General features: G+C 27.8%; 14 protein-coding genes and 2 non-coding genes across 23 annotated transcripts; 8 read left to right on the top strand and 8 right to left on the bottom strand.

The window, feature by feature from the left end:
- Positions 1-16,067: 16,067 nt before the first annotated feature.
- LOC122851848 lies at positions 16,068-27,328 on the top strand. The gene is made up of 2 exons (XM_044151326.1): positions 16,068-16,185; positions 26,673-27,328. The coding sequence occupies exon 2, from the start codon at positions 26,693-26,695 to the stop codon at positions 27,143-27,145; it is 453 nt and encodes a 150-aa protein (XP_044007261.1). The 5' UTR covers positions 16,068-16,185; positions 26,673-26,692; the 3' UTR covers positions 27,146-27,328.
- Trnal-uaa lies at positions 23,587-23,670 on the top strand. Its single transcript has one exon. It is a non-coding gene; the product is annotated as a tRNA-Leu (tRNA).
- Positions 27,329-39,770: 12,442 nt separating the features above from the next.
- Positions 39,771-43,731, top strand: LOC122850838 (bromodomain-containing protein DDB_G0270170-like). Its single transcript, XM_044149900.1, has 4 exons — positions 39,771-39,791; positions 42,457-43,134; positions 43,255-43,486; positions 43,571-43,731. Exons 1-4 carry the CDS (start codon positions 39,771-39,773, stop codon positions 43,729-43,731), a joined length of 1,092 nt encoding a protein of 363 aa, XP_044005835.1.
- A 644-nt stretch (positions 43,732-44,375) lies between these two features.
- LOC122850837 lies at positions 44,376-49,989 on the bottom strand. The gene is made up of 7 exons (XM_044149898.1): positions 49,962-49,989; positions 48,274-48,576; positions 47,951-48,213; positions 45,572-45,630; positions 45,342-45,479; positions 45,117-45,275; positions 44,376-45,009 (listed from the first exon to the last, which is right to left on the bottom strand). Exons 1-7 carry the CDS (start codon positions 49,987-49,989, stop codon positions 44,376-44,378), a joined length of 1,584 nt encoding a protein of 527 aa, XP_044005833.1.
- Positions 49,990-50,063: 74 nt separating this feature from the next.
- LOC122851846 (ubiA prenyltransferase domain-containing protein 1 homolog) lies at positions 50,064-52,617 on the top strand. Its single transcript, XM_044151324.1, has 2 exons — positions 50,064-50,363; positions 50,937-52,617. The coding sequence occupies exon 2, from the start codon at positions 50,949-50,951 to the stop codon at positions 51,993-51,995; it is 1,047 nt and encodes a 348-aa protein (XP_044007259.1). The 5' UTR covers positions 50,064-50,363; positions 50,937-50,948; the 3' UTR covers positions 51,996-52,617.
- A 773-nt stretch (positions 52,618-53,390) lies between these two features.
- On the bottom strand, positions 53,391-54,779 carry LOC122851847 (gametocyte-specific factor 1 homolog). Its single transcript, XM_044151325.1, has 4 exons — positions 54,508-54,779; positions 54,074-54,200; positions 53,844-53,991; positions 53,391-53,762 (listed from the first exon to the last, which is right to left on the bottom strand). Exons 1-4 carry the CDS (start codon positions 54,607-54,609, stop codon positions 53,531-53,533), a joined length of 609 nt encoding a protein of 202 aa, XP_044007260.1. The 5' UTR covers positions 54,610-54,779; the 3' UTR covers positions 53,391-53,530.
- A 305-nt stretch (positions 54,780-55,084) lies between these two features.
- Positions 55,085-58,286, top strand: LOC122851845 (ATPase family protein 2 homolog). Its single transcript, XM_044151323.1, has 6 exons — positions 55,085-55,299; positions 55,433-55,627; positions 55,704-55,889; positions 55,972-57,371; positions 57,442-57,708; positions 57,781-58,286. The coding sequence occupies exons 2-6, from the start codon at positions 55,438-55,440 to the stop codon at positions 58,141-58,143; spliced, it is 2,406 nt and encodes an 801-aa protein (XP_044007258.1). The 5' UTR covers positions 55,085-55,299; positions 55,433-55,437; the 3' UTR covers positions 58,144-58,286.
- Positions 58,287-60,629: 2,343 nt separating this feature from the next.
- Positions 60,630-62,577, top strand: LOC122851843. Its single transcript, XM_044151321.1, has 4 exons — positions 60,630-61,005; positions 61,101-61,259; positions 61,349-61,727; positions 61,806-62,577. The coding sequence occupies exons 1-4, from the start codon at positions 60,739-60,741 to the stop codon at positions 61,970-61,972; spliced, it is 972 nt and encodes a 323-aa protein (XP_044007256.1). The 5' UTR covers positions 60,630-60,738; the 3' UTR covers positions 61,973-62,577.
- A 63-nt stretch (positions 62,578-62,640) lies between these two features.
- Positions 62,641-64,656, top strand: LOC122851844. The gene is made up of 5 exons (XM_044151322.1): positions 62,641-63,645; positions 63,797-64,017; positions 64,148-64,220; positions 64,303-64,389; positions 64,473-64,656. The coding sequence occupies exons 1-5, from the start codon at positions 63,398-63,400 to the stop codon at positions 64,654-64,656; spliced, it is 813 nt and encodes a 270-aa protein (XP_044007257.1). The 5' UTR covers positions 62,641-63,397.
- Positions 63,779-66,570, bottom strand: LOC122851842. The gene is made up of 5 exons (XM_044151319.1): positions 66,012-66,570; positions 65,721-65,933; positions 65,394-65,578; positions 64,960-65,309; positions 63,779-64,843 (listed from the first exon to the last, which is right to left on the bottom strand). The coding sequence occupies exons 1-5, from the start codon at positions 66,243-66,245 to the stop codon at positions 64,719-64,721; spliced, it is 1,107 nt and encodes a 368-aa protein (XP_044007254.1). The 5' UTR covers positions 66,246-66,570; the 3' UTR covers positions 63,779-64,718.
- On the bottom strand, positions 66,461-68,480 carry LOC122851841 (meiosis-specific with OB domain-containing protein). Its single transcript, XM_044151318.1, has 6 exons — positions 68,204-68,480; positions 67,691-68,091; positions 67,277-67,613; positions 67,039-67,207; positions 66,767-66,974; positions 66,461-66,667 (listed from the first exon to the last, which is right to left on the bottom strand). Exons 1-6 carry the CDS (start codon positions 68,319-68,321, stop codon positions 66,461-66,463), a joined length of 1,440 nt encoding a protein of 479 aa, XP_044007253.1. The 5' UTR covers positions 68,322-68,480.
- Positions 68,481-68,638: 158 nt separating this feature from the next.
- Positions 68,639-83,624, bottom strand: LOC122851838 (kinase D-interacting substrate of 220 kDa B). Of its 8 annotated transcripts, XM_044151313.1 has the most exons (10): positions 83,154-83,624; positions 82,463-82,592; positions 81,177-81,314; positions 76,633-76,764; positions 73,581-76,503; positions 72,477-73,330; positions 72,097-72,390; positions 71,979-71,984; positions 71,703-71,814; positions 68,988-70,259 (listed from the first exon to the last, which is right to left on the bottom strand). In XM_044151313.1, exons 3-10 carry the CDS (start codon positions 81,270-81,272, stop codon positions 69,505-69,507), a joined length of 5,172 nt encoding a protein of 1,723 aa, XP_044007248.1. In that variant the 5' UTR covers positions 81,273-81,314; positions 82,463-82,592; positions 83,154-83,624; the 3' UTR covers positions 68,988-69,504. The 8 variants fall into 8 exon arrangements, with proteins under 8 accessions (XP_044007245.1, XP_044007248.1, XP_044007251.1 ...); XM_044151316.1 differs by lacking the exon at positions 81,177-81,314; XM_044151312.1 differs by lacking the exons at positions 82,463-82,592; positions 83,154-83,624 and having other exon boundaries at positions 81,177-81,508.
- A 67-nt stretch (positions 83,625-83,691) lies between these two features.
- Positions 83,692-85,374, top strand: LOC122851840 (tRNA (guanine-N(7)-)-methyltransferase). Its single transcript, XM_044151317.1, has 6 exons — positions 83,692-83,903; positions 83,991-84,124; positions 84,206-84,390; positions 84,481-84,594; positions 84,683-84,784; positions 84,868-85,374. Exons 1-6 carry the CDS (start codon positions 83,806-83,808, stop codon positions 85,009-85,011), a joined length of 777 nt encoding a protein of 258 aa, XP_044007252.1. The 5' UTR covers positions 83,692-83,805; the 3' UTR covers positions 85,012-85,374.
- LOC122850836 lies at positions 85,375-89,313 on the bottom strand (the record flags this gene model as incomplete). Its single annotated transcript, XM_044149897.1, has 5 exons — positions 88,725-89,313; positions 86,287-86,477; positions 85,753-86,214; positions 85,455-85,666; positions 85,375-85,393 (listed from the first exon to the last, which is right to left on the bottom strand). Coding segments are annotated over exons 1-5 (1,410 nt in total), but the record flags the coding sequence as incomplete, so codon positions are not given.
- An 84-nt stretch (positions 89,314-89,397) lies between these two features.
- LOC122851837 (hemolymph lipopolysaccharide-binding protein-like) lies at positions 89,398-92,483 on the bottom strand. Its single transcript, XM_044151308.1, has 2 exons — positions 92,073-92,483; positions 89,398-91,215 (listed from the first exon to the last, which is right to left on the bottom strand). The coding sequence occupies exons 1-2, from the start codon at positions 92,397-92,399 to the stop codon at positions 90,961-90,963; spliced, it is 582 nt and encodes a 193-aa protein (XP_044007243.1). The 5' UTR covers positions 92,400-92,483; the 3' UTR covers positions 89,398-90,960.
- A 14,780-nt stretch (positions 92,484-107,263) lies between these two features.
- LOC122853588 lies at positions 107,264-107,426 on the bottom strand. The gene has a single exon (XR_006373925.1). It is a non-coding gene; the product is annotated as a U1 spliceosomal RNA (small nuclear RNA).
- Positions 107,427-109,078: the final 1,652 nt, after the last annotated feature.

The following is a 109,078-nucleotide window of genomic DNA, read 5'->3' as shown; positions in this document are numbered from 1 at the left end:
TGTCATCAAACAAAAAAAATATGGCAGATGATAGTGATAACGAAAACAGCAGTAACGATTTTACTGAAAATAAAATTATTTCTTGCAATAGTCACAGCCAAAATAGAATAAATAGTTGTACACATTGGTTGTCTCAACCACAAAAATCATCAGCAACATTAACGCCGCACAAGACCGCGCCAGAGCTTTTAACATCATCATCAGCATCATCGTTAAGAAGATTGTCAACACTTCAAATACAACAATCATCAGCAATACAATCTCGACTAGTGGTGCCGTCAACACGATCAAGAATATCAAATGAAAGGTATATTTTTATTTTAATTTAATTAATTTTAAAAATGTAATTCAATATAAATTATTTACTAATTTTTTATTTTTATAAAAATTTTTGAATATCCAAAATAATAGCTGTAAAAAAAAAAATTTGATAACAGTAAAGATTATTCAACATAGAGCCTCCAGATAGGAATTAATCAAATTTGTAAATTATTGATGATGTTGGCGAACTATCAAAAATTGTATATCGAGTTTTCATTTTTTTTTATTTTTGTTTACAACATAAATATAATCAGTTGATAGATGATTTATCAAAACTTAATAATAAACAATAATGTCTTAATGAATATTTATCAGTACTCATAGTTTTTAAAAACAGACAAAAAAAAAAAACAAATGAACACAGTTTCATTCATGAGTTATTTCAAGAATACAAAACATTAAGAGACAGTGCTGGTTTTAAAACACCAATGTATGATGTGAGCTACAGATGTCAAGGGGTGCAATTAAATCTCCGACATTTTTCTACAGTTTTTGTCACCAATATCACATGCAATTCACGGCCAAGAATTGACAAATATTTAAAATTGGTAAAAAAAATATACAATAGAAAAAAAAGAAAGAGAATTCTGGATGATCTATTGTATAGAAATATAAAACCAAGAGAACCAGATCCTATATAAAAAAGAACAAAGTACTAATAGCTAACTTCATGTGACGCTGCTTTATTCGTGATTCTATTGGCTGAAGCTGTCGACACATTCATAAGTTTGATGATCATTTTACTCCTAATTCTTATTTTGAAAAAAATCAACCCCGGTGGAGATTTTTCTCCGCTTTTTTTCGACTTTTCTCCGCCTTTTGTGCAACTTTTTGCACTTTTTTCCGAAAATGACCAATATTTTCTCCACCTTTTTTGCACCTTTTCTCCGAATTTTCTCCACCATTTGTCCGACTTTTTTGAACTTTTTCAATTTTTCCAAAAAACAAATTACTAATTATTAATTGTTACATAACGCAAAGCATGATGATGTTAATTTCTTTTGAAAAAATAAAAAACCAAAGACACTATTTTTCCAAAATACTGATACGTGGCAGGTTTAATTTTAGTTTTTAGAGAATATTTTAATTGAACTTAAAAGAAAATAAATATTAAATTATTTAGAAACAAAAGATAAACTAGTCGGCAAACAATATTTTAGTCCTCTATTTTGTTATTCCCAACCAGGTAACAGGATTAGAGGTAAATGTGCGTAGTTTTCTTTTTAAAGATGTTATACGTGAATATCAATAAGGTTTGTAAGGCGTTGTCAATCTGGATGGTTGACCTTGTAGATAAAAAATGTCTTGATAAAAATCGCGTACATGTTAATTAATTAAGAACACAAATCAAAGAGTTAAATTTGAAAATAATCATTAAACTGTCTATTTATTGTAAAAATTACATGATTTAAAAATATCCTGAAAGAAAGGTAAATGTTAACTTTATAATTATTCATTCACGAGAGCACCCCGGAAAAAAATCCGACGATCGTTGACGATCGTATATACCCGATCATGGGAGACAACGCTTTTGTCCACGTCTCGGGTGATCTTTGACAACCTTCGAAAGTCTTTAGAGATCTGTGACAATCTTCACAGATCTTTCAAGATCTCCAACGATCGTCACGATAAAAAAGATTGATGATAAAAAAAAAATAGAAGAAGGAAAAAAAATTTAAACTATACTTCAAATAAATATTTTACAAAATTTTATAAAGCAATATTCTTTATGTTTTATATTTATCTCAAGATAATTTAATTTACATTTTATTACAATGTATAATCTATTTTTGAATGAATAAAAATAATCAAATTATTATTTTGCCCTTCGCTAAATTTAACATAATGATCGTTTTTATTGCTGAACAATGTAATCTCGTTTAATATCAGTGAGTTTTCTTCCTAGTGCCCGTTCGTAGGATTTCCTACTTTGAGAAGGCCATTTTTTTTTTAATGCATACATCCTAGATAGATCTGAAAATAATTGAATTTTAGTAAAATATGTTATTCACAATGCTGTACAGAGGCTGCATAACGAGATCTTGAATATTCAGAGATCAAAAAACCTTAACAGATCGCTAAAGATCTACTAAGATTGCCACAGATCTCTAAAGATCCGTGAAGACCTTTAAAGATCACCCGATACGTGGACAAAAGCGTTGTCTCCCACGATCGGGTATATTCGATCGTCAACGATCGTCGGAATTTTTTCCCGGGCAATTGTTTCCGAAAATACGTAGGTTTTTATAGAACTCGTAACATGAATGTTTTATGGTAGAAATACCTTTTGACCAATAATTATGAACGGTTCTCATGATAATCAGCAAATAATTATTGCTTACTTAATTTAGCTTCAGTTCAACGGACTTAAAATATTGTATGTATTTCAGCAAAAACGAAAAGAAAACAATTTATTAATTTACGATTTGACAAAATGCTGATAAATATTATTAATCTGAATTTAAAATAACGGATTACATTTAAAAAATCGTGATTGCAAAAGCAAGTACGTCACAATACCTAAAATACTCGGTCGACCAAACTCCCATGATCGTTTCATGATGGAAAAAAGTTCGTATAAATTTTAGGTGGAAAAAAGTCAGAATAAATTTTCGGTGGTACAAGGTTAGTAATTGTAGAAAAATGAAAGAATTATTTTAAGGTGGAGAAATGGCGGAAAAGGTTGGAGAAGTGGTGGAGAAAGGTTGGAAGAAAGTCATTTAGGTCCTTTTCGAAAAAAAGTTGGACAAAGGCGGAAAAAAATTGCCACCAGGTAACAAATGAAAAAACCTTATTCCTAAAACCTTTCCCAACCTTTCAGAGAAAGATGGAAGAAGAGATGGAAGATTGAGCCAGAAGAAGTAAAGAAGAGGATGGAGCTAGAAAAATAAAACCGAACGATGGTATTGGAACGTACCCCAGATTTTGACAACTGCTCGGACTTGAACCCCTGTTTCTCTAAAGCTACCTATGCTAGTACCCTGCCTTAACCACACACAGAGAAGGATATGTTAACAGTTAACATATCCTGTTTAATGTTAACATATGCCATGTTAAAATGGGTGGTGGCTGATAAGTTTACATCAAAAATTATTTATTAAATTTTTTTTCATCCGATAATATAAAAAAAATGAACGTGAACGAAACAAACATTTTATAAGAAAAACAATAATAATAACAATAAAAATAAAAATAATAATAATAATAAAATAAAAATAATAATTTTTCATCGAATGTTTGTTTTATTTACGTTAATTTTCTTTATATTATCGGATGAAAAGAAAATTAATGAATAATTTAAATTTTTTATTATGATGATTGCGTAACACAAGAGAAACAAAAAATCGTCGATGAGAAATCTCGCGTCCGTGGTTAAGTTGGTTAAGGCAGGGTACTAGCATAGGTAGCTTTAAAGTAACAGGGGTAAAAAAAAAAAAAAAAAAAAAAAATGTATATCAGAGCAACATCAAAAAAAAACCAAATAGGAATAAATTACAATAATTAAATTTTTTTTTTTATTTATTCAATTATTCAATCCTTTTTTTTCTTGTTCCAAAACAATAGTGTCTTGAAGCAAGAAACTTTTTGTCATAATCCAAGAAGGATACTTCTAAAATCATAACATAAATGTTCTTGGATTATGGCAATATTGCCTTGCAGCAAGAAGCTTTTTGTCATAATCCAAGAAGGATACTTCTAAAATCATAACATAAATAATCTTGGATTATGACAATATTGCCTTGCAGCAAGAAACTTTTTGTCATAATCCAAGAAGAATACTTCTAAAATCATAACATAAATATTCTTGGATTATGACATTATTGCCTTGAATTAAGAAACTTTTTGTCACAATCCAAGAAGCATACTTCTAAAATTATAACAAAATAGTCTTGGATTATGACAATATTGCCTTGAACCAAGAAACTTTTTGTCATAATCCAAGAAGGATACTTCTAAAATTCAGACAAATGTTTCATGGAACAAGACGTACATGTCATGGATTATGACATAGACGTTTTGATTCAAGAAATTTTTTTTTCTCAAAATAAGAAATATTCTTCACAAATCAAGAACAGATTGTTCATGATTCAAGAAAATTATTTGCAAGAAGAAAACTTCTATTTTACAGAAGTTTTTTTTTTCAGTGTTATAAGTATAATATATTACGTATGAAAAAACACAGTGATATTCAAAGTTTCAATATCGGTATTATTAGGATTCAACTATACACGGGAAAAAATTTAGATTTTTTTAAAAATATAATAGCATAGCAATTTTTGCGTTGTGTTACAGTAAGCTGGTACCATAAGAGCATCATATTAAAAATTGAGATGGAGCATAGCAATTTTCATTGAAGAACGCTACCTACACTGGCCATGCGACCTTCCGCGGTGTGACATAGTAATTTTCAAAATGGTCTAACGCAAAATTTGCTTTGTTTATAAACACTCAAAAAAAATATTATTAAGGTTGGATGTAAATAGAATTTCCCACTATACGAGTTTTGATTTTTTGATTTCATATTAAAGCTAGAATAATAATCTATCTTGTTGATTTTTTTCGGAAATTTCGTGGGTTGTTTTTTTTAGATAATTGATGTCAAAGTTGACAACTTTAACACGTAGGTATAGGGACTGAACACATATTGTCTCCCGTAGCTCAAAAAGTTTCTATACGATTTTCCTTAATTTACTATCAGCTTGTAGTTTATGCACGGAGAAAAATTTTCAGCAAATTTTGCTATGGCGCCATATCATTGAGGGTCTATCTTCTGACTATTCAAATATTTACTATTATGTTAACAAAAAAAAACAATTTTTGTCTTGAAAAATTAAAATGTACCATAGCAATTTATATAATGTTTTGTTTTCAGATTAAAAATACAATGCATAAAGAAATTTTACGAAGGCGAAATTCAAAAGTTAAAATAATCCAGCCTAAAAATTACATTGTACCATAGCAAAATATATATATATTTTTTTTTGCTTTGTTATTCATAAAATTTTACGTTGTTGCTGTGGACAAAATTAAAATGATCCTCTGAAAATTTACAATGTGCCATAGTAAAAATTTAATTCTCTCAGAAATCCTATAGGTGTCACTGATAAATACAAAGCAACATGGTTAAAATTACAATGGGCCATAGCAAAAGCAATGACAGACTCAGAAATGTCAACCACCCCCACTTTTTAGCCGACCGCGCAGGCGTGTCTTTGCTTATGTTTAATGAAAAACAAACAAATGTTAGCTTTTGTAAATGTTGTTGTGGCGCAGCGGATAACGCGTAGGCATTCTGTTCGGAAGGTTTGGGGTTCAAATCCTGGTTTAGGTTAATAAATTAAAAAAATAAAATAAAATAAAAAGAAATAAAAAAAAAACAAATAAATAAATTATATAGATATTGACAATAAAAAAAAAAACTTTTATAATATTTTCAATAAATGGAATAAATTTTGCGTTTGACCATAACAAAAATTACTATGGTACACAAAAAAAAAAATAGCCACGCCCACACGATATTTTGCTATGGCCCATATGAAAATATCATGAAACCGAAAGATGGCGCAGCTCAGCTATGGGCCATTGTAAAATTTGCTATGTTTTTTTCGTAAAAAAAAATAAAAAATTCTCTCCGTGTGATAATACGGATTTTTTAAGCCCTCAACGATCAATTTCGTCTGTTGATTTCAAAAGATATTCAGTTATTAGAATCAAAATTTTCTATCATTAGCCGTCATTCTCTCTTTTTTATTCGTCGTGCTGTTTCATGTTTCTTGGCTAATTTGTATGTGTCTATCCAGATAGACTACATACACACATACTACCAAGAGCCTGTCAGTATAGTGAATATATTTTGGACAGAGGGGCACTGAAAATATTTTTTATAACCATATGTAGATGCGCACCCTTTCGGGCCCAAACTTCGTCCACCGATGCGATTTACATTCAACCTTAAAAAATGTTATTTTTTTTTTTTTTTTTTTCTACACTAAATACGTAGACATAAAAAACCGCCCACCAAGCCCAGGACTTGAACCCCATACCTTTTGGATACAAATCCTACGCGGTATCCGTTGCGCCATAATAACGCATGTGAAAATAATAATTTATTTGTTTTACATCAACAATCGGAAAATAAGCAAAGTCACGCCTGCGCAGTCGACTAAAAAGTGGGGGCGGTTGACATTTCTGAGTCCGTCATCAATTTTGCTAGGCCCCATTGTAATTTTAAATATGTTGCTTTGTTTTTGTTAGTGTTCCTACAGGAATTCCAAGAAAGTCAAATATTTACTATGCTACATTGTAAATTTTCAGTGGATCATTTTAATTTTGTCCATAACAAATAGCAAAAAGAAAACATGAGAAAATCGCTATGCTACATTTTAATTTTTCGAGACTACAATTGTTTTTTTTCGTTAAAATGATAGTAAATATTTCAATAGTCAAAAGATTGTGTTTCCTAGCCTTGGTGGACTAGAATGTGCCTAGCTTGGCACAGAGAATTTTTCCAGTCATTGCACAAGACTTGTTAATCTAGGCTTGTACCAAGCCTGTGTCGATTGTTATTTCCAAGCCTCACACAAGGTTAAAAATTCCAAGCTCGTGTCAAGCTTGTCTTTACAGTCATTGCACAAGACTTGTTAGTCCAGGCTTGTAACAAGCATGTGTCAATCGTTAATTCCAAGCCTCACGCAAGGTTAAAAATTCCAAGCTCATGTCAAGCCTGTATTTACAGTCATTGCACAAGACTTGTTAGTCCAGGCTTGTACCAAGCCTGTGTCAATCGTTAATTCCAAGCCTCACACAAGATTAAACATTTCAAGGTTGTATCAAGCCTGTTTTTCCAGTCACTAGACAAGCCTTGTTAATCCAGGCTCGACACAAGACTGTCTCCTTGATTTTTCCCGCCCTCACACGAGCCTTGTAATACAGCCTTGTTTCAAGCTGGTGCTCATTGTTTCACCAAGCCCGACACAAGACTTGACTTATGCATATATTTAACTCAAAAAAAAAAAATTATAGTAATTAGATATATAAATTTAATATAAATTTCAAATAAAAATTATCAGGCTTTGACTATTGTGTGAGGCATTCGCAAGGACTGTGTCGCTTTCATCAATACCCCGATGGTCGACATGATAGTGCATTGGACTTCCACGTGAGAGGCCCCGGATCGATTCCGCGTCGCGTCCCTAGTTTTTCGTTTAATTATTATCGTTTAATAGAATTGTCTGAATTAAAAAATAACAATGTTGGAATATTCCGGAGAAAAAAAAAGGTAAATTTTACGTTTTCCAAGATAAAACTGGTGACAAATTACAAAATGGTTAAAAAATACCGGTTTTAGAGATATAAATTACAGTTTCAAAATTGAATCTTCGAGAAGAGAATATTACGTTTTTTGAAGCTGATTTTTGCCCCTCTCGGTAGGCATACATTATCATGCAAACCGTAAAATTTACCTTTTTTAAAGTTAATTTAAAACTAGTGCTTTTAACTTTTTTAAGAGGTAAAAATTACGATTTTCAAGTTAATTATTGTCCATCGGTAGGCAAACATTATCGTGTGTCCGTGCTTACCGAGAAGTTACTGATAAAAAACGTAAGATTTATCTTTTTCAAAGTGAATTTGAAACTCGTAATTTTTAATTTTGAAAAAGGTAACGACCCAAGTGGAAAAAATATATTTAATTTATATTTAATGGAAATATAAATTAAATTTAATGGATATACAATTTTGGACATACTAAAAGTAAATTTAGAAAAAATTTAGAAAAGATTTAGAACAAATATAAATTAAATTTAGAATATGTTCAAGTTTGGACATACTAAAATTAAACTTTTTCTAAATTTTTTCTTAATTTTTTTTTTATTTTTTGTAAATTTATTTTAAATTTAATTTTCGTATGTTCAAAACTGTATATATTTTTATTTTTAAAAAATAAATTTACATGTATTTTATTTATAGAATAAATAAAAATGTCCAAGGAAAAGCAGTAGCTAACGGAAGAATGTAGCTGAGGAATTGAGGTTGCCAAAAAATTATGTTTTTAGCAACATTATTTCTTCTAAACATAATTTTTTGGCAACCTCAATTCCTTAGCTACATAAAAAATAAATTTACATGTATTTTAGTTATAAAATAAATAAAAATGTCCAAGGAAAAGCAGTAGCTAAGGAAAGAATGTAGCTAAGAAATTGAGGTTGCCAAAAAATTATATTTTAGGCAACATTATTTTCTCTAAACATAATTTTTTGGCAACCTCAATTCCTTAGCTACATCTTTTTCTTAGCTACTGCTTTTTCTTGGTCATTTTTATTTTTTAAAAATAAAAAATTACATGTATTTTATTTGTTAAATAAATCAGAAAAACCCCAAAGAAATGCAGTACCTAAGGAAAAGTTATAAATTCCTCACAAATCTCTATGAATTTTTCAGCTATGATTGCCTAAATAAATTAAAATAGTTGCATCAGATAGCTTGGGCTTTATTATAAAATCCATAAATCGATTTTTCTGATTTTATTGTCTACTAATTCTAGCTAAATCAACTGAAATAAATTCCTAAATTTTGAATAATCAGTTAGATTTCAATTTTTGAACAATTCAAATCATTCTACCTTTTTTATATACATTCATGTCTCGATTTATACACCTTAGTAATCAAAAAATCTGTTTCTTCGTATTCATCGAAAGTCATTATTAATAAGGACGAAAATTTTCAACCTTTTATAGTAACGAGCGACGGCTTAGGGGCATAGCGCACAAGGTTCAAGACGATAGATATAATATAGGTTTAGATAGAGTCGTAGGTTCGAATCCCGGTCGAGACAGTTAGGAACAAAAAAAAAATAATAAAATCAAGGAAACATTATATATATTACGTCTGTGGTAAACCAAAAATACTTTTTTACTTTTTTAAAAAGATTTTTTTTACCGTTTCAAAAATATTTTTTTTATCTTTTCAAAAAGTTTTTATATATCTCTCTACAACGTTTTTTTTTACGTTTCAACAAGGTCAATGTCAAAGTTTTTATTTACTATGAAAACGTTAATTTTTATCTTTCTCTATTGTAAATATTAGCTTATTGGTTTTTAGCTTTCAAAAAAATAATTTTTGCGTTTTCTCATAGTTAATTTTAGCCATAGTTAAGTTAACAAAGTCAATCATATATTTTTTTTCTTTACTACATAGATATATGTATAGATTCAACTTATTTCAATTAGAGTCTGTATTTTATAATAAATTAAATTACATCACCACTTAACTTTTTTTTGTTATTTGTCTGAAAAAAAAAACTAAAATAAACTTTATTCAAATAAATGTATTATAAGACGTCAAGTTTATTATATATTCAATAAATAATATATGTGAAAGAAGGTCATTGTTAATGAGGATGAAAATTTTCTGTCTTTCAAGTTAACGTGCGATGGCTTAGGGGATAACACACTGGCGTTTGGAATATAGGTTTAGATAGGTTTTGAGGGAGATAGGTTCGAATCGCGCTCGGGACCAAAAATTAATTTAGAAAAAAAAAAAAAAACTATGATACAAAAAAAAAACGGAGTGAAGTTCTCAGTGAGCGAGAAATAATAATTTTTTTTTTTTTTTTAATTAAAAAATGTATATTTTCAACTTTTGATTATTTATTAATTTAAGTTGAGACAAAAATCATTCAAGTTGAGAAAAAAACATATTTAAGTTGAGTGAATAATGATATAAATAGAGCAAATTTTGATTTTATGTTAGCAAATTTTCTCTCAACTTAATCGCTCGTTGCTTTAAATTGAATGACTCTTCTTTCAAATTGAGGGTTATGTCATTTCATTTTAGCAAATTTTTTCTCAAATTGATCGTTTGTTGCTTTAATTTAATTCTCAAGTTATTTTAATTAATAAATATTTTACATAAAAAAAATCAATATTGTTTTGAATTGAGGGTTATGTCATTCAATTTTAGCAAATTTTCTCTCAACTTGAACGCTTGTTGCCTTAAATCGAATGACTTGTCTTTCAAATTGAGGTATATGTCATTTTTTTTTTGCAAATTTTTCCTCAAATCAAAAGACAAAATATCCTTAAGGTTGATTCCGAATATCTGAATTTCTGATAGACTTTCGATTTTTTCGGCTTATTTTCTAAATGAAATAATTATCTATATTGTGAATTTTTTTGAATTTTTTCTTGTTTGCTTTTTTCGAGATATTTACTATCAAAGTTGACAACTTTAACACACAAGGTATACGCGTTACCTCATGCTTTTACGAATAACTTTTTTTTGTGTTGATTCAAAACTGTACATTTACTATCAGATTGTAGCCCTGGACAAGACGAAATTTTGATAATTATTTCAATTTTTTCTTCTTTTTCATTTAATAAATATTTAACTTTTAAACTTCGAAATTTTGCTAGATGCGCGGCACACAGACATGAACACAAGCATGGTTTTGGCGTACGACGTAAACTTTGTTTGCTAGTGTGTTGCCGCGCACACACATACTACTAAAGAACTTGGTTTTTTCATCAGTGGCGCCACAAAAATTTCAAGATACGGGGAATAAAAAATAGCGTTATTAATATACGGGCCCTTTGTGGCATAAATATTGGTACGGCGATGGGACTTGGAATCAACCTTAAGTTTATCACAAGTTTTCTTAAATTAATTCTATATTTTTTAAAAAAAAAAATAATTCGTCTCAAATTGAAAAAAAATATTTTCTCAAAACAAGACATTTTTTCTCAAATTAATTATTTTTTTTTTCAACTTAAGACAAAAAAGATTTAAGAAAAAATTTGCTAATATGAAGAAAATTTTTTTTCAATAACAGCAATTTTTTTTCTCAGTGTTGACACGAGGCTGGAACACGAGCCTTGGCGCAAGGCTTGTCATCAAGCTTGTAACATAGGCACATTTTCAATCACTTAACAACCTTGGCACAAGCTTGTAGCACAAGCTAGACACAAGCATGTGACCCTTGTGCACAAGCTAGTGCCAGGCCTGGCACAATCGTTTATTCCTACCTGGGTTATATTTCATCTGTCGATTTTTATTGATTTTAAATTATTCAAGTTCGTTTAACATACTAAATGCGAAATAGTGTTTGTAAAATATAGTTTGGGAACTGAACTATCGAGGTGCTATAATGTATGTTACACGGCGTATAAAAGTGAAGACGTATTAATATAAATAAAAATAAAAAAATATTAATAAAACAAATACAAATCTATTATATCGACACTTTCAGAAGATATTATCATATCTCAGACGACATATTTTTTATTCAGTTTTTATAGAAAATTTTCTCACGATTACGGGAAAAGAGTTTATATTCACGTGGTATTCATCCAAAAAATGATATTTTATTTGATAATGAAAAATTTAATAATCTTAATTTTTAAAAATTACACGATTATGGTAATTATCATCAGAGCCAGGAAGTTCGTCTGTTATTTCAGCTTCTTGTAAATGCTATAGCAAGATGGTAAACTATATAGTTTAAAAGAATGACAATCGGAAAACTCGTTTAACTCAAGAATGACCCTTTTGTTTTTGGCCTTAAAAATGGCTAAAAACATGAAGCATCTTTCAGAGCAAAAAGCTGCTAAAATTGTGAAAAACATAAGAGCAAAAGCAAAAAAAAAAGTAAGAGAGAAAAAAATGCTTATTTTTTGTTACACGTCTTATTGCTACGATCCGAGTGGAAATCTGTTCAAGCTAGCTTGATTTGGCTCCCAATCTTGATCAATACTTGATCAATGTTGCCTTAACTCAGGAAACCTGATCAAGTTTTGATCAAGATTTGATCAAGATGCTTGACTAAGGCAGTCTTGATCAAGATAGGATCAAGAAAACTTTAACTCGTCCGTGATAAGGCCGTCTTGATCCAAACTTGATCAAGAAAACTTTAACTCTTCTTGACCAAGGCCGTCTTGATCAAGATAGAATCAAGAAAACTTTAACTCGTCCGTGATAAGGCCGTCTTGATCCAAACTTGATCAAGAAAACTTTAACTCTTCTTGACTAAGGCCGTCTTGATCAAGATAGGATCAAGAAAACTTTAACACGTCCGTGATAAGGCCGTCTTGATCCAAACTTGATCAAGAAAACTTTAACTCTTCTTGACTAAGGCCGTCTTGATCAAGATAGGATCAAGAAAACTTTAACTCGTCTGTGATAAGGCCGTCTTGATCCAAACTTGATCACGAATTGATCAATAAATATTTATTTTGTTACTTGTTCTTTTGTTAAATATATTTTGATCAAGAAAACATTAACTTTTTAATTTATTATAAATTATGTTCATTATTATGATTTTTTTTTTTTAAGCATTGATAAAAGTTTTTTTACTGAGAAAAAAAACGCCAAACGTGGCCTAATAATGTCTCAAGACTGGTCTAAATATATAAGATTCAAAAAATCACACGGTACATCGTTTCCCTTTGTGGCCGAGCGGTCTAAAGCGTAATAAGTAATAATAATAGTAATAAGTAATAAGTAATAGTAATAGTAATAAGTAATCACAAGATAACAATACTATCTAACCCACACATACTTGCATACTTTTTATTTTAAGTTTTACTTTTTCATTACACATTACACAGAAACACTTGTAAACAGTTTGAAAAAATTATTAAATAAAAAAAACTTATAAAAAAAAAAAAAAAAAAAAAAGCGGTCTAAAGCGTACCCGTTACTACGTCAATCTATACTTCGTCGGTTCAATTCCCGGTTACCGTGTTTTTGAAACAAAAAAAAACTTCCGCGCCCGATAATTATCTAACTCTTCTCTATGACATCACACTTAATAACACAATAATAAAAGAAATAATAATTTGTAAATAATTTTTTTTTTTTCAATTTTTCGATCAAGTTTTGATGAAATATCTTGATCAAATATTGATCACGTTTAGCGTTACGTTCTTGATCAAGATTTGATCAAGAATGGATTTGAAATCAATGTTGCCTGATCAAGTCTTGATCAAGACTTGATCTCAATTTCCACTCGGGCGAGTCTTGCTAATGATGAAATTAAAGAAAAAAAAAAAAGAAACCAAAATTATTAAAAATAAATTTATAAATGATGGTAAAAAAACACTGATTGTTTTGGGTGATGTAAGAATATCACTACTAGAGATGCCGCGATAATCGATAATATCGCGACAAGACGATACGATAATGACGACAACGATACGATAATGCCATTTTTTATCGTATCGTTGTCACGACACGATACGATATTTGACTGACGATAACCGATAAAATTATCGTGTTATCGCGATAATGACGGAAAAAATATACATTTAAATCAAAGCAATATTTTCATATTGTTAAACTCCACAAAATATTAAATTAAAGAAAAAATAGATTACTGCAACATATAATATTAGATATATTAATCTAACAATATGAAAGTAATATAAATTATAATAATATGATAATTAATAATAATTTTATATAAATTATATAAACCGTTCTTGCATGGGTTATAATATTTTTTTTTTTCAATTTGTTTTTCAAGTTTTTCTTCAATATTATTTGCCAATGAACTTTTAAACCATGAATTTAAACATAACAAATTTTGAGTATAATAATTTTTACTTAGATAATTCATGTAATTTACTTATTGTCCTTAAGATAATTCTTCCTGCTTTTATAATGTTTTTGTATGCCAAAAATATTTTAAAATTTCCCTGTAAATTATACTCAAACAAAAAAATTATCGTCGATAATGTCGATAATACACGATACGATACGACAACGCCTATGACGATACGATAATAAGACGACACGATAATCCGATTTTTCCGAGAGGAAAAAATCTTTTAAAATACACAATTATTGTTTTTTAATTGCCAATCATTTTATTTATTAATCGGAAGAAAAACTTATAACAAGTATTGGATTATCATAGACATACATATTCGCTTTTGAAATATCGGTAAATATTTTAAAACAATTATTCGAATTTCATTTATCTATTTCCATTTACATATTCCTTGAGCCCATGCACCATTATTGTTATCGCAATATTTGGTACAGCAGTCATTGTGATTAACACATTGATTGTTACCAGCGGGTAAACAGGCATTGGCGAAACTAGCAAACATCATGCTAATAACAGCGACAACAGTAAAAAAAATCAAGTTGAACTTCATCTTGTTTTGTATTTTGTCAAAACTCCGTCTTAATCTTCACTGTAATATTCAAATAAAAATCATTTTGTTGACACATATATACGAGTTAAAATGCAATACAAATAGATATATAGGTATAAAAGCAGAAAATAAATTATATAACTTACGAAACTTGTTGCACTTAGCGATGCTGTGTTTGTTTATTGACTATAACAAACTCTAATAAATTTCTAGATATTTATACTAAAACTGATCATTGCGTCACATGAAATCAACTCATGATCAATCTATATTTTTATAGATATAAATGGGAAAATATAATAAGGAAAGTCATTCATAAAATGGACTTGAACTCTCAACGCAAGTCAACAAATCAATTTTTTTTTTTTTTAATTATGAGGAAAACTAACGATAAATTATTTCTAATTTTTTTTTCACGAGCTTCACGAAATTGTTATATATTTATTTTATCGAAACCGTTATTGGCACTGATACGAGAAAATTTACGGGATATACGGGGACATTTACGGGTTTCACAAAAAATGTAATCAGTCCTACACATACAATGGTGGCTATATGTTTACCGTAAGTTTTCTCGTAACCTGTATAAATGTCTCCGTAAATTCCCCCGTATTCGGTGCCAATAGCGTTACCGTTACTTTATTGTATTCATCAGAAGCCCTGAAGAAAATAGGGCAGAATAGAGCACCATGAATTCATACATGGAAGCGGGTGTAACCAAATCATTTGAGATTCAAACAAATATGTTTTGTGCGATTTGAACATGTTCTAAAAACTATTAAGGTATAAAAAAATATATAGGTATATAGACTTTTTTAAGGTATTATTCTTAGGTAGAGACTTTTTTTGTGATTTTTTGAATACTAAATTTTGAATACTGCGCATCGATTAATGTAATTTAGAAAATTCTATTGAATGGACTTATTATTCGCTTTACTCTGCCATTGACTGTAAATTTTTTGTTCCGTCGGCCGCAGGAGTAATACTGTTATACAAAATTTATTTTGACAATAGGTATTATATTTTATGTGATAAAGAAAAATTAAAATAATTATACTGTTAAAAATATAAATATATAAATCAATGATTGATTTCATGGAAACAAAAATCATAGAAAATATTTTTTTTTTGTTTTATTAGGGCTGTCAAGCATGGATTTTTCTGGTGTCGAAGCCAAGATAACTAGAGTTTTCTAAAGTCCTCTAACTCATCTCCTATATGCTTATACCAAGAAGACTGAGGATTTTTTTGAATAGTTTTTCTTTTAGATAATGATTATTTTAACAGCCCTGAAATAGTTGTAAAAAACCAAAGACTTAAGTTCAAACCAGTGAAACAAGCTCTCTCAAACATATGTATTGAAAATTCATCGTTTAGTATATTTAGAATTGTAAAAATGATGCGCTATTGTATATTCAACGTCCTATTTATCATTTGACCGAAGTCCTTGATAACAGTAACGACTCTCAATGAAACGCAGTTTCGTAGATAATGCATACAACCCACAGTTCAAATGTCGCAAGGTTACTAATAATTTTCTTATTCATTTTTTATCATCTATATTCACTTGGTTTGATTTGACTCATATTTATTCGTATTTTATACACGGAGATAAAGGGAGAGAGAGAGAAATACACAGCAAAAATTGCTGTAGTGGTGTAGTAAAAATCATAGCTGACGTCATTAAAGTGTTTAAATCCTATTTTATGTAAGTAATTTTTCTTGTACTTTGTCTCAATTTTTCACTGTAGTTCATAAAAATTTTTATGAACTACAGTGAAACATATATGTTCTAAATCTTTTTTAAAAATTTTTTTTATTTCTATTTTGTTCATGAACTTGAGTAAAAATGCAGTGAAACACATGATGAAATTATATATTATGGTTTATTTTTTAAAAATAAATAAACACGTTACATTTTTATTTGGATGTCTCAAACAATGAGTTTTTATTTAATTATTTTTTTTTTCATTTTTTTTAGATTAATTGTTACGATAGTGCAGTAGGAATTTTGATTCAATTCTAGGATTCCTACGAAACTACTAAAGTGCACTACCGTCAAATTTGCTGGTAACTACACCATTTTTTGCTGCGAAATTCTCTCCGCAGTTAAAGTTTCAAAAAAGATTACTCCATTTTTTATTTCATTTGAGTTCACGTAATTTCAGTAATATTTTTTGTTTATATCTACTAGCAAGTAGCTGAAAATCTAGCTCATGACAAAAAAAAATTAAAAATAATTTATCGTTAGTTTTTCTTATAATTGAAAAAAAAAATCGATTTGTATACTCACGATGAGAGTTCAAGTTTATTCTGTGAATGATTTTCCTTCACTGAGAGAAATCACCGTTTTTCAGAAGATTTTCCTATCTAGAGACAAGATAAGATCGTCTCGGCGGAAAATAATATCCACTAATTATTGAATTTTTTATTGTAGTAATTTATGATTGAATAAATTGAGAATTTAATTTAGTTATAGCCAGAAACCAATTTTGCGTGCATCCTGGATTAATTACGAAAAATCAAGTAATGTATCGGAACGAGTAAAGATTATCTTCACACGAAATAGGATATACTCACACTAAAAAAAAATTCTTTTTCGGTTGGACGTTTCCTTTCTTTTAGAAAAAAAGATCTATATAAATACAAAATAAATCATCAATGTATAGTTTTGAGGAAAATGTAGAAAGTATTCAGAAGAAATAAATCAATATATTATTAACTGAAAACTTGAGGCATTACAGAGGAAAAAATACATTTTTTTTTACAACGAGCTTAGATATCAATTAAATATTTTGAAATTTTACATAAATTCAGAGCTATCTTCTCTGAAAATAGAAAGATTCACGTTAAAGAAACCTACATTTCAAGGTGAATAGTATAGTATTATCTTTCAAAAAATTTTTAACGATCGACAAATCTATTTTTTATATTTACAAGAATTTTAAATGTATGTGATCTTACAAAAAAAGAGAATGAAAATTCTTTTCGTTAAAAATGCTATTTTTCCTGCAGATAGAAAACGCCTCGTGTAAAATAGATGCTTTATGCGATGAGAAATATTATGTTGTCTGGAATAATTCCTTTTTCAAGTTTTAAAAGATTTTCTTTACGGTATGATTAGAAATGAATAATTAAAGGCGTTTATATATTTTCTTCAAAAAATTAATAGTTTGTTCACTATAAACAAAGTTATAATCATCAATAAGAAAAATTTTTTCACGAATTTGAACGATCTTTGATCTACAACTTAGAATTATATCTGAATAAAAATTTATCTTGTAAGAAAATAGGAATAAATTTGACGAAAATTCGATATAATATTCTGTAGACGGTGCTATCTCCTCATAAAATAATCGATTTCAGCCCAAATATTTCTAAATTATGGTTTCAAATCCGTATTTGTTTTTTAATAAAACCATTTTAAAGATGGAAAATTTTTATTGTTAATATTTTTATTCTTTTATTAAACATTGAATTGGCATGAACAATGTGCGTTCGTCCAGTATCTAAAAATTTGTATTACCTCACTATGGAGACTGTATTCAAAATGTACGAAGACAATCGTGAAGATCCCGAGTCCGAAGTATTTTTACTTTCATAAATTAAAACGGGTCTTCTTGAATGTTTGGATAAAATATTGTTCCAGCAAAAACTAGATAAATCACTGTTCTCCTGGCGGCTGAAGTTGGAACTATTGACAAAAACTATTAGTGTTTCATTCCAGCGAAACCTATTTAATGTCAAGACAGTCTCATTTCGATTGTCATGCAAAAACAAAATAGTACTTTTTAGGAAATAATAGAATAGGAGAATTTTTTATTTCAGTGTACTCCTAGCGGCAGAAAACGAAAATATCATGAAAAATAAATCGAAAATTTTAATATATAATCTACTATTGAAACAGTGGTGGCCGCGCTAGAGTGAAATTTATTTTCTCTTAAGATTGCTATGATTGGATTCAAGATCAAGCCACTCGCGTTTTGAATCGACAGAGTGTATTTGGATCGATTTACAGTCGAGATTGTACAATATGAATCACGTTGAAATAATATAAATATAAAATTAGACATTTTATTAATTTGAAGGGCAGATGGCGGTACTGTGCCCAAGAAAGATCTATTTTGTCGCAAGAAAGTTATTATTAAACTCGAAATCAAGCCACTTGCGTTTTAAATCGACGGAGTGTATTTGAATTAATCTACAGTCAAGATTGTACGATATAAATCACGATAAATTAATATAAATATTAAATTAGACATTTTATTAATTTAAAGGGCAGATGGCGGTAGTTGCCCAAGAAAGATCTATTTTGTCGCAAGAAAGTTATTATTAAACTCGAAATCAAGCCACTCGCGTTTTAGATCGAGGGAGTGTATTTAAATCAATCTTTAGTCAAGATTGTACAATATGAATCACCTTGAAATAATATAAATATAAAATTAGACATTTCATTAATTTGAAGGGTAGATGGCGGTAGTGTGCCCAAGAAGGATCTATTTTGTCGCAAGAAAGTTATTATTAAACTCGAAATCAAGCCACTTGCGTTTTCAAAAAAGTTGAAAATGAGCTCAAGATTGCGACAATCTTTCTCGAGCACAATACCGCCATCTGCCCCTTTAAATTAATAAAATGTCTAATTACATTTTTATATTCTTTCAACGCAATTCATATTGTACAATCTTGACTATAGATTGACTCAAATACACTCCGTCGATTTAAAACGCGAGTGGCTTGATTTTGAGTTTAATAATAACTTTCTTGCAACAAAATAGATCTTTCTTGGGCACACTGCCGCCATCTGCCCTTTAAATTAATAAAATGTCTAATTTTATATTTATATAATTTTAAGGTGATTTATATTGTACAATCTTGACTGTAGATTGATTTAAATACACTCCGTCGATTTGAAACGCGAGTGGCTTGATCTCGAGCTCATTAATAACTTTCTTGCAACAAGATAGATTTTTCTCGGGAACACTACCGCGATTTGCCCTTTAAATTAATAATATGTCTAATTTCATATTTATATTCTTTGAACGCAATTCATATTGTACGATCTTGACTGTAGATGAGTGGCTTGATTTCGAGTTCAATAATAACTATCTTGAGACAAGATAGATTTTACTTGGTTTAAGTAATGTCACTTTTCATCTTAAAATCAATTTAAATAATTTTCACTATCAAATGTTTCTATTTATGATTGAAACTGACGATTTTCTATTAAAATCGGATTAGCTGGTCTCAACACAGTAAAATAAGCGATATTTTATGTACAATTTAATTTGGACTGTCTCGATACTAGCTGCGAATTTAAAATGTATGTAAATTCTGTTTTGTCTTACTTTTATGTATTTTGTTTCTAAATAGTTTTTTCGTGTTTGCAGCAGATGCAATTTTTTTTTCCTTTTTTTTCTTGTAGACAGGGCTGTTTATGTATCAGTCTCTTATATTTATGTTACGAATTTATCGCTTTCATTTAAAAAAAAACTTTCTTTCCTCTATTTATTCAAATTATTTCCCTACCGCGATATGCCTATCTTGGACGTAGAGAGGCGTCATTGTGCTTTTACACGGCCCTTATTCCAGCTCAGCTCGTTCTTTTTCGCGGTTTATTGTCTGTCGTCAAGAACAATCTGTGCCTAACTAAATTTTACAAAAATTCAATCGACTTTGATTTATCTTAAAACCTTCCCTTTTTTAAATTCCAGTTTAACCACTCTATCGGCCAACAATATCTATCTGCACGGAAGACAGGATTTTTAACTCAAAAAAAATTCTTCAATGAAAACAGAAGTATCTTGTCAAAAACGGCGATTTCTCTCAGTATTATTATCCCGAGTAGAAATTCAGGTCAGGTTCGGATCAAGCCCTGATCAGGCTTGCCTGATTTTAAATCCAATCTGGATCCAGAATGGATCAGGATACCTGATCAGGCTGTAGTAAAGATACATGATCCATAATGGATCCAGATACTGGATCCGAACCTGATCAGGATGTAACGCTTTTTCGTAAGGTTCGGATCCAGAATGGATCAGGATACCTGATCAGGCTGTGGTAAAGATACATGATCCATAATGGATCCAGATTCCGGATCGAAACTGGATCAGGATACATGATTTATTTAAAAAAAAAAAAAAAATATAGAATTTCAAATTTATTTTTTTTTTAATTTGAAAACTAACGCTTAACAGAATACAGATAAACTTTATTGATACAAACTGACCTAATTGATAATTTACCTAACTAATTATTGCTACGACCGGAGTTCGAACCCTTCGACACGGGATTACAACGCTAGTACTTGACACGCTCGGCCATTGAGGCATTCGATAATTCGTACTAACTTTTTGTCCTCATAGGTTCTACAAATTTCCTGGTCAGGATAGCATCAGGCCATCTCTATTTTATCCTTAATAGGGATAGCCTGATCCATTTGAAAAAAAAATAAATTCAATATTCTTTTCTTGATCCAGTCTTGATCCAGAATGGATCAGGCTATCCCTATTAAGGATAAAATACAGATAGCCTGATGCTATCCTGATCAGGCAATTTGTAAAATTTGAAGAAATAAATTTGATACTTGTTTCTTCATCCATTTTGGATCCAGCTAGCCTTACTCTATCCTTAATAGAGTAGCCTGATCCATTCTGGATCAAATCTTGATCAAGAAAAAATTATTTGAAAAAAAAATAAATTCAATAATTTTTTCTTGATCAAGATTTGATCAAGAATGAATCAGGCTACTCTATTAAGGATGTAATAGAGATAGCCTGATGCTATTTTGATCAGGCCATTCCTACTCTATCTTCAATAGGGATAGCCTGATCCAGTCTGGATCAGGACTTGATCAAGATGAAATTATTTAAAAATTAAATAAATTTAATACTTTTATCTTGATCAAGTCCTGATCCGGACTGGATCAGGCTATCCCTATTAAGGAAAAGATGTAGGTGCCTGATCCAGGCTTGATCAGGATGTGATAGAGTTACTTGAATAGGGATAGCCTTACGATATCCTGATCAGGCCTGGATCAGTGTTCAGGCTATCCTGAACAAGTTTCTACTCGGGATATGTTCCTATTTTTATTAATAAAAATATAAACAGAACATCAGTTTTTTTCTATGTAACGGAATGATCATTTTAGGATAAACACCGTCCGTTATAGCCAATAAGCAGACACAGACGAAGAAGAAGTAGCTCTTGGCGTTTGTTTTAGTACTCTGCCTTTCTTCAAAATGAGACCGAAAAAAAGGCTACTGCGAATTCATATTTCCCGAATCAACTTTAAGCAATTAAAATGAAAATGTAATGTGTTTATTAATTTTTAAAGAATAAATCATTATATAATTACCATGCGTTTTACCGCATATTTATGTAGATTCATCAATAAAATAAAAATAATAAAATTTTTTAAAAGAGGTTATAAACACACTAGCTTAGCACATAAAGTATACCATTAACTCAAGACCTCAAAAAAGATCTGGTAACGTTTGTTGGGGCGTGTGGCCCGCGTTACCGTTGAAAATTAAAAATTTTCAATACTCCGGCTAGGGCCGTGTTAAATTTTATCTCTTAAATGGTTTTTAAAAGTAACAATACAATAATAGTACTTTTTTTTTTATTTTTCTGAAAATCGATTTTTTTTTTTTTTTTTCGTTCAAGTTAAGGCAAGCTATAACTTCTGTTAGAATCAACGGAATAACTTCATATTAGGCTCAAAAAACGAGGTTTTTAAAACTCTATCGCCCCTCAAGGAGTTTATCTTGATTCCAATAGTCAGTTTTTTTCTATTTTTGAAACAAAAGAGACAAAAATATTTCAAAAATTCTATTTTTTACTATCTTATGAAAACTATAATTTTTTTTGAAAAAAGTTTCGACTAGAAGTTGTAGGATTTTACCACACATGCTTTTTAAGTCTTACACAAAGTATCTAGGACGATTTTCTCGAAAGTTAGAGCGTTTTTTAAAAATTACTTGAAAACTAGGAAAGCAATAACTTTTGATAAAATTGTAGTAAAGACTTCGTATTAGGCTCAAACAACGCGTCTTTAGAAACTCCATCGCTCCTTATGAGAAAGAGCATTATCTGTTCAGTCACTTTTTTTTTTTTTTCTAAAAACTAAATTTGAAAAAAAAAAAACAAATGGTTTTTTTTTAATTTTTATGAAAAATGTGATCCATAGATCAATATTTTTCCAGAAAGGCGATATAATTTTCGAATACGCATGTTTTAAGCCTAATATGAAGTCTCTAACACCATTTCATCACGAGTTATTGTTTGCCTAAAAAATGAAAACGGCACAAGCTATCACTCAAAATAGAGTAGTCGCAGAGGTTTCATATTAGGCTTAAAATAATCGTTTTTCAAAATTCTATAACTTTTTCAAATGAATTTTTATCGTACGAATAGTAGTTTTTGAGCAAAAAAAAAAAAAAAAACACAATTTTTTTTTTTTTCGTTTTTTGGGAAAAAAAAAAAATGGCCGAATAGATATCGCTTTTCTTTATCAAGGGCGATAGAATTTCTAGAGCCGCTTCTTTTGAGCCAAATCCGAAGTCTTTACGACAATTAGTTTAGAAGTTATGAACGTTTTTTTTTTTTTGGGGGATAAATTCAATACTGCGGCTGAGCCTTTCGGCTCCTAGCCTCCGTAATATTCCTTCAAACTACAGTAAAAATTTAAATAAAATATAAATATTATTATTATAATAAGTGGGAATTAGTCGCTAAAATGACGTCGGCGTGATTATTCCTACAGTAATATTTGCTGCGGATTTCTCTGCGTCAGTTTAGTTTTGACTATTTTGTAATATTTTACTTTTTTTAAATATTTTTTATGATATTTGATTTGCGTATATACTTTCTTTTTTGATATTTCATTTGTTTACATATTTTTCATTTTGATATTCTATTTTTTTACGTATATATTTTTTTTTCATTCCACTAACCTCAAAGAATGCAGTGTAAAAGTCGTAAAATTAAGACGTTTAAGTTTTAAATAAATTTTTTAAAGTATCAAGTATGTAGTACCAAGAATTATTTTAATCTTCGAAAACATCCAACTCGTCACTCTTAAAAGTTATGTTAGCTGTCCATCGCATCTGCTAGGTTGGCCGAGCGGTCTAAGGCGCCAGATTTAAGCTCTGGTTCCCAAATGGGAGCGTGGGTTCGAACCCCACACCTAGCAATCTTTTTTTTTTTTTTAGGGAGAACGGCCCCCATTAAAGGAAATTATAAACTTCTTTTTTTATTGTGTTTTTAGATAGTTAAAATTATGATGAATCTATTAAAACAAACTTCGAAGTCGCTTACAGAATTAGTTTAAGAGTTATAATGTTTTAAAAAAAAAAAATTTAACATGGGCTTTTATGGAGTAATGAAAAAATGACCCTCCAAAACAGTAGTTATTGCAAAAAAAAGTATATAGACCGGAATTATTTTGTATAGTTTTTTTTTGTGAATATTAGTAAATGAAGTTATTTAGAACAGATTGACAGTTTTAGTTTTGTCAGTTACTATCTAATTGTTTATAAAACTAGTGTTGTTGACGGCCGCAAGCGGCTGTTTTCGTTGATCAACTGTCAATGATATGACAAAAAACAATTAATGAAATTTTTTATACAAAAAAAAAAAGGATTCAAAATAATTTGTGTTACCGGTATAAGACTTAGTAAATTTTAACTCGAGAAAAACAAAAAAAAAAAAAAAAAATTACTTAAAAATGATCTTATACAGATGCATGCCCTTTACATTGAATATTTTGTACTACTAAAATCAGAATTTGATCCTAAATAACAATAACAAATTGTAAATTTAAATTCTGGAGTAAACTATTTTTTTTTTGAATAATCTTAAAGTACGAATTCTGCTTTTATTGATTCAAATGAGCTCACGGCTTTCTTTTTGAGAAGAAGAATTATTAATACAAATTAACCTACGACTTTTCTTCTAAGAAAATAAACAAATCATTTGATAAAATTTTTTTTCGAGGTGCCATAAACAATTATATGACACCTCCAAAAAATAATCCTTTACAAATAATTATTTTTTTATATTTAAAGAAAAAAACGTGGGCTTATAATAGCAGAGTGGGAAAAAAATATAAAAAATTGTTTATTAATGATCTCATGTCACCTCGAACAGCTGTTAATATTTATTAATAAATATTGTTGAATAATTTTATTTTTCTTTTTTGAAAAGAAAGTCGTGAGCTTAATCTAAACCAATAAATGCAGATTGCAGGGTTCATACTTCAATAATGATTTGAAAAAAAAAATTGGTTACTTCAAAATTTTAGTTGACAAATTAACAAAACTTTGTTATTGTTTATTATGTACAAATTTCGATTTCATTAATACAGCAAAAATATAAAACAAAAAAATAAATATTTAAAGTGATTTTCTTTTTTTTTTTTTTTGAGTGTGTAAGTATGTAAATGACGACCAATGAAATGACTGGAAGCAGCGTTATTCATCAACTTTTTATAAAAGGAAATAGCAATTAAAAAAAAAAAACTTTAATTTTATCATTTTTTTTTTCTTGTAAACAAAAATATGGCAACTATACGCATTGGATTCGTGTTATAAATTTGATGGTATGACGGAGGGAAACGATGTACCGTGCGATTTTTTGAAGCTTATATATTTAGACCAGTCTTGAGACATTATTAGGCCACGTTTGGCGTTTTTTTTCTCAGTAAAAAAACTTTTATCAATATTTAAAAAAAAAAAATCGTAATAATGAACATAATATATAATAAATTAAAAAGTTAATGTTTTCTTGATCCTATCTTGATCAAGATATATTTATAACAAAAGAACAAGTAACAAAATAAATATTTATTGATCAATTCGTGATCAAGTTTGGATCAAGACGGCCTTATCACAGACAAGTTAAAGTTTTCTTGATCAAGTTTGGATCAAGACGGCCTTATCACGGACGAGTTAAAGTTTTCTTGATCCTATCTTGATCAAGACGGCTTTAGTCAAGAAGAGTTAAAGTTTTCTTGATCAAGTTTGGATCAAGATGGCCTCATCACAGACGAGTTAAAGTTTTCTTGATCCTATCTTGATCAAGACGGCCTTAGTCAAGAAGAGTTAATGTTTTCTTGATCAAGTTCGGATCAAGACGGCCTCATCACAGACGAGTTAAAGTTTTCTTGATCCTATCTTGAGCAGGTTGTCCTTAATAAAGCATCTTGATCAAAACTTGATCAGGTTTCCTGAGTTAAGGCAACATTGATCAAGTATTGATCAAGATTGGGGGCAAATCAAGCTAGCCTGAACAGATTTCCACTCGGGTAGTTAGTTATTTTTTATTCAAATCAATAAGTAATTAACTTATTATTGCGATAAAAAAAATGGCAAAAAAAACACTGAAATCTGCCATCTTGATATACCGAACTGAACGAAGGTTGTGGAACGTACCCCAGCTAAATTAATTCTTTCAAAATTAACTGGTAACCTTGGTGGAAATTTTTTTTTGGCATTACTTCACAAAAAGTTGTTACCAAGGAAACAAAAAGATCTCTTGATATTAATAAAATATCAAGAAGAAAAGAGAGATATAGCGAGTAATAGGAAAGTATGAGAAAGATAAAAATTTATCTGTTTTTAACGTGAAAAGGCCCAGTTGTAAAATTTATTTGATTATTAAGAATTAAATAAACTATTAAATAATTTGGTTTTTTTTTTTTAGCAAAGCTATTACAATCAAAGCTATTTTTATCGTGACCATCATATTTTAAATGAATTTTTAAAAATTAGCGATGGATGAGGTTACCTCTATTCGGTATACATAAGGCTCGGTAGTGTTTTCGCTTTCTTTTTTTTTTTTTTTTTTCGGTATTATTATATTTTTTTTCTCATACTTGACACGAGGCACTACCGTACCTCTTGATGTCATTTAGATAATGTTAAAAAAAAAAAAGTGTCCATTTTGCCTTCATCCCACTTATATCATTTTTAGATTATAATAAATAAAGAAATACCGCCATGGCACCGGGACTCTTGTACCAAGGCGTAATTTTAACTATTTAAACTATAAAAAATATATTTAAAAAAAAAAAAAAAAAAATCATTATTTTTAAATTCTTTATAATAATACCTTTCATTTAAAAAAAAAAAAACTCGTATAAATTATAAATTCAATGGAAATTTAATTAATTAAAAAATTTTTCAATTTCCCCAGTATCCGGACATCTAAAATATATGAGACCCAGTTGTTGCACACGTAAACTGTTTTCAATAAATACACCTGAAAATCACAAAGCTGATAAAAAAGATGATGATAATGTGATAGAATCTGCTGATGATCAGAATGAAAAAATACTACCTGTTGATGAAATTATACAGGATAAAAGTGATGACAAAGCTGATGAAGATGATGATGTAATAGTATCTGCTGATGATCAGAATGAAAAAATATTACCTGTGAATGGAATTATACAGAGGGAAATTAAAGAAGTCCAACCGGGTTTTGGTACAACTGGTAAAACTATTTTAATGATGGTAATTGATGATAAAGAAACAGATCAACATATAGAAGCACATGGACGTTATATTCGTGATGGTATACTTCGACAAAATAATGAGATTAAGATGCTAAAGAACAGAATGGAGCAACTTGAAAAATTAGATACGAATTTGAAAAAAAAAAAATAAAAGTTCAAAAGTAAAACTTAATCATTTAAATAGCGTTCAAAAACGTAACGGTCGAAAAGAAAATCTATTTGAAAATATTTTAAAAAATCCAAATCTTTTCACACTTTTATCAAGAAAAAAAAAAGTCAACACTTGCATGGTCACCAGAATGCTTTAAATTATCAACACAAATCAGATTTGCAGGTAACAAACTAAATATATATTATTTAAGAGTTATAATCTTTTTTTTTTTTTTTAAGGCCAAAAAAAAAAGTCCAACTTCGTTCCTAGGGGGGGTACTATTGCAGCCAAGTTCGTTCCTATCGCAAATTCCCCTATTTTAGTTTTGAGTACCCCCCCCCCCCTCTCTTAACATTTTCCTTCACATTTTCTCCAAGCTTAGAACTGGCGACAAATTGCAGGCATGTTTAAAAATGTGTTTTATATATACATATAATGTATATTGTATACATGTATAATATTTTTTGAAATATAAGTCAAAGTAAAATATAAATGTCAATATATAAGAATATATTTTGAGTGCTTAAAAATGAATAATAAAATAAAATAAAAATAATAATATAATATAAGGAATACTATATATTTTGATATGATATACTGTAACCGATTTTCTGACCTGCACGGTGAAAACTATCGGCCAAGATTTACAACGAGGATTTCTCACCATCCTCCTCTAAATCACCGGGGGGAGCCATGTTGTCCACCTGATAGGATTATGAAATAATAGAATAGGTTTACGATCCGACCAGTAGCTTTCGGTGAGTTCGTCTCGTCGATAGATGAAGGGGAGACTTTTACCATGATGAGGTTTAAAGTATAAAGCCTGCTACTGGACCTCGAGTACATATGAAACATGTGCCACTACAGACACCATTCATAGAAGAGTTGACCTTCCACAGAGCTTTAGCACCCACACGAAAAAAATATATGAAATTTTTATAAAAATTATATATAATCACTTTATAAAATTCTTATATATAAATTTTATATAAAGTTGGGCCAAAAATGGTATAAAATTTTTATATAATTTGCATAAGGTGTATTGTATAAAAGCTTATATATACGCTATATATATAAATTATATATAATTGTTGTATATAACTTTTATATTATTTTTATATTTATTTTATAAAAAAAAATATATACAATTTTTATAAAAAATTTTTACTGTATTTCGAATGTCAAAATGTTTGTTACAAACAATGATTGTTTAAATAATTAAATAATTGAAAAAAAAATATTCATGTTATTTGTATACACTGAGAGAAATTTTAACTAAAAATTAAAATCATGGTTGAATAGAAATTACTATAGTACTTTGTAATTTTTGTTTTAATTCTGGGACTGGCCGCGAGAGCCGGAATTCTACAATAAAATTATGTAAAATGTGTAAAATGTCAAAAAATTGTTGGGTTACTTCAAGCCTCTATACATCGTTATCTATTGCAGATGGACATGGGGTTGAGTGAAGTTTATTATTGAAAATTCAATTCTAAACAATTTATAAAGAATTACTTTTTTTGATTAATCTCTTAGATAATGAGTTATGAGTTAATTAAAATAAAGACATACATGTTTTGTGAAAACAATAAAAATTATTATATGGTTGAATAAAAAATACTGCACAATTTAATAAATATTCTTATATATATAATAAAAATTATCATGTAGACATATAAAAGTTAGCATAGACTTAAATATTTTTTACTATATCGCTTTGTAAAAATTCTGGTTGTGGGGCGAAATAATACAAAGATGGCCGACCGATTGAACAAATGATTGAACTGTCATGTAATTTCAAGCATTTCTACAGCCTTATCTGTTGAAGTTAAGTATGGGGTTAAGCGAGGTTTATTGTTGGTTATTTATTTCTAAACAATTTATCAAGAATAACTTTTTTCTATTTAACAATTAGTTTTCGAGTTTTGAGCGTGTAAACAGAAAAGAAAAAATGTTGCCGGGAATTGATTGCTATTCTCCGTGAATCTAGCACAAACTGCCCAACTTAACACAAAAAATGTCCAACTTTTAAATAAAATTTGTAATAAAATTTAGTAAATCCAAAACCGGTAGTGGGTAAATTCTCAGTCTGCTAGATTTTACTTGTGAGTGTCGTGAATTTAGTCATTTTTTTAAACAGAAATTACAATAAAATTGTGTAAATTTTATGGCTTAGTAGTGTATATAGTCAATGGCCAGATTTTTTACATAATTTTATTGTAAAAATTATCTATCAATATACGAATAATTCTTATAAATGACGGGGGAACGCAGTTTTTACTATTTATTTTGTAATTTTTTCTTTTACGTTTGTAATTCTTAGTTAATATTTCTCTCAGTGTAGATAACCATACAGAATTAATTAGCTTTTTTTAATTTTTCTTAAATCTAAAAATGTCACTTAGCGGGGATCGAACTGGTGTCTACCGGATGACAGTCGCACGGAGAAAAATATCCTGCGATTTTTACACAGAAAATAATGTAAAATTTGGGACCGTATTGAAATATTGTAAGAATTCATTTTTTTTTTAGTAATCGAGTGTTTCACGTATTTTTGTGTATAGTTTACATTCTTCTTGTAGAAGTGTTGTTTTACAAAGTTAAACTGCGAGAATTACATTTTTTTTGTAGAAATGTTGTTTTATAAAGTTAAACTGTAGAAATTACCTTTATTTTGTAGAAATGGTGTTTTACCGACGAATCATGTAAAATTTACATTTATTTTTGTTTTTGAATAATATATAACGATTTTAAATTGACAAAAAAAAATTTTTTTTTTATTCAGAATATTAACGGGTTTTGTTTGTTTTATTTTTGTTTTTGCTTGTCCCGACCGGGATTTAAACCTACATCTACCTAAACCTATATAAACCTATAATCCTAAAGCCAGTGCGTTATCCCCTAAGCCATCGCGCGTAAACTTAAAAGTCGGAAAATTTTCTTCCATATCAAGGATGACATTCGACAAATAAAAAATAATACATTTTTAATTGATAAATTAAATTAATGAAGAAATAAACATATAGAAAAAATTAAAAAATGAATGGAGTATAAAAATTAAAAACAAATAAATAAACTAGAATTAACTGTGATATAAATATAGACTACACTGAGAGAATTTTTTTGTTAATTCTACGGGGCAACCACTACGAAGTGGGCCAAGTTGACATTTCCGTATTTGACTATTTATTTACACTAAGTTTTCTGCATGTGGTTACTACTATTTACGAAAGAATACCGTAAAAATTCAGGAATTTATAATTACGGGAATATGATGTAAAAAATATAAAATTATCACGGAATTATTTCATTGCGCATTGAATATTTTACGGTGTATTCACGAGTTATTTTATATTCTATGTAGGGTATAAAGATTATTTGTGAATGTATCATCAAATATTCCGGTATGACACCGTAGATATAGAACGTTTACCAAGAAATTTATAAATACGGAAAAAAACTCTAAAATAGTTAGCAAAACATTGACGAATTTTTAAGTTACCGATTTATATTTACAGGGGACCCCGTACTTTTACGGCTTCTTTTATTTTTTTATGACAACAAACAAATTTTAAAGGCTTTTAAAAATAGAGAATTTATTTTTACGGGGCACCCCGTACTTATAAAAAACATATAACGTCAACAAAGGTATAATTACAAAATACCCCGTAGTTTTATCTAAAAGAAAAACAAAAAAAAAAATTTATTTACACGACAGTCGTAATTGACACGATGCAAATGATTTTAATTAGTAACAAACATGTAATTTTATTTAAATAATAAAGAAAAAATTTCCAAGGAAAAGCAGTAGCTAAGGAAAAGATGTAGCTAAGGAATTAATGTGACTAAGAAATTATTTCCTTGAAACATAATTCTTTGGCAACCTCAATTCTTTAGCTACATTAATTCCTTAGCTACTGCTTTTCCTTGGACATTTGTATTTTTACAAAATAAATTTACATGTATTTTATTTATAAAATAAATAAAAAATGTCCAAGGAAAAGCAGTAGCTAAGGAAAAGATGTAGCTAAAGAATTGAGGTTGCCAAAAAATTATATTTCAAGGAAATAATTCCTTAGTCACATTAATTCCTTAGCTACATCTTTTCCTTAGCTACTGCTTTTCCTTGGACATTTGTATTTTTAAAAAATAAATTTAAACGACGTAAATCAAAAAGATCACTGAATAAATGTTTTTTTTTCATGTTTTTTCGTTAAATTTTACAATAAATAAGATCAATTCTATTAAATTATTCTGGTGTTTCATTTTCTCGGAATAATCGGTATTTCTCTTAAAAAAATGTAAAATTAACAATAAAATATTACAAAATTTATCTTTTTTTTAATGCAAACTTTACATTTTTTCATATGAAATAAGTTTTCATTTAAAAATAATAAATCTTACAATATAGTCAATGAAAATTTTATGGGATTTATCAGATAACGTAGAATCATTTTTTATTTATGCAAAAATTACACAAAATTATGGTGTATTTCGCAGATGTCGGCCACGGTCCCAAATTTTACAATAATCTGTGTAAAAATCGCAGGATATTTTTCTCAGTGCGGATAAGCTAACCATTGCGCCACGGAGTTGTACATGAGATAATGAATTCATTTCTGGTTCATGAGAACTTTAAGAATGTATTTTATTTTTTTTATTGAAAGTAAATTATAAAAAAGTAACTGAAATAACTTAACTATTTTCTTATTAATCAAATATCTCTATAAATGAAAAAATAATATTTCAATCATTGCATTCTCAAAGTTCTCATGAACCAGAAATGAATTCATTATCTCATGTACAACCCCGTGGCGCAACGGTTAGCTTATCTGACTGTCATCCGGTAGACCCCAGTTCGATCCCCGCTAAGTGACATTTTTAGATTTAAGAAAAATTAAAAAAAGCTAATTAATTCTGTATGGTTATCTATACAAATAACATGAATATTTTTTTTTCAATTATTTAATTATTTAAACAATCATTGTTTGTAACAAACATTTTGACATTCGAAATACAGTAAAAATTTTTTATAAAAATTGTATATATTTTTTTTTATAAAATAAATATAAAAATAATATAAAAGTTATATACAACAATTATATATAATTTATATATGAGCAGAAACGCCAATTCGAGACGTCGGTTTGGATAACCCATCCTCAGAACTTCATGAAATTTTGACAGATTATAGTCCTCGCTAAAATACACTTACGTATTTTTTTTTTTATTTTTTCGTCGATTATTTTGGCAGTTATTGTATGGGGCATTTTATCAAAATTGAAATTTTTTTTTTTTTTGGTTCATTTTTTTAGTATTTTTTCGGCGAATGAAAATATAGAGAGAAATTGTTTTCTATGTAAAAATTTCTCGGTTTTTTGAAAAAAATATTACTTTTTTTTTTTGACATTTATAACACATTTAAAATCAAGTTTTTCGCAAAAAAAGCTGTTTTAGTCACGTTGCGCCAAAATTGACATGCTTGAAAATAATTTTTTCGGAAAGCTGAGAAAATTTCACTAAACATATGTGAAAATCAAGTTGGGTTCTCTATAAAAACGAACGGAATCAACGAAAAAGCAAAAAAACGATAAACTAAATTTTCAATTTTTTTAAACTTGAAATTTGAAATTCATGGCAACGTTACGATATCCGTGGAGACAAATTTTAATTACTGATGTTATAATGTCATTTCGAGCAAAAAATAATGGCCCCAACAGAATATCGATATCTCGAATACTTTTCGAGACATCGAAGTTACAAGATATCAAATTTTTTTTCGTTTTGTTATTTTTGTTATATACAAATGGATAGGAAAAAATCGATTATTAATCGATTCTTATAGTGAATTTGACGAGGAATATAATGGACTGAACAGCAATACCATATCTAGAATAGTTTTTAAGATATTAAGCTTTGAAGGTAAATTTTATCGAAATTATTTGTTAATTTTTAATTATATTGGGATTTTTAAATAATAATAAATTTAACAAAAAAAATATTGATATCGATTTCAGTATTATTTTTTTTGTAGAAAACAATAGACATAGTAAAATTCCGATATCTTCAATAGTTTTCTAGATATTAATGGTTAAAAATTAATGAAATCTTTTTTTTTCAAATTACAACCTGTCATCATATAAATAATTTGATATTTTTAATTTTTAACCATTAATATCTAACTATTGAAGATATCGGAATTTTACTATGTCTATTGTTTTCTACGAATATGAGTCAGAGTAAATATAAAGATCAATATCTAATATAGTATAATAAATGATAAAATAAAAAAACTAAATAATAATATAATATAATAAATATTATATTTTGATACGATATACATGTGCATTAGAGTGTTTTTTTTTTTTCGATATTTTTTTTTCTCTGCACCCATCTTTATACAAGTTCATACAACTCTAAATCATGCCCAGAAAAAATTTGAACTCAATTGAAAAATATTTAGAGGTGGTTCAGGAGTCATTTTTTTTTTCCATTTGATTAACATGGGATTAATACACTTCATTCACTATTTTGATCATGGAGGCTTTAATTTTCGACCGTTCAAGTTCACGTTGGTCTCATTTGATAGAGTATTAAATTCTATAGCATATAATATTCATAGTTTTGATCATTTACAATTAAAAAAAATAGTGAAATAATGCTTCAAAAAGGTAGTATTTACAATTTTTCTGAAAAACAAAATTGTAAATGATCAAAACTATGAATATTATATGCTATAAAATTCAATACTCTATAAAATAAGACCAACGCGAACGGTCGAAAATAAAACGCCGATCAAAATTGAATGAAATGTATTAAATCCATGTTAATCAAATGGAAAATGACAACCACTTTCAATGAGTTCAGGCCAAACTGTATCAACTTGTATGAAGATGGGTGAAAAAATATCGCACCAATATGTATATATAAATATAATATGATAGGAAAAAAATGGTTTATGTTATATCTATATTATATATATCCATATAATGTATATTGTATATTATAAAAATAATATTTTTTTTATCAATCATTCACAATTTGTATTTTTTTTTCAAAAAAAATAAGCGAGCTGACAAAGTGGAGGGGACACGGTAGGAGAAAAAATTGGAACTAACTCGTATTTTTTTTCACGAAGTCAGATAATAATGCCCCGCTCTCTCGAATTAATCCGGTTATTTCGTGGAAGCTGGAACGAACTCGGCAATTACCCTTTTGCGATAGCAAAGCCAGAGTAAAGCCAAAGATAATAAATACAGTATATTAATGAGACCAAACGTGGATTTGGGCTTTGAATGAATATATTATTTAAAATGAAATATTATTGAACTTATTTTTAGCAATAACATTGATTTAAAAAGAAAAATATTGGTGAAACAAGTAATTTAAAAGTTGACAAATTTCGACGTTTTGAGGTTGATTCAAATCGACTAAACAAAAAAAACCCTAGCATAAGGCAATCCAGACCTTGTCCTGAGCAAAACCAGACTTGTATAAATACCAATTATTTCTAACAGTATTAATAATTATTAATAAACATATATTTAAGAAATGTTTCATAGATAATAAAATAAAGTATTTATAAGGGAGAGTGACCCAAAACGGACACCCAGTCTAAAACGAACACCCTCGAAATTTTTAATTAATAATAAATATATATATTTTTTTTTTAATTTTGCCCTGGTAGAAATAATCTTTCCGGATTTTTTCCGGATTTTCTACGCAATTGAGACTTTCGGAGATATTATTTCGGAGTTTTTTCGGATTTTCTCCGGATTTTATCGGATTTTCTCCGGATTTTTTCAGAAAAAATTCCTTTTTCATTTTTTGTATGTAAACTCTTATTTCTAGTTTTTTTATTGATTTTTCCATTAATAATACACTAATTAAATTTTATTTAAACAAAAAAAGTAACAAAAATATAGTATGCAGTAACGGGAACAGTATTTGACTATTTATGAGCTCGATAGTAATTGATGATAATTCATTAAACAACTGATACTTGAAATAATAGCAAATGTAACAATTTTAGCATCAACATGAATAAATATTTAATATTTAATAATATTCAAATATTATCGATAACTGTTTTGTAAATATCAATCAACAATTTAAATATTTACTTGCAAAAACTACAGTAAAAATTATGTTTACTCGTAATTTTTTTTATATTTACACATGATCCATGGAACCAGGTGCTGCATTCATCACACTGGATCCATAGAACATTCTTTTTTTTCTCTGTTGAAAAAAAATGCCACAAAGCCCATACGCTGTATCCGATTCATCACCATCATTATCTTCTTTTTCTTTTTTATTTCTCCAACAGATTTGATATTTTTAACGTCATTTGTTTGATTTAATTTTCTTCTTTTTCTCCTTTTTTTATTTTCTTTGTCTTCTTTCACTTTGGCTTGTTTTTTTAGGTCTCTGATGAAATCCTCATCGATTGAGGCTTTGCTACCGGCACGTCTGTTTCTGGTAAAAAAAAGTAAGTTTCTTCATGTTTTTTTTCTTCGAAGATTTTTGGAGTTACAGAGGAAAAATTTGGAGATATCCTGAAAAATTCTGAAAAAAATTGCATACCTTTCTCCACTCATTTCTCCGCATGGGTTAATTTGGGAGAAATTCGGAGTAATCACGGAGAAATTCAGAGTAATCGCAAAGAGATTGAGAATAAATCGAGGAGAAATCGTGGAGAAATATTTTCACCAGGGTGTGATTCCAGAAGCCACATTTTTCGAAACCCCTCAGAATGTTTTCTTTTGTTGCAGCTTGTTTCCAAGCTCTGCAAAAACATCCCGTGACATTTTTTTCATTTGCATTTTTCCCTGGACGTTGTCTCATCCAGTTCATCAATACTTTTGAGTGGTATACTGATACTGAAAGAATAACACTAAATAACATCCAAGGGTTGTAAATGGTGGGTGGTGTGTGGTGGCAAACAGAGCATGATCAGGTGGTTTTGTTGAGCAATCCTGAGCAGCTTGGCATTGTGAGTATGGCTCAAGTGACCATCCAATATTAATAAAACTGGATCATCAAATATTGGTTCCACTTGTCATGATCCACTTTTCAAACAGCTCAGAATTTATGTGACCGGTGTCACTACCGGGCCATGCCCCATGAACCAGCTGTTGTATTTGCCATAAGATCTGGTTTCATTTATTTCGGAACTTGAAAATTCGTGACCCTCACGGATGTTGCCGCAATGTGATTTCTGCCCAGTGCTCTGAATATTAACGTCAAGCAAGCGTGGGTAGACGGCGAGAGGAACTATGACTCTCTAAAACAAATCAGATCTCAACGTGGTCTCGCCGGTAATTCTGTGATTCAGCCAATATACTGGGGTTTCTAGAAGCCAACATTGGTTCATTTCAAAACGTGTGTCCACGGGTTGCCAGCCCGTTCGCATGTGATCAGTTGACCCAAATCGCGTAAACTCTGCTTCAGATGCAGTTTCATTCGGTGATGCAACTGAAATAACCGGTGAGCCCAGTAGCTCAACCAGCCCAACTGACAACGAAATCCTCTCTAGCGGTTCAAATCAATTCTTCTGTACATTCCCTGCTTGTGGGCGGCTTTTCGAAAAACTCCAAGGGGTAATCATGGGGTAATCAAGCTTGCTGCTGTGTTCCCCAGACGTACGCTGGATGCTATTGGAAGGGAAAATTTTGGTTACAAAGCGCAAGTGTTGAGATTCATGGAGGAGATGGAGGGGGACGTCGAAGAGGAAGAACTATATTTCCATAGTTTGGAATCGGAAACTGACCCAGCTGCCAATGATATCTCAACGTTCCTCGAGAATTTGCCGCCTCTGAAGGACAACAGTCACTCCTGTCATAGCCTCATCTGCAATCATACTAGGATATGGCCAATTGAACGAATCTTCGAAGAATTGTCACTTTACATACAAACCATGTGGTCTGTTACCAATATCATTCACATGGATAAAAAGCGCTGTCCGATGGAATTATCGAACAGAGCTAAAAGTAGACAAGAATATGTCGAAACACAATGCTTGTTTAGAAAAAACCCATGCTTGTGTCTGAGAAAACTCTTAAAGGACAAAAGCTCCAGTCAAATTCCCACTAAAGAGGTTATGGTTCCTTTTTGGCGGGTTATTATGACACAAACAGGGGTCACATCCCCTGGTTTGGTAATAGAAACACATTTTGATCATTGTAATATAACAAATATTAAACTATTTCTTAATTTTCAAATTTTCCCCTATGGAAATTTGAATCTTGATATTGAAAAAAATCAATTTTCTTTATTATACATATGTATGCTAATTTTGCAGAGTCTTACTACGGCTCAAAGATATATTTAATGTCAAAAAATACTTTTATTGAAAAATCTCCATTAATTGTTATAGATTGTAGTAAACAAAATGAGTTTTTAAAGACTGGTGCTGTAGATGTATGTTTAGAATTTGAATCAAAAGAAAACTTCTCTCAAGGAACATCAGCATATTGCTTAATTTTACATGATAAAATAATTGAATATAGACCAATAAGTGGAATAGTCCATAATTTAACATAAGTTAATTGTAATAAATGGTTTTAATTAAATAAAAAAACAATTGAAACTAATTTGGATTCAGTGTATTTATTTATTCACATTTCCTCATCATCATCGAAATCATGTAAATTAAATATACTACCATCTTATATTACATCTTGATTATTTTCACCATCGAGAACCATGGTTAGTCGTCCTTTCTTGACAGCATTTTCTTGCTCTTGGAATTCTTTATCATCTTGATTGAAGTGCCTGGTGACTTTCGCCCGATCACAGTCTCCTAAGTAATAGCGCGGTCATTCCATAAAGTTCTTGCCAAACGCGTACTGAAACTGGTCGACATAGATAATCGTCAAAAAGCTTTTCGTCAGGTTGATGTGTGCGCAGAAAATATATTCGTCACCAATCTGGTTCTTCGCCATCATCGTAAATACTTCAAGTCAGCATTCATGGCTTCAATGGATATGACTGTTACCCATCAAACGCTTGAAGATACCATGATCAACATGGGTTTCCCGAAGAACGTCGTCGGATATGTTATGTATACCTATCAAAATAGTAGAACTAGGCTCTGCTGTGACGGATGGGAATCGGAACCTTCGCACCCAACTTGTGGTGTAAAACAGGGCGATCATCTATCACCAATTTTGTTTATATTGGTGATTCAGAGAATGCTGGATGCAATGCCGAAAAACGTTGTTGTGAAAGTCAGTCATTTAATACTAAACGCTGATGATTTAGTATTTTTTGCGACTACCTCCGATGGTCTTTAGGCATTGATCGACTCTGCAATCCTATTCTTATTCGACTGTGGACTTTACATCAATGCTAACAAATGTTTTACCATCGCAATCAATGGTCTGGCTAAGCAGAAGAAAACTACAGTGAACAAAATACGTTGTTCACTTGCCAAGGACCGAATTTACCTGCCCTTCAAAGATCCGTCATTTGGAAGTATTTAGGCGTTTATTTCACAGCTGAAAGCTGTACAGTTAAAGAACCCCTAAAACCACTCGGGGAGAACATAGCCAAACTTACGAAAGCCTCTCTGAAGCCAAAACAACGATTATTCGCGTTAAGAAATGTTGTGTTACCCAGTATTTACCATCAGTTTACACTGGGAAAAACTAGTATCGGTATCTTTAGAAAAGCCGACAAACTCTCTAGAGAGGCTGTCAGAAAATGGCCTAATTTACCCCACGACGTTGTAACACCTTATTTTCACACAGACGCCACGGACGGCGGCTTCGGTATACCATTCTTAAGATGGAATATGCCCCTCAACCGTCTTGTTCGTTTGAAAAACTTAGACCTTAACAACTCGGTCGATTCATCTCTAGCCACGGACTTCTTAGAAAATGAAATTAAATTATGTCTGCGTAGATTAGAAGTCGACGGGCAAAGTATGGACTCAGTCAACAAGATATCTAGGAGATGGGCGACTCTGTTGCACTCTTCCCATGATGGTCTTGCGCTGAAATAGTCTAACGTCGTACCACAACAGCATAAACGGGTAACGGAAGGAACGAAACTAGTTTCAGGTCACGACTATATGATCAAACTTAGAATCAATGCTCTACTACTCGAGGTCGCACTGCTGATAGACGATGCAGAGCTAGCTGTCCAGCTTCTGAAACGTTGAACCACGTCATTCAGCAGTGCTATAGAACACACGGAGCACGGATTTTAAGACATAACGCGGTAGTAAATTATCTAGCCCGTAATTTGAAAAATGAATGGACTGTCTTTGATGAGTTTAAATTTGAAAGGTCAACTGGAGTACTGAAACCTGCTCTGCTTGCAGTGGAAGGTGAAAGTGCAAAAGTTGTTGACACTAGTATTCCTAACGAGCAAGCGGACTTAGGTAAAGCTTGCAAAGATAAAGTCGTCAAATACAAAGTACTAGAAAACGTTATAAAACAACAACATAGAGTCAAAAATGTCACGTTCACGGCAGCGATCATATCTAGTAGAGGAATCTGGTGCAAACGATCATTTAACGAACTCGTCGACTTGAAACTCATTAAGAAAAAGGGAAATTAAAATCTTGTCCACCCAGGTATTGATAGGTGGCCTCACTGCCTTTAATGCTTTTAATAGAATGACTTCAACCCAACAGCGCGTACGTTATATAGAATTAAAAGAAGCGGAATAGGTTAAAAACGGGATTTTCGAATTTACTTTTGGATGCTGCCTGCCCTAACATCATCAGGCATAATATTAATGCGGATAGGTGTTTTTAGTGAGTATGAACTACCAGTTCTTGGTGTGCAGTAGCATTTTCATCTTCGACCAAGTTAAAAAAAAAAAAATATAGCCAAATGCCTCGTCATCTAATTAGTGATGCGCATGAATGGATTAACGAGATTCCCTCTGTCGCTATCTACTCTCTAGCAAAACCACTGCCAAGGCTTGGAAAAATTAGCCGGGAAAGAAAACCCTGTTGAGCTTGACTACAGTCTGGCACTGTAAGGAGACATGAGCGGTGTAACATAAGTAGGAGATAGTAATATCGTCAGTGAAATACCACTACTTGCATCGTTTCTTTACTTACTTGGTTAAGTAGAACGCATGCGTTGTGAACTAATCATTCCAACTGTCATGGTGGCGAGAGCCAAGCGTGTAAGAGTGAAATGAAAAATTAATTAGAAAAAATTTATTTTTTTAAATTTTTTTTAATTATTAAATTATACTTCCGCATGATCCGATTCAAGGACACTGCCACGTGGGGAGTTTGACTGGGGCGGTACATCTGTCGAAGAATAACGCAGCACCCGTATTCACAGGGCAAATTTTTTCCCATTAGGGCTTTTTTTTTTGCCACTGATGGCACTTGTCAAATGTTTTTTATATAGATTTCACATACAAAAGCCTCACAAGTGCCGCCATCGGAAAAAAGCCCTAATGAGAACATCCTCTGAATACGGGTGCAGGTGTCCTAAGGCCAGCGAGGACAGAAACCTCGCGTAGAGCAACAAGGCAAAAGCTGGCTTGATCTCGATGTTCAGTATGCATAGAGACTGCGAAAGCCCGGCCTATCGATCCTTTTTGCTTAAAAAATTTTTAGCAAGAGGTGTCAGAAAAGTTACCACAGGGATAACTGACTTGTGGTGGCCAAGCGTTCATAGCGACGTTGCTTTTTGACCCTTCGATATCGGCTCTTAATTCCTATTATTGCAAAGCAAAATTCGCCAAGCGTCGGATCGTTCACCTCCCAGCAGTGAGCGTGAGCTGGGTTTAGACCGTCGTGAGACAGGTTAGTTTTATCCTACTGATGGCTCGTTGTTGCGATAGTAATCCTGCTCCGTACGAGAGAAACCGCAGGTTCAGACATTTGGTTCACACACTTGAACAAGCGGCCGATGGTGCGAAGCTACCATCCGTGGGATTATGCCTGAACGCCTATAAGGCCGTATCCTTTCTAGTAACAGGTGGCAACGATATTTCTAGGAGTCTTGTGAGTCAATTGGCTCAAAACAATGTGATACTACTAGGTAATAAATTTACGAATTTGTTATCGCACGAGCCCCGTTTGCCGTATGATGCTAATTGGTTGAATTCAATATCGGGATTTCACCGTATATTGGCCAGGTATCTAACGGTTGATCATGGGTATATTCAAGTTTGATACCGAGACTCGGAATCGTCTGTAGACGACTTAGTTACCTAGTATTTATTCAATTCTATAAACATTTAGGAAAAGATGGAGCTAAGGAATTAATGTAGCCAAAAAAGTTATGTGGTAAGCAACATCAATTCCTTAGCTTCATCTTTTCCTTAGTTACTGCTTTTCCTTGGTATTTATTTGTTTATTTATTTATTTGAAAATAAAATACATCTATGGATCTCACAAGACACATTTTGTGAATTTACAAAAAATGTTCAATAAAATCTACAAATATTACAAACTTTGATCCATATGTAATGTAAGGTATATATATAATGTAATGTTTGATTCATGCCACCCTGGTGAAAATAATCTGGCAGATTAAATGTCAATAAAATAAATCGATTCTTATTTTACAAAAATCAGTTAAAAAAATATATGGTTTTTAAAAATGAAATCGAAATAGATTAGCTGTATGTAGAAGAAAATCAATAGAAATACACCTCAATTGTGTAATCATTTTTCCAAACCTCACATAAAATAGATTGCCTCTAAGCAAAAGGAAATCTGAAGGAATGCATCTGACTTTAACTTACAGCTTTTTTTTCAATTTCATTCATTACAAGCTAGCGCGGAATAGATTAAGAAAAATTAGAAGAGACTTATCACCTGTGTTCAGAGGAAAATTTGAGGACGTGCACCTATCCTCGACATACCCCAAAATTGATTAGGTAATATATGTATTTTCATAATTGAAAAGATTATATAAAGAATTTGTTCTTTTATTTTTTTGTAAAATAAAGCATAACTAAGTAACTATTAAAACTATATCGTAAAAATCGATAATAACATGTAAATTACAATAAATATTATAAGTTGAAAAATATGGAGACAGGTGCGCGTAGCAAATAATGTAAAAAAAATAAAGAATTAATAAACAATAAATTATATACATACGTAGTACTTCATTTTTAGATGAACTTGATTCGCTAAATAAAAAATATCAAAATAAACAATAATTAAAAATTAATTTATTAGTTAATTTTAGAAAAGCACGATAATGTTTAATCTACGGTTGTTGGAGGATGGCATATTTTTATATCATCAACCAACCCGCAGTTATATATATAATTCGGTACCATTTTCAATAATAATATCATTTATTTATGATGGTTTTTAGAGTTCAAATGGAGCATATGTTAATAAAAATAGAATTGATCCAAAGATCAATTTTGCATTAAATATATCTGATATTGTTAGTATTGGCTGTTGTGATATTACAAGTAAAGAAGATTTTACTTATGAAATAACAACACTTGTATTGTTGAAAGCATCAAAAAAAAGAACCACAATCAATACTGATAGTGAAGTACCAGCCAAAGTTATTAAAATTGTTGATGATAAAAATGAAAATATTAAAGCTAAAAAATCAACAGCAGATTTATTACCTCATTTAATAAATTCTACAAATGACAATCAAGAACTTGAAGAAAATAAAAATAAAAAAAAAGAATTTCCAAATCAAATTACCATAAAATCAACAGCAAACAATACAGCTGATCCATCGAGTCAAAATAATAATACTTCCTGTTCAACATACAAAAGTGAAATTCTAAATAAAAGTCAAATAAAAGAAGAAGTTAATGAACAACATATTAACGATTTAAATGAATTAATCAATGATGATATATTAGATGACATAAGTGAAGTATTAAATAACGATCTATTTAAAGATTTAGATGAAGAAATTGATCAAGCAACTAAATCAATGATTATTGAAGAGGAGAAAAAATCAACAGATGAAAAAGAAAACAATAAATCAAGTGACAAATCAGCTAAAAAACTTGATGATAAAAAGGTCAAAAAAAACGATAGAAGAAATGATAAAGAAAAAAGTAAAAGTATTTACGAATCAAAAAGTAAAAAAAGTAATGATCGTAGTTCAAGTAGTGTTAAAAAATCAATTGATTTAAATGAGACAAAAATATCGAATCAAGTTCATTTATCTAGTATTGGAAAAAATAAAAATTTATCAAAACAAAATAACACATCTTTCAGTTCAATAAAAAATACCAGTATAGACAAGGCATCATCATCAGTCAGCAAGTCTAAAAATGTCAAAAAAATTCAACAAATTGAAGCACCATTTTGTCCAAAAAGTGGACGACAAAGTGTCTCTTTATCAGTTACAGCTTATAATAATACATCAAGTAAAAATAAATTATCGTCATTAAAAAAAATACCACCAACACCAAAATTTCAATCAAAAGCAAGAAAAGAAATTATAAAAAAAGTAAAAACAAGGTTACAAAGACGTTCAACTAACAAAAAAAAAGGTTCAATTAAAAATCCTCAAGCAATTATAACTGGTATGCCAAGTGGTAAAGCAAAATCTTCACCATTAACAGAAGAACAACAACAAGAAAGATTGAAGAAGCTAAAAAAAATTAAATAATAATAATGATAATTCAATGGAAAAACGTTTGGTTTTACACGGAGTGTCACCCCCCCCCCCTGCGATAAGCTAGGTGCAAGCTCAATAAGAAGGGCAAGTAAAATGTGCACGTGATTCGCTTATGTAAGGTCGGTTATGCCAACAAGAAGGTATAACTATTTAAGGTATTAAAATCTGAATAAATGTATTTTGTTATTTTCATTAAAAAGAAAACAACCGATAAATTTTTTTATAATGATGTAAAAAAGATAAAATTTTCTTATTTCATGTATTTATAAGATCACCTCATATCAATACCAATTGTAATATGATCCTTATAAAAAAAATTAAATTTGATATTGTTTATTTTCATTTATACTTGAATGATAATATAAAAATGAAAAATATATTTACTAATTCTAAATTCTACATATTTGGAAATAAAAAAAAATAATTAGTTATTGCAAAATTAATGTTAGAAATATTATTTATTGATAATAAAAAAAAAAAAAAATACTACTTAAACACTTGTTTTTATGAAGCTTACAAAAATATTCATTGAAAAATGTGAAATGAAAACATCTGCATTACAAATATGTAATTGTTTTAGCAATTAGAAAAAAAAATTAAGTTAAATTTTTTTAAATTAGTTTACCATGAATATTTCAACAAATAACACAACGTGATTCTTCTGTATCATCTTCTTCTGCTTTTATTAATATTTCTTCATAGAATTTTTCCATGTTTATCAATAAATCAGAATAGTCTTGTTTTTCAGCATTTTGATTGTCAGTTAGCCAGTGCTTGGTATTATTGCAAATTTGAATGATATCATTGATGTAATCATCATTAAGTTCCAATTCACATTTTCTAATTTTTTCTTCCATTGAATTGATGTATTTAAAGACTTGAAAACGTGCACCCTCACGCTCAAATCGAGCACACTCACGTTTAAATCTTTCTGATTCCATCTCATAATTTGATTTTGCTTCGTTTTCATCTTGAGTGTTATTGAGTGGAGGTTCGTCTTCATCTTCTTTAACCTCATCAACTTTTGTCGACTGATAACGATTATTATTATTTTTTCTTGACCATCGATGATAATTTTCAATATCCCACATACCAGATGTATTCAGTAGTTGTTGGCTCTTTCTCAATTGTAAATTATATCCACAAGAACTTTTTCTTTTGTTAGAAATGGATGTCGAAATTCTTTTGAAGTCACGAATGATATCATTTTTAGTGCAAGTCCTGTTGGTTACTTTTATTTCTTTACTTTCGTTGAATGAGTTTTCAGTCCTGAAATAAAATAAAGAAGAAAGAAAAATATATAATATAAATTTAAAGTTTAACAATAAATTCATTATTAGATTGTTGTTGGCTTTTTATAAATAAATACAACATACTCAAGTTCATCTTTTTCTAATTTGTTGGCTGATAACGGACTTATCTCATCATCACTTCCAGCAATTGAACTGCAAGCAAGAGGTTGCATCAATTCATTTTTACTTAGCATTTTTATGCTTGATGATTCATCATCAGCATCAATTGAACTGACTTCAGTACTAAAAAAAAAAAAAGCAACATTTTAAAGTGAAATTATTTTAATTAATGTTTTGCAATTCTCTTACTGTGATTTTTGTTGTGGATTTGAAAACAAATTTCCAGCAGTGCCATAAAAATTGACAATTGAATTATCATCATCATCATCTGAATCAATGATACGAATTCTTTTGTAACTCCTCTTTGAGCCAGAAGAATTTGAAACACTGAAAAAAAATAAAATGATATATTTTATTTAAATAATAAAATAATAGTATCTATTAGTTCATTTATATATATATATTTATCAGTAGCATACATGGATTTTTCAGTAACATTATCTTCATCAGCTGATGCCTTTGAACTGCTGAAAGATTGCTTATTGGAAATATTTTCATTGTGTAGTAATAAATTTAAGTTTTCTCTTGAATTTTCAAGAATTTTGTCAAAACGAGGGATCGATTTTCCGATGTTATTTTCATTCATAATAGGAAACTTGAATCTTCTACTGCGATTTTTTAAATACTCACGAATACCAGCAATTAAATTATTTCTTTTTGCACCTAACTCTAACCCAATACCGAATGTAAAAGTTTCTTCATCAATTGTCGTCAAGTATTTGCAATGATCACAATTTTCTAAATGATGAATTAGTTTTTTCATATTACTATCTTTTGACTGTAAACTTATTTGATTTTTGTAACTTTGAATATTGTAATTTTTAATAGGTTCTTGCAAAGATAGTAAACCAAGTTTTATTATTTTATCATCAATTATTGTTTTTTTAATATTTTTTTTAAACAAAATTTCAATCAATCTTTTTGGATTTTTTTTGAATTCATCAACATTTAAAAAATATATTATTTCAATTGCTTGACAACATATTGCTTTGTCAAGTATTTCTCTTTCTTCAACCATTGATTGATTTTTCTTTTTTTTTGAAGGAACAGGCATTGTGTTGTGATTTTAAATAATTTAATTATTTTAATAGTAATAATCTTTTTTTTTTTTTTTTCAATTTTTCTACACAATGATAACTTTTTGATGATTGAATTCCACTCTATAAAAAAAAAATATTTAAATAAGGATCAATATTATTTTTCATTAAATAAGATAATTACAAAAACTAAAAATAAAATATAAAATGTAATATTATCAATTTTCATTATCAAAGTATTTTAAAAGTTATTCCAATTCATCCAGTAATAAATACACTCATGTAAACACACTAACAAGGACAAGAGACATTTAAGCGTCTAACGGTTTTTTAGAGAATAAAAAAAAAAAAAAAAAAAGGTAAACAATAGATAAACAAGAAATGTTGAAAATCAGTAGCAGGAATGATTATATTATGACTTTACTATTAATTGTTAAATGTATGTACTATTTTTATTGATTAAAAAATGCTGAAACATATTAACGCACGTTAATTATAATTTTTAATAAAAAATTCAATTTATAAAACGCGTTTGATCTACTCTCACAACGTGTTGATGTTTTTTACGTAATAAAAAAACCAAAAAAGATTAAATATTTGCTATTAAAAATACTTGACATACACAATGATAATAATTGATAATACTATTTAATGACAAATTTATGATATACTAAAGTAATGAATATGAAAAAAATACACACTAAAAGTGAACAAATAAAATCTGTTTACCTGCTTATTCCGCGTTTTTTACAGTAAATGTAAAATAGTTTTTTTTTTAATTACATTAGTTTGTATATAGATTAAATATAAATATTTAAAGACATTAATTAATAACTTGGAAATATTATTTATCTGTTTTTTTTTGTTGTATTTTTAGAAACCGAGAAAAAAAAATTTCACAACTGATCTGCAAGTCTCTAAGCAGACAGCAGCAGCAGACTCACTGTGTGTATATACATACAAGACGCGTCGACCTGCGTCGACGATGATGATGACCAATGCCGACCGCACGGGGAGAAAAGCTGGACCCCTGGCGGAGGCAGGAATAAAGTATAGTTCTGAAGATGTACTAATATTGCCATTGGGCCCATTGGATTTCAGGTTACTTGATTGAAAGCGTCATCTGTGAGCAAATGTACGTAAGTGATTTAAAATAGAAAATATACTGGCGTCAACTCTGTTATTATTATTTGTTATTGTTGTCAGTCGACCAGATAACCGGGATAACAGAGTTGACGCCAATGCTCGGCCATTTTCTATTTTAAAAATTACATTTGTCTATTTGCTCACAGATGACGCTTTCTGATCCAACAGATGGCGTTTATCTGGAGCTCCAGTAGAAGATTTTTGTGAAAGAAAGCAGCTAATGCAACCTCTCTAAAATAAATTTGTTAATATGTTTCTTGTTTTTAAATAATGTAAAAAGACAAAAATTAATCTTATTGCATTTCAATTTATTATACTTTTTTCCAACATAATTTTTATATTTAAATTTTAAATTTTATAATATATATGTATATTATTAAATTTTTTGCATAGTGGTTTTTATCCACCCGACATATTTATGAATTCTAGTATAAATAGTAGGCTTAAGAGGATCAATAGAAATAATAGAAACGATCCCAACAGTTACATAACTATCATAACTATTGTTCTCCATGATGGGGCTACCACCGTGGCCCTAAAAAAGAAAAAAGGAAATAAAGCATATTATTGTTGTTTATTTTTTTAAACAGTGTATTATTATTTATATATGATTACTGATTTAAGCGGAGTTGTTATGGCTTTTAGACAATGCTGGTCGATGTATTCTTCACAATCTCCAGGTTTTGTTAAATCAACCCAAACGAATTGAAGACGTGGGTTGATACTAGTCGAATTTTCAACAGTATATGAATTTTTACCCCATCCAGTTATATAATGACCGGTATTGTGAGCGTATGTAAACATCTTATAATCGTAAGGTGACGAAACTGTCCATCGATAAAGATTAAAAATCAATGGTCTCGTCAATCGAAGAATAGCTACAAATATAAAATAGTTATTTAAAATTATAATTAATATAAATAAAAAATTAATTTTACCAATATCATGACGTTGATGCTGCAAATCAAATTTTTTATGAAGTATAACATATTCAACATCATTGATACTGGAATCTAAATCTAATTTCTCAAGATTGTCGGTTCCACTTAATACTTTAAGATTTGCATAAAGTACATTTTCTTTATCATGCGACAAACAACTTGCGGCAGTTAAAATAAAAAAATTTGAAAGAACTGCACCTCCACATATATGATAGTTTTTATATTGTATCGATACTTGATATGGATGATCTTGAATTCTTGCCCTGATAAAATTTTTCTCTTGGAAATTCCCGTTTGTAACTAAAATCAAAATTAATGCATTTATTACAAAATAAATAAAAAAATTCATTAAAATTATTATTAAACAATTGTTTTATAATTTTTAATTTCATAAAAGTAAATTGTATAGAATATATATATATATATATATATATTATATATATATTTACCAGAAATTAAAATGTTCAAAGATATTATGTATAATATCGTGATCCACATATTTATGTTTCAGTATGAACTCGATGCAAATTTAAAATGATTGTGATCGATTTACCTTGATTTAGTGTTTTTATATAGGTATGGTCTATTTACTTGTGTTATATACATTGATACATATGTATATTCATCAAACTTCATCTCGTAATGTTTGCTTAGTTCATTTATGAATTTTTTCGTGATTTTTTGTTATTGTGATAATTATACAAATATTTAAATCATATTTTTGTGATAAAAATTATTATATTTTGAAAATAGATTAGCAAAAGAATAGATACTCTTGACACGTGTCTTCTATGTTAAATTGCTGAGGTAAACAATCGTTAAAAAAAAATAAAAAATATACATTGAAAATAATGAAACGTAGTTTTTAAATTTATAAAATATGAATTTTTGTGTGATATTGATAAGCTTTTGCATTCAAGAAACGATAGAAAAGGCAAACTTACAGTCAGAAAAATGTAAAATTCACAACTTTTGATACCTTAAATGTAAAAACTGAATTTTATTTGTTGTTAATGTACGATATTACTATAATTTATTACAGTTATAATTGTTGAAAAAATTAAATATGTATAAAAAAAATAATAATCGATGAGCCATAAATATTCGGTTTATGTTTACATCATAAATTCTACATATTTGGTTCGACACAATGTAATTCTCACATTCAATGTTATTGACATTATAATAATTATCAAGCAAATATTTTTAAAAATCATATTTTCGAGATAAAAGCTATCATATTTTGAAAAAACAAAAAAAAAAAAAAAATACATGTATATTATACTCTTGACACGTGTCTTTTATTGAGTTTTCACGATAAGCAAGTTTTTGTTTGTTTTATTTTTATTTTTTTTCTTGAAACGATTATTTAAAAAATTTATTTTTCGTCATAAATTCTTAATATTAGTCAACAGTGTTGATTTGCAACGCAATTTAATTATCACATTCTGTTATTGAAAATAGAATAATTCTTCAGCAAATGTTTTTAAAATATTTATTGTCAAATAATTGTAGGTTCTTGGAATTTTCAATATTAAAAAAATACAATAATTGTAGTTACGATTATTGATTAACTTTTTTGTTATTTTATATGTTTATATAATATGGTATTGATATTATTAATTTTAATTTTTTTATTGGTAATGTAAAATTGTCAACAATATATATTTTTATTTATAAATTGCCGGTAGTTTTATTCGATTCAACTGCCATCTCTGATCTTTTTTTTAAGTCGCACTACAATGTTGACTTCTTGACTATACAGATAAAGCTACTTACCAATTCTCGAAACACGTCATCAATATATAATATATTTTTTTTTTTGTTGAAAAAAAAATCATAATAAATGTAAAAATAATAAATATAATTTTATATATATAACGATAATAAATATTTGATCTTTAAACAGCATAACATGTTTGTCTAAATGTTAATAATTAATCTTTATTCAGTATATTGTTAAGTGATAAATTAATAAATAAGACCGATGTACAATAACAACAACAACACAAAAATGGTTATTCAAGAGTTAGGGAAGCAATCTTAACCTAAAAATTTATATTTTTGACGGAATTATTAACAAAAAGGTGATTATTATTATTTATTTACACTTATAATAAATTCAATATGTTATTTCTTTATTTAACACAAAATGAATGTACATAATATTATTAATTACTTCATTTTTTTTTTTTTCAATGTTTATTTTGTAGCTAGTCGAACTAGTTTTTGTACTTTTTATTTAGCAGATGTTCTTTTTTAATTTTTTTCATTAACTCATTACATCAATCCATGTGTTTATAAGTAAATAATAATAATAATAACAATTAATACTTTATAATTAAAAAAAAAATTAACGCAAAAAAATTTCATTTATCTTTCATATAAACAAAACCAAAAAAAAAAAATCAGTGATATTTCTCAATAATTTCATTTAAATTGATAATTACGTCTATCTAATCAACTAAAATTAAGTAGTCACCCTAAATGGTGAGAATAATTTTATTTATCATCACTACATTAAAAAAAATTTTATTTAAAAACACAGTTCATTAATTTTATATTGAATAAAAAAAAAAAAAAAAAAAAAGCTAAAGTAAAGTAATTAATTTTGATTTAACTGTAAAATAAATAAATAAAGTTATTAAAAATTATTTTAGATAAAAAGTGGAATGGAGTCAAATGGACTTGTCTGTCCCATTAAGGATGACACATCATCATCATCGATGTCATCAGAACGTAATACAAAAACAAAATTATCATGTCCAAATGGTTCATCGACGTCAACATCTTCATCATCATCATCAACTCTTGATTCACCATTGATGAAATTATCATCATATTTTTTGGCATTACGACCATGGTCACTAAGTGCATCATTAATGCCAACATTATTAGGAACAGCACTTGCCTATCGTCTGACAGGAATTGAAAATTTTAGTTTTATTATATTTTTATTAACATTATTAACAATAATAACAGTACATGGTGCTGGTAATGTTGTCAATACATATTTTGATTATAAAAAAGGTGTTGATATATTTGGTAGAAGTGATGATAGAATATTAGTTGATAAATTATTATCAAAAGATGAATTAGTATCACTTGGTACACTTTTATACGCTGCTGGTTTTGTTGGTTTTGTATTACTTGCTGCTATATCACCAGCTAAAATGGAACATTTAGCACTTGTTTTTTTTGGTGGTTTATCATCATCATTTTTATATACCGGTGGTATTGGACTTAAGTACATTGCACTTGGCGATGTATTAATATTAATAATATTTGGTCCAATATCTGTATTATTTGCATTTATGTCACAAACTGGATATATTAAATGGGGTACAATATACTATGCAGTACCACTTGCATTAAATACTGAGGCAATATTACACAGTAATAATACACGTGATTTAGATAATGATAAACGTGCTGGTATTGTTACACTAGCAATACTTATTGGACATACTGCATCACATTTATTATATGCATTTTTATTATTTACACCGTATGTTACACTTGCTGTGCTTGCATTCAGATATTCATTATGGTTTTTATTACCCCTTGTTACACTTAAAAAAGCTTTTAAAATTGAAAAACAATTTCGTAATCCAAATGAAATACAAAGTGTACCAAAACAAACAGCAAGACTGAATATGTTTTTGGGTATTTTATATGTGATTTCTTGTCTACTTGTTGAGCCATTACCTTATCTGTAAATTTTTTTTTTTTTTATTTCAACTCATTTCATTTTTATTATTAATTAATAATGAATGATATAACAAATATTGTGTACATCGAAAAAATTATTCAAGTGTCAAGTGAGTGTGTATGTATCTAATTAAAATGATTATTATCTAGAACATTTTTTTTTTTTTTTTAATTATTTTTGCAATCAACTGTCTCATATTTAAATCAATTCATAATAATATATAAAAATACTTTTGTATAATGTAATTATGAATTACTGCAATTATTATCATTGTAATGTGTATAAAAAAAAAAAAAGATTAAAAAAAAGATAAATTATGATTAAATTTCAGTAATTCATTATAACTTTTTATTTTTTGTTTTGCTTATTTTAATATTTATCAATTTTTTTTTGTATTTATTAATCTTTAAATATTCTTTCTTAATTAAATTATAAATCAACATGATTATATTCATTAACTATATAATGTATTTTATTTAAAGAAAAAAAAAACCACCATGACTACAAATAATGTAAGAATGTCATAAGCACATAGAGGTACTAATATTAATGAACAATTGATTTATAAAAATAAAAGAAAATTTTGTTTTTATATTTGTTGAGTTCTTGCGAAGATTTTAATTTAAATCATCAAAAAAATATATATTTTTAATTTATCTAGTTTTACAGGAAATATAGACCTATGTTATTAAAAGAAAAAAAAATATATATATATATATTATGTACATAAAAAATTAAAAAATGATTTACTTAAGGAAAAAACTATAATAATCGATTAGAAAAAAAAAAAACCGTTTAATAATATTATTTATATTATTAATTATTTAAAAACCAAAATAATTTCCGATTGCATAATCATTTGAATTTTATTGTTTTAAAATAAATTATCAATTTTATCTAACTTGTTTTATTTTTTCTAATCTTTTAATGAGACAATATAAGATACGTATACTTAATGAACAGGATAAACTAAGTAATTATTATATTTATATAATAATTTTAATCAACTTCTGATCCAAAGACCATGCGACCCAACAATAAATTTAGGTAGACTTACTAGCTCAAAAAAAAAAAAATATAGGTATATATGTATGTATGAAATTGAACGAAATAAATGCAGATGTATAATGAGATAATATTAATAATTAAACTGATTTTTTATGGATGTTTATCAGTTGATAATAAAATATACTGACAGTTTAGGAACAAAAAAAAAAATGTGAATAAATGCTCGATTTTATGATAGAAAATATAATAATTATATTTCAGTAAATTTGAAAAAAAAAACATTACAATGTATATGTTTTAAACTGATACATTTTTTTTTTTTTTTTCATTACAAAATTAACCCTTACAATGTCTTTTTTGTCTAGAAAAAAAAATAGTAGACAAAGAAAAAAAAAAAAAAAGAATTAGCAACTGTATTTATTACATTTCATTTTATGAATAAGCTAACTCATCTTGTCAATGAAAGAGAGAAAAAAATGAATAATAAACTTCAAAATTGTCTAAGAAAAAAAAAAATAAAAATGATGAAAATTGTTAGCGATGATTTGAACCATGTCCAAGACCACCACTAGCACTACGATTCAGCTCAAAAGCTTTTTTAATTTTCTGTCCACGACCACCAGTAAAAATAGTTGATCCACTTTTGATTGATTCCAAATCATCAACTGAAGAACACTCTGAGTAATCCATCATAAATGCCAAACCACGTGATTTTGGTGGACGAATTGGTTCAAGTGTTGGTGTTTTGAACAAGTTGTTTGTCTCACTTAATAAAATTAAAAAATTAATTGTAATATTTTTTATTACAATAATTATTATAAATAAAAATTATTAATAAATTACTTACTACTCTAAATTTGATGGACATCTTACTGATAATGTATCACTAAAATCAGCCATTCGATGATCTTCCCACATGTCGTCATCACATTCAGTCAATTCCTTTTCAATGAGTGATGGTGGACAAGAACGAAGAGAGCCATGATTTTTGAGATCTTTTTATAAAAATTAAAATTAGACATTTATCAATAAATTAAAATAGCTAATGGTTTTTAATATAATAATTATAATACTTACTAATATATTTTTCTGGCTGAAGATATCTTTTGTCTGAACAAAAATTGATATGTTGCTCGAGTTCAGATGGTGGCATGATGTGAGTTGCATTGTATGGACAAGAATCCATGTAACCAGGTGGATAATTCTACGCAAAAAAAAATAAAAATATTCAACAATTATTCACACTATTTTCATAATTTTCAACTGATTCTAAGATGGTTGCAGACTATTTTTGTTATTTTTAATGTTTTATTAAAATTATTGGTTGATAAATAATTGATATATTATTTTTTCTTTTAAACACGAATATTATTACTGTAAAAAAACATAAAATAAAACATACCATAAATCTATAAAAATATATTCTCATTTGACCAAAAAAAAAAAAAATAATATATCATATTGAATAACATTGTTTACAAACAATTGTTTTTAAAAATAATATTATTTACCTTTCTGCACTTGACAATGTGCATCTGGAACCTTGATCGATCAATAAGGTGATTCCGATCGTAAGGACAAACAACCGTTGATGTTTCTTTTTTGATGTTCATAATTTTTGTGATTAAGCAAAAAAAAAACTTTTATGGTTACTAATTGAATCACCAAGTTTATTATTTATTAATTAACAATAAGCAACTGATACACTGGATGACAATATTGTCTTTTTTTTTCTTTCAGGAAATTATATATCAACTGATCAACAGCCTTTACACAAAGGGTCGTTGGGCTTTTGTGTGATCGCTTCGTAATTTTTTTTTTTTTTTTACATATATTTATTAAATTTGTGGACTAAACAGTGCTACATAAACAAACTCAAGAATTTCTGAGAACTTGAGAAGCTGAGAACGATAACAAAACAAAAACGCGCCAGTTAACTTCCAAAAAAAAAAAAAAAAAAAAATACACACCACAAAACGATATATCAAAGTTATCGATGTATCGTTAGAGTTCGATAGAAAAATCGATTCTCGAACTAATAATAATAATAGAATAATACATAACCACGGTCCACGAATTGCCATTTAATTTGCGATTTGCCATTTGCCACAAATGGTTGACCTTCACAAATCACACGTGTAGAAGCCGATGAAAATACACACGTGGATTAATTTTTTTTTTTTACTTAGTGTATACATTTATAATTATAAATACAGTAAATATAAAAAAAAATACAATAAGAATAATTTAAAAGTATTTTTTTATTGTTAGTAGTTTATTTTTTTTTTTATTTAAAATCAAAGGTTTGTATAATTTTACTCAGGTTATGTTGCCATTATTTTTTTGTTAATATAAAAAATATTTAATATTATAACTGAATAAAAATAACAAAAAATAAATAAATAATTTAATTAACTTTTTTATTTTAATTGTTAGACAACATGACATCAAAGTCGAGAAAAAGTTTGTCAGTAGTCTGGGTTACATGTGAGAATTGTCAATCAACAATACCCCAAAAAGATTCAACAGATCATATTTCAGAATGTCCACCTCCAGAAATTGATTGGAAAAATAATTACATTCGTAATTTAACACTACACAGCACTGCAGAAATTTATGTGGCTGATCAAGGTATATTATAAAAATGAACTAAACAAAAAAAAAAAGAAAAATACTAAAAACTTAATTAATAAATTATCAATTGCAGAATTGCCAAAAAATATATCTGCACGTGATACTCATGACATGGTATTTATGTCACATTCAGCACTTCAACATTGTCAAATTGCCATTGGTGATAGAGTCATGATAAAATATCATGATGGAGCAATTGTTAAAACAGCTTGGCCAACATATGACAAAAGTTTAACAAGTGTTTGTCTCACAAAAAGCAGTAATTATTATTTTTAAATTTAAATTAGATTTATTTTTCATTAACATTAAAATTTAAAATTTTTATTTTTCTATTTTTACAGCAATTGATACTAATAAAATAAATGGACCAATAAAAGTTAAAAAATTTACTCATATGTTAAATTCAGCAAAAGAAATAATGTTTGAATACACAAGTAAACAATCAAGACCAAAATTTACACAAGATTTACAAGTTATGATTAAAAATCTAAATGAACATAAAGCTTTTGCTGTAAATAATAAAATTTTTATTCCTTATTATGGTAAAAATTTAATACTCAAAATAATAAGAATCATTGGTGACAGAGAAAGTGCCTCAAATGACCTTACTGCTGAATTTGAAAGAATAAGAATTGACGATACTGAATACGAGTTTTATGAGGCACTTTATACAACCAAGTGGACACTGATTGATGAAAAAGAAAATGAGAATAACAATTTAGTTAAAAAAAATTATCCAAGATTAGAAGATATTGGTGGTTATCAAAAGTTAATTGAATCTATCATTAAAGTTATGACACCAGCACTAACAAAATTTGATAAAGTTTGGAAAGGAATTAAAGACTGCAAAGGAATATTATTATATGGTAGTGAAGGTGTTGGTAAAACAACTATTGCATCAGCACTTCTTGCACATTTTAATGTAAATATTTTTGAAATGAATGATGTTTTTAAAAAGAACTCAACTGAATCGAGTTTAAAAGAAATCTTTGCTGAGGCAAAATCTCAAAGTCCATCTATTATATTTATTGACGATATTGATGATTTTTGTCCAAAGAAAAGTAGTTCTAGTAGTAACGATGACAAACGACTACTTAAAGTATTGATTAATGAAATTGATAATTTAATGAATAGTGATTGTTCAACAATGATACTTGCAACAAGTTCAAAACCTGATTCAATTGATCAAAAACTTAAAAGTTTTGGTAAAATTGATGAGATGTTTGAAATACCAGCACCAACACCAAAAATACGTTTTGATATTTTAAAAAAATTATTAACAAATGTACCAAATAATATTAATGATGATGATATTGAAGAACTATCATCAACAACACATGGTTTTGTTGCAAGTGATTTATGTTTACTATGTAGAAAAGCTAAAATACACGCGAGAGAAAGATATGAATTAGCTCAAGATAATAATGATGACATTAATGTTGAATTTTCAATAACTAATGCTGATTTTGAATTTGCACGTGATAAAGTTAATCCATCAGCAATGACAGAAGTACTTGTTGAAGTTGTTAATGTTAGATGGACAGATATTGGTGGTTATGATAAATTAAAATTAGAGCTTAAGCAATCTGTTGAATGGCCACTTAAATATGGTGATAAATTTGACTATTATGGAATTAAACAACCAAAAGGTTTTTTGATGTTTGGTCCACCTGGTTGTTCAAAAACAATGATTGCAAAGGCACTTGCAACTGAAACAAAACTTAATTTTATCAGTATTAAGGTAATTTTTAAAATTTTTAATTCAATAAATATACCATAATAATTCTATTAAATTATTTATTTTCCTGAAGGGTTCAGAGTTATTTTCAAAATGGGTTGGTGATTCTGAAAAAAATGTGAGAGATTTGTTTCGCAAAGCAAAACAAGTTGCACCATCGATAATATTTATTGATGAAATTGATGCAATTGGAAGTGAAAGATCAAGTGGTAGCTCAAGTACTGGTAGTAATGTTCAAGATAGAGTATTAACACAATTTTTAACTGAACTTGATGGTGTTCAATCACTGGAAAATGTTATACTTGTTGCAGCAACAAATCGACCTGACAGAATGGACAAAGTAATTATCAATTTATTTTTATATTTATAATATTATTATGCAATTAATTAATTTTTTCTAAATTACTTCTAGGCACTAATTAGATCTGGTAGATTTGATAGCAAAATATACGTTCCACTACCTGATGACAAGACTAGATTGGAAATATTTAAAATTAAATTTAAAAGAATGCCAATTGGTAATGATGTTGATATTGAAGAATTGGTAAACAAGACTAATGGCTATTCTGGTGCTGAAATACAAAATATTTGTAACAAAGCTGCAATAAAAGCCTTACATAGAAATTTAGAAAATTCAAGTGGAAATAACACTGAAACTTCATGTATAATCAAAAATGATTTTGAAGCAGCATTAGCAGATGTTATTCCAGTTACTCCTAAAAGTCTTATCAAAATTTACGAAAATTATTTATCCAATGATAAAAATAAAGTGTAAATAATATTATTTCAAACGATATCTTCAAGGAGTATTCAAAGATATTTCAATTTCACCGATTAATTTAAAGTGCTTCAAAATTTTCTTTGTTATTTTACTCACAGAAAGGCCTATCAAGAATAAATAAAAAAATAAAATACATACAAAATGACTGATCTTGAATTTTATTTGTCATAGCATTTTTAAACTTCCATTAGAAATAATATAAGGATATAAACTCAAGGGCCTCATACTTTTTTATTTTAAAGACTTGGGTCAAGAAACTTCAACATACACCCTTTTATTCATTGTTTTTAAAAATTGTTATCAACCTTTCAGATAAATGTATAATAGATTCAATGATAAAATATATAATAGATGATGGCTCTGCTTAATGAAGATTCAAGTCTGTTGAAGATCTGTGCAAGATCACTAAATACGTTGTCATCGCACCAATAATCTAAAAAAATATCTGTGTATTTATATCGTTTTATATACTAATTTTTTTTTTCTTACGGAAAGTAATAGAGGTAATCGAATAACAAATAATCCAGCCGCAGCAGTGAACTGGATTTTTTGAGTACAAAAATATGCGTCTGCAGCATCGTTATCCTTGAAATTAGTTTTTGAATTAATTAATTGCATTAGTTTTTATTGAAATTTGTAAATAATTATTTATTATTTAAATTTTTTTTTATAAATTACCTCGACGAGATTTTTCTTTCGTTGAATGTTAGAGATGGGAGAGTAAATGTTTTCAAGAATCTGATTTGCCTACAAAACATACACCACATGAACTAAATTTTTGTAATAATTATTTATGTTTTAGATTTATCAAAATTGGAAACTTACTCGACGACATATTAAATGGCATGATAGCGCAATAATAAATACATTAAAAAAATTTCCACTTGCAGTAATAAGCTCTCGTAAAACGAACCATGTTTTACCATTATTTGTCATTATGCTGTACAATCTTGATAGAACATTGAAAGAACTTACAAATACCCAACCAAATAATTGCCATGTATATATAATATTTATTTCTTCAGCAGCTTTAACCAACGAAAAGTGCATTTTCCACACATCTCGAAGTCTAACACTCTTTAAAAAATGACTTATTGTTTTAACATTTGTTTTTGTTGTTTCTGAAAATAATAATTTAAAGTATTTTAAAAAATTAATGTGAAATAATTTATTGTATAATAAAATTAATTTACTTTTTGGTCCAATTAAATAATATAAATGATTGAAACGTTGATAAATCATCATCATTAAACCACAAAAGTTTAGAACTTGCATTGACGTAGTGATATAAAATATAAAATATGCAAGTCCATTTGTAATTGAATTCTCATTTGTACTTTCAACATGATAAGCTGTAAAGCTAACAGTGATCCAACAAGTTATGACAATTGACGTTAAAATTTGAGAATGATATGGCTTGATTATTCCATCGATTTTTTCATTAAATTGAGAAGTAATATCATAAATTCGAAGATTATTAAAGAGCATTATGAGTCGATCATTCAAATACATTGGTATAATTATATCCATAAAAACGCAAATGTAACCCATAACGACTCTTCCAAGTGTGAGAAGTTTAATTTCTATAGAGTAAGAACTGTTAAAAATTATATGAATTGATTGTTTTACAATCAACACACTAATAATATTCATTAAAATAACAAAAAATATTCTTTTTTTATTTAAAACATAATTATTATCGTTGACTTCATATAAACTAACGCCAAATATTTTTGCACCCGTGTTAAATGGTTTTATAAAATTAAACATCATTTAAATAAAATAATCAATCATTGTTTTTATATATATATATTTTATTTAGTTTTATCAACAACTTACTTGACATACTGAAATATAATAATCAAAAATTTCAATAATAAAAGCTCAATAAAAAAAAAATATTTACAAACGAAAATAATGATGCGTAATGATGTAAAAGTATTAAAAATATTATGAGAATCAATTATTACTCAATATTGATTTATTGAATTTATTATTAATATTTTCAAACATCATTGTAAATATATATTTTTTTGTTATCTATCAATTGTTAAATCTTTATTATTTATTTATGATATTTAATTATGAATAGGAAAAAAAGGAATACAATATTACTAAAATTTACCGTAATATCATCAAGATTACAAAAAAGAACGTAAGATTATTGCTGATTACATGAGATTTTTCAAGATTATTGTTGATTAGTTAAGTGGCTTCCCCCCTCGAATTATAAGGAAAACTTTTTTTTTTTTTTCTGTAAATATTATTCGAAACTTTTTTTAATATCATTAATATTATTAATATTTGAAAAAATTAATATAATGAAAATATTTTAATTATCTTTTTACAAAAAAATATTAATATTAATAATTAATTTAAAAGTTATTAAATTTAAATAATAAATTAATGAAAGAATAAAAAACAAATTAAAGTCTATGAAAAATGAAAAAAAAAAACATATAAATAAATAAAATAACGAATGAAGTAAGTAACGAGTTGTGTGATTTTGGGCATATTTATTTTTCGATGCCTTCACAACGTTTTAATTAATTTTTAAAATACATAACAAAGAAGCAGGGAGAATATAATATGGACATTGAGGATATGCCAACATGCTCATTATACATATCTCGTAGTAATCATCAAAATCATATTAATACATTGAATATATGTCAAGAAATAACGGAATTACCAAAGACAAAATTAGAAGAAGCAATACGTTTATCATGTCCAACTGGTAATTGGAATACAAGTCAAACATCTTGTGGAATTATTGTCACATTTTCACTTGAAACTGATGCTGATCGACTTGTCCAACGAACAAATCTTGCTGAAATATTTGATGGCCCAGTTCAAGTACATCAAATAATTATTTTAAAATTTTTATTTATTTTTAATAATTATATTATTAAATAAAATATTTTCTTGAATTTTTTGTTTGTTTGTTTTAGGTTGCTCGTTTTTCAGCAAGAGATTCCAGATATAGACAATCTGTTTATCTTCGTGATGTACCATGGGCTATTCCTCTAGAAGATCTCAGCTCAGCTTTAAAAAAACAAGGAATTCCAACAGGAACAATCGAGAGATGTCGTCAAAACGTCAGAGTTGAAGTAAAGATAAAAAAAAAAAAAAAAAACAGAAATTTAATCATCATCATAGATATTAAATATTTATTATTAATATTGAATATATTTTTAAGGTTCTTGAAGCAGCTCATTTTGAGCAACTTCTTCGACAAGGTCTAGATTTTTTTGGTGCAGCAAGATTTAATGCTATTCCTGAACGACCAACAATTTCATGGCGATCAAATAATCCAACTGGAGGACAAAATCTTCCAATTATTAATCAACAACAATTTGGTACATTACCAGGTATTAATATTGATGGTGCTGATCAATCAAATGGAAAAAATGATGGAGTTTTACAGTGTTACCGTTGTCAAGGATTTTGGCATGTCGCTGCAAATTGTCGACATTTACCAAGATGTGTTAGATGTGGAGAACAGCATAGTGTTGAATTTTGTCCGAGACCACGAAGTAATCCCATATGTTGTCATTGTTCAGGTTCTCATCATGCAGGTAATTGTTATGATAATTATCAATTTTTTTTTCCTTTTATTTCATAATATAATTTTTATAATTTTTTTATATTTTAAGCTTATCGTCAGTGTCCAGTACGTCTCCAGCTTCTAAATGCAACACCCGTTAGTATAACTTTGAGCACAAACCGTGTTATAGTAACTAGTCAGTACTCGTCAAATTCTCAAGCAAAATCTGATACATCACAAGGTCAGCAACCTCAAACATCAACAGCAATGCGTTAAAATAAAATTATCAATATTATCAAAAAAATATAATCAATATTTTTCAACAACGGTAATAAATATCAAAATCAAATGTGTATATCTTATTGATAAAAAAAAAATATTTAACAAGATAACTTGGATCATCAAAACAACCGACAAAATTAGATTTTAAAATTATCTTTTTTTTTTAATTCTATATCTATTTTTTTTTTAAGTATATTTACAAATTTATATATTTTTTTTGAGTTTATTAAATCATGAGTATTCTAGTCCGGTAATATTACCTTGTAGCGAAAGCCGATTTCTCTGATATGTAATATTAATTATAATAAAATAATATTGAAATCGGTATCAATAATTTTTTCTAAAAATGACTTATTTATTAAATCTTTTTTTTTTTCATAATTTAATTTTAAAAATATTTTTTTATATTAACAAGACTTTCCATTTTTAATAAAATTTTTTTTTTTCATGCGAATCAAGTTTTCTTAATTTTTTGTTCAATGAATTTGTATTTTATTGACGAAATAAATGTTATGCATTTTTTTTTTCTTTTTTATAAATCCTTACATGTATATTTTAATAAATATAAGTAGAAAAATTTGTCTATAATAATAAAAAAATTGTCTGGTAATTTATTATCATTATTTTTCCGGACTTGTGTGACTAGAATCATTGTTGACTGGCCTACTTTAATTTTTTTTAACTCGCATAATTTTATCCTCACACTGCGTCCCACTTTCATACAGGTGGGGAGATACTTCTCATAAAAACAAATAAAATAAAAAAATCATATCCCCCCACTGTTGAAATGTTATATATAAGTAGAATGCACCAGTTGGGCTGTCTGGTCACTTGAGCTAAATATTATGGATTTTCTATCTCCCAAATCATCGGCCAACAATGACGTGAATATTTTAGACAATACAGTCAATATGACAACTCTTTATTCTTTTATTCATTCATCACAAATACCGATTGATAATATATAATGAAAAAAAAAATTCACGAGTCAGTATGGTGAAACAAAAATGCACATAATTAATCATTGTTATTCCTTATTTCAACATGACAATTTTATTCAACAGTAATTACATCTGGACTTTCAATGATTTTTTATTGTTCAAATGTTATTTGCCTTATTAAAATAACTGAAACAAATAATTAATTTTTTTTTTTAAATTGACGTGATAAAGATAAATAAATAAATAAATAAATAAATAAGGTGATGGCACTGGGTCAATAGATATTCTATTCATGAGAATTGATTTGTATGTGAGAATGCAAAAAAAGTTGGAGTAGGAGTGATTGTAAAGTCTGTTGCAGGCATTGACATCTCTTAACATTTTACTGTGAAGCGTGTTACAGTCCTGACTGCATGTTGTAGATTAAAATTAAAAAATTATTATTATTCATAAAATAAAAAAATAATCATTGTTTATAATGAATTTATTTAACTGTGATATTAAATTTTTATTATTAAGTATTATTATTTTTTGTGAATTTTTAATAACTGAACAGCAACCAATTTTATCGAGGAATACATATAAAGGACTGAAAGGGGTTGCTCCATCAGATTACGTTTTCGATTCAGGTTTTAATCGTGCTGTTTATTTTTATGAACAAACTGTTGCTGTTGTTGATATTAATAAAAAAAATGAAATGCTCAACTGTGATATTATTGAAGTTTAGTAAGTTTTATAATTGTTAATACTTTTATTTTTTTTTAAAATTTTTTTGAATTGAATGAGTAAAATTTAAATTAGTATATTTGTATGCTGAATGAATCTTATTTATAATTGTCCTTGAATTTTTAATAAATAAAAAAATTTTATTGTCCAGTGAATCAAGTGAAGCGAATGAGGTATTGGGAAATTTATCAAAAACAGTTAAACCATCAGAAGTTAATTTTCAACAAATGACAAAATTAATGCACAGATGTGAAGTACTTGATCTTATGCAGAGATATGATGTCAAGGAAAAAATTCAACCAAAAGGTGCTTTAGAGCGTGCTAATGTTTTTGGTACAAATGCTTTGAATTTATTGTCAGGAATATTACCAGGTAATTGTTTCGTGATTTTTTAAAAATTGTTTGTCAATAAGAAATTGAAAACATTTTTTATATAACAATAATAATAATTATTATTATTTTTATTATCTAGATTTTATGGTATTTTTATTTTAATTTCAAGGCACTAAGTGGTGTGGAACTGGGGATCTCGCAGCAAATTATCACGACCTTGGCACAGAGATTGAAATTGACAAGTTAATAATTATCTAGAATTATATTCATTTTTTTTTTCAATGAAAAAAATAAAAAATGTTAATAAATATTTATTATTTTTAGATGTTGTCGAACTCATGATTTGTGTCCAATTAAAATAAAAAGTAAAAAAAGTCGATATAATTTGACAAACACCTCAATTTACAGCAAGTAAGTTTCACTAAAAATATCTTTTTTTTAATTAATTAATTAATTACCAAGTATTTTTAGTTATTAATTTAATTATTATTCAGATCTCACTGTGATTGTGATAGAATTTTTTATAAATGTTTAAAAAAAACTAAAAATTCACAAGCAAGTTTAATGGGAAAACTCTATTTTAATGTTGTGAAAGTTGGATGTATTGAAGATTTACCTGAGAGAATCGACGACATATCAACATCCCGAAGATTTGTACCAAGTCAACTTTCATTTTAATTATTTCTCATAAAGAAAAAAAAATCATAAATACGTACTATTAATTTACTTTGTTTTATTTTTTATAACTTTGCAATACCAGCTGTGTTTTTGACTAATTGTACTGCGTGATTAAGATTTGTTAATTTTGGTATTAATTCTTTGATTTTTTGTCTTATTTGTGGCACTTGATGTGTGTACATATTTCCTGTTGTTTAAATGAAAAAAAAAAAAAAAAAACAAAAAAATTATTAATTAGTTTTAAAAATACATAATAAATTGTTTTTTTAAATAAATTTTCTATATTATTAATTTTATTCTTACCTAAAATATTGAGTGTTTCTTTTTTCACATGAGTGTACTGACTCGCTAATAGTTTATCAAAGATAACCTGGATTGTTTTATAATTCAAAAGAAAATTAGCAGTGTCACCAGAATATTCTGGTATTAAATTTGCAAAAATTCTAAGTACTGCTGTTATTTCATTAACAGACGTTGAAATATTATCAAGATTATTGATAAAATAATTAAAAACTGTTGGTGTAATTGATATCAAGATATTCCTACAAGCAACCATTGATGATAATATTGCCAATATCCATAAATAATCAACCATATTATTTTCAGTCAATTTATTGATAATAATTTCAGCTGTTTTAATGATTTCTTCATCGCTGTAATAATAAAAGTTTAAAATAATAATTCAATTTAATAATAGTAATGATTATAATAGTCGATTTTTTTTTTTTATTATTTACCTGATGGATTTAGAGCTAGGTGAATATAGAAAATGTTTAATTGCGTAAATAACGGATGGCAAAATTGTTGCTTCACATTCTTTCAACAGGGAAAGTAGTCGTTTGTAACATCCCTGTGCATGTAAAGCTTCACTTGCTAATTTACTACCATTACATAAATTTCCAATTGTCCAAATGCAGACTTCCTGTTGGTAAATAAATGCAAACATGAATTATAATTATACTTAATTTTTATCACAAAGAAAAAATTTTATCATTTTTGTTTGACAATTTATAATTAGTTTCTTTGTTTTTGTTTTTTATTTTTTATTAGTAATAAATTATTACCAATAACGAGTTGTTCCAAGAGTCTAATTGTGCGACTAAGTAAGGCCCAGCATATCTGCCAAGTGCTGAACATGCTTTATTATTTCCCAATGCAATATTACAACAACAACTTATAGCAATAAGCCGTATAGCTGGATTTGAACTTGATAAATCACGAATAATTGCAGGAATAATATTTTCAACTGATAAAAAAGCGTTGATATTTTCTTCATTCTGTAATATTAAATTTTACATAATAATTTTTTGCATTTATTTAATGTTATTTTATTATTATTATTTATTGTTATGTACTTGTATCAAGGCAGATTGTAACATTCGATAATCTTCAATGTCCAATGTTTTTTTTTTTAATTTTTGTGCTTTGTTAATGACCTCATTCAACTTCAAGCCATGGTCAAGAATAACATTACTGCCTAATGTCACACGATTTTTGTTTACCTCAATACCACGACATTGTTTACGTTCTATTGATAAATTTTTTCTCATTTCATCTCGCATAACCTCAATTGAATCATTAATTTCCATTTTTAACACAATTTTTATTACAAACACGAATATTCAATTTATTAAATTTTTAACAATATTAAAATTATTTGATTCACATTATTATAATATTAACACTTTTTTTTAAAATTGTACAACAATTAAAATGTATAAAAAAGTTTGTAACTTGTTGTTATATATTTTTTGATATAAAGTTAAATTTAAACTAAATAAGTATTTTTTTTAATTAATATACTTTAAGTATGATTATCATTAAGATATGTTTGACTTATTGTTTTATCATTATCGTCATAATCATCATCACCACGAAGTCGTGTTAATGACAAGATGTTGTAAAGAGCACTTTGACTTGTTTTTGTTGGCCCCAACACCTGTAATCTGACGTCACACAATTCAAGCGCCAATTTCCATTTCAGTTTATCACGCTCTTCTAACGTCATCTCCTGCCATACAAAAAAAAAATACAGATTATAACGATGCACACAACAAATACCATTCTGAAACTTGGTAAAATATTGAAGATGAATTAACAAAATGAATACCTTGAATTCATTGGGTGTACATCCTAGTGCACGTTCAGCAGCATCACCAGTTAATCGACAACCAATTAACCAACCAGTTTCATCTTTGAGATTCAATTTGAAAAATAAACTGAGGATATTCATTGGACGACGTGATCCATTTCCACTTGGACAATCAAGACTCATACATGAATCATTTTCAGGCAACACCAATCTTTTACACATTGCACTATAAAGTAAAGTAACGTTTGATTATATTTCATACAAAGAACTTGATTTAATTTATTTTTTACCATCTTGTTATGAGAACACCATTTCTTGTTGAATTTACCATATCAATGTCAGTGACAGTTGCATAGACAATGGTAAAAAATTGATCTCTCTCACCACCAACTGGAATTTTTTTTTTATTTAATCGTTCATTTATGTCCTTGATTTTCATAATGTTATCAATATTTTCAACTGTTACAAAAATTAAAAATGAATTAAAGATTAATTAAGTTGTATAAAATTGAAAAATTAATTACTTACTTTTTGGTAAAGCATATGGATCCAGTGGTATGTATTCAAAATCTGTTTTAATAGCTTTTTTGACATCAGCAGTTTGAGGAACAGCTGGGTCCTCAGTAATCAGTGTTTTTCTAACAATTGATATTGTCATTTTATTTTTGTATTTGTCATGAGCAACAAGTGCATCTGAAATAAAAAGTACAGTTTGTCGAGGTAACCAAAGACCAGATCTTCTGACCCATTCTTTTTCCCAGAGTTTGAATCCAAGTGTTGTTTGTGTTGATCCATCAAGACATTCAAAATCACGATTTACAAGTGAACGACCATCTTTTGTTACAATATTTCTCAACTCTGAAACCTATTTAAATAATTAAATCAATCAACAATCATAAACAACATTAACTGGATATTGTAATAAAAGAAAGTGTTACTTACAAATGTAACAACAACAAAAATATCAACATATTGATTTGCAAATTGATCAATGTTTGTCAAAATGCTGCTAAGTGAACGAGCACATGTAACACTTTTTAATGGAATTTTTAGCAGAGATTCATAGTGATCTTTATCAGGTCCATCATGTTCTTGAATAACAGCTGTTCCTTGATTGACACTCAGCATCAATTGACTTGACACATTTGGTGTATACATTTCACTCTTGTCATCACTTTTACGTGATTGAATTTTTGGATTGATAATATCAACAACACTTCCAATATGAAATTTATCAAATATTTTGTTGACATAGTCAGCAGTTCCCCAAATCGTGACATTGATGGTGTCTTCGGTGGAGTCTTTCAAGGTAAATGTCCATACTCCTCGCATTCGTGTACCATCTATTTAATAATATATAAAATAAAGAAAAAAAATAACAGTATCAGTTATTAACAATATAAATTAGATAGAATGAATAAATATCAAAAATTATATTTGATAAAGTTAACAAACATGACAATCGTGACTCGTAGGTTTTAGCATTATTACTGTTGATAATTAATCCAACCACTAGACAATTTATAGTATCTGGCTCCAAGGAGAATATCGGTTGTTTACAAACTCCACTCATTTTATAGCTGATACAGATTTATACCTTTTAAAAAATGGTCGTTATAAAAAATTGTTTAATAAAAAAAAAGTTAATAGACACACAAATAACAAACGATACTGATGAATGTCAAATGTCTAAATGCATGTAGTACTATTTTAATCAATTTTAATAATTGTCAAAAAATAAAATGATCTCTTCACCTCTCCTTACATCCCATGAAACCACCGAGAAAAAAAGGGTAGCCATTATTTATTAATATTTGAAAATCAACCAATGAGAACTTGGGACAAGAAACAAAAGAAAATGGTGTGAAATTTGAAAAAAAAAAGCAACAATTGTTATTAATTTTTTTTAACAATTACATTTTATTTATTTATTAATATTGAAGCTAATTTATCGATAAATAAATAAAAAATATAATTTTATTATTAATATTAAAAACGAACTTTTTTTTTTCGCAATTAAGGCACTATATAATATTGTGATAATACTATTTTATATCAATTATTTTTATATCACATATTATTTTCGTAAAACGTATACATGTTTTGTCAATTATTTATTCAAATTTAATTTGACCCTCAGTATTAATTATATCTAGTTTTCAATATTTTAAAAATTATTTTACTATTAAAATTATATAATTAAATATCGATGTGCAGAAATAACATTTTTTTTTTTTCCATGATTATTACTTTAAATATCTCTCAGTTTTATTAAAATTAATTTGGCAAAAAAAAAAGAAAAAACAATGATTTATCTCGAAAATTGCCTATGTGCTGATAAAAGTATATACAAGAATATACATCTTATATATTTTGAGCTAGTAATCTGACGTATTAAGCCTTTTTGAAATTTACGAAAAAAAAAAAAAAAAAATTATCAATACACCAAAAAAATATATAAAATACTGAATAATTTAAATAGTAAAATTAATGTCTCAAAATTTACAGCCTCGTCAGTGGAGATTTATTTTACATATTTTTTTTTTTTCAAGTAAACACACGTTTTTTATCTTATCATTTATCACCTCAGAAAAAAAAAATATGTTAGCTTCCGAACACTCACTCATTATAAATTGTTTTTTTTGAATCACCAGCATTGAGTTAAAAATAATAATAATAATAATACACAAATACAAGAAAATTGTCTATTTTATAAAATTGATAAGAGAGTAAGTCTTAAAAAAAAAAATTTTAATTTAAACAGATGTTTCTGGACTATCCCAGTCTTCAGCATTTTGTCGTTCGAGTAATCGTGTATCTGACGATTCATGAATAATAAGACTAACAGCATCACAATAATCATCATTAACTGAACGTTCATAGCTTCGTTGATTTAATGAATGTAGTGACAATGATAATTGACGATCTTGAAAGTCTGGACTAAATGTATGTGAGTGTGCATGTGATGGTGTTGATAATTCTGATACAAGTGGTGTTGATTCATCATCACTGTCAGTTGATATACCAACTTGATTTGATATTGATTTATCATTCATTAAACAATCTTTCATTCTACCAAATTTGTCATAATTTAATTGTGTTGTGGTAACTGTGGTAACTGGTATATTAATTATTATTTCATTATTTATTGATGATTCAACATTTGTATTTGGACAATTAACAGTTGTTTGTAATGTATCATCAGTTGATTTTGAACGATTTGGTGGTTTTGGTGATGATGGTGGTGATGATATCAATAATGAACGTGGACGATTATTAAAATTATTATTATTTGTTTTTTTTTTTAAATTTTGACGTGATGTTGATAATGTTGAACGTGTACTTTGTTGTGATGTAATACTGCTATGACGATATACTGAATCTTGTGAACTTGAATCAGAAGATTCGAATTCATCAGTAACTGGAACCCAATGATAAATTGGTGATGGTTGAAGCATAACATAATCAGTATCTGGTGCACGAGTGATACTGTGTGATCGTGGACGACAATCTGAAAATATAATAAACCATATTAGTTTATAATTTCATCATAAAGGATTATTATTTAATTTTTTTTTATCATTTTAATAAGCATTTAAATAATTATTTTTTTTGTTTTATATTTGTTGAGTCCACCCTGACATCTGTAAAAAGAAATTAATAGTCTGGGGAAAAAACGCAAACACATCGAGTATCATGCTTAACACAAAGCCCAACTACTACATTTACAATTACATGAAAATATATATACATATATATTTATAATAAATTAATTAAAATATATATATATATATATGTTTTTTTTTGTTGTTTACTTTTTTTTTTTGTTATTTTGATATACAAAATAAAATTATACAAGTGGTGATTGTTTCGAATTTATCCATTTATTATTGCCATTATCAGGATTTATCAATTTTATTTATTTTTTTATTTAAATATAACAATACGCAAATATTTTGTTCATTTTTTAAAATTATTATTTGCAAACAATTCAATAATATAAAAAACCTAATGCTTTTATATTTATAATATGTATTAATCCATAATTATTAGATTGGATTTGTCATAAATGGCAAAAGCCGACATTTTATCACAGTTTTTATGGCTACAGAGAAGTATTTTTTCTTTTACACTCAAGTCATTTTTTATTTTTTTAAAATTGTTATTATTCTTTTATTTGATCGATTCGTAATAAATTTAATTGATGATTAACAATCTTTCATCATGACTAATACCCAGTATTTTGAAAGTAAAATTTCAATTGTAAATAATATAAAATCTTTATCTCAATATTTAACAGAGTATAATACAAATTAATAACTAAAAAACTTTTTAATCTTTATTTTTCATTCACACAGTATAGTCTCATTTTGGTTCTTATTTTCTTTTTAAAAAAAAAAACTTATTTCACGAGCATCACAATTAAAAAAAAAAAAAAAAAAAAAAAACAAAAAAAAAGACATGAAATATTAGATAAATTATTTATAATAATATTACTATTATTATTAAATCTATTTACTTTTGATAATATCTCTTTTTTAAAATACAGAATGTAGCATTTATTTGTCGTGAGCTTTGAGAGCATTCAATTGGAATATTTTTTATTTATTAACATTAAATACTTTTTTGATTATTTACAACAACAATAATAGTAATAATAATGATAATAATATGATTAGGCAATCATTTGATTGTAACTGTTTAATTATTTGTTTGATATATAAATTTCGTCACATAGACGTTTTTTTTTTTTCTTCTTAAATGTTAATGTGTGTTATTTTTTTTTCTTTCATATTTTCATTATTTTTTTATTTATTCTTGCAATATAAAATTGTAGTAGTTGACTAGAAATATGTTCCATACTCGATGTCGATGTCAGGGCTTGGATCGGACCTCGGTGGCTCTTCAACAATAACCAGAGGCAATGATATTGATAGGGAAGTTGATGGCTCACCTGCAAGTGAGTCTGTTGGTATTTCTGGAGCTGGTACATCCAAACAATCTTCAAGTGCTTCTTCATTTAATGTTTGCAATGCACCACAAATCATTTGTTCCTCCAAAGTAACCTATTACATCAATTAAATTTGTTATAAAGGAAATTAAAAAAAAAACATAAGATATAATTAGTTATTGATATTTACAAATTGAAAAATAAATTATAAAACTATTATTTTCTTTTATTATTACATAATTTTAATTTTTTTTTGGGGGTATTAAGTCGATATCTCACCTGAAACTGTAGCCAATAATTGAATTATGTAAGCAGGGGAGAAAAAAAATATATATTTTTGTATTATTTTAAATAATTTGAGAAAGCAAAAAAAAAAAGAATTTATTTTTTTTTAAACCTGTTTTTCCATTATTGAGTGTTTTGTTGCATCACGACGTGGTGGTGGACCATCTGTTCGACTTGTTGATGATTTTTCCTTGTCATTATGAGATGAACTACGTTGTACATTAAGTTGCACTTGATCCTGATGATGACCACGCTGATCCTTCCAGCTTATTTGATCTGGCCCAACAGTAAATCTTACACTTCTTGCATTTTCTTCGTTATTTATATTTATTGTTTTTTCTTGTTCTCTCATTGTAATTATTACCATTCTAAATAATTCCCAGTCACCAAATGCCATTTTAAGTACCTATAGAAAGAGAAAAATATATAAAATTAAATAAATAAAAATAATCGTGTCAAGTGTTTTTTTTTTTTTGATAAAAATATATTTACCTCTTTTAAGTCTGTTAATTCACAGTATAATAAAACTTTTCCATTAATATTATTATCTCTAATGATATTTTTATATAATTCAAGTCTACTTGAATTAATATCTTCAATTTTTGACAATAAATCACAAATATTATTAACATTTAATGTAGATAATTTCATTTCCATAATTTCAGTTGGTAAATTTGTTGAAATTAATTTTGGTTGTTCTGGATGATGAGTCCAAGGTGTTTGTGACATCCAATCGTATGTTGGTATTGACCATGGTAAACCTGGTAATTGTGAATGTTGTATATGTTCAAGTTGTGATGATACTGATGGCGGTGGTGGCGGTGGTATTGATGATGGTGGAATACTTCCATAAGTTTGTAAATTATTTCTCATTGATTTACTCTGACGGTTTGTTAATGTAGATTTATTACTATAACTCCATGGATCATTATTACCACCATGCCATGGATTTTTAATTAAAAGACCTTGATTTAAATTTTCTTCAATACTTTGATGTTCTTCTTTAATTTTTTTTTTAATATACGGATCAAGATTAATTGTAAATGGTAAAAATATTTTCATATCACTAACTAATAAACTTGAACGATGAAATGTTAAAAATACATCCATTTTTTTTTCATCTCTATCCATATCTAAAAATGTAACACCATCTTTTAATACTCGTATTTGAGGACGTACTTTATCATAAAGTGTTTTTAATGATGTTGAATCTTCAAGTGTATCCTCACACATATCATAATAAAGTATAAGCCATGATGTTCGGAAAGGCCATTGCTCGGTTATGTTGATCCAACTGGCAAGGTGATACCAGTTGAAATCAATCTGGAATGCTTTGAGCAATCTGCCTGCAAACAAAATAAAAGAAAAATAAATAAAAAAATAAAACACCAAGATGCTTGAATAATATTGTTATTAGCTTTAACTTATTTTTTAAAAAGAAAAAAAATAAATACAGATAACAATATTTGCTTAAAAAAAAAAAATAAAAGTATAAATTACTTGATTTTAAAGTAAATATTATAATTATTATAATATTTTTTCGAGTCAATAAATAAATTGTATTAAGTTTTATATTAAAAAAAAAAAAAAAAATACCTGTTACATAGACGACATTCATAAGACGTCTCATACTCCTTGGATTAACATCACTAAAGTAATCATCAGTAAGCAACATTTTATTCAAATCTTGTGCACCACCAAGACGATTTAAATTACTTCCAATACTGCTTGCAACTGATTCACTTAATCGCATTTTTCTACTACCTTTTCTACTTGGTGGTTTTAATTTTTCATTTGAATTCATAACACTTGATTCAGTACTGAGTCTTCTATTTGACATTGAATTATGAATAGCGCTTGTTGTTGCATAATTAACATTTTCATCATTATCATTCCATCCAATAATTGTTTTTTTACTATGTTGAGCGATTTGTTGGGCAACTTTAATTTTTCTTAATCCACTATTTTGTAAATAAAATGGTAAATGTACCATATTACGGAGATAATCATGTCCACCAATATTTGATTCGGTAAATAATCTTCTTGAATTTGTTTCAACAGCTTTTGCAATAATATGAGGATCAATAGCAAGTATTATTAAAAATGGACAACCATTATCACTAAATAATGCTTGCATTGCATCAAGTACAAGTAATACTTTATCTTGTTCACAACTATCAAGACCATCAACAATTAAAACAAGACGACTTTGTTGTAATGTATATCTATCAAGACATCTAACCATTTCAGTCATTAATGTAACTTCACTTCTTAATGTTTCAGTGAAACCTTCACTTTTTAATGAATCCCAATTTTTAATAGCACGTTGTAAATGTCTTCTTTGTGAAAATAATAATGATGATATTGTTCTTCCCCATGTATAAAAATTTGCAATAATACCAAATGCAAGTATTGATGATACAATTATAAAAATAAGTGTTGCTTCATTTTTTTCAATAACACGTTGATAATTTTGTGATGGATTATTTGTTTGATTATTTAATAAATGACTTTCTCTAAAATCATCAATTGAAAATATTGTTATAACAATAATACCAATAATAAAACTTAAAAAACATATTTCAAATATAACAAAATATGGTAAACAACATAAATGTCTCCATGTCCATGTTGTTGTTGATTTTGATAATTTTGGACGAAATGCACGATATAGTCTTGTTGCTAATGAGCCAAAATCATTTTCAATTGAATCATAAAGTGAACCAACCATTTGTACAACAGCATTTTCACCAGCAACAGTTGTACCAACTTTCATTTGATCAGTAAAATAAAATTTTATTGGTTGTATTGTTAGCTGTGTATCTGTATCATTTGCTGCTGCTGTTGTTGTTGCTGTTGTTGCTGTTGTATCAATACCATTTGGTGGATGACAAAAAATTATTTGTAATAATAATTTTATTGAATTAAGTCTTGTTACTAATGATACATTAAAATTATAAGGCCAATCCCAATCATAATAATTATTTGCATAATATATTAATATAAGTATTGTATAAATAAATATAATTATAAAACAACCAAATGATAAACCATATTCCCATGATTGTAATGAAAGACCAAGTATAACACCCATTATTAATGCAATATGTAATATTATTACAAATAATAATGATGTAAATTGGAAGACTGGATCAATCCATTGTTTTGCAAAATTTTGCATTTCATTACGTAATTTATTTAATAAAAAACCTTTACCAGAACCCCATTTAGCATAAAGACCAACAGTTATTGGTGTTGATAATGATGGCTCACTTAATATATCAGCTAATGCTGAACTATAAAGTTCATAACCAAGCATATTTTCATTATCTTCATTTGTATTTAATCTTCTAGCACCAAATATTTGTCCAAGTATTGTTTTTGGATGACTTAAATCAATATTATATGGTGTTTCACCTTGTTTATTTGGTCTATATAATAATTGTGAATTTTTTGGATTTCTTAATAATATTTCAACAATTGCTTTTGATCTTGCTCTCATTGCAATATGTAATACAGTATCACCTTTTTTATCAGCTGCTGTTACTTTAGCTTTTTTATCCAATAATAATTGTACTATTTCAGAATTTCTCGATCTAACAGCACGTAATAATGGTGTATCACCATCTTTTGTTGCTATTTCTAAATCTGGATTTGCATGTAATAACATTTTTAACATTTGTACATTACCCTTTTCAACAGCAACATATGTTGCTGTTTTTTTTTCTTTACCAGCAATATCAACATCAACATATTTTTTTAATAATGCCTCAGCAACACTTCTATGTCCACCTTTAACAGCATGAATTAAATTTGTATCACCAGAACGATCTTGTATATTTATGTAAGCACCAGCATTTAATATAGCACCAACAATTTCATGATATCCTTCTTTTGATGCAATTGCCAATGCTGTATTTCCATCTTTATCAAGTGCATTAACATTTGATTTATGTTCTAACAATAGCATAACAACATCCAAATGATTACCCATTGTTGCAACAATAAGTGCTGTCCACGAATACATACCAGCAGTATCAATATTTGCACCAGCTTTTAATAATGTATCAACAATTTCAATATTTCCTCGTCTTGATGCCCATATTAATGCTGTTGTACCGTATTTATCACCAACATTAACTTTAGCGCCATAGCTTAATAATTCTTTTACAATATCTGCATGACCACGTCCAGCTGACCATAATAATGATGATATATGATAATTGCCATGTGCATTTGCATCAGCACCACGTGATAATAAAAATGTCACCGTGTTTGTACGTCCTTTGTATGATGCCCACATAAGTGCTGTCCAACCACCATCATCACGATGCTCCAAATCAGCACCATGATCCAATAGTTCAAGGCACACATCTGTATGACCCTCTTTAGCAGCACACAGTAATGCACTCCAGTTATCGTTATCAATTGCATTGACATCGGCATTGTGATTAATGAGCTCACGGACAAATTGTATTTTGCCTTTTGATGCAGCAAGCATAAGAACTGTTCCTCGATTCTATAATTAAAAAAATAACTAATAAATTTATTCAAAAAAAAAAAAAAAAAACATTGATATTGTTATCACAAAAAGAAAAAAATATACGACGACTTGTTTTTTAAAAAATTAACATTAACACATGCTTACTTCATCTCTATCATCGATAGTAACTCTCTTGTTTTCAAGAAAACTTTGCAATCCTGAAAGATTGTCTTCGATGATGTATGTGGCAAGGGGCCTGTAGCAAAGTGAAACCATCGAGTCCGTACCCTGGAGTGTCTGTCATAAAAACAAAAAATGATAGAAAAAAAAAAAAAAAGTAGTAAAAAAAAAATATAAAAACATACTTATTTTTTAACAATTCAACAAAAAACAAATAAATAATTTTACAGTTATAATATTAAAAAACACTTCGAACACATAATTATATGGTTAATAAAATACATAAAATTAAATAGCAAAATAACTAGTTTATTATAATATATAAAAAATGATTAAAATGATTTTTTTTTTTTTTTTGTTTTTTCTTGCTAATTTATTATTGAAGAATAAAAAAATATTAAATAAATTGACATACTCGTAGTCGAGCAACGACATTATCGAGACTGTAGACTGGAACAGTCACACTGTTCATCCATGATATAATCATCAGATGCATTTTCAAACTGAATAAAATTTATCTAAATTCAAATGAATACTATTATCACACTGTATACCGTAACTTTTATTTATACAATATGAAATCACAACACGCAATACTAATTGGTCATAAGTATCTCTAGTCATTTCACATGATATCATTAAAAAAAAAAAAATATCTTGCTTATGAAATATCCAGTAGAATTTAAATGCACCTACTATTCATAAAGAATGTGAGACTTTAAATGACATTTAAAATTCATGCTTATGGACTAATAATAATAAACGATTAATCACTTGAAAAAATAAAATTTTGCGCTGGTAAAAAAAAAAAATTAGTTATTCAAGTAATTATTTTATTAAATTTATTTTATGTATGCGTTTATATATATTTTTCATAAATTTATAGCAACTCTATAAACGTTTAAAAAGAAAAAAATATAAACAACATTAAAATGTTTATAATATTAATAAAAATATTTTGTTAATGTCGTCAGAATATCAGTTAACACACCGCACACAGTATTTAAAATAAATATTTCAATTGAAATATGAAATTAATCATTTTTATAATAAATAATATTATTACCATGTAATTGAATAAATAATAATAATAATAATAAAAAACATTAGTTAATATTAACATTTTTAAATCAAAAGCTCAAGTTAGTTGCTGTTGTTTTTTTTTTTCACCCATAAACATATATGGATTTTTTTTTTTTTGTTCGCAAAATTTGTTATTGTAAATATAATCAAGCAGGTTTTTAGATTAAAAAGAAATCATCACTTCATTTTAATTCATCACTGGCATTATAATTTATTTTTTCAGCTTGACTAACCATCTGTGAATGTCTTCGTATTCCAAAGCTGAATTTTCTTTGTGGATTACCATCAGGACCAGTTGATGTGAATGAAAAACTTGGTACAGGTATATGTGGAAAATGAAGATGATGATGATGATGATGTGTATGATTGTCATTGTCAGGTGATGAATGATTATCTGGTTCTTCTTGTTCATGAACAGCATCAAAATTTGACCATGAATGTGGTTGTGGCATGTCAATACGTAATAATGGTAATCTTGATTTTCTACGATATGCAAGTAAACGATTTGCAAGACAATTATCATCTTGTTCATCATTTGGACTTGTTGAACATACTGAATTTGTTGATGCTGTTGCACTTTTAGTGTTTTTTGTTATATCAAGACTTAATAAATCATTTGATACACTCGTTGATATGCCAACTAAACTTGCTGCTAAGCTTGAACCAATTGCAGTGTTTGTTATACTACTTCGTCTTTCACAATGTTTATCAGTTACTAATGAATTTTTTACTATCTTATCATCATCATCATTATTATTCTCCATATCATTTTCCAAGTAATCAATATTATTTATTATTTTTTGACTATTTATATTTTTATTATCCATTTTTTTCATTATTCACGTTATACTGATAATGATTTTTAAATACCTTTTTTGATAATGATTTTATAAATTTTACTGGTAATTTATGAATATCCATTGGCACTGTTCTGCATTGCATTATTATTTTTTTTTATCCTGAAATATTTCTATTTATTGCTCAATTTTATATCAAACGTATATTTTTAATTACATTTAATTTATTAGTGTGAAAAAATAAATAATAATTTGGCTTTGATGTGTTTTTTGAGAAAAAGTGCATTTAGGTCAATTGATTATAATCCAATCATTTATTTTATTCAAAAATAGTAATTGGTTTTTGTATTTCGTTAAGTAAGAAATAAATAAACACTGATCAATTACACATTTTTTGCTTTAATTCATTGACGTCTTTTATCAAGTGATCCACTCATGTGCCAGCCACGAGATGATCCACATGAATGACTGATTACAAAAATATAAATAAATGTAAGTAACTTGAAGCTTTTACGCAGTTTCATACACTTGCACATTATCAATTAAAAATATAAATATAATAAAAATAATATAATACAATTATTTTCAAATTTATAAATAATGTTTTTTTTTTTTAAAAACTAAATATTAATGATACCAACCCTGGAAAAATTACCAAATCTCAACACTCTGTCTAAATTTTTTGATGACATATTTTTTTAATTTAATTAAATTTTAAAAAACTTTTAAATTATTTTATTTGATAATTATATATTTAATTTTTTAACTTTTAATTTTTAATTTTTTTCGTTTAAAAATAATGTCATCATTTTTTAAGTAAATAATAATACACTTGCATTTTATCATGAGTGAATTTAACTAAAGTGAGTTTTGCAACAAGTCAGACTCGATAGAGATGTCACTCGGCAATGTTCTGTGAAAAATATATATACTTAATAATCTTTATATATATCTGGAAAATATAGAAGTATATATCCCGAAAGACAGTGTGTAAACTGTGGCATATATATTTTTTTTTGTTCTCTCGCTCTCGCATTAAACATTTGTTGATTATATTTGCACAAATATATAAATTGTGTATGTGCGTGTGTACATTGTAAGAAATATGCAATTACTTTGTTTTCAAATCATATTAATATACCACTTCAATATACATTAATTTATTATAAAATAGAATCAATCATATTAAATTCAATAATGAAAAAAAAAAAAGTTTACTTTATCCGTTCAGTTTATAAAACCACAAAAAAAAAAAAATGAAATAAAATAGATATCAATTCTAGGTCTTTTGAAAATACTGATAAAATAAATATTCTCTTGATTAATTCAGTTTGTATGGGAAGTTTTAAAATTACCTGACTTATTTTGCTCATTAGTAATTACTTTTGCACAAAAACTCACCGTTAAATGTTTTATTATTTTATTCTTTTTTAATTCCAAAATGTGTGGTTGTCATAATGAAAATATGTTTAAAATATTTATTCTCGTCTTCCAAGAATGAAGAATATTGTAATAAAAATAAAATTTGGAACAGAATAGTGTTCCAAGTTTGAAAATTTGAAATAACTGGCTTTGAGTTTGCCTAGACAAGTATTTTTTCATAAATAAATGCTTGACAAGATGCCACAACGATTAACATACTGTCCTGTATGTACGCAACAATCATCATATTTTAATCATCATACCAAGTGATTTATATTTCAGTGTCAAAAGATAAATTTGATTGAATAAGAAAAAAAAAAACTACAAATGTCAACATTGAAGATAAATTTATCAAAAAAAATATGACATTAATAAATTTAATCATTTTTTTTTAAATTTAATTAAAAATATTTTTTTATTTTGATACCTTTTTACTTCTATTCCAAAATGATCGTACAATTTTTTGACATGCTTGAAGTGATCCCAAGGATCCATATCGACTTTTACCAATTATCAATGATGATATTGAAGAATTATTTGAGCGATCAGAATTTCCAAGAAGACTTAAACTTTCATCCTCATTTTCAACACAAAGCTCAATATCTGGTGGCACTATCATTTTATTATTATCTTTTTTTCACTCTCACAGTCAACACAATCATCAAATATAACATAATTTTTTAAATTCACAATGTAAACTATATCACAACAGTAAAAAAATAAAATCAAGTGAAACTTGTCAGTTGAATATTATTCTTTTAACTGGTTTAGTCGAGTCAAGACTCAGTTACAAACTATCAGTGTTACTATCAAATTTCATCCACATAAATATTTATATAAAAATAAATAATATCATAAATATATATATTTATAAAAAAAATAATAATTAAGAGCAAATATGGGCTAAGGAAAAATCAAAAGCAAGTCAGCCAGAAGTTACTCACTCTTGATAAATGATAAAAAAAAACAACACAAGACCCTCTTCCTAATCAATATCACAACGATAACTGTCAATACCGTCACGATAAAATATCTGACTTTTTTTTTTTAAATAATAAATAAAATAAATATTACATATGAAGAAAAGTAAATATATAAGATAAATAAAAAATAGACAATAGACTATTTCTAGAAATGACAACATTGATACAAAAAATACTGGATTTATCAATTCAATAAATGGAAATGATTATTTTTTGGATTTTTAATATATAGGGTGAGTTGTACCTCATCATGACGTTGATCAAAATATTGAGCAACAATATCCTGTGATCGCCCTCTCAGCAATCCAAATCTATTTCTTCTATAAATATCAGTCTGCATCGGGATCTCACAATAACTCCACAATTTTGATAGTCTGAAATTCTTTGAATTCACGTGTGACATGATATTTTTTTTTCTTTAAACTTATTTATCAATGTTGAAATAAATTAATATATTTTAATTAATTGAAAAAAAAATTTTTTTGTTGAATGAAAACACGTGTTTTTACTAATTACAATATATATTTTTTCTTTAACGTTGTCCACCGACAAATCACTTTGTATAATGAGCGATGGAAAAAACGATAACAATACTGTTTAGTTTTTTTTTTTTTTTTTTTTTTTTTCGAAAAAGAAAAAAAAAATAAAAGAAAAATGAACACGTGGATGGCTAACCAAGTTTGATAATGTCTTTTATGTATTTTAACACGCCAGTAAAAAAAAATGTTTGTTATAAATAAATATTTATTCATTATTGAAATTACCATTAAATAAAAATGGATTTAAGATTAAAAAAAAAATAAATATTTAATGCATAACTGTATATATTAGTCAATAATCGTTAACATAAAAATGATAATGAAAAAAATTTACCAAAAATTCAACTGATAAAATTAATTCAAGGAAAAAAATTATGATCTTTTTTTTTTTTCATTAAAAATTTCTTATGATAAACAATGAAGGACACTTTGGACTTTTTAATAGCACAACATTGTCTCAAGGATATTTTTTAAATGAAAAAAAAAATAAATAAGAAAAAATTAATGGATGAGAATAATGTAAGTGACACGTTACATTATTTTATTTATCATCATTTCGAATAATTAAAATACATACATATATACTTCAAACTTCATTATTATTTTAAAATTTCATATTTTTTATTATTAATAAATATTTACCGATGAGGAATTTTCCCCATTTCCAGATGTCCATATTTTAGGATGTATCCACAAATTCATAACAATTATATTTAAATTTACAAAACCAATAATTTAAAATAAACTGATAACACACACAATTTTAATTTTTGTTTATTTTATACACTAAAAAGAAAAAAAAAAAAAAAATATTAAAAAAACACTTTTAAAAATAATATTGCTCCCCTCTTTTTTTTTTTTTGTCATTGTAAAATCTAACTCATCATAATAAAAACATGTATATTCTTTTGCTCTTTGATCAATTACCAAAGTATGCTTGATGATATCAGAAATAATAATAATAAAAACCAATTCAATATAAACTACTCACCAGTCAATTGTAGTTAATCAGTATTTAAGTTTAAGTATATTGGAGTTTTTTTTGTTGTATTAAATTATTGTCAATTCACATTCCAAATAGTTTTTTTTTTCCTTGTGTTATAGTTTCATTCACATTTGATCTGAAATCATTAAAAAAAAATGACAAAAAACATAAATATAATAATCATTATTTGTGATATAGAACAGGATAAAATCTTATCAATGGTCTATTGACATTATCAATAAAAATTGTAATAAAATCTATGATTATCACACAGTAAAATTGATATAAAAAAAACAAAAAACATTTATTTAATAATAACTAATGATTACTTTAATAAATTCATTATAGCAACAGTTATTATGTATTAATAGAATTTAAAAAATATTTTTAATTCAGCATAAAACTAATTGTTTCTTTTTAAATTATAAAAACAAATAAATATAGACATTTAATCATTGGAAAAAGAAAAATGCTTATACATTGTCTCATAAATTACAGGCCAAGTTTTATTTCAGTGTCAAGTGACACATAAAAATTAAATGATGAGTAACAGACATTTACAAACAACTGTGACGTATACGTACATTTTATTATTAGGATATATTATTTATAAAAAAAAAATTTATATCAATTCTTTTTTGTTTATTTAATAATAATAAATTAAATGTAAAGAAAACATTTGTAAATAAAATCTCACCTGGTTATTGTATTACAGTTATTGTTCACGTTATTGTTATTGCTTTTTTTTATTTTTAAATTAAAATCAATCAATTTGTTTATTGTAAATATATTATTTGTCTGATAAATGATGATGCCCGAGGCCAATTTTGGGCCAAGTTCAATTCTACGAATCTAAATGTAACAAAAACATATAAAAAGTATTTTTTTTTTTTTGTCTTGTTTAATTTTTTTTAATCAACGACAATTAAACTAAGTTTTTCATTTTACACACACAGTCTCACTCACACACACAATGATTGATAATTATAAGAACAACAATAAGCACTGATTATTCGTGGTGTAATATTTTTATTATTATTATTATTGTTATTATTGTTTTTTATAACTGGACAATGAGAATAAACATTCATTTGGTTGAATTTAATCCACACGTTCCACCATCTTTATTTTGTTGCTCTTTTTTATCATGCTTTCTCTTTTTCTCGCTCATACTACCTGTATATATTTTTCTAGTTAAAGATTTCATCCACCAGAGGGATAACAAACAGTTTTATCAGCTGTTTTGTTAAAAAAATTTGCACGTGGTGACGTGTGTGTGTGTCGCCCGGCTCCGATTTTGTTATTAACATATAAATTAAAATTGTTTATTGTTTTATTTAATTTAAATCATGATGGAGACGGAGACAAAAGTCTTGTCGTTACCACAAAAAAAATATTATCGACAACGTGCACATTCAAATCCAATTGCTGATCATTGCATTGAATAGTTGGTTATTTTTTAAATATTTATTTAAAATTTGTTAAATCATTTATTAGACTTTATTACATGATAAATTTGTTAATAATTTTACAGTCCTATAAAACCAGATGATATGGACTGGAGCATTTTGTATCCTGATCATTTTACCAATAACAAGGGAGATGGTGAAAATTCTGGTAAATGTGTTGAATTTGCTGACATTGGATGTGGTTATGGTGGACTACTTGGTAAATAATTATTTGAATATTATTGACTGTGTTATTAAAATTTTATTCTTTGTATTTAATATATTGTTTAATTTATTCTAGTTACGCTATCACCAATGTTTCCTGAAAGTCTTATGCTAGGAATGGAAATTAGAATAAAAGTGTCAGACTATGTTATGGATAGAATTGCTGCATTGAGATCACAAAATGCTGGAGAGTATACTAACATTGCTTGTTTAAGAACAAATGCCATGAAATATCTTCCAAATTATTTTAAAAAAGGACAGGTATCTTAAATTTGTTGTTATCAACAAAAAAACTAAACATTTAAATAGTTTAAATTATTTACTTTTACTTAGAAATAATATTTGTTTCAGTTGAAGAAAATATTCTTTTTATATCCTGACCCACATTTTAAAAAAGCAAAACACAAGTGGCGTATTATTAACAAAACATTACTCGCTGAATATGCATATGTTTTAAGAGAAGAGGTAATTATTTTTACGTAACATGTGAATTAAATTGAATGCATTTGTTTCGTTTTATTGTATTATACTTTTCTTTTTGTTGTCATTCTAGGGTATTGTGTACACAGTTACAGATGTTAAAGATCTTCATGAATGGATGGTTAAACACTTTGAAGAACATCCATTGTTTGAAAGAATTTCTGAAGATCAGTTGGTAAGATTAATAAACAAAAATTAATTTAACATTTATTTTATATTTTTAAGTAAATTAATATTATTTAAAATTTTATTTTTTAGGCGAATGATCCAATAGTTCCAAAACTTTATGGAAGCACTGAAGAAGGCCAGAAAGTTACAAGAAATAATGGTGATAAATTCTTAGCTGTTTTTCGCCGAGTTGCTGATTCTTATGATGATTTTTCTGATGACGAAAAAAGATAATCAGTTTTGGAACTTTTTTCTGGTATTTGAAGCCACATTTTATTAAATGGAATTTTTCCAGGATTATTATCTCGAGCAAGATGAATTGTATCCAATGTAAATTCCTTATGAATTGTGGTAAATATTATCTAAATCAACAAATGAAAAAATAAAAAATCATAAATAAATATTGATAAGATATTTTAAAATATTAAAACAAAAATAATTTACATTTTCAAAAATTTTTTCCATCAATCTTGACGATGGGTACGTTAAAGATTTTTCATTTTCATCCAACTTTTTATTTTTTAACTTTGTATATGTTAAATCATTTTTATCATTATTGAATTTTGATGAATAAACTTTCCAATGATTTTTAAACAATTTATCATCGAGTATATCACTGAAAATTTTTGAAAAAATTTATTTCAATACATAATCAATTTATTAAAAATAAAAATTACCATAATATATTTTCAAGTACAAGTTTTGTAGTGTTAAAATTATTTTTTGAAATATAAATTTTATCGGTAATATTATTTAATTGAATTTCTCGTGATGGAAACTTTTTTACTCTTATGTCATTTGGTAATTTTTTTTCATTAACAATAACACAACTTACACAAAGTACTTTATTAAAAGTTGTTGGAGTTTTTATATTTTTTTTAGACATTTCCTGTGAAACAGAAAAATATAAATATTTACAATTAAATATTTTAATTACAAATATCAAAATAATATTTTTTTATGAATTTTTTTTACTTTGAAAAAAGTTCCTTTCTCTGTAATTAAAAATTCTTCATAATTTTTATAACTATCATCATTATGAAATATTATTTTATCTCTTTGATAAGTTCTTTTTTCATCAAGATTAATTAACTCACAACAAACATGGCAGTTGACTTTACAAGCCTTTCCACCACAATCAATAATCAAACGAAATGTTTGCAATGATTTCGGTTGAATAATACCACTATCGGGTTTGACAATAATTTTAATAACATCGGGAATATTGAATATTTTCCACTGATAGCCAAACACTTCTTGACAACTTTTATTTACCAGCATAATCATTTTCAAAACTTGACCATGACACACCATTGATGATAGTACAATAAAATCTGGATTTAGTTCAACAGGATCAAAATTCAATGGAGAAATGTTACAAATATCTTTATTGAACAAATCAATAATTTTATTATTAATCAAAGTTGATTTCAAATTTATTTTCAATTTTATATTTTCATTTTTATCAATATTATTATTTAAATACAATGGTATTGATATTGGAAAAACTCCAGATCTTCGAGGATAATACTTGAAAAATATTGGATAAAAAGATTTACCAGGAATAACTCCACTCATATTTGAACATATAAGTGAGGATTTACTGTGATTATATGTATTGACATTTTCAAATACATCACTGTTGATATAATAACTAATATCATTTTCTGTTTGATTATAGAGCCAATAAACTTGATGATCTGGATTTAAATCACCCAGGTATATTTCATCAAATTCAATTAATTCCTTACATAAAAATATTTTTGAATCTATTTTTTTTAATTTCAAAATAATTTCACGTTTATAATCAATATTCAATATAATTCTCCATATTTCAGGATTTATTGTAATGTTAATTACAGTTTTTTCATTTTTTTGTAATTTAAATTTAGAAACTACTAATTCTTTATTATTTAATTGTATTTGTTGAATTGTGCAATTGACAGGTAAACAGCTATTATTTTTAAACATTATTTTTAACATCAACGGAAAATAAGTTAATGGAAGAGTTATTTCTATTATTTTTTTTTCATTTTGATGAAGAGTGCCTAAGGCACTATTCCACTCATTGATTTTTAACAATTTCCATAAAATGTATTTATTTAAAATAACGTTAGATATTTCTAAATCAAAAATCTATTTAAAAAATAATAATGATAATAATAAGATTTTTTTTTTCATTTTGATTTTTTCAAAAAAAAAAAAAAATTACCTTCATTGTCGGTAAAATACATGAATAATTAATCCAACAAATAATTACTGGATTTGTTTGTTTACCAAGATTGCAGTTTATGGCATATCTAAACACCCCAACATTTATTGGAGTAATTAATACAACCACTTCTTTTGAATCATCGTCTTTAAAAAAATTACAACAACTTGGTGAAAATGTAATTTCATTCTCTAGACATGTTGAATTTAACTTAAAACAAATTAGCATATTTTTTAGTGATTTGTTTATTTTTAAAGTATTTTTTTTTGTACTGTTGTATAGTATTTCACCAAAATTTAATTCATTAACTTCTGCCTGTGTTAATTGAAAAAAAGACAATATTATTATTTAATTTTTTTGTTTAATTTATTGAGAAAAAAAATGTTTGATACTTCTAATGATCCATATTGGCATGAGCCAGAGACATTGACACACATATCAATTGATTTTTCACTGTCTCCTTCTTGTTCAACAACATAAATTGTACATAAAATACAGAAGTCATAATCTCCAGATTTAATCGGTTGGAATATCCACTCGAGATTAATTATTTCATTCGCATTTATTATTCCGTAAAATTCATTGATTTTTAGAAAATCAGGAATTTCTGATATCACAAATCTAGGATAATTTTTTAATTATCAAATATAAATAATAATAAAAATAATATTCTCAAAAAAAAAAAAAAAATAAATAAAAAAAAAAACGAAATGCATTATCAGAAATATATTCAATAGTGTAATACAATACCTTAATGATAGCTTGGAAATATTTTTAATAGCAATTATTTTTTTATCACAACATCCTGGATATATGATACTATCAAAATGAATAATATTATCATTTGAAAAAATAATTTTTGGTATATCAATCAATCCTCGAAATATAATATCTAGTTTTAAACCTTCATCAAATTCAATCAACCATTTCTGTTCGACTGAAGTTTGTTTGACTGAATTTTGTTGAATCAACGGAAGCTTTTCCACAACGACAATCTGAAATTTCCTGTCTTTCACACAAAACTAATTTATTAGTAAATTACATTTTGATATAATTTATAAATATTAATTCCACGAAGGAAATATAACTAACTTTATTTCAATCAGTCCAACTTGTGGTTTCACATTGAATTGAAATAAATTTTCATTATTGATTTGTGGTGGTTTAAATTTAAATAATAATTGTGAAAATCCATTATTTTTTATGATAAATGTTGTGTAAGAAAATGAATCATATGCGCTTGTTGGTAAAATAATTAAATTATCATTATTATTTATCCATTTTTTTATTGTATCTTTTTTAGTTTGTTGATTTGCGAGCCATTTGTATTCTTCATTTGAGTGACGACCTAAAATAAAATGAGAAAATTTATATTCTAAATTGATTACTATAGATTATTATAGTTTTCTTTTTTTTTTTTTTTTTGTAAAGTTTTTTAACCTATTACACGAATCACTGAAAGAAACATATTTTTATGAGGATTATTCCATATTGTTTGGGCTGTTATATCATCTTTAAACCACTTGTTATTTTCATTAGGGTTGAAAAACAACTCAAAGTGATTTGTTTCATTTCCATGAATTGTTAAAAAACCAGGTATTATATAAAAAATATTATTTGAAACTAGAATTAAAAATAAAATAAAAATTGTATAAATTGTATTTTTATTATTTGTATAAATTTTTATTATACAAATAATTTTAATTGATAAAGTTTTAAAGTTTAAATTTAATACTTTGATTCCACTGGAAAAATATATCTTCTTTGCAATGATTTGTAACTGATATTTTTTGAGATTTAGGACTCCTTGATCCATTTGTTTCGAAAATAAAATAACTTTTTGATATTGACAGAGGAGGAATTTGATGATTATGACGAATATTGCTGTCAATAAAATATCTATTAAATTGATTTGAATTACTTGATATTGATGCTTCAAGAGAATTTTGATAATCTTTATTAAACGAAACTCCAGAATATCCATAAAGCTCAATAAATATTGGAGCTTCATTTAAAATTAAACAAGCCAAATGATTTATGTAAACTTTTTTTTCAGTTGGTGAAAAAGTCACTGTGATTGATATGCTCGAATTTGGCTTGATTGTTCCAGATGATTTATCCAGTTGAAATGGACTTTGAATAGATTGCAGTGAATCAAATTGATATATCACTGGGATTTTTGTGTTAGTGTTTGATAATTTAATTTGTTGTTTAATAATCCTTCCACGTTGAAAAATGAGTTTTTTTGGTGAAATTAACATTTTTTAGGTCAAAGCAACACATAAGCTTTGATCTAATTTTTATTTATTGATTTATTGAGTTGTATTTAATATTGTATAAATATAGTTTTTAATAATTGATAATATTTAACATAAAAATGGTATCCATAGCAACTATAAACAAATATAGGTGGTTCCAAATTTTATTTTGAATGTTAAATGAAAATATTGTTTTATCAATTTAAATTTCAACTAAGTATTAGTTTTTATTTTTTGACCTCAGTTTAATCTATATCAGACTATTTATATACACACTCGTCCAAGCAGACATTAAATTTTCATTCATACATCGATTTTTTTTTGTTATTAAATCAAAAGATGGAATTAAAAAATTTTTTTCATTCTTTTTTTTTTTAAGATGTACCTGACATTTATTTTTATTTCAATAAGTATTTATATTGATCATTTAGACTTTTCATCATTTTTTTTTTTTTTTATTTCGGCCTCATAAAGAGGCTTAATTTTAATATACGAAATATTTTACAATATATATTCAAAATATGAAAAATATATCGATTTCCATATATCATAAGAAACATAAAAACAATAAATATTCGCTTCTATAATTAAACAATTTTTTTAACTATATTAGTTCTTCAAACAAGACATTACGTGTAACTACTATAATAATCCATTAAAAGGAAAAATTTATTTACTAATAATAAATAATTACTAATAAATAATTCTTCCGAACAAAAAAAAAATATTTATAAGTGTAAAATACAACACCAATTACATGATGAAGTTGAAAAAACAGTTGGGTATTTTGTTCAAAAACTTCAACAAATATCTTGAAGATTCATTTGCAGGTGAAGGTGACTGAGCTCAGAGCTGTTGATGATACTAATTTTTGTATATTATTATTATCATTAGTATTTGATGTGATAATTTGTTCTCGTATCGAAGAAGCTTTAAACATATTGGAAATGTTGTTGAAAATTACATAGGGCATTTTTTGTTTGCTACAAGCTTGTCTTGTATTAACTAATTTTTGTCGTCACTGATTCTATATTTTATCAATTTAACTCAATCATAAAATAAACGAGATTTAATTTCAATAATTCATGATGAACTTCATGCCATTGTATTTTTTATATAGGTAATGAAATCGATAACAATGTAAGTATTATAAATTAATCAACACGAACATAAAATATATAGATTTAAACAAATGTTAACTTGTTACAATTAAAAAAAAAAAAAATTTATCTCAAAAGTTTTGCACTCCAATGACAATCGAAGCGATGTTAAATTTTATAATTTTATAAAAAATTGTTCATTCATTATAAACAGCTTAGTAAACTGAACCTCCTAATATTGTCATCCAATCATATTGTTTGATTAACATTATGCAGAACAATGTATGTTTGTGTACTAGGAGCTGATTATAATTTATTATGTGCATAAAAATTCAGTAACACCTGGAATATCAATCATTAAATATTATTTTAATGAAAAGTTTTAATAAAACAATAAAAATGATTGTTTTATTTTATTATTTCAATGTGTTAATGTTTTTAAATCTTTTTATATGGAATACCAATAGATTTGATAAACATAAACAAATCGATAAAATATTATCGATATAATAAATAACGTCCTAAAAAAAAAAAATGGATAAATACAACAGTACAAAAAATAATGTGTGTAAAAAATGTAGATTGATTTGATATTATTTATTATAAAATCAAATTAAGATTTAGTTTCTAATTCACAAAAAAAAGGCAAGACATAATGTCCTGGTACAGCATTTAATTTTCCACTTTTACAAAGAGTACCACTATTTCCATATAGATTAGGTCTTCCGTTGACCCATTGGTTAAAGCCAATTTTATAAATTGAATCACCTAAAACTGTCACCCAGTCATAAGGTGAAAAATAACTATGTAGTCCAATATATGCTTGATTATAAGTGGATCCTGTACCAGCAAATATGTTCAGCAACCACTGCAACATTAATCATTTGAATAATAATAAAAAATAATTAATAATTTAAATAATAAGTTTTCGATTATTTAAAAATTGGTTCTATTTGTTGGTGTTGGTAATTTTTAATTCCATTTTCTAAACTCAAGATTAGGCTGATTAGTCTGGGAGTTTTTTTTTGTTAATAATTTTGATTTTTTTTAAGACCATCATCATTAAAAGTCAGTCAATCAAAATGTATAATTATTATAGTTACAAATTAAATTTCATTCAAGAATCATTCAAAGTAAAAAAGATCGTTCCTTTCAGGGTGCATAATTGTTTTTTTAAGCCAATAGCTTTAAGTTCATGGCTTTATGGTAGCATTTATTTTTCCATGTATTCCTTTCAATACACAAATGATCTATTCAAAATTTAGTCATCAAAAATTCAAACGAATTAATTATTTTTCGTTTTAAATGTTTAAAAGACTGAATCTTATTTTTCATTTTTTTCCGTACGTAATTCTCAATAAATTAAAATATTCTTGTATCCATTATATTACTGTCGCGAGATTGCTGCTAAATTGGAATCATATTTGAAAAACCATTTGTTAATGAATCTTAAAAATAATTAACATACTTATCCCTTGCGTACTTGTATATAGACTTCATTTGTATGTCTGAAGAATCTGATGGTTTCCAATGTATTTAGAATTTTTCGAATTGTTAATTTACTCATGGTTGACAAGAGAAAGGGTGGGAAAAATTTAAAATGATTGTCTCTTAAAAATAAACAAAATTATGAGGTTTTGAAAATTTGTTTATGAAAATTAGTCGCTATAGAAAAACAACAATTTTAATTTAAAAAATAAAAATCATCTAATGTATATAACTTACCTTTTCTTCTAGTTCTGAATCAATAATAGAAAGATGACCACCTTCTTCAATACATATTTTTCTTGCATTATTAAATGTATTTGGTGTTTCATGAAATTTATGATTTCCATATGCTATTATTCCAGATTTCATACTGTCTTTGCTTGATACATCGTTACTTAAAAAATCGCATGTACAAGTCAAGTTTTGAATTTCAAAACTTCTTATAATTTCTATATCAAATTCTTCGGTTGACAAAGTAAATGTTGTACTATTGTCACTATCGTTATTCATAATTGAAACCGCAGTAACCATTGTTAAAGACGATAAAAAAAATAAAACAAACATTATGATATAAAATATATTGTTAAAATTCTGACAATGTTTTTTTTTATTTTGTTATAACAGCTTCAAAGCCAAATAATAAATGTGAATTTTTATAATAAAATATATATAACCAGAGCACGTTATCGTACCTCGTTAGTCATTAAATTTTGCGTTAACGGTTAACGATATCGTTAACATTGAAAATTAGTAACGGATATATTAACGATCGTCGGTTTTTTATATATCATTAATATTGTACATCGTCAAATTGAAAAAAAATTACAATTTATAAAATAATTTATGTGTAGAAAAAAAATTATCATATTTTATATACATCTAATTATTTATCAGGCATTTAAAATGTTTAACGAGTTTCTCATGTTTCATAATGCATTCTGTAGAGCTGCAAGTTGCTTATATAGTGTTTGTACATTAATTGTATGAAAGAATCAAATATAAAATAAACTAAAACAATGTGATACTAATCATCAAATCATTGAGGCTATATAATATTATTTTACAATCATAAAAGTAAATGAAAATATTATGGAATACAAGCTCAATTATTATAAATTCAATTATATAGTATAAGCTAATTTAAAATCGTTTTATATATCATCCAAATTTTTAGTGATTTAAAATAATTGTTGCAGCGTATACTGCAGTATCAACACAAAGCGTCACAAAAAACAATATAGATGAAGAATTAAGTATATTCATGTTTTTCAACGATGTTACATTATTATATTATTCCTGTCATATAATTAAGTATGTATGCAGTCCATAGTTTAAATGTAAACAAATATACGGACGAAAAAAATAAAGGTTAATAGTTGTTTGAAAAAAAAAAAAAAAATTAATAACAGTGCTGTTTGTAATGATTAATAATGAAGTGTAAAAATAAATAAAAATAATTGTACACATCATTATTTTTTACATGTAAATTTAATAAGGCGTTAAGTGCTTAGCTTTTGTTTTATTTTTTTCATATTAGTCAGTTTTCAACTAGCCATGTGACTCGATGACAAAAAATATAACATACATAATAGATTTTTTTTTGTCCACTCATAATAGAGTACATTTATTAAAATGATGTTCAACATCATCAAACCATTTAACTGGGGAGGAAGAGCGTTCGGTGGAAGTCTTTATGAAGTGACTAACAATAATTATGTTGTAACTATCAAAGGAATAATTTACAGTATTTTATTAGGCCTTTTTGGTCTTGCAAATTCAGTGCTATCATGTTACCTCAGTGTTAACGATACGTCTTCTTTGAAAGTCAAATTTTTAACAATCGGAAGAACAATTATTGGTTACTGTTGCTTTTTTTTAGACATATTTATGACAGTATATTTAAATAAACGACTCACATCAGCTTTTAATCATCTTCGAATCTATGACATTACATCGAAATTCAATGAAAAGATGGATGGAAAAATCAAGCCATTTCATTCTTCAATTTTAACGTTAATTGTCATAACTTGTTGGATCACTGTGGGATTACTGACTTATTGTACTGGAAGCACAGGGATACTTTCAATTTTAAATGGAATTGAATATTTTCATTTTTATATGAGCATCTCAATGCAAATTTTAAATTTTTGTGGTCTAATGATGATGATTTATCAACGATTTGATAACTTATGTTATTTGATTATACAAAAGGGTAAAATTATTTCATTGTAAATTAAATAGTTTCACATATATATATATACATGTATCTTTTAAAAATTGAATTGTATTTTTAGAATCTACAAAAATAAATATTAAAATTATAAGTCATTTTTTAAAAAATGTTGGACTCCGAGATGTTTGGAGAATGCATTGTAGTTTGGCTAAAGCTGCTGAAGAAATAAATACTATATATTCATTGCAATTATTTGGTTGGGTGTTTACATTTTCTTTGAACGCTCTTTCTAGAATTTACAGCATCATGACCATTGATAATAACTCTGACAACTGCAACTTTTTCATATTACGGGAGCTTGTTTCTGCGATTGGAAGTTTTTTGAACGTGTTTATTATTGCCTTATCATGTCATTTAATAAGTCGTCGAGTAAGTTTCAAATTTTAATAATCCCTACGTAAACATTAATAAATAATAATACAATTTCTACAAAAATTACATTTGTGAGTCATTGTTGTATGTTTTTAGGCGAATCAAGTTGCTGAAAACATATTCTCTCCTATTTCTACAATTCGATCGAAGAGAAATTCTGTTGAGGTAATTTATTCAAAAATAATATAATACGTAATATATTATAATAATAACCTTTATACTATTCATTATAAATACTCAATAAAAATTTATGCTATTCATTTAAGGGTGACAATGCGGCAAATGCATATTTTTGTAATAAGAAACTATACTTTACTGCCGCTGCTGGATTATTCGTTATTCGTTTGCCATTATTACTTTCTGTAAGTAAAGTAACATAAACTTTTAACTTTTTTTACTGTAATATATAAATATATATCTAAAGGTACTATTATCTGTCGAATATTAGATTGTTGGAGCAATGACAACCTACTTGGTAATTCTGCACAAATCATCATCGAACGCTTGAATTTCCATAAACAAATCAATCATTTTGTGTATTTATTTTTCAAATAAAATGAGTTCAAGTTATTCTTTTTTTCGGCTACATTCTATACACATATATTTTATGGCGTATTCAAAAATGTATGCTATTATATTTTTATATGTACAATAATAATAATTAATAACATAATCATTATATACAACAATTCCCGAGTGAAAATTGAATCCGGCTTGGCCGGATCCTGATCCGAATCGGATCCAGTATGGCTAAGGTAATCCGGATCCGGGTTTCCTGACCCTTTTCGGATCCGTTATGGCTAAGGCTAACCGGATATCTGGCTTTCCTTATTCTTTCTTGATCCGAATCGGATCCAGATTGCCGGACTTTAATCGGACTTTATTTTTTTTTTCCAAGTTATCTCCGGATTCAGTCAGGTTTGGCTAAGGCTAACCGGATCCGGCTTTCCTTACTCTTTCTTGATCCGAATCGGATCCAGATTGCCGGACTTTAATCGGACTTCATTTTTTTTTTTCAAAGTTATCTCCGGGTTCAGTCAGGTTTGGCTAAGGCAAGCCGGATCCAGTTTTCCTCACTCTTTCCTGATCCAAATCGGATCCGAGTTGCCGGACTTTAATCGGACTTTATTTTTTTTTTCAAAGTTATCTCCGGGTTCAGTCAGGTTTGGCTAAGGCTAACCGGATCCGGTTTCCCTGATTTGAAACGGATCCAACTTAGAAGTTTTTGAAAAAAAAAAAAAAAAAATTAATTTCAGAATATCATTTTATTTTTTGATAATATTAAATACATTGTTGCATATATATAGTATTAATCATATCAAGTTTTTCTATTGTAATTTTTGAATAACTTTCTACGCTTGTAAAGGACTTTTGATTTCATCGATTCCACGTACGCCGCCGTGGTCAATAGGATAGAGTTGCCGACTTTGAACAGAATAGCCCAGAGATTGATCCCCGCAAAATCCGGAATTTTAGTTTAGTTCAGGTTGAATTGTCTAAGATAGAATTATATTTAATAATGATTGTTAAAAAAAATAATTAAAATAAGCATATATTTTTTTTTTTAAATCAATATTTTTTTAAAACGAAATTCGGATCCGGTTTAAATATATAAAGTCGGATCCAGTTTATGCATAGAATTGGATCCGGTTTGGATGTAAAATCGGATCCGATTTAAATGTAGTTTCGGATACATAATTTTCTATCCGATTTAGCTACGGTGTCCTTATTGTAACTGGATCCGGTTTGCCGGATCCGATCCGGAGCCTAGTCGGCGTTACATTTTATTCCGCAGTTTCAAATCTTTTGGAATATTGTTCGGAGAATCATTTGAACAACTTGGTGATGTTTTTATAAGTGATAGCACCAGGCGCGTTATTTTGCCGAGATCTCTCACCAAATAAATAGTTTGGTTTGAATCAAACTTTTTATCCATCGTTTCAAACACTATTGATTTGATTTCTGTTTAGTCGAAAGATAAAAATTATAAGATGAATTTTATAAACTTAAAATGCATATGTCAATAATACAATAGCAATTATTTCTAGAATATTTTATTTTGTTTTTCTTAGAATATATAGCTTTTTATTGTCTTAACAAAATCGAACGAAAAAAAAAACGATGTATACATTATAATAATTCTATTTTTTTTTGTATTTGTATTATCAATAATAATCATGGACATGATGCTTCCGACACATTTACAACAGTAGTCATGACTCATGAGAATTGAAATTTCATGTAGTCTATCAATAAATTATATGATTCATTCTACCATTCTACTTCTTTAAGTACGACGGGTCATTTAATGTTATTAATTTTAAATTTTTGTTTAATTCAACTTAAACACAGTTACTGTAATCATGATGAAAAGTATTAGGCCTTTTTTCTTTGGTGCAAAATTTTTGGGAACAAATCTTTACGAAATAAAAGGTCATGATATTATTGTGTCAAAATCAAAAATAGCATTATATATTTTAGTCCAGTTCATCAATATTAGTTGTACGGCAACAACAATACATGTTAATTTTCATGATACGTACAATACGAAGGAACAAATTTTTTTAATCACTAGAACAATCATTTCATATATATCTTTATTAATTGAGCTGATTATAACAATTTATTGGAAAAATAAACTATCATCTGCGATGACTAATGTTTTAATGTATGATATTTCCGCAAAATATAATGAAAAAATTCATTATTGTACTTTAAATTGGGGTCGTTGTGTTTTTGTGTTGTTGATGACTTGGTGGATCATAATTGGATTTGTAAATTACAATTTGACTTCTAATTATGCAATAATATCTGGACTTGGTTACACTTTTTTCTATGGTGGTGTATGTATGCAAATTTTACAATTCGCCGGACTAACGTTAATGTTATATCGACGGTTTGATCATTTATGTCGTTTGATTTTACCAGAAGGTAATCAGGACAATCCGTAATAATTTTTTTAATAACAATGAATAATATTATAATTGTAACTTTTAGATTTATTAATCAAAACAAATGTCAAAGTTATTGGTGAAGCATTGGGTACAGTTAAACTCGAAGATGTTTGGATGATGCATTTCAATTTAACAAGAGCTGCTGAAAAATTCAATTATGTTTGGAGTTTTCAATTATTATTATGGCTTTTTTCATTGTCATTGAACACCCTATCGAGGCTGTATACACTTGTAAATCCTCAAATTCATGAAGAATTATTAATGATACGAGATGGAATGTGTGCTGTTGGATTTTTGATGACTCTTATGATTTTAATTATTTCGTGTCATCTAACGAGTCAACGGGTATTATATTTCAGTCTAGCTAGATATTTCAAAAAATCAAGTTTTTTCCTTATTAATGCTTTTTTTTTCTTTTTTTAAGGCAAATCAAGTTGCTGAAAAAGTTTTTTTACCAATTTCGACAATTAAAAAAAAATCAAGTCAACACAAGGTTTATCGATTTTTTTATATTTTTTTTTAAATATATTTTTTTATAAAAATAATAAATTGATTATTATTTTCAGGATAATAATCAAGCACAGTCATATTTTTATGGGAGGAAACTACAGTTCACCGCGTCCGGTGGTTTTATTTATATTGAACTTCCTCTTTTGATTTCTGTAAGTATAATATATTTAAGTATATATATATATATATATAATAATTTTTACTGCCTTCACAACTACGGTACAATTAGAGTAAAATCATAGACCTCTGGCAAAAAGATTTTAGAAACATGATATTTTCATCAGTGCATTAACAAGAACAAAGCATCAGAGAAAATATTTATGGTCCTGACTTCTACTCAATTGAAAAAACAAACATAAAAACTTGTTTTCCCGAGTGGAAAAATTTTCAGGATGCCCTATTTGACCTCAAACCCTGATCAGAAACGGATCAGGATTCCTTATTCAGGGAACCTGACTCATTCCTGACCCGAACCTGGTCAGGACACCTTACGATTTCCTTAAGTCAGGTAACCTTATCCAATCCTGTTCAGGAAAAGAACAGGAAACCTTGACGTATCCTGAATAAGGTTTCCTGAACAGATTCTGACCAGGATATTATCAGGAAAAATTTATCAAATAATTTAATTTTTTTTATTCAGTTTTCCTGTTCAGGAAAAGAACAGGAAACCTGAACGTATCCTGAATAAGGTTTCCTGAACAGATTCTGACCAGGATATTATCAGGAAAAATTTATCAAATAAATTAATTTTTTTTATTCAGTTTTCCTGTTCAGGAAAGGAACAGGAAACCTGAACGTTACCTGAATAAGGTTTCCTGAACAGATTCTGATCAGGATACTATCAGGAAAAATTTATCAAATAAATTAATTTTTTTTATTCAGTTTTCCTGTTCAGGAAAGGAACAGGAAACCTGAACGTTACCTGAATAAGGTTTCCTGAACAGATTCTGACCAGGATACTATCAGGAAAAATTTATCAAATAATTTAATTTTTTATTCAGTTTTCCTGTTCAGGAAAGGAACAGGAAACCTGAACGTTACCTGAATAAGGTTTCCTGAACAGATTCTGACCAGGATATTATCAGGAAAAATTTATCAAATAATTTAATTTTTTTTATTCAGTTTTCCTGTTCAGGAAAGGAACAGGAAACCTGAACGTTACCTGAATAAGGTTTCCTGAACAGATTCTGACCAGGATATTATCAGGAAAAATTTATCAAATAATTTAATTTTTTTTATTCAGTTTTCCTGTTCAGGAAAGGAACAGGAAACCTGAACGTTACCTGAATAAGGTTTCCTGAACAGATTCTGACCAGAATATTATCAGGAAAAATATTTATTATTATAATAAATATTTATTTATTATTATAATTTTAATTCTAAAACAAAATGACAAGGGACAATTTAACAAATTGTTATATTTTATTTTTACGTTTAATTAACGTCGCAAATTCTAATTTAATTTTTTTTTATCTGATGTAATTTATGAAAGCAAAAAATCACATCAGATCATCGATAGACGGCATGGCCGCGCGTGTTAAAGCCCGTAGTTGTAATCTGAAAGTTCCGAGTTCGCGTCCCGCTAGTGGTTAGGTAATTTAAGTTATGTTAGGTATATACAATCTTTTCGTTCAATCTGTTTCATCAATAACATTGCTATAGTAAATTAGTTACAAAACATCAATTAATAAAAAACAATTTTTTTTTAAAAATTACTTGATCCGTTTCAGATCAGGAATCCTGTTCCATTCCTGATCAGGCATCCTGGTCAGGTTTCCTGATCCGATTCTGATCAGAATCCTAAAAAAAAGCGTTACATTCTGATCCGTTCCTGAACAGGATTCCTGGTTATATTCTAGTCAGGAATCCTGATCCATTCCTGTTCAGGTATCCTGGCTCTAACCCTACAATCTGGCCAGGTTTCCTGATCCGGTTCTGATCAGAATCCTAAAAAAGAGCGTTACATTCTGATCCGTTCCTGAACAGGATTCCTGATCCGGTTCTGATTTGAAATCAGGTTCCCTGATCCGGTTCTGATCAGAACCTTAACTAAATTTCCACTCGGGTTCCTTATTAGTTTCTCAAAATTTAATATCAAAAGTAAATGTTACATTTTGCAGGTATTTATCCGTATTTTTTTTTATATCCCAACAGTTTTTAATCTTTTAAGAGCATATATGTAATCTTCAAGGAAGGAGCAACTTTCAAAATTAGCTAAAAAAAATTAAATGAAATGTAAAGTTTTTATTCAGTGAAGTTATTTATTATCAATCCGTCTTTACTCATAAACATTTCAATTGAAATAGCTATGCGATTGCAAATATAGTTAAAGTTGATTGCTACTGGCATACATATATTCATATTTGGGGCTAAAAGGTTTTATTTCTAGTTCTTCTCCAGAAATTCTGTTAGGCCACTGCCATAAAAATCAAGTAAAATAAAAATTCTCGAATTTATATTATTTTTTCAATCAGTACCCTTCGTAAAAGAGTTTCACTTAAAAACTTGATCGTATAAATAATTATTTCATTTAAAAAAATAACATTTGGAATAATTTTTCAACATTATGAGATGTTTATTTGATTATTGTATTTTTTATTAATGTGGGATAATTTTTATTATTTTGATTGCAGATTATGGGAGCAATATCAACATATTTGGTTATTCTTTACAAAGCATCAGAAAAAAATATAGAAAAATAAAAAATTCAAGTTTTTTGACCATGTTATCTAAGTTGTCAAAGTTTTTTAGTACAGTTAGTATTATATTATAATTATTAGCTTCATGGGCTTATCATGGGTTTTTATTTGAAATTGTTTAGGTAAAAAATAAACTAATAATGATAAATATAAAATATATATTAAAAAAAAGGTATAATATTATAATGATTTTTAGTTATAATATAAATTTTTGGTGAATGAGTTATTGCTGTTTTTAAAAAATCGAGTAATTTCGTCAAGAACACAATGGTGTACGAGACGAAGACTTTTGGAAAGGAAAATCGATATCTTCTCTCGTTCTCATGCAATCACCCTGCACAACAGCTCTTGTTTATAAAACATCTTCTTTAATTACACATCTGATGAACATATAAAACTGTTTATTCTGTATTGGCGTCAATTGACGATTGTCTTTTGGGTCCATGAAATTATCAGACCTATAATGAAGATAATTATAAGATTATTGACGGTGTTTTCACTTGAGTATATAAACAAAAGATATATATAGAAGGGAAACAAAATACAATAAACTAGACATGTTGTATTGAATGCCCAGTATATGATGAATTTGTGAGTGCTTGAAAGAGATAAACTCTATCAATTGATAATGCACTCATTGCACTTTAATAGTTAATAGTTTATATATTATTAAAAATAATTTTTTTCATTAACAAAAATAACAACTTTATTAGTTAATTCAAAATATATATATCAGGTTGTAGAGATTAAAAAGACTTTTTTTTTATTTTATACAGTGCTTATGTCTATTTGATTCAGTATAGTATACTTAAAGTTTGATAACTTATGAACTAATTTATTGAAAGGTTCACCAGTAAGAAATAAATTTCTTAAAAATTTACGTACATCATGGCAGATATAGGTACATATTAATTGACTATACTTTGAAATACTTCATTGCTCTACATGTATTGTCTATATGTATATTAGATTGTCAATCAACATTGGTTGCTAAGTAGAGAGATAATCATGAATGAGACATTACTTGACCTTCATCTAATATCTACATGTACATTCTAACTCAAATTATAAAATTATTTTTAATATATGTAATAGGGAAATATATTGACACATGATTCGATTCCCCATAAATAACTTATCTAAAATACGAGTTTGAGATCCTAGGAAATTCATAATGAAATTATATTGAAATGTGATAAATACGAAACCGAAAGTGGGTAACCAGACTCAACATAGACATATGATTTCAACAGTTTAACTATGAATAAGGTGTGGCGTCTTGCTGTCCAATTTGAGGGTCAATTCGATTGGACTGGCTTTTTTATAACGTTTTTCAGCTATATAAACCAAAAAATTGTATCAAACGACATCATTCGTACTAAGTTATTAGCTAGGAACAAAACAAAATGGCATTTAAGGTTCAGATTAGTATATATGAGCAGAAACGCCAATTCGAGACGTCGGTTTGGATAACCCATCCTCAGAACTTCATGAAATTTTGACAGATTATAGTCCTCGATAAAATACACTTACGTATTTTTTTTTTTATTTTTTCGTCGAATATTTTGGCAGTTATTGTATGGGGCATTTTATCAAAATTGAAATTTATTTTTTTTTTGGTTCATTTTTTTAGTATTTTTTCGGCGAATGAAAATATAGAGAGAAATTGTTTTCTATGTAAAATTTTCTCAGCTTTTTGAAAAAAATATTAGTTTTTTTTTTGACATTTATAACACATTTAAAATCAAGTTTTTCGCAAAAAAAGCTGTTTTAGTCACGTTGCGCCAAAATTGACATGTTTGAAAATATTTTTTTCGGAAAGCTGAGAAAATTTCACTAAACATATGTGAAAATTAAGTTGGGTTCTCTATAATAACGAACAAAATTAACGAAAAAGCAAAAAAACGATAAACTTAAATTTTCAATTTTTTTAAACTTGAAATTTGAAATTCATGGCAACGTTACGATATCCGTGGAGACAAATTTTAATAACTGATGTTCCCGAGTGGAAATTTCAGTCCGATTCGGATCCAGGACGGATCCGGTTTACCTGATTACATATCCGGCCAGCCTGATCCGATTCGGACTGAAAATGTAACGCCGGCTAGGCTCCGAATCGGATCCGGTTACAATAAGGACACCGTGGCTAAATCGGATACCAAATTATGTATCCGAAATTACATTTAAATCGGATCCGATTTTACATCCAAAACGGATCCGATTTTACATCTAAAACGGATCCGATTTTACATCCAAATCGGATCCGATTTTATATTTAAACCGGATCCGAATTTTGTTTTAAAAAAATTTTGATTTAAAAAAAAAAATATATTTGCTTTTTTCAATTATTTTTTTTAACAATCATTATTAAATATAATTCTATCTTAGACAATTCAACCTGAACTAAACTAAAATTCCGGATTTTGCGGGGATCAATCTCTGGGCTATTCTGTTCAAAGTCGGCAACTCTATCCTATTGACCACGGCGGCGTACGTGGAATCGATGAAATCAAAAGTCCTTTACAAGCGTAGAAAGTTATTCAAAAATTACAATAGAAAAACTTGATATGATTAATACTATATATATGCAACAATGTATTTAATATTATCAAAAAATAAAATGATATTTTTTTTTTTCAAAACTTCTTTGGATCCGTTTCAAATCAAAACCGGATCCGGTTCTGAAACCTGACTGAACCCGAGATAACTTTGAAAAAAATAAAGTCCGATTAAAGTCCGGCAATCTGGATCCGATTCGGATCAGGAAAGATAAGACCGGATCCGGTTAGCCTTAGCCAAACCTGACTGAACCCGGAGATAACTTTGAAAAAAAAAATAAAGTCCGATTAAAGTCCGGCAATCTGGATCCGATTCGGATCAGGAAAGAGTAAGGAAAGCCGGATCCGGTTAGCCTTAGCCAAACCTGACTGAACCCGGAGATAACTTTGAAAAAAAAAATAAGGTCCGATTAAAGTCCGGCATTCTGGATCCGATTCGGATCAGGAAAGAGTAAGGAAAACCAGATCCGGTTAGCCTTAGCCAAACCTGACCGAACCCGGAGATAACTTTGAATAGAAAAATAAAATCCCATTAAAGTCCGGCAATCTGGATCCGATTCGGATCAGGAAAGAGTAAAGAAAACCAGATCCGGTTAGCCTTAGCCAAACCTGACCGAACCCGGAGATAACTTTGAAAAGAAAAATAAAGTCCGATTAAAGTCCGGCAATCTGGATCCGATTCGGATCAGGAAAGAGTAAGGAAAGCCGGATCCGGTTAGCCTCAGCCAAACCTGACTGAACCCGGAGATAACTTTGAAAAAAAAAATAAGGTCCGATTAAAGTCCGGCATTCTGGATCCGATTCGGATCAGGATAGAGTAAGGAAAACCAGATCCGGTTAGCCTTAGCCAAACCTGACCGAACCCGGAGATAACTTTGAAAAGAAAAATAAAATCCGATTAAAGTCCGGCAATCTGGATCCGATTCGGATCAGGAAAGAGTAAGGAAAACTGGATCCGGTTAGCCTTAGCCAAACCTGACTAAACCTGGAGATAACTTTGAAAAAAAAAATAAAGTCCGATTAAAGTCCGGCAATCTGGATCCGATTCGGATCAGGAAAGAGTAAGGAAAACTGGATCCGGTTAGCCTTAGCCAAACCTGACCGAACCCGGAGATAACTTTGAAAAGAAAAATAAAATCCGATTAAAGTCCGGCAATCTGGATCCGATTCGGATCAGGAAAGAGTAAGGAAAACTGGATCCGGTTAGCCTTAGCCAAACCTGACTAAACCTGGAGATAACTTCGAAAAAAAAAATAAAGTCCGATTAAAGTCCGGCAATCTGGATCCGATTCGGATCAGGAAAGAGTGAGGAAAGCCGGATCCGGTTAGCCTTAGCCAAACCTGACTGAACCCGGAGATAACTTTGAAAAAAAAAAATAAGGTCCGATTAAAGTCCGGCAATCTGGATCCGATTCGGATCAGGAAAGAGTAAGGAAAGCCGGATCCGGTTAGCCTTAGCCATAACGGATCCGAAAAGGGTCAGGAAACCCGGATCCGGATTACCTTAGCCATACTGGATCCGATTCGGATCAGGATCCGGCCAAGCCGGATTCAATTTCCACTCGGGTTATAATGTCATTTCGAGCAAAAAATAATGCCCCCAACAGAATTTCGATATCTCGAATACTTTTCGAGACATCTAAGTTACAAGATATCAAATTTTTTTTTTTTTTGTTATTTTTGTTATAAACAAATGGATAGGAAAAAATTAATTTATTAATCGATTCTTATAGTGAATTCTACGAGGAATATTATGGATTAAACAGCAATACCATATCTAAAATAGTTTTTGAGATATTAAGCTTTGAAAGTAAATTTCATCGAAATTATTTGTTAGTTTTTAATTATTTTGGGATTTTTAAATAATAATAAATTCAACAAAAAAAAATGTAGTCAAGTCCCCCAAGGTGCACCCTAAGTGTTCCGTAGGATTTATTATTTTTTTTCTTGTTGTTTGATTTGTTTTTTCATTTTATTGTAAAATAAATGACTACTTTTTTTGTTTTGTTTTATTTTCTAATGTTGTTAGAGTTGCGCACGAGACGAGACTAGTCTCGTCTCAGTCTCGTTTCGTCTCGTTGGCCCGAGACGAGACCAAGGCGAGACTGTGATTTCACCGAACGAGACGAGACCGAGACGAGACTCTTATAGCCCGAGAATCTCGTCATTTTTAGTCTTCCACAAAAATGGTGCTGCCCTCTATTTTTTTTTTACTGACAACAAAAAAAAATGCTGCCCTCTCTATATAACGCCTGTTTTCTCTTGCTGCTCTGGTTATTACTCATCTTCGAGGCCGTTTGAGTGATAAATCAATCACAGCATTACTTTGTTTACACTCTTGGGCATCTTGTGATCTAGAAAAACTGATTGATGCGTTATAAGTTAAATCCTGGATTAAAGTATTGATAGTTTATAATAAAAAAATATATTGCAATACTAAGTATTGCTGTGTACTATACTATAGATTAGGAAAAAAAAAAACTAGAATACCAATGAGTTAATATATAAAAAAAAAAGCATGTAAGTTATAATAAAAAAAAATTATTGATAATAAATTTTCTTGTGTATTTTTATTTTTTTTTTCCATAAGTAGATTGATAATACCAAGTAAATTGAAGAAAAAAAATTTCGTGACTAGTCTCGTTATCGTCTCGGTCTCGTCTCAGTCTCGCGAGACGAGACCGAGATGAGACTCAGCAAAGTCTCGTCTCGTCTCGTCTCGTGCGCAACTCTAAATGTTGTTTATTTCTGTTGTTTAATAAAAAAAAAAATAAACGACCGAAAAATTTCAAAAAAATAACGTAAAGTCTACAGATGAAGCGTCGTCGATTGAAACATTGCCGGATCCGATCCGTCAATATTTGAAATTGGGCCCTATCGAAAAATTCGGATATTAAATCTAATAAGGCCCAAAAATTGAAAATAAATATGATGATTGCTTTTGGGAAAAAAAAAAAACATAAATTTTATTTAACATCAACTAATTCGGTTCGGCGGTTCAAAAAATATCTTGCAAAAACAAATTCTGACACTACATTTTGTTTAATAAAAAAAAAAATAAACGACCAAAAAATTTCAAAAAAATATCGTAGAGTCTACAGATGAAGCGTCGTCGATTGAATCATTGCTGGATCCGATCCGTCAATATTTGAAATTGGGCCCTGTCGAAAAATGGCACTATTACAACTGATAAGGGCCAAAAATTGAAAATAAATATGATGATTGCTTTTGGGAAAAAAAATGGAACCTAATGGGCTTCATAGAAGCCAATTCGATTTATAACTTTTATTTTTATCGCGAAATAACAAAAAGTCACACGAAAAGTGAAAACATAAGTGTCCTACGGAACACTAAAAATATTGATATCGATTTCAGTAGTATTTTTTTTGTAAAAAACCATGGACATAGTAAAATTCCGATATCTTCAATAGTTTTCTAGATATTAATGGTTAAAAATTAATGAAATCTTTTTTTTTCAAATTACAACCTGTCATCATATAAATATTTTGATATTTTTAATTTTTAAGTACGCAAAGAACCAGCTGCAGCCGCAGTATCGCTGTAAAAACTGCACCAGCCATAGTCCAATCTGTTGCATCCCCAGTCGCTTATGCTTATTCAGCTCCATTGACACACCAATACATCCAAACTCTTCAAAACTGGTAGAAAAACAGTAATTTTATTGAATGAATATGGTGTTTATACAAATGTATACAAATGTCATGAATAAAAAAATTACATCAAAAAGCTATTTTCAATTTTTTTTTCTATACTCATTTCTTCCGGATGTTAATTTTGTGATTTCGCGATGTTTTTGTTTATATGTATAATATTAAATTCAATTAATAAATGAAATAGATGAAAATTTTATACACTGTTTGTAATACACGTGCAATACATGTATAAATGTACGGGGAAAATACATTAAGTGAGCATTATAACCATTAATGTATAAATTTAAAGCCGATTTGGGCCTAAATTGCAGACGTCATTCATCGACTTACGATATTCAACGTTGTGTATTTCTTGTATATAATCACGATAATCGACATTAATTTCTAGTTAGATATACTGGAATATTTATTGTTGTGTAAGATTATGAACGGGATCGCGCGAACGCAGTTCCCGACTACCAAAAATTTTACGCCCGAGATATCCACATTAGGGATATTCGCAGAGGTCAGCTCACCTTGAGTGCAATGGAAGAGCCTCACTCCGGAGGAACCGCCTTCATGGTCACGGTATCCTCGACGCCAGGTAAGTATGCTTGATTCACTTCGATGTTAGAATTTAAACATACTCCATATATAATTCACAGTTGGAAAATTTAATCGATGTAAAGCCATGTAGCGGTAACTCTACAAACTATCGTCTCATGCGAAGTATATGCAACCTGAAACCGAAATATGTAAAAAAAATAAGAACAAGAAATGAATAAAATTTTTTTTCTGTACATAATGTATTGTGATGATAAAGTACTTTAAGAATTGATATATTATAATTATTTCAATTTCGTAAATATTGACTTCGATTAAAGCAGAGTTTTAATCGAAGTTTTTTTTTCTGTCGAAGATTCAGTTCTCACAGATCATTATAACAAAATATTCGTTACTTTAAGAATACAACAGTGTATACAGGATGCGAACTTTCAGAAAGGGAGAGTATACTACCCTATATCGTATAGTGTTAATCGATATTTTCTTTCTTAAACTTGTTTGTCATCACCCTATACAACAGCTGTTATTATAAAAACATGTTATTGTTTATGTATACCTGATTAAGCTACATATAAAACTGTTTACCGTGTTTTCACTTTAATATGTATATGTTTTTCTGAGTAAATAAATGTATGCATACATTTACATGTAAATACAAATTATTTATTATTGCATATATAATCAAGATTTGTCTGTTAGTTTGACAAAAACCCGTATTTGAAAAATTTATTTCAACATATAATCGTATCTCAACATTTTATCAATGTATCTATATGTCCTATATGTAAAAATGTGGACAGGGAAACATGTGTTTGGGAAAATGAAGGGGTCACATATGTTCTTGACTAGAAGTTCCCAAGTGCCAAGATAAAAATCTTAAAAAGATAAAATCACAGAAAACCAAAGTTCCGAAAACTAGAATTTCCAAAACACATAAAATTTATAATTTAATTTTTACACATGTATCTTCCTTTTGTTTGAATGGATGTAGGTTTTTTTTTTTTTTAATTTCTGACCAAGGTTCAGAGCTTTCAACATTTCTTCGATATCTCTCAACTCAGTCAGAAGTTATATAGACTATAGTGATTCTTTCTTATGACAATTTGGAACTATTGTACCGCTCACTTTCAAAATTTGTTGTTATTGACAACGCAAGACAAACGGCATCATATAAGTTTTATAATTGTGGGAGGTAGATTTTTTCTTGGAGTAATCAGACGCTAATAATTATCATGGAAATTTTATTTTATTCCAAAACTTTAGATAATGTTATATTAACATTGTTAATTATGACTTAAAAAAAGAAGGAATTTATTTGCGACAGAACAAAAAATATTAGCAAAAGTTATTTTAATGAATCAAATATTAATTCGAATACGTGAGCATGTTAACACAGCTGTCTTTTCTATTTATAATAAAATAAATGTAAGCGGAAAAAAACACAATAGTGAAAGCCTGTTACTACATGACAATATATGACACAAAAAAATACACCATTGTTTATGATAAATAAGGTGATAAATTAAGTTCCTCTAAGAATTGTGGTATATTGAGTAAATTTTATTACAAACAGTTTGTTAGAGAAATTAATAATGTTCGGAATTATCGAACCTTTGAATTGGGGTAAAATTATATTTGGAAGTAGTTTTTACTATGCAACGAAAAATGAATACATTATAACAAATAAACAAATATATTGT

Source organism: Aphidius gifuensis, linkage group LG3, assembly GCF_014905175.1.
Source record: "Aphidius gifuensis isolate YNYX2018 linkage group LG3, ASM1490517v1, whole genome shotgun sequence".
In the NCBI taxonomy this organism is placed as follows: Eukaryota; Metazoa; Arthropoda; class Insecta; order Hymenoptera; family Braconidae; genus Aphidius; species Aphidius gifuensis.
The sequence above is the reverse complement of the archived record's forward strand: the minus strand, read 5'-3'. Positions and strand labels throughout refer to the sequence as shown.

What these genes read in the sequence shown, in the direction of transcription:
- LOC122851848 (XM_044151326.1), top strand. Translation starts at nt 26,693, where the DNA reads ATGAGACCCAGTTGTTGCACACGTAAACTGTTTTCAATAAATACACCT.
- LOC122850838 (XM_044149900.1), top strand. Translation starts at nt 39,771, where the DNA reads ATGACTTCAACCCAACAGCGC. An exon ending in TGACTTCAACCCAACAGCGC is followed by an intron (nt 39,792 to 42,456) that starts GTACGTTATATA and finishes GATGGTTTTTAG; the next exon opens with AGTTCAAATGGAGCATATGT. An exon ending in AAAAACTTGATGATAAAAAG is followed by an intron (nt 43,135 to 43,254) that starts GTCAAAAAAAAC and finishes GATTTAAATGAG; the next exon opens with ACAAAAATATCGAATCAAGT.
- LOC122850837 (XM_044149898.1), bottom strand. Translation starts at nt 49,989, where the DNA reads ATGGCAGTTGAATCGAATAAAACTACCG. An exon ending in TAACAACTCCGCTTAAATCA is followed by an intron (nt 45,631 to 47,950) that starts GTAATCATATAT and finishes ATTTCCAATAAG; the next exon opens with CAATCTTTCAGCAGTTCAAA. An exon ending in TTAGAAAAAGATGAACTTGA is followed by an intron (nt 45,010 to 45,116) that starts GTATGTTGTATT and finishes ATTTTATTTCAG; the next exon opens with GACTGAAAACTCATTCAACG.
- LOC122851846 (XM_044151324.1), top strand. Translation starts at nt 50,949, where the DNA reads ATGGAGTCAAATGGACTTGTCTGTCCCATTAAGGATGACACATCATCA.
- LOC122851847 (XM_044151325.1), bottom strand. Translation starts at nt 54,609, where the DNA reads ATGAACATCAAAAAAGAAACATCAACGGTTGTTTGTCCTTACGATCGG. An exon ending in ACATTGTCAAGTGCAGAAAG is followed by an intron (nt 54,201 to 54,507) that starts GTAAATAATATT and finishes TTTTTTGCGTAG; the next exon opens with AATTATCCACCTGGTTACAT. An exon ending in TCAGCCAGAAAAATATATTA is followed by an intron (nt 53,992 to 54,073) that starts GTAAGTATTATA and finishes TTTTATAAAAAG; the next exon opens with ATCTCAAAAATCATGGCTCT.
- LOC122851845 (XM_044151323.1), top strand. Translation starts at nt 55,438, where the DNA reads ATGACATCAAAGTCGAGAAAAAGTTTGTCAGTAGTCTGGGTTACATGT. An exon ending in AATTTATGTGGCTGATCAAG is followed by an intron (nt 55,628 to 55,703) that starts GTATATTATAAA and finishes TATCAATTGCAG; the next exon opens with AATTGCCAAAAAATATATCT. An exon ending in GACCTGACAGAATGGACAAA is followed by an intron (nt 57,709 to 57,780) that starts GTAATTATCAAT and finishes AATTACTTCTAG; the next exon opens with GCACTAATTAGATCTGGTAG.
- LOC122851843 (XM_044151321.1), top strand. Translation starts at nt 60,739, where the DNA reads ATGGACATTGAGGATATGCCAACATGCTCATTATACATATCTCGTAGT. An exon ending in TATTTGATGGCCCAGTTCAA is followed by an intron (nt 61,006 to 61,100) that starts GTACATCAAATA and finishes TGTTTGTTTTAG; the next exon opens with GTTGCTCGTTTTTCAGCAAG. An exon ending in TTCAGGTTCTCATCATGCAG is followed by an intron (nt 61,728 to 61,805) that starts GTAATTGTTATG and finishes TTATATTTTAAG; the next exon opens with CTTATCGTCAGTGTCCAGTA.
- LOC122851844 (XM_044151322.1), top strand. Translation starts at nt 63,398, where the DNA reads ATGAATTTATTTAACTGTGATATTAAATTTTTATTATTAAGTATTATT. An exon ending in ATTGTCAGGAATATTACCAG is followed by an intron (nt 64,018 to 64,147) that starts GTAATTGTTTCG and finishes TTTAATTTCAAG; the next exon opens with GCACTAAGTGGTGTGGAACT. An exon ending in AACACCTCAATTTACAGCAA is followed by an intron (nt 64,390 to 64,472) that starts GTAAGTTTCACT and finishes ATTATTATTCAG; the next exon opens with ATCTCACTGTGATTGTGATA.
- LOC122851842 (XM_044151319.1), bottom strand. Translation starts at nt 66,245, where the DNA reads ATGGAAATTAATGATTCAATTGAGGTTATGCGAGATGAAATGAGAAAA. An exon ending in TACAATCTGCCTTGATACAA is followed by an intron (nt 65,934 to 66,011) that starts GTACATAACAAT and finishes TTAATATTACAG; the next exon opens with AATGAAGAAAATATCAACGC. An exon ending in CCTAGCTCTAAATCCATCAG is followed by an intron (nt 65,310 to 65,393) that starts GTAAATAATAAA and finishes TTATTATTACAG; the next exon opens with CGATGAAGAAATCATTAAAA.
- LOC122851841 (XM_044151318.1), bottom strand. Translation starts at nt 68,321, where the DNA reads ATGAGTGGAGTTTGTAAACAACCGATATTCTCCTTGGAGCCAGATACT. An exon ending in TCCATATGCTTTACCAAAAA is followed by an intron (nt 67,208 to 67,276) that starts GTAAGTAATTAA and finishes TTTTTGTAACAG; the next exon opens with TTGAAAATATTGATAACATT. An exon ending in GTACACCCAATGAATTCAAG is followed by an intron (nt 66,668 to 66,766) that starts GTATTCATTTTG and finishes TTTGTATGGCAG; the next exon opens with GAGATGACGTTAGAAGAGCG.
- LOC122851838 (XM_044151309.1), bottom strand. Translation starts at nt 78,494, where the DNA reads ATGGAGAATAATAATGATGATGATGATAAGATAGTAAAAAATTCATTA. An exon ending in TACGAAGACATTCACAGATG is followed by an intron (nt 76,765 to 77,963) that starts GTTAGTCAAGCT and finishes TTTTTATGACAG; the next exon opens with ACACTCCAGGGTACGGACTC. An exon ending in AATTAACAGACTTAAAAGAG is followed by an intron (nt 72,391 to 72,476) that starts GTAAATATATTT and finishes CTCTTTCTATAG; the next exon opens with GTACTTAAAATGGCATTTGG.
- LOC122851840 (XM_044151317.1), top strand. Translation starts at nt 83,806, where the DNA reads ATGATGGAGACGGAGACAAAAGTCTTGTCGTTACCACAAAAAAAATAT. An exon ending in TGGTTATGGTGGACTACTTG is followed by an intron (nt 84,125 to 84,205) that starts GTAAATAATTAT and finishes AATTTATTCTAG; the next exon opens with TTACGCTATCACCAATGTTT. An exon ending in ATTATTTTAAAAAAGGACAG is followed by an intron (nt 84,391 to 84,480) that starts GTATCTTAAATT and finishes TATTTGTTTCAG; the next exon opens with TTGAAGAAAATATTCTTTTT.
- LOC122851837 (XM_044151308.1), bottom strand. Translation starts at nt 92,399, where the DNA reads ATGTTTGTTTTATTTTTTTTATCGTCTTTAACAATGGTTACTGCGGTT. An exon ending in ATTCAGAACTAGAAGAAAAG is followed by an intron (nt 91,216 to 92,072) that starts GTAAGTTATATA and finishes TTAATGTTGCAG; the next exon opens with TGGTTGCTGAACATATTTGC.